The 144,179-nt window shown below is 35.5% G+C and overlaps 5 protein-coding genes across 6 annotated transcripts in view; 2 read left to right on the top strand and 3 right to left on the bottom strand.

The window, feature by feature from the left end:
- The first annotated feature begins 24,141 nt into the window (after window positions 1-24,141).
- LOC129257210 (cyclin-dependent kinase 4-like) lies at window positions 24,142-44,289 on the top strand. Its single transcript, XM_054895490.2, has 7 exons — window positions 24,142-24,508; window positions 31,889-32,027; window positions 33,991-34,158; window positions 35,837-35,946; window positions 37,438-37,488; window positions 39,393-39,525; window positions 40,252-44,289. The coding sequence occupies exons 1-7, from the start codon at window positions 24,276-24,278 to the stop codon at window positions 40,537-40,539; spliced, it is 1,122 nt and encodes a 373-aa protein (XP_054751465.2). The 5' UTR covers window positions 24,142-24,275; the 3' UTR covers window positions 40,540-44,289.
- A 7,250-nt stretch (window positions 44,290-51,539) lies between these two features.
- On the bottom strand, window positions 51,540-62,277 carry LOC129257212 (heme transporter hrg1-B-like). Of its 2 annotated transcripts, XR_010293084.1 has the most exons (5): window positions 61,808-62,261; window positions 57,845-58,012; window positions 56,057-56,183; window positions 53,435-53,909; window positions 51,540-52,835 (listed from the first exon to the last, which is right to left on the bottom strand). XR_010293084.1 is itself a non-coding variant. In XM_054895491.2 (4 exons), the coding sequence occupies exons 1-4, from the start codon at window positions 61,959-61,961 to the stop codon at window positions 53,888-53,890; spliced, it is 471 nt and encodes a 156-aa protein (XP_054751466.2). In that variant the 5' UTR covers window positions 61,962-62,277; the 3' UTR covers window positions 51,540-53,887. The 2 variants fall into 2 exon arrangements, 1 of the variants encoding a protein (XP_054751466.2); XM_054895491.2 differs by having other exon boundaries at window positions 51,540-53,909; window positions 61,808-62,277.
- A 10,811-nt stretch (window positions 62,278-73,088) lies between these two features.
- Window positions 73,089-86,944, top strand: LOC129257213 (F-box/LRR-repeat protein 4-like). The gene is made up of 5 exons (XM_054895492.2): window positions 73,089-73,233; window positions 75,992-76,264; window positions 77,111-77,288; window positions 78,368-78,613; window positions 83,052-86,944. Exons 2-5 carry the CDS (start codon window positions 76,017-76,019, stop codon window positions 83,112-83,114), a joined length of 735 nt encoding a protein of 244 aa, XP_054751467.2. The 5' UTR covers window positions 73,089-73,233; window positions 75,992-76,016; the 3' UTR covers window positions 83,115-86,944.
- LOC129257214 (fibropellin-1-like) lies at window positions 85,580-102,378 on the bottom strand. Its single transcript, XM_054895493.2, has 12 exons — window positions 102,220-102,378; window positions 99,910-100,048; window positions 97,987-98,144; window positions 97,327-97,483; window positions 96,210-96,306; window positions 93,438-95,814; window positions 93,032-93,081; window positions 92,524-92,689; window positions 90,980-91,154; window positions 90,503-90,591; window positions 88,309-89,417; window positions 85,580-85,949 (listed from the first exon to the last, which is right to left on the bottom strand). Exons 2-11 carry the CDS (start codon window positions 100,036-100,038, stop codon window positions 89,327-89,329), a joined length of 3,489 nt encoding a protein of 1,162 aa, XP_054751468.2. The 5' UTR covers window positions 100,039-100,048; window positions 102,220-102,378; the 3' UTR covers window positions 85,580-85,949; window positions 88,309-89,326.
- Window positions 102,379-133,259: 30,881 nt separating this feature from the next.
- Window positions 133,260-144,179, bottom strand: part of LOC129255602 (fibrillin-1-like) — a 16,443-nt gene continuing 5,523 nt past the window's right edge. Inside the window, exons 5-10 of the mRNA XM_064097082.1 lie at window positions 138,804-144,179; window positions 138,374-138,546; window positions 137,819-137,999; window positions 137,325-137,529; window positions 135,117-135,205; window positions 133,260-134,727 (exon numbers count right to left, since the gene is read on the bottom strand). The exon at window positions 138,804-144,179 is cut by the window's right edge and continues 2,803 nt beyond it. Coding sequence (XP_063953152.1) covers window positions 134,697-134,727; window positions 135,117-135,205; window positions 137,325-137,529; window positions 137,819-137,999; window positions 138,374-138,546; window positions 138,804-144,179 — 6,055 coding nt within the window. The 3' untranslated portion in view covers window positions 133,260-134,696. The remainder of the gene's footprint in view (window positions 134,728-135,116; window positions 135,206-137,324; window positions 137,530-137,818; window positions 138,000-138,373; window positions 138,547-138,803) is intronic.

Genomic DNA, 144,179 nt, shown 5'->3' with positions numbered 1-144,179 from the left:
GTCTGCTTCCCCCCCCCTCCTCCGAAAGAAATTATGTATACGGCCATGCTCTAAAGAGCCTGGCACATTGATTTATGTATACTTTCATTTTCATTATTTTTATCTCATTATCAACATGGCCTTACGCAGAATTTTTTCCAGGGGGGCCGGGGCCGGAGCATGACGCGCGTAAACTTTCTCAAAAAAATCTTGAAAGCAAGACAGCCACGGGACCAAGCCCAAATGACAAGCTTGGTCGCTTCGCTGTCTCGCTTTCAACTTCAGAACGTTTACGCGCGTCTGCCCCCACCCCCCGAAATAAATTCTGTGAACGGCCATGCTCAAAAGAGCATATGGCACATTGATTTATATGTACTTTTCATTTTCATTATTTTTATCACATTATCATCATGGCCTTACACAGAATTTTTACCGGGGGGGGGGGGGAGCAGCTAGGACGCGCGTAAAGTTTCTCAAAAAAATCTTGAAAGCGAGACAGCGACGCGACCAAGCTCAAATGACAAGCTTGGTCGCTTCGCTTTTTCAAGATTTTTATGAGAAAGTTTACGCGCGTCCTGCTCCCCCCACCCCCCCCCCCCGGAAAAAATTATGCGTAAGGCCATGATGATAATGAGATAAAAATAATGAAAATGAAGTATACATAAATCAATGTGCCAGGCTCTTTAGGGCATGGCCGTATACATAATTTCTTTCGGAGGAGGGGGGGGGGGGGAAGCAGACGCGTAAACTTTCTCAAGTTGAAAACGACACAGCGAAGCGACCAAGCTTGTCATTTGGGCACTTTTTGGAGTTTTAAAAGTGAAATACGAAGGCTTTCGTGCACACTTTTGGTGAATTTTGTGATAATTTTCAATAGAAAAATAAGTTTTTAAAAATTTAGGGGTCATCATGCCCCCGTATTGTCGTTGCGAGCATTTTGGGGCCAGGGTGAAATCGCCCCAAACGCCTCAAACAGACACTCCAAAATGTATTTGAAGTGCATTATTAGAACTGAAACTTATCTCTACACCAGGAAAAATTAACTTAACAAAAAAAGCAACAAGAAATATTTATAAAAAGTAGAAGGGCCTGTACAAGTACACTGATATTTCACTCTCTCAGCTCATATGCACTTGATCGACTTCCATCGAGGATTCGGGCTAAATTCCGCCCGCCACTTCCGGGGACCAACCAACGTAGTATTTCGATGAAGAGCACTCCGTCGATTCACCGGTTGTCCCTACCGTACACGCGCGCCTATGGGGATTGTGAACTGTAGGAAAAATCGTATAAAATTACACTTTTTGATATTTCTACGAAGACGAAGTTATATAGAAAATGAAGAATATTACAATCAGACCATATCCCTAGAAAATTGCTTCAAGAAATGTCATTATGAAGAGGAAATGGACAAAAATTTGTGAAGAAAAATCACGAAAAAGGAAATCGCATCATGAATATTCATATCATGGGCGGTCCCACATTTGCATGTTATAGCGAGTTTTCCATTATTTAATAAATAATGGCATTATTTAATAAATAATGGCATTATTTAATAAATAATGGCATTATTTAATAAATAATGGTTATTTGTATATAAATAATGATTATTTGTATATAATGGCAAACTGTAAAAATTGTTTATAAATAATGATTAATGGGATATTGAAACAAAATTATTATTTATAAATAATGAAGTAGATATTTCATTATTTAACAAATAATCTTTATTTATAAATAATGGAAAACTCGAACATTAAATAATGATTATTTATAAATAATGAGAATAATGGTGCACTCGAAAAAATTATTTATAAATAATGAAGTAGACGTTTTCATTATTTAACAAATAATCATTATTTATAAATAATGGAAAACTCAACAAATTATTTATAAATAATGAAAAACAAATAATCATTATTTATAAATAATGAAAAACAAATAATCATTATTTGTAAATAATGAAAAACAAATAATCATTATTTATAAATAATGAAAAACCAATTATCATTATTTATAAATAATGAAAAACAAATAATCATTATTTATAAATAATGAAAAACAAATAATCATTATTTGTAAATAATGAAAAACAAATAATCATTATTTATAAATAATGAAAAACACATAATCATTATTTATAAATAATGAAAAACAAATAATCATTATTTGTAAATAATGAAAAACAAATAATCATTATTTATAAATAATGAAAAACAAATAATCATTATTTATAAATAATGAAAAACAAATAATCATTATTTATAAATAATGGAATGTCGAACTATTATTATTTACAAATAATGAAGTATTACTTGGAATTATATATAAATAATTAGAAATGATATTTTATATAATAGTAGTTATTTACAAATAAAATGTAAATTATATATAAATAATAGTTATTATTTAATAAATAATGATTATATAACAAATAATTGTTCTATATAATATTGGTACATTCGGCGCCTCATAGGCATTGAGTGTACTATTATGGTCTGGTATGTCGACTTAGTTCATGGCCATGCAGCGATCCGCTGGCGTTTTTTCTTCTTTTCTTTTGTCTTTGACTCGACTTTTATATCCTCTGGATCATTTCCACTCATAGCTCATTCCACAGAACAATCTTGAACCAAACGTATAGTATTCTTTCTCGGCCTTCTGAGTTGTTTTCTATATTTAATTACGCTAGGGGTCACCGTCACACATACAAACGCAATTCGGAAGTGAGTTGAAGACAGAAAGATATATAGTAATTAGTATACATCTCTATGGTTGAAGACAACAAGAACGGTACGGTAGCTCGACAGCTAGCTGCGCCGGAGCGGGCAGCCGGTCGGCACAAAGCAATTCCGCAACCAACTGTGTTTTTTTGCAAGAGCCGCGTCACACGCGGATAAATATGTCATAATAACACGTCTGCTACGTTATCGACTGGTGAGAAGATCTCGATCAAATTTCATATTATTCACCTTGAAATTATTCCTTTAGGGTCTATGGTATCATTCTGAGGGAATTCACATATTTGGAATAATAGTACGGCCACAAATATTTTAATCATTTCCTCTTTGCAAGTTCTATGGCTCGCAGATACAACTTCAACTGCAGTTATTCCATATGAAGGAGTACGTGCATAATACACAAAACGGCACTGCCTTGTTTACTACACCGGGACCGAATACCCCCCGGTGACGTCACACTCAAAGAACACCCGTCTCGGTAGGCATTGCAGGAGCGAACTCAGGGAAAATGGGTAGGGATAAATCGTTCAAATTCACTATTTTGAAAAAAGAAAATGGGGGGTCGAATCACCTATTAGTGTTTGGGGGGTTGTAAGGTTGCTATTAATGTAAATATCTCAATATTTGGAATCGTCTTCTTAATTCAACTTTAAAAAAATCAATTTGTAAATCACACAAAATAATGAAAGTTCGATTTCCGAGGTGAAATATGTTTTGAATATTGACTTTTTCTCCTTTTTTCTCCTCTCTTTTCCCTCCCTTTTTCCTTTTTCCTTCTTTCTTTCCCTTTTTTTCTTTTTTTGCTCCGCCAATAGGGGGGGGGGGGGGGCCTCGGCCCCCCTGGATCCGCCTATGGGGACAAGGGGCGGGAAAATTTGACTAGCAAAAAAAAAGGTTATCATCCCAAAAGTACGGTCATCTCGTCCCAACTCGTCTCAAAATACATGTTTTATTTCGATTTAGAATGATATATTTCTTACCATCATAAACGACAAAAAATAGTAGGGGGGACATTTGATATTGTGTCCCCCCTACTATTTTGAGTAGGGGGGACACGTCCCCCCTGTCCCCCTGGGATTTCCGCCGATGCTACATATGGAAAACTAGCGGACAGAAGGTCCTCGCTGCACGCGCGCACCCTTATAACACGCAGAATTCCCTTGCATTATACCCTTTTTTCACAAACAAATGTGTATCAAGGACAAGCGTTGATTCAGATAGAACTGATTTCCGCCCCCCTGAAATGAATGGTAACAACTTCTTCTATCAGATGACCATAATTTTTTTTACATTCAATTGGTGGGAAATATGGCACTTTATTACATTAAAATCACTAGAAACCATCCATAGTCAGGAATATGTATTGGGATAATGGGTTTGGGGGACATTTTTATAGTACCCGGGTGGATTATTTCCGTCGTCACATCGGTGGGTGGTGGTATCATGAATTTCCGCCCAGATTACAATAAAGGGCACATTGTAAGGCAAATACTCATGAAAGAACCATGGAGATTGGTTAATAAGGAAATAGGGCACTTTTATCATCAAATCAGAGGAGATTTTCTTTGTGATAGTGATGTCCGAAGAGCAAACCTACACTCGTGACGGGTCCATTATGTATACGAGGGGTGCATCCTAGCTTACCACTGCATAGCTAAGTCTGAAAATTAAGTTTTGCTTATTTCTTTCATTGTATAATGATGTTTTAATGTTCAAAGAACGATAATTCATGAAAATTGACTCAAAATATTGCGAATCAACGCTGAAACATTATCTGTGTATACATTTATCCCTCTGTAATGCTATTTCCCCCATAAAGCCGCAATGGAACATTCCGCACCACTAGTCATACGATGATCGCGAGGTCTGCAAACGTCGTCTGCTATGTTTTTACATGTCCGGTACACTGCATACAAGTTTTCGATATGTACTACTACTACTACTACTACTGCTGCTGCTACGACTACGACTACTACTACTACTAGTACTATACTAATGTGAGTGGTTTTGAAAAAAAAAATGAAAAAGCTTAGTCGTAAAACTTGATTTGTGGTCATAGGCGCCAATCTGAACTTGAACTTGGGGGACACAACACCTCGTCGGCTTTCCAGCTACTTTTAAATATAACATCCCCCCTCTCTCTAGCTAATTCGCGCTGTTTAGTTTCTTTTATGACCATTTCATTATTTTAATGTACGTGTATATTTATCAGCATTACAAGTATTAAAGTTTATCAATGATTTTCATTACTTCTTGTTTATTTTACTATTACTATCTTCTGTTTATTTTGTATATAAAATTTTGTGATTATATGAGTGTTATGTTATGCAGAGCCCCCATGTAAAACAGAATTTCAGTTACTAATGGGCTATACCCTTCTGAAATCAATTCAAATAAATAGATAAAATTAACATTTAATTCCATTTTTTTTCAAATCAAGAAAGCATAACAATGTACGTATAAACACTCGTATTTACTGTAATGTCTTTCTTTATTCACTCTTCTTAAAGTTTGAATTGTTTGCATTCTGTTCAATAACAAGAATGTATATATGTATTTGTATAAATGAAAATATGTATCTCATATGACCTAAACGCGAGCGCAAAGAGCGAGCTTAAAGTTTTACTACGCTGACCTGACAATTATGTATTGTTAAAGGTCAAGTCCACCCCAGAAAAATGTTGATTTGAATAAATACAAAAAAATCAAACTAGCATAACGCTGAAAATTTCATCAAAATCAGATTTAAAATAAGAAAGTTATGACATTTTAAAGTTTCACTTATTTTTCACAAAACAGTGATATGCACAACTCAGTGACATGCACATGAGATGGTCAATGATGTCCATCGCTCACTATTTCTTTTGTTTTTAATTGTTTGAATTACCTAGTTTGAATTATACAATATTTCATTTTTTACAGATTTGACAATAGGGACCAACTCGACTGAATCATATAGTTTTAAGCAATGCTAGTTCCAACTGTTCATGGAGGAATCAAGCATTGTTTCACTTGGCAATGAGGAGAAAATCAGAATATTTCATATTTCATGTAATAGAATACAAAAGAAATAGTGAGTGGATTGAGTGAAATTAAGCAAAACTTTAAAATGTCATAACTTTCTTATTTTACATCCGATTTTGATGAGGTTTTCAGTGTTTTGCTTGTTTGATTTTTCTCTTTTTATTCAAATCAACTTTTTGTTGGGGTGGACTTGTCCTTTAAAGGAGAATGAAACCTTTGGAACAAGATAGCTTGTGTGAAAACAGAAAAATCAAAGAAACAGACCAACGAAAGTTTGAGAATAATCGGACAAATAATGAGAAAGTTATGAGCATTTGAATATTGCGATCACTAACTAATGCTATGGAGATCCTCACATTGGCAATGCGACAAAGATGTGTGATGTCACTTGTGAACAACTCTCTCCATTACTTTAGTATATATTTCACTTAAATTGCCTCTTTTATCACATATATCTGTAGATCATGACTTTGTGTTCTTTCTATACGAGGGCATGTAATACAGATTTTTAAAGAATTCATCATGGATAAAGAGTTTGTATCACTATGAGAAAAAGCAAAAAGAGACATTTGGGGGTATTTTATAGTCCATCAAAGGGAAAGTTGTTCACATGTGACATCACACATCCTTGTCGCATTGCCAATAAAAGGATCTTCATAGCATTAGTGATTGCAATATTCAAATGCTCATAACTTTCTCATTATTTGTCCGATTTTGCTCAAACTTTCTTTGTTTTTATTCTTTGATTTTTCTGTTTCGACACAAGCCTAATTGTTCCAAAGGTTTCATTCCCCTTTAAGGACTCTTTGTACGAATTCCTCAAGTGTCTCTCTAATCAAAATAATGATGCGCACGCACGCGCTGAAAAAATATATACAGACATGGGGCCTGTTGCATAAAATTTTAACCTGAGAAAACTGAAAACTAAGGTTAGTCTGATTTCTGCCATTGACTTTAACACAGGGCAAAAACTCCGGTAAAAACAACCTGAGTTTTCTCAGGTAAAAATTTTTATGCAACGGGCCCATGAAAAGTAACAATTTTTTATTTAGGGAAATCGTTATGCTGATACGTTTGTATCAGCATAAACAAGCGGTGCCGAAATATATACAAGACTTCGATATGTACTTTTTTGGTGTGTGTGTGTGGGGGGGGGGGGGACTTGTCCCCTGTTCCCCTGGTCTGAGTGATCTATTTTAGCGGTAATTACAATTCTGATATTTTTTTGTAATGTATTAAAAAGCTATATAAAATTCTTCTCTTTGAAATGAGTTTGTAACAGTTAAAGAGAAAGTGATCTTAGGAAAATTCCTTCACAAAAATCACTTTTTATCACTTGAAGTGAACATAACTGCTGATAAACATTATATAGTGACAAATGGAAGTTTTATCACGTAAAAAGATGGAGAGGAGCCATTTTCGGCTCCCCTAGGGCACTGTATAAGGTAAGAGGCAAAATGCCCATGTTAGACTTAACATATTCGTTGACATATGATTCACCTAATTATGCTCCGTACTGTATACGTATCCCTTCAGGTGCAGAAAACGAAAATAAATGAAAAATTCAATTTCAATTTCAATTAAATTCAATGTTATTCAACCATCATCATTTATTTATTTATTTATTTATTTCAAATATCAGGTAGGGGAGAGCGGGGCTAATCCACCCCCGGGGCAAGTCCCCCCATCACTTGATTTTCCACTTTGCTGTTGCTGTGACTGGATGTAGGTTTTATTGATGATGTAGCAACATATCTTGGCGAGAGTTCATCTGCTCGGAATTCCAGAAAATTACGGCGACTCGTCCACTTTGAGGCCATTTCGTATTTTTTTCTTCAAATTTCTTAAATCTTTTTAATAGACACTCATGAATGCAGTTATATTTTTTTAGAAAGGTATGATATTTGCTTACTGAAATATGTCTTTGATACTTCAAAATATGTTGTACATTTTGCGAAAAACAAGAGAAAGGAAAATAGCTGAACGGTGGGGCTAGTTCGCTCCTTTTGCGACGGGGCAGGTCCGCCCCATTTTTATCTTACATAAATATAGGCCTTCAAAAATATCCTTATAAACATGACATGCAAGTATGTCGGTATATGTGCTAAATTATGGTAACTTTTCATAGATTATCAAACTAGAAGTCGTTGTTCTTCCAATATGGGCGAACTTGCCCCAGGGTGGGGCAGGTTCGCCCTGCAGCGATAATTTTTTTACGGCACATTTTTGCCAAAACCGTACAAAAATAAGGTATAAGATAGATATTACCTAGACCTCTATACATCCTAAAACACAACCTTCCTGCTAAAGAAATGACGACTCTATATATAGAAGAGCGTGAAAAAAGGGGGCGGACTCGCCCCGCTCTCCCTTACAATACAATTGCACAAAATACATACCAAAGAAAAAAAGGAGGGAAATATTTCACAATATGTAGTTATGAAATAGTGAATCAAGTTCAGGGACAAAAACTCCCAAAAAGGTTAGTTTAACCTCAAAAAGTTAGTTTAACCTCACAAAGGGCATATTTGATTTTTTAAAAGAGCATAATTTATCAAAATGGGACACGAGATAAAATGTGAAAAGGGGCGCACTGCAAAAGATAAATTTTTACCATGAAAAATAAAACTAAAGGGGGCAATAAAAACCAATTTTGAAAGGGATTATTAAATTGACTAATGCTTTCGCTGAAGGGAACAGAACGCTAAATAACAGAAACGGGCGCTGACCGGGCATGAATCTGATTGATACGAGAATGGGCACCTATTCCGTATAGGAAAAGGGGCATTCGTTAGCTCATATAATTCCTGTTAGGGTTTAAACGGGGATTTAAAGAAAAAAAGGTCGCTGAAAGTTTGTTAGGGAATTTTTCTTGGGTAAACTTCAGGGCACCATTTCAAAGCTTTGAAAAGTGTGTGTGTGTGTGGGGGGGGGGGGGGGGCTGTGCTCCCTGCCCACAGGATCGCCGCCCTTGTAGTCAACCAATTCGCTCTCACTATCTGTAACAAATCTTTTAGACCCCCCCCCCCCCCCATTTCTGTGGAGAGGGCATAGGTGATTTGTCATGGTATAGTCTTCTGGCGCAAACACAAAAATAATGTTGCTACATTATTATTTCAGTGCCATGAACCAAATCATCCTGTTTTGTAAAATCAAGACAGGAATTTTATATTCAAATGTCTTTTGAATAGGATTTTCAAATGTTGATAGTGGGGTATTTTACAATGTATGTAATATGACAGGATGGTAGAATCTTGTAAACAGGACTCAATCATGAGGCTGTTCAAGCTCGCAGAGATGCGCTACATGCTGAAAAGAAGCTTGCGAGTTACAATCGATACAGGTGCTTCCTTCGATCGGGGTGTTTAAACGGGGGTTAGTTCTTGTTCAGAGGGGTAAGTGGAGATTTCAATTTTACCATGGATTCATAGTGTATCATTGAGTCAACGTCATGTTTTCGTGTTGCCTTTCCCTTTTTCAAAGATGATTTCGAGAGGTTTTTAAGAAATTCTGTTTAGAAAGAAATAATCGTGTAACGTTCAAAGTTGTGTGGCAGCTGCAGTGCACGATGAATCCGCTTGAGTGATCAGCTGTGCAGGGGAAGAATTGTCAACAAAGAATCTCTATGAAGTCGGGCATGCGAGGTTGTTCTCCAGTATACACGTGGTTTTATAGCCTATTGGTAAGCTACTGTACATAGACCTGTAAGTGGTGGACATGCATGTTCTGGCTCTGGTCTAGTCCAGAGCTTATAGAGATTTTAGGTCCAATTACTATTGCTCAGACTAAGTTGAGTGTATTCTGCCTATTAAATGGCTTATAATTATATGGCCCGCATACCCAGGATACTTTTTATAATATTGGTTAGCGATTCGTTCAGTTCATGGTTTACTACTACTCTAGTAATAGTATAGGCTAGCCAATCATGCCACAGTATTGACTAAATATTGTATAAATACAACCCCTTCCTGACCTATCTGAATTTTAATACAGGTTTGAAATGTTTTAGAAAAGTAATTGCAAACATCAAGTTGCCCCCCCAAAAAATGAAAAAATATGTAAAAGGTAATTTAAGCTGTTGTCTTTGGACCTTTTTTTGTTCTTCGGAGTATATCTGTAAATGGTTACAGTTACTCAATTTACCCATAAAAATTGCAAAAAAGAAACTCTGCATGTTTTGAAATGTAGATCAGTAAAACAAAACAGGGGATAATAGTCTACATTACAATCGACTACTAATTACTATTACATGTTCTTATGACTTGTATGGGTAGGACTTTGTACTTGTCTATTGAGTTGACTGTCAAAGGGTGCTGTTTCGTAAAATGAAATTAGAAATTTGCACTCCGTAAAGGTCATTTTATAAACTGCAGTGACAAAATTTATACTGCTTAGACTTTGGAGTATAGGGCCATGATTTCGTTTTCCATGATTGAATGTGATTTCATATTATGGTACTGCAAAAAACTGAGAGAGAGAACGAAATAATGTGATCTGTTTTACAATGGTCACATTAATCACAACTTATTTGTAACAGGTTAAATGTAAAACATGAACACTTTATAGGGAGGTGCTTAGCCTTTGATTTGAATTTAAACATTTATTGCAAGGTTTATTAGGTCTGATAACTCTTCATCATTTTGTACTATTGGTTTAGGAATCGCAGGAATCTGACTGTTTATAACTGTATATAAGGGCAACTGCTGATGTACCTGAAATTGCCCCCTGGCAACATGAACAATCCGTTATGTAGACTTCTTAAGTGTTTATTAAAATGTTGATTGTGCGGTGTAGTTAAATGATCATTGTAATGAATTAAAGGAGAAGTTTACCTGAAATCCAGAAAAAATAAATAATGAAGGCTTGCATAAATCTATCAAAGCATTAACTTTCTTTATTGAAAAAAATTGTTCTGAAATCTATTAGGAGCCCTAAACCCCATGTAAATTGCATTTTTTTTTACATCAAATAATGTTAAGATTATGAACAGAGTTTCGTTCATGTAGAATAAGTCTGAATATTGGTAGAAAAGATAGGCCTATTCCATTCCCAAATAATGAAATAATATGGAATTTGGCATGTGACATCACAAAACTAAAAATTAAATTCTTTGTTAAACTTGGGATATAGTCAAATTTTCATTTTATTTATCTAATTTTTTAAATGCTCATTTATAATGAACTGGCTGTCAGTGAAACTTTTCCCTTTAACTGATTGATTAATCAATTTTTCAAGGGAACTGAGCATACTTAAAAACAAAGATTATTACTGGGTTCACTGGACAATAGGTGACTAGAATAGATCAAAGCATATCCAGACCAAAACCAGCAATTAAAAATATATAATTCAGGGTGTAAATAGAAGGAGGATAATAAGTTTGATGTGGTCTATTTGACTCCATTATATAAAGAAATGCTGTATATTCCTTCATTTTTGGATCAAGGAGAGCAGAGCTTCATTTTGGAAAGTGAAGGAGAAACGGTTGTATTTGATTCCCATTATTACATGATGTACAGTGTATAAGGATTCCTTTGAAAAGAAAAGAAAAGTGAGCATTGATTGTAAGGGAATATCTTTCACCATTGTTGGCTTTGTTTTGTGAGGAATGTGGGAGACTGAAAGGGCCATTCAGGTCACATTCCAAGCACTATTTACAGGGCCAGGTCCTTTCCATTTCAACTGTGGGAACCTGTTAGAACTCACGTTAAAGCGAAAGGTTGGAGAACTTCTAGAGTGCACTAAAAAGCCCTTTAGATTATAAAAGGTTTTTGTGTGTGTTTATGAACAAAGGTTAGATAAATGGAAAAGTGAAATCATGATCAAACTTACCAGGCATATGGCAACCAGTTAGCTTAGCAATGTTTCGCTTTTTACCAATAATCTTTATGACATGAATAGTTAGTAGGAGTTGTATAGAACCTTGCATTGAAGAAAGAAAATTAATTGTTTTGTGATGGTACAAAGAAAGATAGAGGGAGCTTAGACAATGATCCCAAATCATTGGTATACTCCATTTTAAAAGAATATTCTACTCTAGCCCTGGGTGAGCAGGAAACCCAATAGACAATCAAAAGAAATCCTTGCTTCATTTGGAGCACATGGTTTAGTCTTTTTCTTTTAATAAAAGATGCCACTGGCGGTACATCTACAATGACAGATTCGCAACCATTCAAGTCAGAGTTAATGATCTGTTCAAAGCTTTTCTTTCCAGTCAATAGAGCGTGACTCCCATACATATAATTTAATTCATCAGTGGAAAGAATTTAACCGCAGTGGCATTTCAAGCACAATTGATCCACTTTTATTTGATATGAACTACAGTTTTTTGTTAAATTTGTTTTAGGATGTCATTAATTTTCTGAAATTCAATTAAAGGCATGCACATGTTTGGCCTTGATCTTTTCACAATATTTGGATCATCATAAGACCTTAGATGTAGGGTCTTAGAGGCAACAATACTTGTAGAGTTGTGTTACGGTCATGTGAAGATACATCAAATTTGAGTTGTTATGCCAATATCAACAAAGTTTATCAAGAGTATTGGACAGTTTAATTTTCTTTTTTTAAATGGGACTATTTTTTTCTGCACACAAGAATAACAAGATTAACATTGGTCAGTTATAATGATCATGTGATAAGCACATTATTTTGTGGAAGCTATGCTTATACAGCATATTCCATGGTCAAGCTTGAATACTCTTGCGTCTCATGTACCCTTTCATGAAATCAAATTTCATTTTCATTTTATAGTGGTGACAGAATTTCGTGACATCAAAATTACAATATAAATTAGATTTTAATTCGTCATGCGGACGAATTAGGTGGTCTGTCCTTAATCTCGCCATCATGATCACTATAACCATGTTCATGCAGATCAATATGATCATCATGATGACAACTGAATGTTCATTATGGATTGAATACTTGTGAAAGACGGGAGATGATAAAGGTCTCTTTTAATATATGACAATACATGTGATATGAAAAAAAGTAATTATAATCTGTTTTATCTTGCTAGATTTTAACTTTTATACATTTTAATTGCCATAAAGGATCATGTACGAGGTGGTAAAAAAAAAAAAAAAAAATCATCTTGTTCACCCCAGGACTAGAACCTGGGACCCCAAAGACGCTAGTCAAGTGCGTTATCCATTCATCCACGATATTCCCCGTAGAGATTACACGTAAGCAAATTTGAGAATTACAAATCCGATTTTGCAAGCGAAAAACAGGCATGATCCCGGCATCTGATAAAAGAATGAAGGCAACAACTCTGAAAGCTTAGAATCTCAGCTACAACATATTAAAAGCTGAGGGATAATTGACAAGAAAAAATGGAGATATGGCTCACAAAATAGAGGAATGTAGAATCTAGTTTTGAGAAAAAGTCATTTCCCATAGAGATTACACGCAAAATGAGTCAAAATGACATGCCTTTATTATTTGCAATTTTTCAGGATGATCCGTTTATCAAAATGAAAAATAAAGGCATAACTTAGAAAGAGTAGGACCTAAAGCTACAACATATCCAAAATTGGGCGAAAATTGACCAATATTCACGGAGTTAGAGCCAAATTTGCATAATTATAATGACGTCATAACACGCAAAATGGATATTTTGACTTCCGACGCCATTTTAATGACGTCATAATATACGTTATGGTCCAATGAGACATGAAATCATATGTATGATTCATACTCTATCGAAATATGAAAAAAAATTGGGGGTCCCTGTTCGTTCTGAAGAGCTACAGTGAATTTTTAATAGGCATGTTTTTGCCCATATAGAGCCTAAGGAAAGAGCTCGCGCGCACGCGTGCTGCAAACTTTAATGGGTGCTCATTCCCTCATTAATGATCGTAGAGAGCTGATCGAGGTATCAATTTGATCAGAATTATATCAATAATAGATACGCATAGAAAAAACAGCGAATTTATGCTGCGTAACACTGTTACGCACGAAAACGCAAAATCTTGAAATGCTTAAAATGACCTGAAACGTATCCAAAAAAATTTATAGGCCATTTGGAGAATTTTTTAGCTTTGACGCGCACATACGCGCGCGTCATGACCTTTACATGACCTTTGATGACATTGACAGACGACCTTTGACCTAAAGTTTATTTGATGTGAATATGATTGACTATTGATTATGTAGATATGATCAAATTAAGAATTTTTACAAAATGGCGCGTAGATGACGTCATCATGACCAGATGACCTTGAAAAGCTACGTATGCCGTCTCTATGATGGATTCTATACATGACTAAAACTTCAGCAAAATTGATCCAGCCGATTCGGAGAAAACTTGGCGACAAACATAGGTGCGAAATACAAATAAATAAAGAAAGAAAATTCTGACAAAATTAAGAGGTGATCTGTCATAGGCAGACCACCTAAAAAAATATTATTGACTTCAGATTTGTTGCTGAAACTTGTTTCATTACAAGAGAGACATGCTTTACTCACTTGTTTGAAAATACGAAATAATTATGATTTCATGTGATAACATAAAAGTGGGGACATGACATCATCATCCCACCTATTGCACATTCATGACAGTGTGTATATAATTGTTTTCACAAAATAATGCTAAAACTTTAAAATTCAATTTAACTATGACTTCTTATCAGATTTTGATGAAATTTTCAACATATTGCTCAGTGAATTTTACTCTAAGACCATTTATTTAGATATTCCATCCTTTTTAATAGCTACTCTAAGATATGAAATTTATCAATGTTTCTTTCTTTTAGTGAAATGAATTGTATGATTGCCCCATTCTTATGACAGTTGCTCACATGCGGGAGTGCTTACCCATTTTATGTTAAATTCAAATTTAATTGCTTTCACACTGATCTCCTTTTGCTTATTAAACTAAATATAGCAACCAAGTCTAATATGTGATCACATTAACCCCCTTTTACACCATTTGTCATTTCCTAGGCTCTAAAAAACGGTGGCTTTTTATATGTAAATTTTTTAGCCCTATTCAACTATTCTATTTATGTTTGAAATACATGTACCAATGTTAAAAAGGCATATTCCTGTTTATTTCATATTTCATAATGAAAATGAAAACAATCTGATCTTAAAAATCCCTCAAAAATGTTTTGCAACTCAAGTTTGAGGGATGATATATTTTTTGTAACTGAAGTATTAAAGGTGAAACTGGTACCATTAGTGCCAGCCCGAGTTTTCAAATAATCGTGCTATTTCTGATCCGGCAAATTATCCCGATCTGAACAATCTCGAGATTATTTGTAATGGAGACATAATCATTGTGATAATTTGCTGGATTAATCTCGAGATTGCAATCCTAAGTCAACGTATGATTATTTTCAAATTAGCATGTATTTCAAATTATCCCGCTAATTTGCAGGTGCAAATGCACTTGAGATTCGACTTGGGATTATTTATTCACGGTGTCTGACCATAATGCATCAATGCCTCGCTTGAGCACAAATTGTTCTTCTTGCACTGGTGGAGATGGGGTTTCTTGAATCTCGAGATTGATCATGAAGAGGGCTGATCGGGCTAGAATCTCGAGATTGAGTAAACCCGGGCTGGTGCAGCACCGCCTATTTCATTATTCCTTTTTGCAATGATTTGCCATTTTAATTTGTTGTGATTATGTAATCATGCAATGTGCAATTACCCTGAATAAAGGGCAATTTCAGAAGTGAAATGTTGCAAAATTCATTGTTTTCTAACCAGTCTCCATTTCTTTAGAATTCTTCCAAGGATGCAGGTGACAGTGAATGTTTGGGTGTCTTCCCGGGGGGCCACTTACATTAGCGAGTGGATACCATGCGCGACCAAAAAAACATGTAAAAAGGATGTCCTTTTTCAAGATAGGGCATGTTACCTACGTAACGTAATAAGGGTGTCAAAAACACTGAAATAATGAAAAAGGGTATCTATTTTCGCTGGGAAAGCTACGTGTTTAGGGTCAAATTTGCGAGGGTACAAAAACTTGAGACTAAAATGTTTTATAAGGGATGTACTTTTTGCCCCAAGAGACAACACTACATGTTTAGAGTACAATTTGCGCGAGATGTGGGGAGGTGGGGCTGTATATACTAAACCCAATGATGTAAGTAAAGGTAAAACCGATATGATTGATTGAAATATCGCTATACTTGTTTAGGGGTCCAATTCAGGGAATACTTGCCAAGAGTATCGTTTTGTTTCCAATACTTGTTAAGGGTAGGGTTTTACACGCCAATACTTGTTAAGGGGTGCATTTTCAGAATATGGAAAATACGTGTTTAGGGTGCTTTTCGAGACCCCATGGTCGCGCATGGTATTCACTCGTCAATGTAAGTGGCCCCCCCCCCCCCCCCGGGGTGTCTTCATTAGTGTGTCATTAAAGTTGAAAGGAGTGGTTTGTGTTGTTGAAGAGATGTGTGTGATGTGTATCGACTGTTTGCATGATTTAGTGTTTGCTTGAAGTGAAAGCTTTCATAAATGTAAAATGTTCAACAACAATGAAACCAACATTCTTATCTTTTGTAAATTCAACATCTTAAAACTTTTTGAAATGACAGGGTTCAACATTATTTCAAACACTTCCCATCCATTACCATGAGAATACACCATGTGTGGACTTCCACACATCAGTACATCAATCTCTTTCAAACTCAGTCCATCCTTGAAACAATTAGAAATTCACGATTAGAAACAGCAAAGGACAAATCCACTCCCAACAAAAGGTTGATTTGAATTAAAAGAGAAAAATCGAACAAGCATAACACTGAAATTTTCATCAAAATCGGATGTAAAATAAGAAAGTTATGACATTTTAAAGTTTTGCTAAATTTCACAAAACAGTTACATGCACATCCTGGTCGGTATGCAAATGAGGAGACCGATGACGTCATTCACTCACTATTTGTTTTGTATTTTATTATATAAAATATGAAATATTCTAATTTTCCTCGTGTCAAGTGAAATACAATTAATTCCTCCCTGAATATGTGGAATAAGCATTGTTTAATACTATATGGTTCAGTCAAGTTGGTTCTTATTGTCAATCTGTAAAAAATGAAATATTGTATAATTTAAGCAATAAAAAAAAAAGGGAGAGTGGGACATCATCTACTGTCTCGTTTGCATGTCACTGATTTGTGCATAACTGTTTCGTGAAAAGTAAGCGAAACTTTAAAATGCCATAACTTTCTTATTTCACATCCGATTTTGATGAAATTTTCAGCGTTATGCTAGTTTGATTTTTTCTGTTTATTTAAATAAAGATTTTTCTGGGGTGGACTTGACCTTTAATTTTTGATATTGCTGCTTATTTATCAAGTCTGTTCATTCCATGATTAGCATTACAAATGACACATCATTGTAAAGAGGAATAATCACGCTTTCCAATTATACTATATTCACATACGATGATGGCACACTAAGAAGTTTATTTCCCTTCAAACTTTAGTTGCAGAACTTCTTTGAGGGGTTTGTATAGGCCTATAATTTTGCCATGTATAAACCTTATTATTGACTCATTTTGACTAACCACAAACGAAAGTTATTTTATTGATTTCAGCTTATAGGTTATCACTAAATGTTTGGGAAACATCAATCGGCCTACCTGTCACAATGAAATAAAATCAAGAGGGAAAAATATCATAACTAGCGAATATGAGACATTGATGATGTGATTCAGAAGTTACTTTGGTTTGGAAACAAAAGAAAACATGTACAGTATGCATTATTTGCTAACCTTATAATTTCCCCCGTTTTGAATTGGCTTTCTTGGCACCAACGATGGCGGCATTGTTTACATTGAAATCTTACACAAGGTTAAAGGGGAAGTTCACCCTGGCAAAAACATTGTTGTAAAAATAGCAGATAAGTGATAAAAGATATTGGTGAAGGTTTGAAGAAAATCCATTAAAGATTAAGAAAGTTATTAACAAGCAGCTGCCTGCTTCCCATATGTTATGTAATGTAAAATGCCTAAATTTCATTTTTGTCTCACCTGCATAGCAGAGTGAGACTATAGGCGCCGCTTTTCCGACGGCGACGGCGGCGGCGATGGCGGCGGCGGCGGCGGCGTCAACACCAAATCTTAACCTGAGGTTAAGTTTTTGAAATGACAGCACAACTTAGAAAGTATATGGACCTAGTTCATGAAACTTGGCCATAAGGTTAATCAAGTATTACTGAACATCCTGCCTGAGTTTCATGTCACATGACCAAGGTCAAAGGTCATTTAGGGTCAATGAACTTAGACCATGTTGGGGGAATCAACATCAAAATCTTAACCTAGGGTTAAGTTTTTGAAATGTCATCATAACTTAGAAAATATATGGACCTAGTTCATGAAACTTATACATAAGGTTAATCAAGTATCACTGAACATCCTGCTTGAGTTTCACATCACATGACCAAGGTCAAAGGTCATTTAGGGTCAATGAACTTTGGCCGAATTTGGGGTATCTGTTGAATTACCATCATAACTTTGAAAGTTTATGGATCTGATTCATGAAACTTGGACATAATAGTAATCAAGTATTACTGAACATCCTGTGCAAGTTTCAGGTCACATGATCAAGGTCAAAGGTCATGTAAGGTCAAAGAACTTTGGCCACGTTGGGGGTATTTGTTGAATTGCCATCATATCTCTATAAGTGTATTGGTCTAGTTCATAAAACGTGGAAATAAGAGTAACCAAGTATCACTGAACATCTTGTGCGAGTTATAGTAGTTTTCAAAATCAGCACTGCTGCTATATTGAATCGCGTGATGCAGGTGAGACGGCCAGAGGCATTCCACTTGTTAATGGTTCTTTATTACTTGTTTTATAATTCTTTTCAGGAGCAGGTGTGAAATTATTTGTGTATTGACATACTGAAGGTACAATAAAGACCATTTAACATTTTCTGAGAAATTAACATTTTATTGATTTTTGTACCATACGATACGTAGGAAATTTGCTCGCATATGATGCCACAAATCAAATAATTAAAACTCTTATTACTTTTTATTCTTTGATGGATTTTCCACAAACCTTCGCCAATATTTTCTTTTGTTTTTTCTGCTATTTCTATAATAAACTTTTTGTCCCGAGTGAACTTCCCCTTTAAGTTTTTGAAATGTTATCATAACTTTGAAAGTATAAAAGCCTATTTTTTAGAAATGAAACTGGGACTTAAGGGTTGTCAACTATCACTGACCATCTTGATTCTGAGTTTCTTACTTTTTGGTCACATGATCAAGGTCAAAGGGCATTTAGGGTCAATGAATTTTGATGTGTTGTGGTATCAACATTGAAATCTTAAACAAGGTTAAAGGGGAATGAAACCTTTGGAACAAGTAGGCTTGTGTCGAAAAAGAAAAATCAAAGAATAAGAACAAAGAAAGTTTGAGAAAAATCGGACAATTAATGAGAAAGTTATGAGCATTTGAATATTGCAATCACTATTGCTATAGAGATCCTCATATTGGCAATGCAACAAGGATGTGTGATGTCACATGGGAACAACTTTCCCTTTGATGGACTATAAAATACCCCCAAAATGTCTCTTTTTGCTTTTACTTATGGTGATACCAACTCTGTATCCATGATGTATTCTTTAAAAATCTGAATTACATGCCCTCCTATTTAGAAAGAATATATGGTCTACTGATAGATGTGAAAAAAGAGGCAGTTTAAGTGAAATATATACTAAAGTAATGGGGAGAGTTGTTCACAAGTGACATCACTCATCTTTGTCGCATTGCCAATATAAAGATCTCCATAGCATTAGTGATCGCAATATTCAAATGCTCATAACTTTCTCATTATTTGTCTGATTTTTCTCAAACTTTCGTTGATCTGTTTCTTTGATTTTTCTGTTTTCACACAAGCTATCTTGTTCCAAAGATTTAATTCTCCTTTAAGTTTTTGAAATGCCATCATAGCTTTGAAAGTATAAGGGCCTGTTGAAAAAAATTAAACTTGGACATAAGGGTAATAAAGTAACGCTGACCATCTGATTTGAGTTGCAGGTCACATGATCAACTCATATAATTTTTTTGCCTGGTCAATAAACTTTTGACCATGTTGTATAAAAAATGAATCAAGATTAAAATTGTGAAATGTCCGGATAATTTTGCAATAATGCCTCTGTTTGATAAGACCTTCATATAATGGTTACCATGTATCAGCAAGTGGACAAATTTAATCTCAGGTCATTAGGCAAAGATAAAAGGTCATTCTAGGTTAATGAACTTAGGATTTTACTATCAAATAAATGTTTGGGTTTTTCCTCACTTAAAAAAGAAGAAAACATCAAAGTCAGCTATGATGCTACAATGAATTGCATAATTAATGCAGGTCAGACTGTACCAGAGGCATTCAATTTGGATGAATAATGGAACGTGGGAAAAAATGTAAATCTTTTGACTTTTCATGATATCTTTCATTCATTCCATTTTTATTCAATTTGTATTCCTACATGACCCAGTCATTGAGGAATTTGAACCCAATCATGTCATGAGCAAAATTATCAGGCCTGTGTGGAGGGTTTATTGTTAAATGTATCTAGGTTGCTTAAAATTTAATGGGAGAGAAGCACCCTTCTCGACTCCCACCCGTAAGTCCATACCCTAACTGAGAGGGAAATGGTCTAGAATTGAGGGGCAGAGGATTATTTGACCAGTGCTTTTATATTTACTTTTGATTTAAGGCAAAACTTTATGACAGAAAAAGTGAAGGAATTACATAGTAAACCAGGAATTCCACAGGGATTTCAAACAGAGCAGAGAGCTCTATGTATTGAATCAAGATATTAGTTGATTTTAGAAATATCTTTTTTGGCATTATCACTTCTCAACCATAACAAAGAATGATTTAGGACAAAAAGTCAATTTTGGAGAAATACAAAGTTAGCCCTGTCAGATGAAAACAAAATAGAAAACGACCAATTAAAAGAAGGAATAGTTTGCATAATAATAAATTGAATAGATCAAGAGTGCAGTAAAAGGAAATGAAATAAATCTTCTGTAAGTTTAAGACATTTGATAAAAAAAGGCTTCAAAATAGTTGAGTAATATTTATTTGGTGAGTTTCTTGGAATAAATTTTTATGAATTTCAGATATATATACATTTTAAATCTTATTTCAATAAATAAATGGAAAATTGTTAAATTCATGATTAAATTGATACATTTTCCCCCCAGAAATCATGCATCAATAAATTGTATGTTTAGGTTTAATAATATGCTTTGTCTTTGACACAATTTGCCTTTCTTGAACTGAAATGATAGGTTATAATTTCTTAAATGTGTCATTAGTGATAGAGATGTTTCTGATAATTAGTTGTGTACTTTAATTTGCATGCATATGAAAATTGTTGAGATCATTTTGAATTCATTGGATGGCAGATTATTCTCTCTCTTGAATGCAACATGCTCAAACACCCTTCTTAAATGCATTTTAGGTCAAATTATTCTTAGGATAATCCTCCCTTTCTATAAAGGTAATAAGTTGTCACTTAACTTATACTTTTATGCAAGTAGGATGAAACTTTCAATCCAAGTACATACACATATTCACCTGGGTTGCAAATTCTAGTCGATGGCTCTTTTTAGGAAAAACAGTGCCTAGGGTAGAGAATAAACCATTTCTCTATAAACCTATGAAGCCATATAGCAAAAAGTGAAATCGCGCCCCCTTCTGTCACCTGATGCTTGTTCATTTTGAGAATTTTCATCAGAATAAAAACTTCCGTTCTATTAAAATTTTGTCTGTTTGCACCCTACTGAAATTTCCACAAAGAGAATTGCCATGGAGCTATCAACAGCTCCATGGTATTGCCAAGTACTAGGATATTAAATTTTGGCCCTAAATCATGGTATTTATTCCTTTGCTAGATATTCTTAGAGCAACATTTGATCAAGAGCATTTATTTCCATTTTGTTTTGATTTGAGATTTGAAAATACCAGTCTCAATCATGCAGAGAGTGATGGGTTTTGTAAAACTGAAATACCCTTTTTACACAGGATTTTCTTAGCCCCGGACTATCGCTAACCCCGTACTATCCTTAACCCCGTACTATTTTTTTTTCCTTTTCACACATGCCAAATTGTTATTGCTAACCCCGGATAAGGAATGCTTGCTTTTCACACACGAAACTCGCTAACCCCGGACTAGTGGTAGCTCATGAATATTCACGAGCGCACTGAGGGGATATTCGGGTCATATCCAAAATCGCGCACGCTTTAAATACATTTGTCGATCATTGGTAGTACAAGTACTTCACTCGGAATTGGTTACCGGCTGTACGATAGACCTAATTACGTTATTTGCTAGATTCTCATCGCCGTGTTCGCTGTTCATGAATATTAATTTGCTTACCTCTGATTGGACAACAGGGCCGGCTCTGTTGCGGGGCCTGAATGGGAGCGCTTAGCCCACTTTCGTTTTACACTAGCGATCTTAACCCCGTATTATCGCTCTTAGCACCGCAATTGCTGGGATAACCCTGCTTTTTTGCAGGGCCAAATAATCCCGTACTAAAGGTTGGGTTAGCCCACTTTGCAAAAATGCTGTGTAAAAAGAAAGTGGGCTAAGCTTAACCCCGTACTATAGGTGGGGCTAAATGGCAATTTAGCCCCACCTATAGTACGGGGTTAAAGAAATTTTAGTGTGTGTAAAAAGGGTAATAGATTTCTTTATCACTTCATTCTCCATTATTGATGTAATGTGGTGATGAACTTCCATAAAACAAATCTTGCTCAGTTTTTTTTCCAGTGGTAACAAATTGTTTATTCTTATTATTCTCTATCAATCAGGGAAGCCAATTTTTCAGACTTAGTCTGAATTCAGATTTTTTCAATACATTTTCGGCCATAGAAACACCTTTTTCATGGAGGAAAGATGTCGTTCTTTGTGACTTTCAGACTCTATTATCAAACCTGAGTGACATCCCTGAAAATTGCTCATATGAATAATTATACATTTATTTAATTGTTGTATAATCTACTAATCACTAGCAAACTCAAAAGGGTCAGGATAAATCTATATTCTAGTTTCTACATTAATTTCTGGTCTTAGATTTGATCTTGGTGCTGACATTTTTTCTACACACAGTGAATTGGTCATCAGGAGCATTTTTGGTTTTGTATGCAAGAGAAAGCGTTGAATAGAAATATAATACATTTTGAAGACAAGCACTGTGAAAATACCCTTGCTGTTGTCATGATACATACAATACATCAACATACAGGTTTCAGTTATAAATTTTTAAAACTTTTAGATGTGCAACAGCTGAATATGCAGGCCTATATTTAGGTATTTCACTTTAATACATGTAGGTGTTTTTTACTTTTCTATTTGGAGAATGCAAGGAGGATACTGGAATACCAAATAAATCACCTTGCTTTTGATATCCTTGTAAAATGTGTTATGAAGGAGTCACAGTTTCTGTATTTCATGTTTAATTTGATCAATTGTTATGCAATAAAATGAATGATATCCATGATGAAAATATACTTTACCAATATCCACAATGAAACAACACAGAGTTTTCTTTTAGTTAATTTGATTCTTGTTTCCTTTGGGACTTAGGGGGATGCATACTAAAGCCCCCATCGCACTTATTCGAAATCAGCAGGAATCAAGCAGAAGCTGGAAGAAAAAAAAATTCAAATAATCTAGAAATTTTTGGTATGAATTCACCAAACTGGAGTTGAAATTCAGTAAATTGACCAGGTGAATCATCATACACTAGTCAAAATGAACCGCAATGGAGTCAGTTTGATAATTTTTGCTACATTCTTGGACATTCTAGGCTCATTCTAAATATTCTGACTGCATTTGAAATATTTTTGTCATTTCTTTTGGCCGTCCCGAAGGTTTTGGTCATGTTCAAACATTCGAGGGGTATTTTTGAACGGTGTTCGAAGTAGATTTAAATGACCAACTTGTGGTCAAACGATAGTCCTCTCATTCCGGCCAATTCTGCTTGATTCAGAATAAGTGTGATGGGGGCTTTAGGGAGGATGTAGATTAGAAGACATAAATAAACTAATCAAATACTCTTATTATAATGATTTGAAATTAATTGAACAAAATCCCCTCCCAAAGATCCTGGTCTCTTTTTGGATACTAAAATTTCAAGTCATGTGAGCATCAAAGTATCGGCAACTATCCAATGAACTACAGGAAAACTTATTAGGTAATGTTGGAATTCCCATGTTTAAAAGTATGATAAAAGTAATAAATCATTCATTTTTGTCTTGTCATCTGTTGTGTTTGAACTGATTCTCTCTAAAGTTGTTTGTACCTCGCAAAAGCTCAGTGCATCAACAGAGAAAAAACTCAAACAAAATAAACTTTTTGGATATTGGTAATTCAGTTTATTGTAACCAAGGGATGATTCTTTTTATTTTTATTTCTTTGTAGACTAGCAAAGTACAAGTGACGTCTGGTGAGAGAAACCAGTGGACTGGTTCAGGTCAATACTGTACCTGTAGGAGAAAGATGATGATGCCAAGGTGATACTTGCCTAACCTTTGATAAGGGACCAGAGAAGAGGATGGCATCTCCTTTGCCTTCCCAGTCATCACCTGAGCGTTATGTTCAGGCTGCAGAGATTGGCAGTGGAGCATATGGCATCGTGTACAAAGCCAGGGACACAGAAACTGGTCACTTTGTGGCCTTGAAGAGTGTGCGGATACCAATTGGTGAGGAGGGCATGCCCGTTTCTACCATAAGAGAGATATCTTTGCTCCGACATCTTTGTCAGCTAGACCATCCTAATATTGTTAAGTGAGTATTGCCCTCTGTGGCTACTTTCTTCATCTTTAGAAGCACAATCTGCCACTTTGACCCAGGTTCAAATCTTGCTTGGGAGATATGGGTGTAATTATTCAAATATGTATGCAGGTAGTTAAAGCACAATGCAGTTTTACTGGTATTGTTCTTTCAAATAGAATTGTCATACAATTTTGAGATATATTTGACAGAAATATAATGTCTGTCATCTTAAAAATAATAAGTTCATCTTGATCATACATTTTGTAGAATGCTCTTTAAAAAAATTCAAAGGATTTTTTCACCCCTCACCTTTCCCATTCCTTCCAAGTCTTGACAAAATGATTGACCCATTTAGTTTGGATCCTTGGAAGCAGTATTCTAAATTAAAATGCTGTGAATAGGCCTGGTTTTGAGCATTCTGTGAAATTTTAAACACGTGAATACTTGATTCTGTAATTCTGGGACCAACTTCTGGGACTATTCACACCATTTTGATTATCCCTCTTTATGTTCATGTAAATTAAGATACATCTACATGTACATACCCTTAAATTTATAATAGTTAAAAATTGATTGTATCATGCTTTCTGAGCCTTAAATAGATTGCTTTATGTTCAGTATTTCCTAGAAATCATTGACTGAAAAAATGTGTGGGCATGCAATATTGTTTATTGTCAGGTAACTAGGGTACAAAAGTGACATAGCATTAACAATTGACAGGGTATGTAGGATACAAATAAGCTTTAGATTATTGAATATTCAGTTTTATTTTGAAATGGAACTTATGATCATTGTGTGACAGGTCATTTGGTGTCAATGAACTTTGACCATATTGAACCTAGTTATCAACATCAAAAAAATTGTTAAACCAGGGTAGATTTTTGTCTCGCCTGCACAGCAGAGCGAGACTATGGGCACCGCTTATCTGACGGCGGCGTCATCACCATTGGAATCCATTGGAAAAGTTTTTGAAATGTCATAACTTAAAAAGTATATGGATCTAGTTCATGAAACTTGGACATGAGGGTAATCAAGTATTACTGAATATCTTGTTTGAGATTCAGGTCACATGACGAAGGTCAAAGGTCATTTAGGGTCAATGAACTTAGACCATAATGGGGGAATCAATACCGAAACCTTAACCAAGGTTAAGTTTTTGAAATGTTGTCATAAATTTAAAAGTATATGGACCTAGGTCATAAAACTTAGGGTAATAGTGTATCACTGAAGATCCTGCTCGAGTTTCACGTCACATGATTAAGGTCAAAGGTCATTTAGGGTCAACAAACTTTGGTAATGTTGGGGGTATTTGTGGAATCGTCATCATAACTTTAAAAGATTATGGATCTAGTTCATTAAACTCGGACATAGAAGTATCCCTGAATACCCTGTGCGCATTTCAGGAGCATGGCCAAGATCAAAGGTCATATAAAGGTCAATGAACTCTGGCCGTGTTGGGAGTATGTGTTGAATTGGCATCATTACTTAGAAACTTTGACACATCGACATTAGGATAATCAAGTAGATCACATGATCATGGTCAAAGGTCATTTTGGGTCAATGGACATAATATTTTTCATATAAGTGTTTTCTTCTGTGAATTATTATTCATTAGCTCTTTTCAAAGGCAGCACTGCTGCTATATCGAATTGTGTAATGCAGGCGAGATTGCCAGAGGCGTTCCACTTTTTTTTTTTATAGATTTTAAAACTATTCCATAAAACTTAATGTGGAATGGTAGTGATAATCTAAGGGCGTGTTTATGCTTCCACTTTTCAGGCCAGAATCAGCATTTTCATACGTGATTAGTCAAAATTACGGTTGCGTCCATGCTTACTTTCATTTAAACGATGTTTCAGAACACCGGTCGTGAACTTACAAAAAGGTGTGTTTCTAAACGTCGTTTGAGCAGAATCAGGGTTGCTTAGGAAGTAGATGACGTCATTTGGTACATGCTTCCAATGAGATAAAAATCCGCGGGCAAATACCGATGCATGCTTCTATCACAGGGATTTACATAGACTACAAAATTACCTCTCAACTTTCTGGTTTCAATAATGATCAATGAACATTTGCACATGTGAAAATTAAGTAAAGTACTATCACTATCACAATGAATGTTGAAGGATTTAAAAAAAATGGAACATGAGTTATGACGAGGAGACATCGCTGAGCCAAAGCTCTGCAGTAGCATAAACAAATTGATGTCTTATTATTTTCTTATGATACATACTTTATTTTGTCTTACTATTACCCTCACCATTGTGGAAATTCTATGGCTATGTCAAGTAGTTCCATGCAATTACTGAAAGATTGAAAATTGTTCGAAGTTAAAATAATAGTCAACCATTTCAACACTCCAGAATGATCAGTGTTCTGTCATTGGGAAATGTTTTTAATCATCAGTTGTTTTTGTTGTAGTGTTAACTGAAATGGTAGCGGCATGGCACTTCCATCAGAATGTTCAGTTCTTTAAACGGTGGTTGAATAACATTTTAGTTTTTAAATGTAGAAGGAAAAAGTATAAAAAAAGATGATGTGTTTTAGGATTTTTTGTCAGATAAGATCCATGTGAGTTCTCCTTTTTAAAATGATTTTTGAGGATGGCCATAAAATTTTATTACTGAGAGAAAAAACAAACAAGAAACCCAAGGTTATGAAACTTGAAAACCATTGTGAGGTGATCAAGAAAAAAGATTTCAGATCATCCGAAGTGGGAAATAGAAAGTGTTGGTGCTTTCATACCCCCACTCAATTACATAAATACTAGTAAATAACTTTTCTCCAGACCTCTCTGCTTTCACTCTAGCCTGAACCAAATGAAGTTCTTGTAACAAGTTCTGAACTTGCAACAAGACTTGTATTGTGACATCATAAGGTGGTTTCAGACCGCCTCCGAAGTTCGTCAGTTCCAGGTATTTTCTGATCGGGGAATTTACCCCAATCAGAAAATACCAGGTAATATTGGCAATGTGAAAGCAAATTATGCGTAATCTCCCCGAAAGAAAATACCCACTAAATAGTAGGTACTTGTCAAAATTACGAGAACTGTCGCAGGGATTTTTCCAAGGTTGCAGGTATTTTGGCAATGTGAAAGCAATTTACGGGAACTTTTAGCCCAGCGTGTAGTTGGGCGCGGGCGCCGTGGGTGGCTGCTGAGCTAGTGATTTTGAATCTCGCGCCTTGCCTGCTTATCAGACCATACTGCGCATGCTCGTAACTTCAGGAACTTATCCCGAAGGGTATGTTTCGGGGCGGTGTGAATGCAGGAATAATTAATGGGTATTTTTTAGCCTAAAAAGTTCTTGTAATTTAAGGGGGATTCTTATGATCGAGGCAGTTTGAAACCACCTATAGACATATGATCTACATTCTTCCTGCCTCACACCTTATGTTCTTGTAATTGTTTTCACAGTGCAAATACCTGCTCTGTTGGAGATATTCCTTGCAATATTTTATGCAATTTTAAATAGTACCCACCATTTTCCAGGCATTTTTTTCCCCTAGGGGCTGTAGAAGAGTTACATTTGAATGAAAGCAATGCAGAAAATCATATAGTTCTAATTACTTGCATCTTTCCAATGAGTTGAAAATCCAGGTTTGATGTTCGGAAATGAGTTTGATTGTAACTGCAACTGGCCACAGAGGATATCATGTATGTAGGGTCCTTGCTTTGACACTGACAAAATACCAGGTATTTTTGTGATTTGGCAGATGTAAAAGCAACCACTGATGACTTCCTGCTGAGGGAACAGGGAAATAACTATTGGAGAGAGAAAGCTTTGAAGGTTTTGATCTTGACACAGTATCCTATTTATCAAGGATTGAATATATATTATTGATGTGTAAAATTTTATTAAGGATTGAATGCAAGTTTTTATCATGCGTGAGGACTGATCGAAGCTTTGGTGAAGATTTCATCTGATATTCTGATCTTACAAAAATGTTGTGGTCATTGAATCTTTTGAGAAAAAAACATGTTTTTGTCTTTTAGAAAAATTGTTTGCATTAAGTCTTTTAAGCACATTTTCAAAAAGTATCAAACAATCAAATAACAAGGGAATTGATGGAAAGGATGCAGTGGAAGCGTCCAACTTGCTTTCCAGCACTGCTAATTAGCAGAGTACTGGTAATGGAAGTGTGATGGGACCCTCTCTTTTATTCCATTAGTGATTCACTCTTCCTGTATTTAGTTTCTATAGCAATAAAAATTAATGTCACACCCTCTATGCATGTTAGGGGAACTCATCAAGATTTTTTTTTAAATTTCTTTCGATTTTATATGCTGCTTGTGGAGGCCAATGCTCCTAAGATTCCCAAGAAATAATGCGGAGGTGTAATTATCATCAACATTTATAATATACACATCCTGTAAACTTCCTTGACATGATAATCAGGCTCATTGGCATCAGCCCCAATTTTAAACTTATCTAGTTATCAGGGGGCCTGGAACACGAAGCTTACATGTAGCTATTCATCCTACAGATAATTTATATTGATTGATTGAATGCATATAATTATCAATGTAATGAAGCATAAAAATCATCTTCATAATCTAGCACTTTGTGTAAGACCCTGTTCTCAGTATACTTTCTTAATCTGGTTTCCCTTAAACCAGTTTCCCTTAAACCAGTTTAGGAAACCAGTTTAGAAGATCAATATCTCTTGAAATGGTTTCCAGAACCACTTCATGTAAAGTGGTCTTGTTGCTGTTAAAAAACCACATTGCGAGTTGGCTTTAAATACTGATTTGGAAGATCGCTTCCAAGATCGCTTCGAGCATCCACATTACACGTTAAACTAGTTTCCACTAAAACTGGTTTCCACAAACCTAGTTTATGAACCTATATGAGAACAGGGTCTAAGAAACTGTTCTCATTATACTTTCTAAAACTAGTTTACTGAAAAACCGGTTCAGGAAACCAGTTGAGAGGACCGCTTCACGTAAAGTGGTCTTATTGCTATGGGAACGCTCTCAGTTGGGGTGACATGTTTCACACGAAATTCGAAACAGCACCGAGCATTCCACGTACAGAGTGTGTGGCGTAGCGCGCTCAAAATGTGTGAAGATTGTTTCCCGAAGAACGGTTGTGTCCTCACTTACATGTACGCTAAAACCAGTTTAATGAGTCAAAGCGATCTTGAAAACTACATGGCGAGGTTTTCCGAACTGGTTTGGAAGATTGCTTCCAAGACCACTTTGACTGTTCTCATTACATGTTAAACTAGTTTCCAGTAAACTAGTTATAGAGCGGTAATGAGAACGGGGTATAAGAGCTGTTGAGACAAGAATCTTGCCTTTGAAGTTACTCTGGCTTATTAGAGATCCAACTACTTATGTCATGTCCCTGTAATATTTCAGTTGGGAATTTAACTTTTTTTCTACTGACACACTAACAACACCTACACTTCTCCATTTTAATGAAAACAAAACAATGAGACGCCTGCAGTTGCAAAACTATAAGTATGTGCTATCAGTGTCAAGTAGACTATGCACATGGTTTTGTTGTTATTAAGAGCTTGAATTAGTCTTGAAATATTATGGTTAATTGTGCAGAAAATAATAGAGAAACTTACCAGTAATTAATAGGTAGTTGCTTGCATTTCAGATAGCAGAATCAGTTATAATGCGTGGCAAGCTTTAAGCACCGCTAAAGCTCTCACAATAACATGGAGGATGGCATATCTATTTTTACCCAAATCGAATACCCAATTGGAAATTTTTGAGCATATGTGCCTGAAGACCAAAACAGAAACTAGGTGATTCCCCTCGTTTCGTAATGACACTGATAATTCTCTTGATTAATCACTGTCATGTAGCAAAGCGGTAAAAAAATTTAGGAGCTCGTAAATGATAATTGCAGCTTTTGCAGCTGTAGATTTTGTCTTTGTTAATGATTGTCAAATATCATTAGGTATTTAAGTAGAGTGGTGACACACTTTATAGATACATGTTTAAGAGGGGAGGGAATGAATATTGTACAGTGCTTCAGACTTCAGAATTTCATTTTCATATACTTTGATAGCATTTTTTTCTACCCATGTTTCAGTTTCTTATTAAATTTCTAAAATATCTTTTAATTTAAGTTAATATAAATGAAATTGGTAGAATTATAAATGAATATTTGTGCTGTGTTAATGAAACATAGTGTAAGTGAAGATGAATTAACCAGTGAATCAATTATCAGATGGTTGAATATTGGTAGATTTAAAGGATAAAAATAGTGATTATATTTTAGACCATAGGCCTACTTTCATGTTTCAATTGCTTCTACCATGGACCTGTTCATGATTTACAGCAGGAGAAACATTTGTAATCAAATGGTCGAACGGATAAATGTGTTAAGGAACATATTTATTACCCACACTTTCATGTTTAAAGGTCAAGTCCACCTCAGAAAAATGTTGATTTGAATCAATAGAGAAAAATCAGAGAAGCATAATGCTGAAAATTTCATCAAAATCGGATGTAAAATAAGAAAGTTATGACATTTTAAAGTTTCGCTTATTTTTCACAAAATAGCTTTATGCACAATTTAGTCACATGCAAATGAGAGAATTGATGATGTCCCTCACTCACTATTTCTTTTGTTTTTTATTGTTTGAATCATACAATATTTCAATTTTTACAGATTTGACAATAAAGACTAACTTGACTGAAACATAAACAATGGTAATTCCACATGTTCAGGGCAAAATAAAACTTTGTTTCACAGGACAATGAGGAGAAAATTAGAATATATCATATTTCATATGATAAAATACAAAAGAAATAGTGAGTGTGTGATGTCATCAGTTCCCTCATTTGCATACCGACCAGGATGTGAACATAACTATTTTGTGAAATTAAGCGAAACTTTAAATTGTCATAACTTTCTTATTTTCCACTGATTTTGATGAAATTTTCAGTATTCTGCTTGTTGGATTTTTCTCTTTATTCAAATCCACTTTTGGTTGGGGTGGACTTGTCCTTTAAAGGCTTTTTTTTCATATATTTAGGCTAGTTGAATGTGACTGTTGTGGTACATATTTTAGCGCATAAACTGAGAAATAATCTCATGTCATATTAGTTTAACATTCCTAGAAATGTTGCGGCATTACTTCCTCTCTTTTAAAGCTTTCAAGAATGATTAGAAAAATCATTTTGCATAAATTCTTTGTATTATCATGAATAATTGAGTAGATCATACAAGAGGCAATGTACAATATAGGAAACACACTGAAACCACATATGTAATAATAATGTGTATTATCATTTTATTCTATATCAGACTTATTTTTTACGAAAAACACTGTAATTTTTAGACAATGAAATTTAGAAATAACTACTACACTCTAGGCGAAATGATTTATATTTAGATTTTTCTGTATATACCTCTCCTTGTCTTGCAGACTTCTTGACGTTTGTGATGTGATGGATGTTGGCAGATCAGAGATGATGTTAACTTTGGTCTTTGAGCTTGTAGACCAGGACCTAGCCCAGTATCTTGAGAGATGTCCTCCCCCAGGATTAAGTTCTAGTACTATCAAGGTTAGTATCACTTGGTAAGAAATTTATGATCACCCTGATTCTGATGTGTTGGGAGTTGGCCCAGTATCTCAGTGTATGCCCTCCTCCATCTCCTAGACTTCCTTGACTACGATAAGTGGTAAGGGATTTAAGATCGATCTGACTCTGATTTAGCAAACTAATGAGTGGGGAGTTGGCCCAGTATCTTGGTAGATACTTTCTTTTTCTCCTAGACCTCCATGACTATGTTCTAGTAGTGTCAAGGTTAGTTTTCAAGTGGTTAGAGATTTAAGACCATTCTGACTCTGTTAAGTGACCTAATGAGTCAGGAGTTGGCCCAATATTTTTGTAGATGCCCATCATACCCCCTCCTTTTCCTAGATCTCTGTGATTAAGTTCTAGTTCTAGTAATGTTAGTATCAACCGCTGTCATGTAAGATCAATTATTTTCCTGAATCTGGTATGTAAGAATTTGCCCAATGCCCCAGTACCTTGAAAGATATGTTCTTTCTAACTTTACACCAAGTATAATTTCTTAATCTATCAATGTTGGTAGTGATGTGATGGTATATTGATCAGCCACCATCTAGACATTGATCTGATAGCTTATGATGACTATAATGGTCTTATAGCTGGTAAACTCCTCCTGGACGGCATTTCATTAGCATTTGATGATTTCAATAGACTGAGAAGCACATGTTTCTGACTGTTTCTATGGTAGCTGTGAGATAAAGCAGACTTTGTCAACATAAAACATAGACATTTCATGAAATGCTTCCCATTTGTAACCCTTAATGGTAACATCAAATTTTGTATAACTGTTAATGTGAAGAAAGATTAAAGAATTACCTGAGTTTGGTCAGTGACTTTTCAGGAATTAGTCCAGTACATTTTCATGTGAGATGCCCTCCTTCCTAACTCCAGGATTATTTTCAAGTAATATCAAGGCTTATGTATGAGGTAATGTGATGGTAGGTCAAACTCAATGAACAACCTGACTCTGCTGGTCTGTTAGCTACCATAGTTCATTAGTAATTACTTACAGATTTACTTTGGGATTCTACCTCCTCCTCTTACTACCTCAGAATTAAAGTCTTTGTATTATTGGAGTTAAAGTCTTTGTACTATGGATGTTATTATCAAAGGTATCAAAGGGTGTGTTGGTAGAACAAGGAAGGATCAACCTGACTTTGGTCTTTGAGCTAATGTGTCAGCACTTAAAATATAACATTAGGATTTACCCTCTACTTCAGAGTTAAAATCTTTATGCTATGGATGTAAGTATTAAAGGATGTGATGGTAGGTCCAAGAATATAATATTTGAAGCAAAGGACTGTCCAATCATGACAAGGTTAGTAATAAGTGATCTGATGACACAATGTACGTCAGAGAGTACTAAATCTGGTACCTGTTTCATAAAGCTGCTTGTGAGGTTATGCATGACTTTACAAGTAACATCAAGATGACAAGCCAAAGTGTTTTACAGTCATTCAATGTTAAATTTCTCCAGGTTATGTTGAAATACAACGTTGTAATTCAACATTCTAACTTAACACATATTTTCATATTCCATTGTCAGTTTTACATGAAATAATTGGGATTGTTTATGTAGATACTGTAGGCTCACACCTTGTATTCATTATTCCAGTGATTTGTAAAATCATGCATACTGTGATTAGAAGCTTTGTTTAATTCCTTGGCTTGTAATTCATTCATCATCAGTTTCATCACCTTCTATAGTACCTTTGGGCAATGCCCTGATACTCTTTTAGTTTAACAAACTAGTAATTCTCAGAGAATTAATACAAACATTACTAGCAATAGTTTAATTGTGTCATGAATCCAAAATTTTGCTTGTTTGCCTTTGCTAAACACAGTTTATGATCTAGTCATACATGTAGATTATCAATAGTTCTGATACCAATGAAATGTGCATTTTATTGTTTGCATATTTTGAATTACATTGTGTCTTCTTTCCTTCTAGGTATTAATGCAACAGCTTCTTAGTGGTGTAGAATATCTTCACTCCCACCGTGTTACTCACAGAGATTTGAAGCCACAGAATATTCTCATTGCTTGTGATAAGAAACTCAAGCTCACTGATTTTGGTTTGTCACGTGTTTACAGCTTTCATATGGCTCTGACCCCAGTGGTAAGAATTCACTATTTCCATTCTTCAAATAATTAAAAGTGCACATATTAACAAAAACATTTTAAAAGATCATTTCTCCCTTCCTGTTTAACTTATAAAGAAATTTCCACTTGTAATAACAATTTTATCAGTAAGAAAAACATTAAACTATTGTTACAGGGGAATTATCTCAAAGTGGGTGGAGAGTTACTTGAACAAGAAAGAGAAAAGGTTTGGTGGAATTTTGAGCAAAATTAAACAAAAAAGTCATCATTTATGTTTTGTTTGAAAATTTGTAATCACTATGCCTATAGGGATATCAAATTAATTTAAGTGATGTCATGTTTTAAAGGGTGGATATCTCGTCTATTTGCTCCAGTATACAAAATTAAGGTACTAAAATCTCTTCTCCAAGAGCTCTACACTGATTGACCTTTTCTTTTATGACGACATATAACAATATAAATAACATTTCTATTTGATTACTGACTGAGGGAAAAGTGCTTAGGAGAAAATCCCTAATTCCCGAAGTACATGGTAAGAGTCCAGAGAATCCGTGTTAAGACAGAGATTCCTCCTTGCCACTTCCTACAAAATACAATGAACTCATCACGTTGCCAATTAGGAATTTTTTGTGGTCCCACTTTTTAACAGCCATTAAACTTTTTTATTGTATGATTTCTTGAAAATTACCCTATAGGCGCCACTTTTCCGACGGCAACATCAACATCAAATCTTATCGAAGGTTAAGCTTTTGAAGTGACAGCGTAACTTAGAAAGCATATCGACCTAGTTCATGAAACTTGGCCATAAGGGTCATCAAATATTACTGAATATCCTGTTGAATTTCAGGTCACATGGCCAAGGTCAAAGGTCATTTAGAGTCAATGAACTTCGGCCAAGTTGGGGGTATTTGTTGAATTACCATCATAACTTTGAAATTTTATGGATCTGGCTCATAAAACTAATACATAAGAGTAATCAAGTATCACTGAACATCCTGTGCGAGTTTCAGGTCACATTACCAAGGTCAAATGTCAGAAGGGGCATCATGCCCCCCCCCATTTCTCAATGCATCTCAAATAGCCCAGTACCTTAGGGTTATTAGCTATGCTGTATTATTGATAAGCACAATACAGACTTCTGATTTTAAGTAAGTGTAAGGCAAATATGCAAGTATATTTTCTAAATTTCATTTTTGTCAAACTCTAACACCAAATTCAGGTGGTAGAATTCATGAATGGGAGATGAGAATCATAAAAAATGGGATCTACTGCCTTCTAGCCAGGCACTCAGCATATTAAAAATTTAGAAGGGTATCAGGTTATGCAGGGCCTGCTGGAACAACAGCTTATAAAAGCCATTGAAAGTAAGAGTCCTGACCCTAGTAATGATTATAATTATTGTTATAGTCATAAACTACAATCTGGCTGATAAAGCAAAGAATTATATAGAATTAAGTAGTAACAAGTTTTTTGTATGAAAATTACATGTAGAAATTGTTAATGAAAATGAGACTATTAAATATTCTTTAACTAGTTTGTTCTTGTTTGGCTTCATAATAACGTGTTATGATCATTTGCTGTGCAGTATGGAAATGGTGATTGCATTCAGTTTTACACAGAGCTGAATCTTGTGAAGAAGTGTAATGTAAGATTATGCAGGTCATAAATCTCATTTTACCAATTGTTTACTGCAGGTGGTCACAATGTGGTATCGGGCACCTGAAGTTCTTCTACAGGCTAGCTATGCAACACCAGTTGACATGTGGAGTGTTGGATGTATATTTGCTGAGCTTCATAGGAGAAGGTTGGTATAGGCCTACTTCTAGAATGTGTTGGATATTATATCGCCATGATTTTCCCAGTGCATATTATCATCAGAAATTTCATTTCATTTTATTTCAGTCATGAACCATTACAAATTTGGAATTTATGTCATATATGTACATGGTAGCTTCCTGCTTTTACCTTCACAAAACCAAATTCTTGAAAACTTCAAATTGTTACAAACTTAAATTTACTTCCAAATATTCATTCATTTTTCTAATTTTTATTTTAAAATAAAGAACCAACTTTATATGCCAGGTTGGACTTCCACTGCAATTATCAGAATACCATAATTTTGTCATAAATATTTAAACATTTAATATCTGATGGAAGAAACCTTTGATGCAGTTACCAAATATGATAATATTTTTGGTTAAGAGCAAAATTCGAAGGTTTTTGGACTTCCAATAATATCTGAAATAATATGTGATAGAAGAACCTGAGATGTACTTACCATATATCATGCCGGCATTTGTCCACTTTTATGTCACTTTAGTCAAAGCAAACAAGTTCTTTGCCCTGCCAGCACAAAATTGAGAAATGGTATACTGTCAGTCGATCAGAAAGACTCGTTGATAATTAATGTCACGTTTTGATAATTTATCATTAGTCACTAAAACAATCCATTTGTTCTTATTGTATGGATTCATGATAAAAATAATCATAAACTGCACAATAAGTTGTGACGTTCAAGATATTCAACCTCTGAAATGAATAAGTCCTTTCAGCTAATCTCAATTACTTGCATTACAGTGCATGTAGATGGTTGCAAAAAGAAGTACTGGAAATAGAAGTGTTTCACTTTCTTAAAAGGGAAGTCCACCATAAAGTCAAGTTCGGTTTTTGTCTTGATGTACATCAGAGCGAGATTATAGGCACCGCTTTTCTGACAGCGGTGATGGCATCAACATTGAAATCTTAACCAAGGTTAAGTTTCTGAAATGTCATCAAACTTAGAAAGTATATTGACCTGAGGGTAACCAAGTATAACTGATCAGATTGAATGAGTTTTAGGTCACATGACCAAGGTAAATGGTAATTTTGGGTCATTAAACTTCGACCATGTTTTGAGAATCAACATGGAAATCTTCACCAAGGTTAAGTTTTTGAAGAGTCGTCATAACTTTTGAAGTATAGTTCATGAAACTTGACATAGAGTAATCAAGCATCACTTATTGTCTTGCATGATTCCTCTGTGCACTAGATGTTGAACAGAACTGGAAATTTAATTGCAAAGTCAAGTCACATTTAAATCATCTGTGGTACATCCTTTGGGCCTGTTATACAAAGACTTACATTATGCTCACTTTGTCATTGTGGTACTTTCCATAGGATCTTTGGTTTTGACTACATGTAGCTGCTTAGCCCTGGTACTATTATGGCAAAGTATAGTCAGTCTTATATGATACAGCAGACCACTGGAGAAGAATCTTCTAGTTAAAATGTAATAATTCATATTATTTCTCCTCAGGCCTCTGTTCAGGGGACAGTCTGACAAGGATCAACTTCATAAAATATTTGAGTGAGTGAAATTTGATTTACCCCCCATCGAGTTGATTGACAGTTTTTTTTTCACATATGTGCTGTAGTTTGATTAACTTGGGGAGAAACGTTATTTAATGTTTTTAACTCATCCAGCCCAAAGGGCCAGATGAACTTATGCCATGGTGTTGCGTCCGTCGTCTTTCCACAATTTCAAAATGCTTCTCCTCTGTCATTTCAAGTCTGATTTCAATTCTGTTTGCTTTATATGATAGCACTAGGTTGGGGAGTCATAACTTCTACCCAGAAATTTGAAATATGCTAATTTATGCACATTTTTCAAAATTCTTAAAAAATGATTCTTGATTTGTTGACGGATTTTGATTTTTTTTTTCTGTCTGGTAGAGCTGCATGAGGTTCACCAAACCTGTACACAGAATTGTGAAATTTTGACTAGAAAATTATTTATGCTAATTTATGCAAAATTAGTTCTAATTACAAAAAATGCTTCTTCTTTATTTGTTGACCAATTTTGATTTTTTTTCATCCATCTAGTAGAGCTACATGGGGTCATCAAACTTCCAAATAGAATTTTGACATTTTTGACTAGAAAATATTTTATGCTAATTTATACAAAATTTATTTAAAAATAAAAAAAAATGCTTTTTCTCCTTCATTTGTCGATCAATTTCAATTGTATTTGCTCTATATGATACCTCTAGGTGGAGATACAAAACTTCTACACAGAACTTTGAAACTCATATGCTAATTTTTGCATATTTTTCAAAACTCAGAAAAATGCTTATTTATTTGTTGACCGATTTGATTTTTTTGGTTCCATCTGAGAGCTACATGAGGTTCACCAAGGTTCTACACAGAATTTAGAAATTTTGACTAGAAAATTATTTACGCTAATTTATACGAAATTTATTTATAAATCACAAAAATTGCTTCTTTTCTGTCATTTCTTCATCAGTTTCAATTTTTTCCACCAATTTATGTCACAAATATAATTCACTACAGTGTCAACTGGGCATTGATGTGCAAGTTTTTAATTAAAACATTTATTTTTTTAATTGAAGAATGAAACTTTTGATAGTTTGGATCTACACTGCAATTTCATGTACATGACATATTGTAAAACACACTATTATTCTTAGTATAAGTAGATTTTCCAAAAAAAAATCTTTTCCTTTTTCTGTGAAGTTGATAAAAAAAATGAAGATGTCAAATGGAGCCTATTTCATTTCTAGTGTTTTATGGTAAAGGAATGACTCATTTACTCAATCTGTTTATTGTAAAATAATCTGAAGTAGCTCTAGATTTTCAAGACATTTTCTTTTAATAAAGATTTAAAACCGCTAAAATGGCCTTTGCAATTGTCCATTATGCAAAGGTCCTTTCTTTAAAAACAGATATGTGACATCAGCAATGTGAGATATGATAAACAAAATAGTCAGATTAACCTCCCGGTCATATTTGCTCAGATTGAAATTATTTTCATCTTTTACAAATTAATCTATCATGATTTACTGATAAAGACGTTTCATCTTTGTACAAAAATTTGGCCATAGGCTAAACTAAATTCATGAAAAAATTAATGATTTTTAAAAATAAAGAATATTACTAAAGTGGTTTTCATGTGTGTAAAAAGATTTCTAATTGATTACATTTATCCAGATTAAACTGTAGTGGCGTGATACTAAATCTTTTTAAGAGCAGACCTTCGAATTTGAATTTTTATTTTGAATCGAAGAATTCTGAATTTTGATCAATTCTAGCTTTTAATTTGATATTATTTTTCTGAATAATTCGATTACACACTCCTGTGGAGAACATTATTTATTTGCTGTTTTGAGTGAAATCATAGTTCTTCAGGTAGAGAGGATGTGAGTTCTGCTGAAGGCACTACTGAATAAAACAACTCTTTTCTATTTTTGTTAGGGTTATTGGGATTCCACCAGAGGATCAATGGCCAGATGTTGCACTTCCATGGAGCTCCTTTCGTCAGACTGGACAGCGATCTTTCCTAGACCTTGTCCAGGAGATATGCAATCATGGCCTAGATCTATTGGAGGTAAGAGAGGGAATTTAAAGCAATATTCTTAGGAGTGATAAGACATATCAGGAAGAGATTCTAGAGATGTGCATTCATGCAATATCTTAGAATTTATTATAATTGGACTAATCTGTTATTGATGAATGTTGTATTTTTCATCTCTCTCTGCATTTATGTTGAATTGGAAGTAGGGGGTAGTATGCTCTTTACATTAATCTTGGTCCTATATGGTTTTAACATATTTTTCTTACTCATTTTAAGTGATACAGAGGGTTTATCATTATATTCTGTTTTTTCAAATCACAATTTGCCTTAAACAAGGTAATTACATATTTAAAAAAAAACACATTGAACAATTTTTTTAGACTGAAAATATCAAGGCAATCTTTGAATTATAATTTATCTTTCATGAATTTTGAGTACCGGTATCTTTCTAACCCATACTCTGTGTGATAAGAGGAATATGAATAGCATCTGTTGACATTGTAAATAACTACATATTTGACACAAGATGGCGCTATTGAATTATGTGCCTGATGACAAATAGACTCATTTGATTGAGATCATCCATTTGCAACATTCTTAACAGAGTGCCTTTCATTTTTAGTTCAAGAATTCCACAAGAGTGTTGTTTTGTTATGGACTGACTTTACAATGCACCCAAATTCAAAATGGCTTGTTGCTTGATTGAAAACAATCTTGTATTTTCCATTTTAAACATTCTCACCCTTTGTTTCTTTGTAGCGAATGCTATGTTTCAATCCAGACCATCGGATCACAGCTGAGCAAAGCCTGTCACACAGTTACTTTGACGATGAACATGATGATGAGGAGGAAGAAGATGATGACGATACCGAAGTGGAGGAAGAGGATGATGATGATGATGAAGGGGTTGATGTTGGCCAAGAACGTAGTCTATCGGTAGCGTCTTCAAGAATGAGCCTTTCTACAGACGACTCTGGTTCACATTCGCAGTTTGGTGTTAGCGACGATTCACAGTCTCAAGAAATCACACCAACTAATGTGCGATGATGCGAAATCCATGGATACGAATGACATTCGCCAAGATATCTTTGAAATGCTGAATTGTGGTGCTTGATTCAACCTGTGTACTGGTGTTGTAAAAAAAAAACTTGCAGTATTTTCCAAATTTTGGAGGCTGATGTTGGCATTGTATAATGGAAGCTACTATGTGTAATGCCTATAAGGATTCACATCGTCCATTGACTTTACACAGCAGTAAGTGTGTGTACGTACACACTTGATGACTGTTGTTCTAAAGCACGAAATCATCATGATATTGCTAATTGGGTCATGTCAAACTTATTTGCACAATTGCACTTTAATTGGATACAGATTTGTGTCAGATGTCTTCATCTTTATGTTGAATAGACTGTAAGCTAGGAAGCAGTGGAGTTTGCCATTTGGTGTTAAGCAGCTGATATATTTTCCTACTGCATTCCTAGACATTCCTGAAAAGGATAAAAGTTCCAGATGTATTGCTGTGGTGCAGAGATAATCTCTTGTGGTTGGATATCTTGTTAGAAGAAAGGTAATTGAATACTATTTAATGAGTATCATCAACTTGTTGATCCTGTGTAAGATGCAAGATATGTTTAGTAGGGAAACCTACCAAGTGCAGAGTGATGGGTAGAAGAGAGTTGTAAAATATCATACTTCGTCACACATGGATCTGCTGGTTAGGGTTTTCAAAAATGAGAGTTTACCAACTAGTTTTTTTGTCTCACCTGCATAGCAGAGTGAGACTATAGGCGCCGCTTTTCCAACGGCGGCGGCGACGGCGTCAACACCAAATCTTTTGAAATGACATCATAACTTAGAAAGTATATAGACCTAGTTCATGAAACTTGGACATATGGTTAGTCAAGTATTACTAAACATTCTGCCTTAGTTTCAGGTCACATGACCAAGGTCAAAGGTCATTCAGGGTCAATGAACTTAGACCATGTTGGGGAATCAACATCAAAAATCTTAACCTAAGGTTAAGTTTTTGAAATGTCATCATAACTTAGAAAATGTATGGACATGGACCTAGTTCATGAAACTTGGACATAAGGTCAATTAAGTATTACTGAACATCTTGCCAGAGTTTCAAGTCACATGACCAAGGTCAAAGGTCATTTAGGGTCAATGAACTGTGGCCAAGTTGGGGGTATCTGTTGAATTACCATCATAACTTTAAAAGTTTATGGATCTGATTCATGAAACTTGGACATGAGAGTAATTAAGTATCACTGAACATCCTGTGTGAATATAAGGTCACATGACCAAGGTCAAAAGTCATGTAAGGTCAATGAACTTTTGTCAAGTTGGGGGTATATGTTGAATTAACATCATAACTTTGAAAGTTTATTAGTCTAGTTCATAAAACTTGGACATAAGAGTAATCAAGTATCACTAAACATCCTGTACAAATATCAGGTCACATGACCAAGGTCAAAGGTCAATGAACTTTGGCCACGTTGGGGTATCTATTAAATTACCATCATAACTTTGAAAGTTTATGGATCTGATTCATGAAAATAGGACATATGAGTAATCAAGTACCACTGAACATCTCATGCGAGTTTCAGGTCACATGACCAAAGTCAAAGGTCATTGAACTATATCCATTATGGAGGTACTTATAAGATTGCTGTCATTACCTTCAAAGTTTATAGATATAGTGTATAAAATGTGGATATAGGGGTAATCAAGTATCATTGACAAGTCTTGGGTCGCATGATCAAGGTCAAATGTCATTTATTGTCAATTAACGTAGTATTTTCATTATATGAATGGTGTTTTTTGTGAATAATTATTTTATAGTAGTTTTCAAAGTCAGCACTGCTGCTATATTGAATCGCGTGATGCAGGTGAGACAGCCAGAGGCGTTCCACTTGTTTTATAACTGTGAGTGTGCCAATGACACAATCTTTCATAATTCATAGAATACTAAAATCATGAATATTAATGCATCATAAGCAGCACTGATTTGTGAAGAAGATTTAGTGAATGTTTTGGGGGAAAATTCACTTATAGAGTGCCTGTTCCTGAATTTTTTTTTTTTTACTGATTTGATTTGATGGAGAACAATTTCTCAATCATGGTAGTTGAATTTGAAGGGAAATTATTAATACTTTTGGGCTTTAATTATGTTTTTCTTTGATGGTTTCCAAATGTTTAATATTCTCCACTAAGCTATCCAGTAGAAAAAAAAACAAGACATGAATTTGTAATGCCATAGTAATAAATGATTTTCCTTTCATGCATTATGAATGCTTTTGAGAAAAAAAAAAGTTACCTTTATTTTCATTTTATATTGAGGTTGACTACACAATGAACATGATAAATGCACAATCATTGTTATTATTTGATTTAAAATAAAGAATTTCATTATTTTCTGCTTTTATATTTTATTTTTGCTGTTACCATGAAGCACATTTCAAGCCATCATTGTTATGATCCTCTAGATCTTGAACTTAAGAGCATTCCCATAAAATAGTTTTGGGACTTACCACTGAAACTTAGTTGTATATTTCATTCGTTTATAAAGTGATTTTGTACAGAATATATTTAGGCTTAACCCTATCTAGGCCGGGATATTTTGGGAGTTCATATGGCCGGGGGGGGGGGGGCCTCCCAGGCCCCCCTTGAGATCTCGGCCGTCGGCCACGCGACCGCGCCGAAAATTGGCACGCAGGTTGTCTGGGACATAATCTACAAAATTGTATAGTAATTTATTTCATGCAAATTGCTATTAAGTGATTATGCTAATTTAATTCGTAATTAGTATGCGAAATCATACTTTTCATTCTAACTCCCTAAATAAAGCTCCAAATGTTCTAATTTTTGGTTTGGAAACTCTTTGTGGTGTTCTTAGCAAGTGTACATGACAAAAATTGCGATATCAGATCAATTTCTTATGTATTATATTGTTTTTTTCAATTTCTTATGTATTTCATTGTTTTTTGGACCTTTTGTTCTTCATTGTTTTTCAATGAAATTTGTTGGGGACTCTTCTGAGATCAAAAACAGCATAAAATAAATACGTTTGGACCAGCAAAACTAGAAATAATCATACATTTATGATTTTTGGTTGAAAACATAATTTGCATTGACTTTGTACAAGAAATCACGTTTTTGAGCAATTTTTGGTCTGACATGCACTTACATAATGTTGCGTAATTTTGGAGCCGCGCACCCGGGTGACACAAAACTGGTCTCAAAAGTTGCACAAGACTTGAAAGTAAAAAGTCAGCGAGCGGCGCGGTAAAAAACATTCGCGCGGCGAAAATATTGCGCGAATCATTGAGGGGGGGTGGCCTCAGAGGCCCCCCCCCCCCGGCCTAGATAGGGTTAAAATGGGCAATTCATTTGGGGTGATATTTCACAAAGATGTTTGAATCTGAAAAGTGTGACTAAATATTGTATTTGAATTCCCATTTGCACATGCTATATTTTGTATATAACATGTCGCCTCAATGGTCAGATAATTTATCATATTCACCAGTGAGATTATGCATTATATCATGTGCACATTAGCTCCTGAGCATGACACTTAGTCAGAATTAGTTCTTGAAACATCACCAAGTTGTTAAGTTCAGTTGTGAAAAAAATTTGAACATTTGTCCTTTAATCAGTATTCAATGCACATGTCTCTGCAAGTGGACAGTTTTAATTTCCCATACTATTATATATTAAGCAAGTGTTTCCAATCCGGAAGAACAATAACCGTAATTATGCTCCATTACATTTGATATTAAAGGTTATAAAAGATGATTGTTTTCTCTTTCCTCTTCCCTTGTTTCTTCTTCTTCCTGTTGTCTCTCAGCTTCCCTTTCATTCAGTAGTTTTAAACTTTATTTCGTTATCAGTCACAATGTTAGCTAGGATGACCATTGCATTTAAATATTTCACTGATTTAGACACTAACTTAGACATGTTTTTATTGATGCACATCCATCATTGGTTTGTATTGTGAGTAGTTTCATGGCATATTTATACCTACCTTATCAGTTATCAAATAGCAGGGTAACATCCACCTTTGAAAATGACTAAAAATTAAAGTATTTCACAGAATAAGTATATCAAAATATCACAATAAAAAAAAATAGAAATACTGTGTTTTTTGTAATTGACACAAAATTGCATTGAGAAGCATTAAAAAGATTGAAGAATATTTATGTTTTTATACCTTATACTATCTTTTAACAAGTTTTTTTTTTGGCTTACATTCCTTGAGGTGTTGGCCATGTTTTCAATGAGGCTTCAATTGTGATAAGGACCTGTTTAACGACATGAGTAATAAATTTGTTTGAATTAAGGAAGTAAGTTTTGCAAGAACAAAAGGAAGTGATTGAAATATTTTTATATTATAATATGACTGGATTTGCTGAGATGATAATGGCATATTTGATTTCATTTTCAAAAAGCTAGTATTAGGGTGATGATGGACTAGGTAAAAATGCCTAATACCTTGGTCACATTTGCTCTACGGCGGCCGTACGGCGAGTCGAAAACAGCCGTTTAAATTTTTTTTGTACCAACTACATATAGGTGGTTTGAATTAAAATTAATAAAACGCCTGTTTTCGACTCGCCGTACGGCCGCCGTAGAGCAAATGTGACCAAGGTATTATTCATCAGACATTTACATGTAGATGTTTTGCTTTACTGTATCAATCAATCGGGTTTATGAACTTCGCCAATCATAGTTTGATGTGAATTGAAAATTTTTGAGTGTTGGATATGAAAAAATACATATATACTTGTTAACACAACCAAAATAATTGCAATTAAACACTCACACATATCTTTGTTGCACAAAAATGAAATTGTACGAATAAGTTAATTGAAAATGTTTTTGATAAGATATAAACACAAGTGTACAAATGTTTTTGAAAATACATGTATGTATTGCATAATTTCATCAGAATTCAACAATTTTCAACAAGGTTTTTCTTATGACATCACAAGTGTACTCCCATTTCAAGTTTTTTAAATGTGCCCAAAACATAATTCTTCTCGCTTTAAACCATTTGACTGTCCAAATAATTAGTAGGTATGTCTGTTATGTGAAAAGCACCTTTGTTTGCTCAGCAGCAGTGTACAAAGAGTTTGATGCATTTGTGGTTTCATTCTAGAAATCAAGGTTGGTAATGAGAATACTGAGAATAGAGATTTTTGCTGCAACAACCAAATAAATCATAACTGAATGTTAAAAACTATAATGTAATGGGCATTTGAGATTTTAGGGATATCAGAAATGCCCATCAATAGGCCTACAACCTAATAATTTGCCAGATCAACATTAATTGTAAAATGGTAATGATTATGGATTGTATATAAATGCATTTGGTAATTTTTTCATAGAAACTTGAAAAGGTAATTGCTGTTGTCATATTTGTAATTTTTTTGTTTGTGTTGAAGTACATATTAGAGGATGTCTCATACATAAAACTGAATGATGAATGAAAAGTACTGTTATTGTGCATTTATCTAGACACCTTGAAAACCATTATCTTGTATGGCCAAAGCAATTATATTTTTTAAAATGTGAATACTGAATAAAGTTGTCTGCAATCAAATTGAATGTATTCAACCTCTATGCACAAGTCAGGTCATTCTGTAGGTTCTAAATGACAAGTCTTCCAAGAAAATTATGGCAATACGTATCTTTAATAGAGTTACTGTATGACAATGCTTAACTTAAAATTGCTTTGGAAATGTTATCCTCGAGAAAGGAACACTCATTTTGTATTTTAATCACTGGTAATGTGTATTATGGAGATGAACATTAGGAGTTTGAATAATCTGATACTTTCATATCTCAATGCAAGTGTGTATGTAATTAAGAAACTACTTTTCATATGTACAAGACCATGATTGTTAGCAAGATTGAAGTTCTGTTAAATACATAAAATTGAGTCATGACTGTAAAGCCATGTTCGGATCTTCAGAAATGATATAACAAGACTCCACAACATGGCTGTAACATATTTAATTATTCAGACCCAGCTTGGCATACCATCACTGATATTCTCTTTCAAAGTTACAGGACAAAGGGATTTTTTCATCAATTTGTTGCACAGCTTTTGCTAGGAGTTCAAAATTCATCCTGCAGCTGTAACCCTGTGATCTAAATATTGAGCCTTGTTGCTGAGCTGTGCCTGTACTAATGTACTAATCTGAGCTTCATTAGGTTACATGTGAGTGCTCTTTGAGTCAAAGAAAATTGAAATGACCTGTATTTCTCCTATTGTAAAATGAATATTTTAAAAGCTTATTTGATCAACATCAATAATTCATGCGACAAAAGTAGGAGTTTTCTATCATTTCTAAACTTTTCACTTTAAACCTCATCCATTATGACATAATGTGATATGCGCTATACAAGAACTGCGTTATTATAGAATCGACCCCTCCCTCGACATTTTCTGTGACCATTTTTGACTGCCCTGCTCAACGACTTTTTACTTTGAAGTCTTGTGCATCTTTTTAGACCAAATTAGACCAAAATGCAGAACTTTTCAAATTATTCTTCCTGTGTATTTGTATGATTAGGGCTCAGCATATAAAATCATTGGAAACCAAAACTCCAAATAAAATATGTGGTCACCTTTTTCTTAGCAGGAAATAGGTTTACCAGTATTTGCTTGGAAATCATGCTCTTCATTCTATCATTTCCCTTTATTACATGTAGGTGTAATTTCTATGGTTTGTGGAGTTATCTGATGACCAACTTGAATCAATTTTGTTTAAAAAAAAAAGAGAAAGAAAAGCACATTCATTCATTATTTTACTGATAACTACTGACAAGACCAAACAACATATCAATCTATTTTTGCTTGTCATTGTAGGCATATACATGTATTCCTGATATTTGGATGCATTTAATTATTTTCAAAGTCCAATCATGAAGCAGATTTCATACATGTATGTGAGAATCAGTAATCTGCTTTATTAACGTCTCTTGTCCTGCCATGTTAAATTGGGAAAATGCTGCATCATTTAAAAAGCCTATTACCTCAACAGGCATATGTAATTCAATTGATTCATACACTGGGATTTGCATTGCACTGTAGTTGTGTCTGGTTTGTGGTTTACATAAGGAATTTAGACTTTGTTTTGTTTGTTGGTCAGCTTGCAGTACTACTAAGCTTTACCCACAGTATTACTAGTCAAAGGAGCTTCTCAAACATTTACGATAATTGAGAAGTTTTTTAAAATGGAAATTATTTTTGTTGAATTTGTTTATGCATGTAATGTGTGCATTCATGAGCTGTATTTTCAGCTTCATGCCCTGTATATTGACTTTCAGTAGTGATACATTTTCAAATGTGAGTTTAATACTAGTACTATAAATGAAACCATATTGTAATAAAATTGCTGTAATGTTCAGAATTCTTGTGAATTTTCTTCCAATCATAAAAAAACTCACAATCTATGTAAGGATTGAAAGAAATTTTCATTATTTGAAAAGTAGAAGTATATATTTTTGATGTTCTAGTTTTGTACATTAATCACCATTGCACATTGTCATTTCTTTTTTAATATGTGTGTTGCTGTTTTTGGAAGAAACACATGTGAAATTGAGAAACACATTTTTAACAATTTTTAAGATGAATTAAATTGGTAACAGCCTATTTTTGTCTCAATATGCTTTTACTTTTCAGTGAATTTGAATCCACTCCTGAAATATCCTGTGTACTGCATTTTCCTTACACTTAAACAAGTGAATCCGAAACCCTGGTGTGGTCACTTTATTCCAAAGATGTGACCATGATAATTCCTCTACGCAGACTTTGACCCTATTTAGCTGTAAGGATTTGATTTTCAGCCAACCTTACCCTATTACACACAAAACAGTCCTTGAAAATATATTCACATGTCTTGCATTTTCACATACATTATGTAGATTAAAGCCAGATTAATATGAAAAGGCTGATGTTCATGAATACGTTATCTATTAAGTACCTAAACACATAGTTCTAATATCAAGTACTACACGGAATATTGCCATTAAGATACTTTCCAGATAGTGACTCTAGTTGACAATATAATGTGGGACCATACCATTGACCCTAAAGTAATATAAAATGATCAATGATTCCTACAAAGGCTCTTATTGATGCAGGGGTATGAAAACGAAATGTGAGATTATTCAGAATATGTATTTATTAGGGATGCATTCCTTATCATTATGAAGCCTTCAATTTTTACATGTAAACTGGTTTGAGACGGGGGAAATTGTTGTCTGAAACCATAACTATGATGATGTTCAGCAGTTTGATTCATACAGATAAGTGGTTGGCAATTGTCAACTCTAAAGCATACCATCTCCAAAGTAGCTTTAAACCAATGCTTTTTGTTTTTAATTAATTCTATTTGTTTCAATCCTAGATACTTAAAGGGAATCCAACAGTTGTGATGAAAGTGAAATGATTGTGTGAAACACAAGCAAACAAAACAGTGAAATTTGAAGAGAATCAGAATAGGAATTTAAAAAAATAGAAGCCCTCATGAAATCACCATTTTCTGTGTGCATCTCAATTTGGGAATTTGGAGAGTAGATTGTGGCATGACAGGGACAAGGTCTTCTCACCAATTTTTTTGTAATGAGAAACCAGCATTTCTCTCACTAGCACTTAAACACTCAGTGCTGGCTGCACAGAAACGTTGTTAGCCTAACAGAGCTCGAACAGTAAGTCCGGTCACATCTTTCGGATTGTGAAGTCAAAACATTTATTTAAATGTGGAAGTAATTCATTGTTGTAACATTAGGCATCGCTGCCACAAACATATTGTAACAGGGCCACTGCTAGCGCATTTCCTATTATCAAACTTAGAATGGACTGAAAAGTACTACTTTTGGCTTGTGAATTCTAACCAGTGAAGTGAAACCTGTGACATTTTTACAGGCGCTAGATTGTAAATTGACCTTTCTATTTATGCAAATTTAATTTCATATAAAGATTTAATTTGTAAGTTATTACCTGGTATATGAGAGGGGCATTTTGTTTGGGACACACTGTACGATGTCTTCATAAAAGAAAATACAGTGTAATGCATTCTGATCAGAACTTTTGAAAAAAAAGCAGATTGTAGTCATTGTGTATTAGAGCGAAGTTGTTGTTACCTTGCATCAAAATGATTTGACCAATGCAGGAAATTTGAAATCCCTATATATAGCAATAAAGATAAAAACTTTTTGAGATTGATACCTTTCTGATTTTGCTTGAAAAATTATTTGAACTTATTTTATTTAAGAATGAAATTCCATATAGGTTGGATTCCTCGACAATCACACTAACAAAGCCAACAGCGGAAGGTATAATAATTTCATATAACGCAAATTGCCTCTAAGTGGTTGAGAGAAAGGAAATATGAAGTGAAAACGAAATACTTTGCACAGTTAGCTTTGCAAATTTGTAGGGGGAAATTATTCCAAAGAAATGAAGCTGCATAAGAGAAAGAACGCTGACCGTATTGTTTGTATTAATGAGATCAAGAAAGAAGAGATTGAGAAGCAGAACTAAGAACTCGAACTGGGTGATATCGAGGAAGGAGTTCAGAAAGGTATGAAGGAGCTAGACCATGAGATAGCTCAATAATGTCATAGTTTTGGTCATTCTGGTGTGACTGTGATGAAAGGAAAGAAGTCATGCCTAAAATGAAAATAAGGTCGACTGAAGCAAAACACTAGAAATTACATCACAATCAGGTTGAAAATATCACTAGAAATTACATCACAATCAGGTAGAAAATATCAAAGTAAAGGAGTTTTTGAATTCGGCATTATTTTGGAGAAAAAGTAAATACATATGAATATAGAAAGAATGAGTTAATGTTATAAAATGGTGATATTGATCCCTATCAAATGATTGGCTGAAAGTATTTAGAGCAGCCGTCATTTATGTCAGCTTGACATTGACTGGTACTTATACCTTGGTCACATTTGTTCTACGGCGGCCGTACGGCGAGTCGAAAACAGCCATTTTAACATTTTTTTGTACCAGCTACATAGGTGGTTTGAATAAAAATGAATAAAACGACTGTTTTCGACTCGCCGTACGGCCGCCGTAGAACAAATGTGACCAAGGTATTATGACTAGTTTTATTGACCGGTCATGGCTTTGAGATGAGGATTGTTTTATGTTATGAAACATACACATTTGCTAGGTTAGATTAGAATAATGATTAGATTAGAATAATGACACACACTTGTTACCATTGATACAGTCCTGATACCCTCTGCCTCGACTCGGGAGTGTTTGAACTATTTAAAAGGTACTTGTGTAATGCCCTCAATGGTGTGCATTTTTTGTATAATACCATCTTTCCACTTATTTGTTAGTGCTTTTATAACATGTCAGTATGACTTCAATTTTTTTTCTAAAAATACATGAAAAGATTCATTAAAAAGGTAATTGACAGTCATCGGCAAATACACATGTATGATACATAAGATGATGATGATGGGTTCTTGTATAGCGTCGGTATTCGCCTCTGCGTCTTCAAACAGTGCTTAGAATTTCAAAGAGAAAAACGAGGTAACATGATATCATCGGCTCTCTTCTTTTGTATTAAAAGTTTACTAAAAAAGATACAAAATATGCTATAATCCAAGTTTAAATGAAAGTGTTGGTATTTTGCTTGTTCAACTAAATTAACCTAATATTCAATTTGTATTAATTCTAGTTTGAAGTATCCACTTAGTTGTGAAACAAAGGTATGCTGCTTGGGTTCTTACAGGCCCTGGAAAATTAAATTTTGCCTTTTTCATTTTTCAGGCCTGGAAATTCTTTGAATGTGCTTAAATTCAAAAAATTATCTTGTTGTTTAAAAATATATTTTAACCAAAATGATATTTTTTCCCATTACATTTCCCCAGTTTTTAAAACCCATGGAGTTCTGGAATTCTTCAATTAGAGACTTGGAAAGTCCTTGATATATTTTTTTTGCACAAAAAGTGTAAGAACCCTGAGTGCATATGGTGTACATGGGACAAAATGAGACAAAATAAACAAGAGATTTCCTGACACATTTAATCACAAATACATACAAGTACATCTCAAACATGTAAATTATCACAATACTTTTACATAATATACTTTTTCAATTGAAGATTTGATCTTTCTAAGGAGTTAAACAAAAATAAAAACCAGCCATTAAATAATCTGATAATACATACACAAGTGCCTACAAATGTATAAACTTAAAAAATACTTTGTATGTAGACTGCAATTATGTAATGTGTACAATGTAAGTGCTTACTGATGATACGCAACACACAATGAAGTACAAATAGAAAAGTGTATGATAGGCCTACTTTTGGATGGAAATTCAAGAGCATAACAAAGTAAAATAATTCAATGTCGCATAAGAATGCATAAGAATCATATCATGTGTGAGGAAACCACTAAAATGAAAGAACAGAACAAAGCAAAAGTTTTCCCAAACAAAACATACAAAATACATTTTTAATAAAGAATTATTATTAAAGGATTACCACAAGGGTGTCATATGATGACTTTGAGATAAATCAGGGCAGTGGCGTAACTATGGGAGGGGGATGTGTCACCCCAATCAGCTGACAAAAAAAAAAACAGTGACCCATGGTACGCCACTGCAATACATCATTGAAAGTTTTAAATTGATTTAAAGTACAATGTCATACATTCCATAGGTCAATTATAGAAACATCTGCGTACAAAAACATTTCCATAGTAATAAATAAGCTGTACCTGGCTGTCTGTAACAATACAGGTCCATGTACATGTACATCTTGGTAAATTTCCTTCATTTCAAAGTGAGTCTCACATTACCCCATCTAAAAATACAAACACAAATTACATTGCAAAACAAAATGTTTGCATATATCTCATTAATATTAAGCAATAATACTCTGAGACTTTCACACAATTTTACTGTTTTGTTCTTTCTTTATATACATGTAGCTTTAAGCTCTTTTACACAAACATAACAGAGATTCTGACAAAAAATTGTAATTCTTGCTGAAATGCTATTAATTCTTGGACTGACCAAAGCACATGTAATGCTGTATGGCAGTTCATAGAGGACCAAAAGATTGTTTTAAAAAGTGCACGTCTGCATGTGAAACCGAAGCACAGGAAACGATGGGATACTTTGTATCATCGATTCAGTAAATAACTGTGGCTCTTGGCACTTAATATTCCAGTTGCTTATACTCCTAAACAGCTTTAAGAAACACCCCTTGTTCTAATGAAAATTATATCTCTATGAAATGAATGAAATAATGGTTCAATACAGGTCAAATAAAAGGCAAAGACATACGGCTAGTTACTTAAAGGACAAGTCCACCCCAACAAAAAGTTGATTTGAATAAAAAGAGAAAAATCCAACAAGCATAACACTGAAAATTTCATCAAAATCGGATGTAAAATATTAAAAGAAAGTTATGACATTTTTTAATTTTGCTTAATTTCACAAAACAGTTATATGCACGTCCTGGTTGGTATGCAAATGAGGAGACCGATGACGTCATCCACTCACTATTTCTTTTGTATTTTATTATATGAAATAATCTAATTTTCTTTACATTGTCAAGGGAAACATCGATTAATTCCTCCCTGAACATGTGGAATTAGCATTGTTAAATAAATATGGTTCAGTCAAGTTGGTCATTATTGTCATAATATGTAAAAAATGAAATATTTTATAATTAAAACAATAAAAAACAAAAGAAATAGTGAGTGATGGACATCGTCGACTGACCCATTTGCATGTCACTGAGTTGTGCATATTACTGTTTTGTGAAAAATAAGCGAAACTTCAAAATGCCATAACTTTTTTATTTTACATCCGATTTTGATGACATTTTCAGCGTTATGTTTGTTTTAATTTTCTTTATTTATTCAAATCAACATTTTTCTGGGGTGGACTTGTCCTTTAAACCATGGCAGGATGAATGAATCTTTCTTTTGAGTAATGCATACAAGCAAAGTTGTAATACAAAAGGAACATATTATTCCAAGGTGATCAATATTGAAGTGTTGCATAATTATAAAAAGGCATATATTTCTTTTTGCCTTTTCTGCATATTAAGTCCCTTATTCATTGCTGAAGATACTTTGAGAGTACGTTTAACCCTTCATGTAGCATTTGTGATAAGCCAATGAGCATGTGTACCGGTACATTAAATAGTGTTTACACACACATCAACAGCAAAATGCCAAATATATAACTTTCCAATGTCTTGGAGAATCATTTCTCGTCAATCAAGAATGTTGTGCATTTGAATAAACTTTTGTATAATGGTATCATGAGGTGATGTAAATGATGCTTTGCTTTTTATATAAGCACATGTTTTTATCATACCCTGTTTAATGGATCCTTTAAATCAAGAGACTCTCATCACTGAAATAAAACAAAATAAAGATAAAGGCAACTTTAGACTGGATAATATACTGTATGCATCAAAGGAAAGTGACAAAAAAGACAAGCAGGAGAGTCGAAAATATCAAATTATTGATTATTAATTGCACTGAAGAAAATCACACACGGGGATCCTAAATATCTCTTTGTATGGAAATCACAAACGATTTATATTGTTTCAATATACTCAATGTCAAATGTTGACAAAAGAAGGGGCTATTGATTTGCAATTTTGAATCAATGTCATCTAATTCATGTAGAAAAAATATGTTTTGTATGCATAAACACTGTCTAATAAATATCTTTCACTTAATTCTATATTTTTTTCTTATCAATCAAAATATACAAATTTTTCTACCACAATTATCAATTGGATCTGGATTCACGATTCCACCAACTAAGAAACCAACAACATACATATATTACAAAATCACAAATTAATAACATTAACAACAATATATTATCAAACACCTTTATATGACAGCAAAATATTCTTAAAACTTTACCTTTTGACATGCAATAAATATCATCTTGGTCATGATTAGGGGTTATACTGCCATACAATTAATAGTCTATATTACGAAAGCCTTTCACTCTGTCACATGATCTGTCCTTTTTACAGAAAACATGAAATGTACAATCACAGTAATTCAAAATAAAGAAAACAAAAACCCAGTCTAATGCAATGAATCTTCACAATGCTGAATTCTACATTTTCAAAATGACCATCTCTGATAGATAATGAACTGATTCGTAAAAAACGTTGAGTAAAAAAAACAAAGGTATCAAAATCAATAGAATTACTGTATTGAATGGTAAAATTCAAGGCAAAAAATCTATAAATTCTATAATCTTTGAGATGTAATGCACTGTTAATTATAATTTTCTGATATAAGAGTGTTATATAAAATATATTTCCACATCACTCACATATAGTCAAGACTAATATAGGGGCTCTATAGATTACCCTATAATTTTTTTTAACTTTTAATGTTTAATGGAAAAATCAAAGGCAGTGCTGTAAGGAAGGGACAAATACAGAAATAATTAAATTGGCCAAGCCAAGGTAATAGACCAGTTCGTAGTTACTCATGGACAATTTTTGGTCAAATGACCTTTCATTTCTTTCATTATGATAGGCAGATTTCAAAGCAAAATATTATGTAAGCTTGCCTTACATAGCAGGATGAAGAAATTGAATAGACCAGGTGACTAGAATAGCACACCAATGAACACTTTATGAAGGTATTTGTTGCATTCCTACTTTGAATGCATATCATAGCATGTTGCACAATGTACTTGGCAAACTGTGAAAACCAGTCGTTCGTGGACGCGTTGTTGTTTTTTGTGGATGTAAATGAAAACCACAATTCAAAAGAATATATGAATAATCAAGACATCAAAGTTGGTGCTTATCTCATTAGATTTTAAACCACCATGTCACTTTAGTACAAATGACCTTCCTCTGATCATGCGTAGAATCTTTTGATCATGCGCAGAAAGGAACTACGAACTGGCTTATTCAGGAATATAATTTCTTTCCTCAAAGTAAGAAAAAATGAGAATGAAAACAGAAAGTGTCACAAAAAAAGAATAACATTATCAAAGTTGATCTAAGAAAAAAAAATCCCTCAATACAATACTTATGAATTAAAGAAAAAAGAAATCGAAACTTCTTGAATAACAAATGGAATGCCCCAGCAGTCATTGTGATGCAATTACATGTATAAATCATGACTTTATGAAAATGACAAAAAAGATCATTGGATTTGATTATTTGAATATATTACTATATCTGAGAACATTCCAACGTGTCATTATTTTCAAAAGTACTTTGTGCTTACAGTATCTATTATACAATTAAAATTAATACAAGTTTGTATATGACAAACAGGAGTTACAGGACAATTCCAGCTTGTCAGTACCAACAACTACCCTCAAGCTTGAAAGCACACACCATTTTCTATCAATTAAATTCACACCTGCAATAAACGTATGACATCCACTTAGTCCAAAATTAACCAGTCTCCAATTCAAATTTTATTCCTTTAGACCTACATTTAAGTGCAGCAGACACTCCAATACAGAAGTTAATGGGTTAACAACCAGTTCATGGAATGGTGTCATACCTTGTAACATAGCCTTTCCTGTATGACCTTGAGTAAATGAACAGAGCAAAGGACCACTTCCAGGTCATGAACACCCATACTGCTGCAAGATAGAAACCCTTGTCATTTCCGTTTACTGGCATCAGATCTGAAAAAGAAAAAGAATTAGATTACACAGATCATTACAGAGCAATACATTCATGTAAATTATGAATATCTAAGGGTATTCAGCAGGGTTGTGATCAATTACTTGCAGTAATTGATCAATTACATATGGTAATAAATTACATTTTTTCAAATAATTGTAATTGTAATTTGTAATTGAAATTTTAAAAGGGAAAGTACATGTAACTTTAATTGTAATTGAAAAAATTGGCTTAAATTACAATTACATTATTATTCATTTTACTCTGGATTGATTATTTCTCTTTTCGGTAGCTACATCTATATATCTCTTGCATGCAACTGTATGGTTTCCCATGATGTGGAGGAAAGAGGAGACACTATTGCTATAAAGAAGTGAACAAATGAAATATTTGAGAAAATTTGCAAAAGGTCATAGGTTCCAACAAGAAATCAAACTATGTAATTTTTCATAGTATCAAAGTTACATTTCTTATAAACTCATGCAGTGGCTTAATTTTGTTTGTGAGAATAAATGTAAGATGTTCTTTAGACTTAAGTTGGGAATACACCCTCATAAAATCAGCTTTTGTGGCGGAACAGGGAAAATGTGGATGAAAATATTTTTTCCTGCCCCCATATAGGCAAAAGCTGGATCTGCACTTGATGAATGAGGTCACGACTCACAAGTCAAGTTTACTAAATGTTGTACATCATGATTTCTACAAATGAAGAAAGCATGCAGATCTACATATTACTGAGAATGTCAATTGACTTTAACATTAAAGGGAGAGATAGACAGGATCAATGCTCACTAAACTAATCAACCTTATTTTGTCAATTTCTCTCTAACTTAGAATTATGTTGAAATGGGTGGCACTACATACAATATATAAATTGATTTCATTTATGACTTTATAGAAAGTAATTGAAATTATAATTACAAAAGTAATTGGTGGCCTTATTAGCCTAATTGTAATTGAACAAATGTAATGTAATTGAAAAGTAATTGTAATTGAACATTTCTTCAATTATGTACATGTCATTGTAATTGGAGAAAGTAATTGAGCCCAACCCTGGTTTTCAGTTGACCTTGCATTAATTAAATTATCACAAGTCCCCCGTTTTATTGCATTTTTGATTTGCAACCCACACATAATTTTAGATCTCTGTCCAAGCAATCGTGTGAACTTACAATGTATTGTACATAGTATGTTAAAGGTTAGTTTGAATATACTCTCTACATTCCACTCCAGTGTAAACATTCACTTCAACATAACTTACCAGTAGAGAAAATGGTAAGTTGAGTAGCACATCATTCAAAGAGAGAGACTAACTAGTATAAAACAACTATCATTTGCACATCACAAAAATAAATTTGCTTTATTAGGTCTGTAAAATGTGTTCCTTTTGAGCTTGAAACATGTACATGTGGTGTGGTGTACAATGTGAAGAAATTATGATATGAAAGGCGACTCAAAAGGCCAATATCCTTATCTTTTGGACTATGACTCCCCAAAATGAAAAATGATAGTAAAACAATAAAACTACAAGGCTTAAATCATTTGACAAACTCATTTTAGGGTGCACTACCAAAGGTCTACAGGGAGTCAAGCTTAAGTTTATTACTCAGAAAAATGTAATGCTCATGAATATACTCATTCATTTTTTTGCTCATCCACTTACCTTGTCCTCTGACAGCTCCAAGTACCACATATGTAACCAAGGCAATCAATGAACCAAGCTGGACAAAGAATCCAAGAACGATGAAGAATTTAAGTCGATAAACCCAAAGGTCTCGATGTCCTCTCATATGTTGGATGTGAACAGTGAGTGTGAGAAAAGCAAATACTCCTAAAGACAAGAAAAGAGGGAACTATACATTATGTGTGTGTATGCAGGGTGAAAAAGTTGTCTGAAATTGGAATGTGCTAAGGTACTGCTCTATTCTGCTTTTTTAATGTTTCAGCAAAGGCAGTACATATATAAATAATTTACAACACAGATGTGCAAGGTCACTAATAATCATAATAGGCCTGGGGCCCGTTTCATAAAGAGTTACAACTGTTGTAACTTTGCCATAATGGCAACTACCATGGTAACCTTGATTTTGACTGGCTGCCAAGCCCAGTTACTATGGTAGTTGCCATAATGGCAAAGTTACAATAGTTGTAACTCTTTATGAAATGGGCCCCTAGCTTTTCATGAGGGGCCTTGTTAAGACCTTGTCTCACTCAAAGGGATATCGTAATGTTTTACTATTTTGTCTTTTACATGTGGCTGCCCCTAGTCTGGTTTTGGCTAGGTCCACACCAACATGTAGCTTCCCGCACCCCTGGCCAGGTCCTTGTGAACACACTCTTGCATGAGCTACGCCCTACCATAGCAACAAAAAATAACTATTTCAATTTGATTTTTATCACTTTTGCATAAATTTGATTTGAGGAGACTCTCCTTTGGTCTCTGTCAATTCTTTTGTTACTGTCTACTTTTTGACTGCCTGAAGTTGTCCACCAAACGAGGTAAGTTGGATTGGAATAAGTGTTTCATGTTGCTGATGTATATTATTTATGAATTTATTATTGCTTTCATCTCAACATTAAGTATTTTAATGATTATGGAATATGGTATGGATATTTACGTTTCAGAACATAACAAAGTTCAATTTTACTTGTACATGTATGTATTTGGAAATCATTAGTAGGCCTAAGTTAGATCCATGACAATATTGACCACACATATGATACAATAATAAGGAGTATCACATGGAATTTTTAATGTTATCACTTGCTTGTTCGTGTTTTTTCTTTAATGATATAGTGGAGGAAATTCATTGAGATAACAACTTAAGATACAATGCAAGTTATGCAACGCATCACATGAAATGATTCTTGTACGGAAATTTCAGGCCACAACAAAGTTAGGGCCTTGACAAGGAATATCCAGAAACAAAAAAAGAATGTGGCATGTGAAGCTCTGGTTAATCCCAAGAAATTCTGGAATTATGTTGGTTCCAAGATGAAAGTTAAGCCTGGGATCCCCCAGCTTCTCACTGATTCTGAGCATGGAATGACCATAAGAAGGCTGAAGTGTTGTTAAATCATTTCTCAAGTGTTTTTACGAATGAACCGGTGGGAGATGCTCCTATTCTGTCTGAACGTGTGGTCACTTTGATGCTTGATACCATGGAGATTAGAGAGAATATGATTCTAAACGATGCTTTGGTTATATATTTCCAAGTCTCCGGGCCCACATGATTTCCATGATTTAAATCTCTAGCTTCTTTCTTAGCTAAGCCTTTAAAAATGCATCATTTACAACACATCAATTAGAACGGGTGTTCTTCCCCTAGTATGGAAAAGGGCCCATATTTCAGCTGTTTTTAAGAGAGGTGACAAAGCTTTGCCTAATAACTACCACCCTATAAGTCTAACTTGTATTATTTGTAAAGTACTTGAGTCCTTTAATACTCCGAGATGAAATTATTGACCACATGAAGGGCAATGATTTGTTTAGCCCTTAACAGTGTAGCTTCATTCCTGGAGGTCCATTTCTCTTCAATTTGCATACTATGTTGGACAAGATTCCCGAGGTGTCTGACTCAAATGGTCAGGTCGATGTAATTTACTGTATATGGACTTAAATTGACCAGGTTCCACACATGTGGTTGATAAACAAGGTTAAGAGTCATGGCATCGGTGGTTGTGTCCTTAGCTGGGTCCAAAGTTTTTTTTTGCAGGACATTCACAACAGGTAATTGTTAATGGTTGTGCTTCATCTTGAGCACCAGTAACCAGTGGGATTCTTCAAGGGAGTGTTTGGGTCCCATTCTCTGTCTTGTATGTGAACGATTTACCTGACGTGTTACAAGTGATGTGTACCTTTTTGCAGATGACACTAAGATTCTTAGTGAGATTACTTGCGATCGTGATTCTCAGTTACAAGACAATCTTCATGTATTACAGTGTTGGTCTGATAAGTGGCTTTAGAACTTCCATCCTGAGAGTGAGAAGAGTAAAGTTTTGACTTTTGGTCCTGTTAACAAGGTATTAAATTGCTCTCCCAGGTCATATCATTTAAAGAAGGGTAATGCTGTAATCTGCTTATGTGGAGCATGTTCATACAATGAAGGACCTGGGCATAGATCTACAATGTAGATGGCAGGCTTTCTTTTGATACCCACATACAAAAATTGTGTCAAAAGCAAACAGGCTAGCAGGTTTTGGTAAGGTCATTTGTGTTTTTGGATGAAGTTATCTTTAAGAAAATGTTTAAGGCTTTTGTTTGGACTCATCTAAGAGTATGGGCATGCTGTGTGGAATCCATACAAAGTAAAGCATATTGATGCACTTGAGAATGTGCAGAGACGAGCTGCTCGCTACGTTCAATCTTTGAAAGGGCTCTCATACCCTGAGAGACTGAAGAAACTTAATTCGCCTACTCTTGATAGACGAGCTAGGGGTGACGAGATCTTTAATATTCTTCACAAATATGACCCTGATGTTACCCCATGTCTGCATGTCTCACCAGTACAAGGGGTCATGCACACAAGCTTTTCAAGATTAGAGCTAATAAGAATACACCTAAGAACTTTTTTACATTGAGAATCTGCAACTTATGGAATAGTCTTCCTGAGCTTGTACTTGTAGCAGTCTTTAGGATACTGTACAATTTGAAGAGGATTGATTTTTTTGTGGCGTAATGCAGAATTTAAATTTTTGATTTTCATTTTTTTCAGGCCTACTGTAGATCTAGATCTATAACATAAGGTTCTTCTCCCGGACCGCGCCAAGTTCAGACGTCACTGTTATCACCAGGAGCTGGACATAGAGGAACAGAAGATCCTGTGTGGCTGAGTCCAGAACTGAACCTTATGTAACCTTAATATCATGTAACAATCCACATTCTTGTTTTTGCATCGCATTGGCAGCATTGCTATGCATTGCATAATTTCATTGGTAGGGTAGGCAATGGCACTAGATTTGTGCTGTAGACAAGTGTCCAAAAAGTCAATAGGTGAGTTGGCCTCAAATTTTCTTTCATTTTGAGTGAACAATGAAGTTTAACTGTAGCAACATCTTCATGTTTTCTGGCAGCCAAGTTGATTATCTATCAATGTGACATGTTTCCACGGCTCCTCACTTACATGTAGGCTCAAACAGTATAGGTCAGCATAAAGACTTAACAGTTAAAAATGCCTATTTTGGGCCACTAGCCCAAACAGTGCAGTATACTGTATAGCCTATGGGGGTGGACCAATAATAATATGCTAGTTGCTACTGACTGTATGCATTTCCAGGGCCAGGCACATTTATATGGAGTAGATCCTCTATTTAAGCCTTATTTTTCACTATTTAGGAAATTTTGAGGTCAGTTTTGAACAATGTCTGTGATAATATTAACTAAGGTAATGCTTCTTAGTAGAAATGGTGTTTCAGTTTGTTTGTTTTTTGTCCTGCTCCTAGACTCCTACCTTACCCAAGGCTTGTTCATTGAATGAGTGACCTTACCTATCATTAGTATCAATCATCATGCCTGTGGACAATGGTGGATGTGGCTGTCATTGGCATTTATCAGTTTAAAAATATTGCGATCAAGTATTAAACTTCCCTGACACTTGCAGATAAAATTAAAATAAGATTAAGTTACCACTTGCTAATCCCCACAGAGCGATGTGTAGATTATAAAATTGTTCAGCAGCGATGAAGCAAATAAAGATGGCCAGCCCAACAATAAGTCCAGTGACTGCGAAGGCAATACGACACCGCATCCTTAGCGGACTGGGGCCCGAGAAGTCATCCATGATCCCCGCTCCTGAGTCCTTTGCTGCTCCTATCCTAATTAATTGCAACTGGAACCAGGAAGTCGATCCGAGCTCTCCGTCGGCCGTCAAGTCAAACGAAAATATGTAAAATGGGGACCTAAGGCCTTCTCGATTTTCGCTTAGATTGTAGCCAATCGATGTATTATGTGCTAAATTTGCTCCATAGAAAATAACCTCGCAAAATCGAGTTCAATCACACATACCGGTACCAACAAATTTCTCAATTACCAGTGCATGCAGTATACCGGTACCGTACTACCGGTACGCCCTCGCCGGAGTAGAGTCAGCCAACAATAAGCTAGCCAACAGCAAGCCAGCCAACAGTTCCAGCCAACAATATTGCGATGTAAGATAGTTCAGATACAGGATTTTGCGCACGAAGAGAAGCGTGCATTCTTGTACAAATCAAACAAACGGGGTCAGGTGGGGTTTCCCTTCTTTCAATTTGTAAAGAAAAACAACGGGCAAGTGCATAAATTTTAGTAGCCCACATCCCTATATACTCTATGTTTTTTCGTGTATTGAGAAGTAAATTTCAACTAAACGTCCTCTTTATAAAACACAATTCGAAGATTGCTCCTGAAATATATTTTTGGTGTGTGGATCGAGGGGGGTTTCCCTTCTTTCAATTTGTAAAGAAAAACAAGGGGCTAGTGCCTTCGTTTTAAGTAGCCCACACTCATATACATTCCTATATATTCCACGTTTTTATATATATTGAGGAGTAAATTTGAACTAAAAGTCCTCTTTATAAAATACAATTGGAAGATTGCTCCTGAAATTTATTTTGGCTGTGTGTAGGGGGGTTTCCCTTCTTTCAATTTGTAAAGAAAAACAACGGGCTAGTGCTTTAGTTTAAGTAGCCCACACCCCTATATACTCTAGGTTTTTTCGTATATTGAGGAGTAAATTTGAACTAAAAGTCCTCTTTATGAAATACAATTGGAAGATTGCTCCTGAAATATATTTTGGTGGTGTGGAGGGGGGTTTCCCTTCTCTCTATTTATAAAGAAAAACAAGGGGCTTGTGCCTTCGTTTTAGTAGCCCACACTCGTATACATTCCCATATATTCCACGTTTTTATATATATTGAGGAGTAAATTTGAACTAAAAGTCCTCTTTATAAAATACAATTGGAAGATTGCTCCTGAAATATATTTTGGGTGTGTGTAGGGGGGTTTCCCTTCTTTCAATTTGTAAAGAAAAACAACGGGCTAGTGCTTTAATTTTAGAAGCCCACATCCCTATACTCTATGTTTTTTCGTATATTGAGGAGTAAATTTCAACTAAAAGTCTTCTTTATAAAATACAATTGGAAGATTGCTCCTGAAATATATTTTGGGTGTGTGTAGGGGGGTTTCCCTTCTTTCAATTTGTAAAGAAAAACAACGGGCTAGTGCTTTAATTTTAGTAGCCCACACCCCTATATACTCTAGGTTTTTTCGTATATTGAAGAGTAAATTTGAACTAAAAGTCCTCTTTATTAAATACAATTGGAAGATTGCTCCTGAAATATATTTTGGGTGTGTGTAGGGGGGTTTCCCTTCTTTCAATTTGTAAAGAAAAACAAGGGGCTAGTGCCTTCGTTTTAGTAGCCCACACTCATATACATTCCTATACATTCCACGTTTTTATATATATTGAGGAGTAAATTTAAACTAAAAGTCCTCTTTATAAAATACAATTGGAAGATTGCTCCTGAAATATATTTTGGGTGTGTGTAGGGGGTTTCCCTTCTTTCAATTGGTAAAGAAAAAAAACGGGCTAGTGCTTTAATTTTAGTAGCCCACACCCCTATATACTCTGTTTTTTCGTATATTGAGGAGTAAATTTCAACAAAAAGTCCTCTTTATAAAATAAAATTGGAAGATTGCTCCTGAAATATATTTTGGGTGTGTGGAGGGGGGTTTCCCTTCTTTCAATTTGTAAAGAAAAACAAGGGGCTAGTGCCTTCGTTTTAGTAGCCCACACTCATATACATTCCTATATATTCCACGTTTTTATATAATTGAGGAGTAAATTTCAACAAAAAGTCCTCTTTATAAAATACAATTGGAAGATTGCTCCTGAAATATATTTTGGGTGTGTGTAGGGGGGTTTCCCTTCTTTCAATTGGTAAAGAAAAAAAACGGGCTAGTGCTTTAGTTCTAGTAGCCCACACCCCTATATACTCTAGGTTTTTTCGTATATTGAGGAGTAAATTTGAACTAAAAGTCCTCTTTTTAAAATACAATTGGAAGATTGCTCCTGAAATATATTTTTGGTGTGTGGAGGGGGGTTTCCCTTCTTTCAATTTGTAAAGAAAAACAAGGGGCTAGTGCCTTCGTTTTAGTAGCCCACACTCATATACATTCCTATATGTTCCACGTTTTTATATATATTGAGGAGTAAATTTCAACTAAAAGTCCTCTTTATAAAATACAATTGGAAGATTGCTCCTGAAATATATTTTGGGTGTGTGTAGGGGGGTTTCCATTCTTTCAATTTGTAAAGAAAAACAAGGGGCTAGTGCCTTCGTTTTAGTAGCCCACACTCATATACATTCCTATATATTCCACGTTTTTATATATATTGAGGAGTAAATTTAAACTAAAAGTCCTCTTTATAAAATACAATTGGAAGATTGCTCCTGAAATTTATTTTGGCTGTGTGTAGGGGGGTTTCCCTTCTTTCAATTTGTAAAGAAAAACAACGGGCTAGTGCTTTAGTTTAAGTAGCCCACACCCCTATATACTCTAGGTTTTTTCGTATATTGAGGAGTAAATTTGAACTAAAAGTCCTCTTTATGAAATACAATTGGAAGATTGCTCCTGAAATATATTTTGGTGGTGTGGAGGGGGGTTTCCCTTCTCTCTATTTATAAAGAAAAACAAGGGGCTTGTGCCTTCGTTTTAGTAGCCCACACTCGTATACATTCCCATATATTCCACTTTTTATATATATTGAGGAGTAAATTTGAACTAAAAGTCCTCTTTATAAAATACAATTGGAAGATTGCTCCTGAAATATATTTTGGGTGTGTGTAGGGGGGTTTCCCTTCTTTCAATTTGTAAAGAAAAACAACGGGCTAGTGCTTTAATTTTAGAAGCCCACACCCCTATACTCTATGTTTTTTCGTATATTGAGGAGTAAATTTCAACTAAAAGTCTTCTTTATAAAATACAATTGGAAGATTGCTCCTGAAATATATTTTGGGTGTGTGTAGGGGGGTTTCCCTTCTTTCAATTTGTAAAGAAAAACAACGGGCTAGTGCTTTAATTTTAGTAGCCCACACCCCTATATACTCTAGGTTTTTTCGTATATTGAAGAGTAAATTTGAACTAAAAGTCCTCTTTATTAAATACAATTGGAAGATTGCTCCTGAAATATATTTTGGGTGTGTGTAGGGGGGTTTCCCTTCTTTCAATTTGTAAAGAAAAACAAGGGGCTAGTGCCTTCGTTTTAGTAGCCCACACTCATATACATTCCTATATATTCCACGTTTTTATATATATTGAGGAGTAAATTTAAACTAAAAGTCCTCTTTATAAAATACAATTGGAAGATTGCTCCTGAAATATATTTTGGGTGTGTGTAGGGGGGGTTCCCTTCTTTCAATTTGTAAAGAAAAACAACGGGCTTGTGCTTTAGTTTTAGTAGCCCACACCCCTATATACTCTAGGTTTTTCGTATATTGAGGAGTAAATTTGAACTAAAAGTCCTCTTTATTAAATACAATTGGAAGATTGCTCCTGAAATATATTTTGGGTGTGTGTAGGGGGGTTTCCATTCTTTCAATTTCTAAAGAAAAACAAGGGGCTAGTGCCTTCGTTTTAGTAGCCCACACTCATATACATTCCTATATATTCCACGTTTTTATATATATTGAGGAGTAAATTTAAACTAAAAGTCCTCTTTATAAAATACAATTGGAAGATTGCTCCTGAAATATATTTTGGGTTTGTGGAGGGGGGGGGGGTTAATATCTCTCAATTTGTAAACAAAAAGAAAGGGCTAGTACTTTAGTTTTAGTAGCCCACACTCCTATATACTCCAGTTTTTTTTAGAATATTGAGGAGTATGTAAAAAAAAAGTTCCTGACAAATGAAGAGAGCTATCATATTTTTGAAGGGGTGACCCTTTTTATTCAATTTTACAGTGCGTATCAATAAAAACGGGACAGTTATGAAACGTCTATCAAAATACCCTTTTGAAATATGATGTCTATATTTTGATGTTCATAGATACTCTGAAATCTTATCGATCAAATTGAAAATGTTTTTTTTTTTAATTTGTTCATGCTTGAGTGCACACGAGATGGTTTTGTTGGGGGTTCAAATATAGGATTGCGCTAAGTGGTAGGAAATGAAGTGTATGGTTATAAGACTTCTTGCCAATCAGCAGATTATTTTTGCCATAGTTTTCATATTTTGGTCGCAAATGTCACGTACAAAGCTGTATATTTACTTTACTTTTTCATTTCAATAAATTATTTTTTTAGCAATGAATATTCTTTCATACTAACATTTTTTGTCAACCAAGAATGACCCAATTTGTAATTAGGAATTTGAGAGCTTGTAATCAATTCAAATCATTTTATTTTATGCAACAAGCAGATAAATCCTTTTCTGTTAGAATTGATAATTTAATATCCTATCTAACACACAATTATAATGATTTGAATAAAGTACAGCAAATTCACCCTATTAACAACTAACAATTAACAATTAGGGGTTTGGTGAATGATAACATCTGTTCTCGTTGTGAAGTAGAGGAAGATATTCATCACGCTTTCATTTCTTGTGATTTGAACAAACCATTCTTTGAATTTTTGAAAAAAATAATCCAGCAAATATTTCATAAATATTTAGAAATCAATCATTAAAATTTTGTTTAAACATGAAGTAGACGAAAAATTAGTTTTACTTCTGACTATCGCACTTTGGTGCATTCACAAAGTCATCGTTTTAAGAAACATGAGTGGAAACGAAAAGAGAGGCAATCCCAGAAGGAAAAACCAGTACGGCTGGACCAGTTACTCCAGTAAAATTTAATTGGTAACTCTGAAAATTGGAACAAAATATACTGGTCTGCTATAAGCTGGACCAGTAATTTTTTGATGGTCAAATTTAACTGGACCAGTATAATTTTAACTGGACCAGTAACAAATATACTGGTCAAACTAACTGGACCAGTAATAATTTTACTGGTCCAATTGAACTGGACCAGTACAAATTGTGGTGGACCAGTAATTTTACTGGTCAAATTATACTGGACCAGTACAATTTTTGCTGGACCAGTAATAATTTTACTGGTCCAATTAAACTGGACCAGTAATAATTTTACTGGTCAAATTATACTGGACCAGTACAATTTTTGCTGGACCAGTAATAATTTTACTGGTCAAATTAAACTGGACCAGTACAATTTTTGCTGGACCAGTAATAATTTTACTGGTCAAATTTAACTGGGCCAGTACAATTTTTGCTGGACCAGTAATAATTTTACTGGTCAAATTAAACTGGACCAGTACAATTTTTGCTGGACCAGTAATAATTTTACTGGTCAAATTAAACTGGATCTGAAATTCATATTTTTAAGAGAAATAGACAGAAGAATAGAAATGAAACCTCGGTATAGGAAAAGATATGTTCATCTACCCAAAGAAATTATGGAATATATTTGAAACACTGTGAATTTCGTGTTTCCATTTAATGTTTTTTTTAATTTATGTTAAAGATTACGTAAGATTATTGCACAATTACATTATTATGTAAATTTTTGTTTTGATTTCTGAAATTTCCTGTAATGTCATGTATGCTCATTTTCATAATGTGTTATGTTTTTTTTGTTGTAAATAAAATCCTCTAATTGAGGCCAAAAAAAATGCAATTAAGCATTTCTTGGGTTGACTTTTATTAATTATTAAATATGCAATCCTAAAAAATATTTTTTTTTTTAAAGTAACTAAATAAGTTTGTGAGTGAATTTTGAAACATAATTTTAAAAACAATGGCAAAGATAATGAAAATGTTAAGAGGAAGTTTACTGCTTAGCAGGAAGTCTAATGACCATATATTTTGTTTCCTCTCATTTCTGCACAAACCTATTTTTGAACCCTTGACAAATCTCGTGTTCGTTCAAGCATGAACAAAATTCATTTCTTAAAATTGCATTTAAAATATAAGGTTTCAGAGCATCTATAAACATCAAAATATAGACATCATAATTTTAAATTAATTTTTGATAGACTTTTCAAAACTGTCCAGTTTTTATTGATAAGCACTGTATTGATAGAATGAAGGGGCTTGTCCTTTGATAAGGTTCACTGGCCCTCTCTTATTATTTGCGCCCTTTTAAAAAGTATTTCTTTTTTACTATTGAGGGGTGAATAAAAATGAAAGTATTCTTGACTGAAAAGCAAAAGTGAAGATTGCCCCTGAAAGAAATTTCGGGTGTTTGTGGAGGGGAGTTTCCCTTCTGTCAATTCGTTTATAAAGGGGGGGGGGGGGGGGTTAGTGCCTACATTTCAGTAGCAAACACTCCTATATATTATTTATATCCTTTTTTGTCCTTATTTTACTGTTGACAGTAATTGGGGATTAAGTAAAATTAAAAAACCTCCTGATAGCAAACGGAAATATAGCTCCTAGAAGACCATTCGGTTGTTTGTAGGAAGTTTATTAAACCTCATTTCAATTTTTGGATACTAAGAAGGGCTAGGGCTGATTTTTTTAGTTGCCCGCACTCCTATAATATACTCGATGTTTTAAAAATATTGAGAATGATATAATGGAAAAAGATTGCCTGTTGAAAGCAAATAGAAAGATTGCTCCTGGTAGAGCTTTCAGTTGTTTGTAGGGGGTTTCACATATTTGCAATCTAGGGTTACAAACAAGGGGCTAGTCCTAAAGTAAAAAAAAAAATAGTGATCCCACCCTCCTGGGAAGATTGATCCATAAAGAAATTTCGGGTATGTGAAGCGAGTTCCCTAATTCCTTCAATACGTTTATATTAACAAGTGGCAAGTGCGCGTACACACACACACACAAACACACACCATCACACTGACACACCCTCACACGGACATATATACATATATATATATATTCATATTTTTTAATATACAACTTCGAGGGAATTGAAAAAAAAAATGGTTGGAATTTATGAGGGCTCCAGCCCACAAAAGCCCTCCCCCTCTCCATCTGTACGCCAGTGTTGATAACAAAAGAGAGTCAGAATAACAGCTATAGAAACAAGTGACCAAGCGAGAAAATTTCTTGGGTATTGAAAATTAATTTGCATTATACACCACTTAAAAAGCCTATACAGTGCGAATTATAATTCTGTTTCACAATGCTCTTTTTCGCGTATTATCTTGCTTCAAAACAAAACAAAGTGGGGTTAATGGGGGAGAAGGCTGAAGCCCCCTTAACCCTATCTAGCCCGAGGAGGAGGGGGGGAGCTTAATAAGCCCCCACCCCCCTTGACATTTTTCGCTAAACGTCTGTAATGGGCTAATAAAAGTAAAGCACTAACCATTTGTTTTTGTTTACAAATTGAAAGAAGGGAAACTCCCCTTCACACACCCGAAATTTGATTTAGGAGCAATCTTCCAATCAATCTTTATCAGAAAGAAAATTCATTCTAGATTACTCTTCAATATACGAAAGAAACAATCTTCCAATTGTATTTTATAAAGAGGACTGTTAGTTGAAATTTACTCCTGAATATACGAGAAAACATAGAGTATATAGGGGTGTGGGCTACTAAAATTAAAGCACTAGCCCGTTGTTTTTCTTTACAAATTGAAAGAAGGGAAACCCCCCTACACACACCCAAAATATATTTCAGGAGCAATCTTCCAATTGTATTTTATAAAGAGGACTTTTAGTTGAAATTTACTCCTCAATATACGAAAACACATAGAGTATATAGGGGTGTGGGCTACTAAAATTAAAGCACTAGCCCGTTGTTTTTCTTTACAAATTGAAAGAAGGGAAACCCCCCTACACACACCCAAAATATATTTCAGGAGCAATCTTCCAATTGTATTTTATAAAGAGGACTGTTAGTTGAAATTTACTCCTCAATATACGAAAACACATAGAGTATATAGGGGTGTGGGCTACTAAAATTAAAGCACTAGCCCGTTGTTTTTCTTTACAAATTGAAAGAAGGGAAACCCCCCTACAAACACCCAAAATATATTTCAGGAGCAATCTTCCAATTGTATTTTATAAAGAGGACTGTTAGTTGAAATTTACTCCTGAATATACGAGAAAACATAGAGTATATAGGGGTGTGGGCTACTAAAATTAAAGCACTAGCCCGTTGTTTTTCTTTACAAATTGAAAGAAGGGAAACCCCCCTACACACACCCAAAATATATTTCAGGAGCAATCTTCCAATTGTATTTTATAAAGAGGACTTTTAGTTGAAATTTACTCCTCAATATACGAAAACACATAGAGTATATAGGGGTGTGGGCTACTAAAATTAAAGCACTAGCCCGTTGTTTTTCTTTACAAATTGAAAGAAGGGAAACCCCCCTACACACACCCAAAATATATTTCAGGAGCAATCTTCCAATTGTATTTTATAAAGAGGACTGTTAGTTGAAATTTACTCCTGAATATACGAGAAAACATAGAGTATATAGGGGTGTGGGCTACTAAAATTAAAGCACTAGCCCGTTGTTTTTCTTTACAAATTGAAAGAAGGGAAACCCCCCTACACACACCCAAAATATATTTCAGGAGCAATCTTCCAATTGTATTTTATAAAGAGGACTTTTAGTTGAAATTTACTCCTCAATATACGAAAACACATAGAGTATATAGGGGTGTGGGCTACTAAAACTAAAGCACTAGCCCGTTGTTTTTCTTTACAAATTGAAAGAAGGGAAACCCCCCTACACACACCCAAAATATATTTCAGGAGCAATCTTCCAATTGTATTTTATAAAGAGGACTTTTAGTTGAAATTTACTCCTCAATATACGAAAACACATAGAGTATATAGGGGTGTGGGCTACTAAAATTAAAGCACTAGCCCGTTGTTTTTCTTTACAAATTGAAAGAAGGGAAACCCCCCTACACACACCCAAAATATATTTCAGGAGCAATCTTCCAATTGTATTTTATAAAGAGGACTGTTAGTTGAAATTTACTCCTGAATATACGAGAAAACATAGAGTATATAGGGGTGTGGGCTACTAAAATTAAAGCACTAGCCCGTTGTTTTTCTTTACAAATTGAAAGAAGGGAAACCCCCCTACACACACCCAAAATATATTTCAGGAGCAATCTTCCAATTGTATTTTATAAAGAGGACTTTTAGTTGAAATTTACTCCTCAATATACGAAAACACATAGAGTATATAGGGGTGTGGGCTACTAAAACTAAAGCACTAGCCCGTTGTTTTTCTTTACAAATTGAAAGAAGGGAAACCCCCCTACACACACCCAAAATATATTTCAGGAGCAATCTTCCAATTGTATTTTATAAAGAGGACTTTTAGTTGAAATTTACTCCTCAATATACGAAAACACATAGAGTATATAGGGGTGTGGGCTACTAAAATTAAAGCACTAGCCCGTTGTTTTTCTTTACAAATTGAAAGAAGGGAAACCCCCCTACACACACCCAAAATATATTTCAGGAGCAATCTTCCAATTGTATTTTATAAAGAGGACTGTTAGTTGAAATTTACTCCTGAATATACGAGAAAACATAGAGTATATAGGGGTGTGGGCTACTAAAATTAAAGCACTAGCCCGTTGTTTTTCTTTACAAATTGAAAGAAGGGAAACCCCCCTACACACACCCAAAATATATTTCAGGAGCAATCTTCCAATTGTATTTTATAAAGAGGACTTTTAGTTGAAATTTACTCCTCAATATACGAAAACACATAGAGTATATAGGGGTGTGGGCTACTAAAACTAAAGCACTAGCCCGTTGTTTTTCTTTACAAATTGAAAGAAGGGAAACCCCCCTACACACACCCAAAATATATTTCAGGAGCAATCTTCCAATTGTATTTTATAAAGAGGACTTTTAGTTGAAATTTACTCCTCAATATACGAAAACACATAGAGTATATAGGGGTGTGGGCTACTAAAATTAAAGCACTAGCCCGTTGTTTTTCTTTACAAATTGAAAGAAGGGAAACCCCCCTACACACACCCAAAATATATTTCAGGAGCAATCTTCCAATTGTATTTTATAAAGAGGACTGTTAGTTGAAATTTACTCCTGAATATACGAGAAAACATAGAGTATATAGGGGTGTGGGCTACTAAAATTAAAGCACTAGCCCGTTGTTTTTCTTTACAAATTGAAAGAAGGGAAACCCCCCTACACACACCCAAAATATATTTCAGGAGCAATCTTCCAATTGTATTTTATAAAGAGGACTTTTAGTTGAAATTTACTCCTCAATATACGAAAACACATAGAGTATATAGGGGTGTGGGCTACTAAAACTAAAGCACTAGCCCGTTGTTTTTCTTTACAAATTGAAAGAAGGGAAACCCCCCTACACACACCCAAAATATATTTCAGGAGCAATCTTCCAATTGTATTTTATAAAGAGGACTTTTAGTTGAAATTTACTCCTCAATATACGAAAACACATAGAGTATATAGGGGTGTGGGCTACTAAAATTAAAGCACTAGCCCGTTGTTTTTCTTTACAAATTGAAAGAAGGGAAACCCCCCTACACACACCCAAAATATATTTCAGGAGCAATCTTCCAATTGTATTTTATAAAGAGGACTGTTAGTTGAAATTTACTCCTCAATTTGGGAAAAAGAAGTTCAGTAATTACCAAAAATAGAATCAGTGTTAGATGGAAAATCATATGCATACACTTTGTCAATCAGCCATATCAAAATAAAAAAAAATAGCAATGGGTTGGCTCGAATGAATATCTATGGCCTGCCACTAGTGATTAGGCCCGTGTAGCCCTGATCCCGTTTGTTTGATTTGTACAAGAATGCACGCTTCTCTTCGTGCGCAAAATCCTGTATCTGATTTATCTTATATCGCAATATTGTTGGCTGGAACTGTTGGCTGGCTTGCTGTTGGCTGGCTTATTGTTGGCTCACTTGACATAGGCTACGCCCTCTGCAGTTCCAATTAATCGTGTAAATTGACGTCGTCCGTATCGTTGTCTATCTGCTGATTTATCGCTCCATATATGCTAGCTTTCAGAAATTTGGAGGAGATAAATGATCCCTTTTTATTGTAAGAATCTGAAATAATGTAAGTATCTAAGAAATTTATGTTACACTAGTTTTTATCATTTACATAAACGTTCATATTGTACCTATTATTAGTTTAAGTCCCATGTATTGGAATTGATGTAACCTGGGGCCCGTTTCTCAACACCCGGACAAGTTAGTCATACTCATAACCACTTGTTCACTGCAACCACCCTGCCTGTGGGGAATCTACAGGTTGGACTATGGCATGCCAATGCTGTGCAGAGCACACACTTTAAAAAATGATTAAAATATCACTTTTGTGACCAAAATTACTAATTTCTGTAGTTGCAATTTATTTTTCATTAGTAGGCCTAACTTGGGGATAATTTTTGTATTCACTAGAGGTTGAATTTTGGGCATATTTTTGTGTACGCCCTCTATTGGTGGAAAATATTATGGCAAGAAAATTTTCATTTTTTATCTCTATTTTTAATTAAGAAAAAAATAATTTAAAGAATCAAATTCACTTAGGGCCAAGTTGTATGACGAATAGGTGTAATGGAACATGTCAGTGTAAAAATATCAAGCATTTGTCCCAAAGAAAAAGAGAAAATAAGCCAAACATTGCCATCCTTATTTTGCCACACATGGAGATATAACTGAGAACAAGGTTATATCATAACCTGGCTTGTTCATTGAATGAGTGGTCATAACTCATATCTTTATCCACCAACCACGGAGTTAGTTCCATTCTTACTAAACCCGTTTCACGAAAGCCTTCCTAACTAAAATCCATTGATATCGATACAATCGGCAGAAAGAGTAGACGAGACGTAGCCTGCCCTTAGTCACAACATAGCATAATTTTTAAAAAGCAAAATATGATAAAACTGCAATTATTGTGATGAATTTTGAAATACATCATCAAAATAATAGCAGAGCCAGAGGTAAAATATTTACCATGCATACTTAAACCATGAAGACTGGAGCATATGCAATTGCTGAGAAAATGAAATTATGAATAATTCATTTCATGACTTGAAAAAACATGTGGACGTTGAGATGGGTACCCCGGGATAGTAAATTTTAATAGTTTACGGAAGTAAACCACAATGATTTTCGTTGTAAAATAATGATAATTATATGTTATTTATGGCTCCAAGCATTATCAAAATATAGTTTAACATAATATTTTAAAATCCATAGATACCGAATCGCACGATTTGATAAATTCTTTTCATAAATTAGAGATAGAACTAGAAGTTATCAAAATGTTGATAAGGGTCTGAAAACAACTAATACGAGTCCAGTTATGGATGACCTGACGTGGTAGAATCTTTATCGATTCAATTATTTTACTATTTCAAAATGAATGGTTTTGTTGCGTTGTACCAACAGTTTTTATAGTTTCTGTGTATTACAATTATTATTGTTGATCTATCACACCTGTTTTGCAATGTAATTTCAAATTCTATGATTGATTACGTAAGATTATAAGTTTCAAATTTCGAGGCACTTTGGCATGTCATAATCTACCCACGTACATGTTATGCCACTACGTCTTTAAGAAAGAAGTTATGACAGGTTCAGAGGTGTCATAAATATTTAGTCAGGTTGTTGTCCCCGATCTTGTCAAAGAGGGCTTCGTGAAACGGTTAGCGGACAAGTAGCTCACTATCTCCGATTTAGTCAAGAAGTTAGACTTATGACGGTGTTGAGAAACAGGCCCTAGAACTCTAGTTAGTTTTTCTACCCGTGGCCGTGTGACTGTGACATGACATTGACACTCGTTCAAAATACAACTTAGATTATGATTTATGGTATAACTATAACCTTGTTCTCTGTTAGGGGTGTTAAGACTCTGTGTAAATTGGCAATGTTTGGCTTATTTCTCTTGTTCTGCATGTTCTTGGGGATAAATGCCTGATTTTTGTCATCGATTTAAAAAAATAAAAAAAATTTGGGGGGGTCATCAAAGGTCATCACATCCTCGTACCATCAATATATGTGAGTGCCCCCCCCCCCGGGGGTCTAGTATAGCTGAAGTCTAAAGTAAAAATCATCCAGTTTTTTTATACACTTATCGAAAAGGGAGTCTCTAGTATCAGTCACTAAACATGCTAAATCAGTGCAATCATGAATATGCATTGATGAAATTTCCCATGTCATGAATCAATTCAAAGTGTATTATATTGTTCATTGAATGAGTAGTGTTCATGACATACTGCATAACCAGTATTCAAAAGTAATGTAGGGAGCTCACCCAGCTCAAAATCATACCTATATATGGCAAGTTCCCCCAAGTCTGCGCAGTCCCCCTTGTCTGCGCACACGCGTATCTGCGCGATTCTACTAAAAGAAGATACGCAACGAGCACGAACTTTACACATGCAATACATAGACAGGTATTCATAAAAAAATCCGACTCAAAATGGTGGAAAAATAATGAATTTAGGGCATTTCATGTGACGGCCTCAAAATGCAGCCTTTCTCATCAAAATCCCCGAATCGTGTGCAAAGTGAATGAGTGCGCAGACATGGGGTACCATTTTTTTTTTCAATCTGAAAATGACTGCCCGAGGTTTTTTCCAGAAAATCCTATATTTTTTTTCATTTTTTAATGAGAAATTTGGTACACTTACTCTTAATAATATAAGGAACATTATTAACTGAAAAATTTTGTGAAATAAGAAGAGATTCATGTTAAATCTTATCTCAAAGTGTTAGGGGCGCAGACTTGGGGCCCACCATCATACTACATGTACAGACTCCTCACACCAAGTGCTAATATAAACTATTTCTTGCTCTTTGTATAGAACCTTCCAATGACCTGGTCTTGCTATGGATGAAATCGATGTGCAGTGTAGAATTCTGTCACTCCCTGAAGAGATCTTTGTATATCATATCATTCCATTACTTCCAATGCCTGATATCTGTGCTGTGAGAGGTGTTTGCAAGAAGTGGTGTGATTTAGTCAACATTCACTTTGCTCAGCTCAAAGTGCTGGATCTTACTCCATGGGACTTTCTAATTACTCCAGAATTTCTCCATTGTGTTTTGTCCCATACAATGTCATTGAGGGAATTGAGGTAAATATTATATATATAGATTATAAGTTAGACAGAAAAATCAGTCTATTTCGGTCAGGATATGCTCCGCTGAGACTTTGGCTTTGCGGCATCCTCTCCCTCCATCATGTCCATAGACCAAAGTATCCCATACGCACCACAGTGGTGGTGGTAGACATCATGTAACACAAACAAGATTGGTTGGCGTATTTGTATGTTCTAGCTGCACATGACACCTAGCGAACCCTGTATGTTTGGAATCAAAATTTTGTATTTTCAATTCTGTTCATTTTTTTCAATTTCACTCTCCTCATTTTACATCACATATTTCAAGAAACTGGTAAGATGATTATATACTTTTCATGAAACATGCTTTGTTTTCCCCATCCCCAAAATTGTGATTCAGGCATTAATCGAAGAGGGTGAGGCAGCTCACTCTTTTCCCCATAGACGCTGTAGTTATGTGGCATGTGAACCACCACCATTGCGAGTTCTATGGGAGACTTCTGTCTGTTTAGGAGGAAAACTGAGAAAAATAAAAAAATTTAACAACTTGGAAACAGCAGATTTTTTAGTTTGATTATAACTATAACCGAGACATCCTTTGTAACTTTCAACTAGATATTCTTAAGACAATGTCAATCTGTCAGTCTACATTTATTAACAATTATAGCAAGTGAGAGGAGACTGACAAAAACTTCATACAAAGTTGTTGTAAATTTGAACTACATGTAATCTTTTTATTTGGGGGGGTGGCATAATTATTCTTTTATTAGTCTTTTTTACCTACAAATACATTTGCTTAAAAAAATGTTTGAAATCTTTCTGCTAAGTTTAAAAAGTTTTTGCTGGTTTATGTATTTTCAGGTTAGATAAATGTTGGAAGGCAGTTGTTAGTGAAACCATGGATGTAGCAGCAGATAAATGCAGAGAAGTAAGATGTGCTTCCTTCTTCAAGTGTGGAAAATTAACGGAAGACTCTGTTATACAGCTGGCAGAATCTTGGAAACATCTGGAAGAGTTGGACCTGAGTAGCTGTTATCAAGTAGGTACTATGAAATATTTCAATAACAATGTAACATATTGATCAAAATGACAATTTTCTTCTTCTATCTTTGTTTCTTGTATCCCTATATATGTATAAATTCATGATTCTAAAAAAAATGTAATTATTATGTTATGTTTGCTCCTTTTTAAATTCAGAAAAATTCCACCCTACATGTGCATTTACTGTGTATACATGTATGTGCACGCTGTTTGAGTGTGTGCGTGTGTTCACTTGCTAGATTTCTCTGTTCACTTTATCTTTGTCATTAAATCACAGTTCAGTAGTAAAATCTCTAACTCAAAGAAAAATATACATTGAATTAAAACTAGTATAAACTGATATGAAACAAACCAATTAAAAATGAATTATTAATGTCAGATACAAAATTCAAAAGATAGAATAATGTTTCATAAAAAGAAGGCAAATGTTTCTGTTAAAGCTACAGTCCTTGTGTCACACAACAATGATGTGAAATGTACATGTAAAGTGATTATCAAGTTGTGATGAATTGAGGGATGGGATGTCACAAAGAAACAAATCCCCCAAAGTGATACCCTGTGTTTGTCTTTTCCCAGCAAGGCCAGCAAGCTACATTGCCGCTCTTTTCCCATTTTTCCATTTAAGCATTGAACATTTTTCACCTGGACATCTTCTTTACAAAGTTTTCGTCATTTCGTATGAGTCTCAAAATATTTAAGTAATATTAGCAGGACTTCTGGTTATCAACTTCTGTTATAATATAAAGCATTTTTTTATAAAGTATGATAACATTAATTGTTGTTTTTGTCTCATCTCAGCTTCTTTATTGTAATAATGATTAAAGAAAGTTTTTTTTTACAATTTCATTTATGTTTCATATTTCATTTATTCATTTCTAAATTGCTTTCATCTTTATCTTGTTGTGAGTTCTTCACTTTGTTATTTGGATGGAAAACTGTATTTTTTTCAGTTAACTTGTGTTTGATGTGACCTTTTCATTCATGTTAAAGATTACAAATGACAGCACACCATCTGACATCATTTTATTTATTAAAAGTTTTATGTTTAATATTACTTTTTTTCTTTTGCATTGAAAGATCATGGATAGAACACTATGTGGCCTCGCTGAAAATGCTTGCTCATTAAGAGAACTCTGTGTAGGAAGTGTGTATGGAGTAACAGATTTTGGTGTAAGTCAGCTTGCATACAAATGCCACACTTTAGAACTATTAGACGTCAGTTATTGCCATCGGGTCAGTAATAAAGGACTACAACCATTTGTCATGGAAACGGGCAAAAAAAGAACATCACTGAAGAATCTTAGGATAAAGGCCTGTCATAAGGTGAGGTATACATTATGATTTGATCTTGAGTAAAAACACATAAAAATGAAAATATTGTTACTGTATGTACCATATGTTGAAAATATCTATTTCTCTTTCATCAAGGCAAAGAATATGCCTTATAAAACCATTGAATAATTCATCATTTTTTGAAATCTCTTGGCTTGCTTCGCGAACGAAGATTTATAAAGGCAGTCCACGTCGACTGCAGGCACGCATGTGACTCACAAGGCCAATACGTGATAGACAGGCCCGGCCACAGCGGCCGCAGTCAAAAGTCACGTTTGGTGTGGCTGCTGAGGCTTCGCGATTCTTTTTGCGGCGACGTTTCTCCCTCAGGTGATCTTTTCGGGATTCCTCGAAAGAAGAGGCAGCCTGATGGACTATATGTCGCCAGCTAGCACGGTCAGCAGCCAGAGTAGACCACTGGCAATGATCGATATGGCATGTACCGAGGGACTTCTTCAGGATGTCCTTGAAGCGTTTCTTTGGAGCCCCTCTGTCACGATTGCCAGTAGAAAGTTCGCCGTACAGGGCTATCTTGGGCAGGCGATGGTCTTCCATTCTTGAGATGTGTCCTGCCCAACGGAGCTGAGTCTTCAGCAGCATGGCCTCGATACTGGGGATCTCCGCCTGTTCAAGGACCTCAACATTTGTGACATAGTCGGTCCAGTGAAATGTTGAGGATGATCCGGAGACAGCGCTGATGGAAACGCTCCAGGAGTCGCATGTGGTGGCGGTAAGTTACCCACGACTCAGAACCGTACAGTAGGGTGGTGAGGACAACAGCTCTGTATACGCTGATCTTGGTGCCCCTTTTCAGATGCTTATTTCTCCAGACCCGCTTGTACAGTCTGCCGAAGGCACTGTTAGCTTTGGCCAGTCTGTTGTCTACTTCCCTGTCAATCTTGGCGTCTGAAGTAATTGTACATCCCAGGTAGGTAAACTGGTGAACGCTCTTCAACACAGTCTCGCCAATAGTGATGTGAGGAAGGCGGTACTCTTCCCGGGGTGCAGGTTGATGGAGGACTTCCGTCTTCTTCAAGCTGACTTCGAGTCCGAAGAGTTGAGCAGCCTCCGCAAAGCAGGATGTCAAGCACTGCAGGGCTCTTTCGGTATGGGCAACGAGGGCAGCATCATCGGCAAAGAGAAGGTCTCTAAATATTTGCTCACAAGTTTTTGTGTGGGCCTGCAGTCTCCTGAGATTGAATAGACTGCCATCGAGGCGGTAGCGGATGTAGACAGCCTCGTCTTCATCAAGACCTTCCATGGCCTGCTTGAGCATTACGCTGAAGAAGATACTGAACAGCGTCGGTGCAAGGACACAACCCTGTTTCACACCGTTTGTGATTGGGAAAGATTCGGAGTGATGGCTGTTTAACCTAACTTGGCCACGCTGGTTTTCATGCAGCTGGATGATCATACTGAGGAACCTTGGGGGACAACCGAGGCGTTCCAAGATTAGCCAGAGGCCCTTTCTGCTCACCGTGTCAAATGCCTTGGTTAGGTCGACAAACGTTATGTACAGTCCTTTATTTTGTTCCCGGCATTTCTCTTGGAGCTGACGGAGGACGAAGACCATGTCTGTGGTACCTCGGTTTGCTCTGAAGCCACACTGGGTTTCTGGGAAGTGGTCTTCTGCGATGACAGGTACTAGCCTATTCAAGAGCACTCGGGCAAAGATTTTTCCTGCGATGGACAGTAGAGTGATACCCCTGTAGTTTGAGCAGTCAGACCTTTCCCCCTTATTCTTGTATAAGGTAATGATGACTGCATCGCGGAGGTCTCCTGGTAGCTTGCCCTGTTCCCAACAACAGACAAGGAGTTCATGGAGCTTGTTGTGTAACACTGGTCCTCCACATTTCCATATCTCAGGTGGAATTCCATCAACTCCTGCTGCTTTGCCACTCTTCATCTGCTCAATGGCTTTTGTAAGTTCTTGCAGAGAGGGCGGTACATCCAGTTCCTCCTTGACTGACAGCTGGGGGATGCGGAGGGTTGCTGAGTCCTGGACAACCCGGTCAGCTCCAAAGAGTGCCTGGAAGTGCTCAGACCATCGGGTAAGGATAGATGTCTTGTCTTTGAGGAGTGTCAGTCCATCCGCACTGCGTAATGGACTCTGAGCCTGGTGTCTGGGGCCATAAACAGCCCTGATGGCTTCATAGAAGCTTCTGTAGTCACCAGCATCGGCGTACTGCTGTGTTCTTGCTGCAAGTTTGGTCCACCACTCATTTTGCATCACACGAAACTTACGCTGGAGGTTGTTGCAGATGTGACGGAAGGCAGCTTTCTTTACAGGACAGGACGGATGTGACAGGTGGGCCTGGTGGGCCGATCTCTTCTTTTCCAGCAGTTCCTGGATCTCTTTGTTGTTTTCATCAAACCAATCTCTGCTCTTCTTTATGGAAAACCCGATAGTTTCCTCAGATGACTGCAGAATGGAAGCTTTAAGCGAGTTCCATAGTATTTCAGGAGAAGGATCCTCTAGGCAGCTGTTGTTTTCAAGCTTGGCCTGTATGCCTACCTGGAACTCAGCTTTCACTTCAGCTGACTGTAGCTTGTTGAGATCAAACTTTTTCCTGCGGGGGCCTCCCTTTCTTAGCTTAGGTTTGAAATGCATCCTGAGTTTGCAGCGCACTAGGCGATGGTCAGTATGACATTCTGCGCTGGGCATCACTCTGGTGTGAAGGATGTCGTTTAGGTCACGTCCACGCACTAAGACATAGTCAATGAGGTGCCAGTGTTTAGAACGAGGATGCATCCATGTTGTCTTGAGACTGTCCTTTTGCTGGAAGACGGTGTTGGTAATGACAAGTTGTTGTTCCATGCAGAGCTCCAGCAGCAAGCGTCCGTTGTCGTTACACTTTCCAACACCATGCCTTCCGAGTACTCCTTTCCAGGCGACATCATCCTGTCCTACTCTAGCATTAAAGTCGCCGAGAATTAACAGCTTGTCGTCTGCAGGGGTGCTTTGGAGAAGTCTGCGGAGTTCCGAGTAGAACATGTCTTTTTCTGCAGGATCGGCTTGAAGAGTCGGAGCATACACACTAAAAAGTGTTGCATGCTGCTTGTTCTTTAGAGGCAGGCGCATGGACATGATGCGGTCGGAATGACCAGTTGGTAGGTTTTCCAGCTTGGAGGCGATGGAAGATTTGAGCATGAAACCAACGCCAGCTAGACGTCTTTCCGTTGCAGGTTTCCCTGACCAGAAGAGGGTGTATCCAGCGCCCTGCTCATGTAGGCTGCCTTCTTCTGAGAAGCGGACTTCGCTTAGGGCAGCAATGTCAACATCAAGCCTTGATAGTTCATGCGCGATAAGAGCAGAGCGACGTTCCGGTCGGTTGCTGTCAGTTCGGTCAAGCATAGTTCTGATGTTCCAGCATGCTAGTTTCAGTGTTTGTACACCCTTACAGGTGGGTGTGTACCTTTTTTTCTTTGTTGTTGTTGTTCGACCGCGTGAGAAGATGCCCGTTGACCGCGGCTAGCCAACTGGGTGATGAGAGACGAGCTTTGGTTAGGCCACCTTTTCTAGGCCCCTCTCCGTGTGGAGCAAGCAGTGCTGTCCCTAGATAAGGCTGCTCGGTCGTTCAGGGTGCTGCCGAATGATGCCGTCGTCTCTGGGTCAACATCAGGCGACCAATATCCTGAACCGCCTGCATGCAGGATTGGAACTGCGGCTTCCAGTGACATCTTCCACCTGCCGATTTCGCCCCTTTCCCGTCGCTACAGGGCTTGGTAAGTTTGGTGGCGTTTTGGACATGGACATGTCCTTTATGCCTGCGCTATGGAGGTTTAAAGTGGAGTACAGTGTGCGCAGTCCTGGCCCCACCCTTTACACCCGGGGTTCATCTGCCATAGCCTAGCTAGCTGGGACGGTGACAGCGAGGTCCTCGAGTCGTAGGTTTTACATCAGACTTTCCTTGTCCTAGATGAAAAGCCTGCCAAGGCTGGAGAGTTCCATCTACCCTGATTTGCTGGATGGCCGCTGTTGGCTCTCTTAAGCCAGCGCCCTTTAAGATGGATCTTACTTTTCATTCCATCAGGGTGTCCAGCCACCCTCCACACCGAAACCCAAAAGGAAAAGGTGGGGGAGACGGTTTAGTCGCCGTCGACTCGACCCTGAAACAGGTAGTACTGGCTTCCAGGTTACCAGTAGCAGAAAACTGTCAGGTCTCCAGACCTGACAAGCCTCCTGACCTGACCTGAAATATTGTATGCCTAATTTACAATAAAAAAGTATTTTGTGATTCAAGTATAGATATTTTGCTGGGTGTGATTATTTCTATCTGATACTCTATTTGATTTTTGTAAGGTTATGTCTCTAAACTCTCTATCAGTCATCTCCGACTAATCAATTTCTCTTCAACCATTTATTTCTCTCAATATCTTTTCTTTTTTAATTTATTTTTTTTAATTTTTTTTCTTTCCATAACATTAGGTAAATGATGTAATGATTGGAAGACTTCTTGACTGTGGCATTCAAGTCAACAATATGTTCTGATGGAAATTGATGCTTCAAAACCTTGTTCTTCTAGCTTTTCAATAATAGCTCTTTCATGTGAGATTTTATATTTAACCATTCAAAGTCAATTGTAAAACATAATCTTGTACTCTAGTCTGAACCAGTACTCTTGTGCAATGTTATGAGAGACAATTTTCTTTTTTATTCTAGACAGCAATTTATTACAAAGAGGTGAATTTTTATGTATATCACGTCACTGAATGATTTCCGTCACTTAAATCAATTTCTTCTGCCCCTATGTGCAGCAGGAAATTATTATATTGTCCATTGTGTGATTGAGTTAAAAATTTTCCCCCATCAAATAGGTTGAATGAATAGATGAGTAAATTGATAAATAAATGTTGTTTGATACTAAATAAGTCATAGATAAAGTAAAGAAAATGTATACATGTATGTATAACATATTATAAACCTGAAATATTGATTATGATATAATACTACCTCAAATTTTAAAATAAAAATATGTATGTTACCAAAAAATGAAGGAGATGGAAACAACTCTTTACAAGCTCCCAATTAATAGTAAAGTGCAAAAGCAGTGATATCAGTTCTATCAGAAATATTTGACCCTCACTTTGCTGAGCAGCCTTTAAGTAATGAATAACAATTTGTTAGTCTTTCCCTTTGAAATTTTCTGAAAATTTGTGTAAAGTATTAGTAGCAATATAAATATTGATCTACAAATGACTAAATAAATATATGGTAAAATCGTCTGCCAGATAATATGAAAAAGCCCATTGAAATCATCTGACAATCCACTCTTGTCTTATGGAGAATTAGATTGTATTCTAAACAAGTACCCATTATTCCCTTTTAACCATTATCAGGGCAATTGACCCCTGCTTAATAGGTTACCAATCCCTTGTTCATAAACATAATGTTAAAGTGGAAACAAACATTTTTACTTTTATGTGTGAATTCTTGTCCAGTATGCACTTCCAGTCCTTGTTTGCAAAGAAACTATTATAGGTCCAGCATATTTTCGCCTTTTTATCTTGAATGGGAGAATCATCTTTTATCCTTTTCTTACTAGTCACTAATCTATAATCTGAAATAAACTGTGAGGGCTTACCAAAACTGGAATGAGTGTTTTAATATCATATTGCTTTTGAAAATATTGAATGTATTTCATGAATAACTGTCAGATAAACATTAGAGCATAGATATGTATATTTGTCAATGATTTCTTAACTAAACAAGTTTTGAAATATTTTATATTCATGACATGTCGTCTATTTTATAGAAAAATATGGGATATACATTAACTTATGAATATTGCATTCATAAAATGTGATATGTAATTCATTTAGACCCTTTTTTTTGTCTTCATTTCTTCATTGGGAATTTTGTGTGTCTAGTTTTGGATGGGTATACTTATGTGGGATCTCAAGAAAGAGAGGGCATGTGGAGCGCTGAAAACTATTTAGACCTTGAAAGAGATTACTACTATATACTACTACTACTACTACTATTACTACTACTACTACTACTACTACTATATACTATTACTATATACTCTTACTACAACTACTACTAATACTACTACTACTACTATATACTATTACTATATACTATTCCTACTACTACTACTGCTACTACTACTACTACTACTACTACTACCATATACTATTACTGCTACTACTGCTACTACTACCACCACTACTACTACTACTATTACTACTACTTCTACTACTACTACTACTTTTTCTACTACTACTACTACTTCTAATATTACTACTACTAATACTACTACTACTACTGCTACTATTACTTCTACTACTACTACTACTACTACTACTACTACTACTACTACTACTACTACTACTACTACTACTACTACTACTACTACTACTACTACTACTACTACTAATTCTACTACTACTTCTACTACTACTACTACTACTACTACTACTACTACTACTACTACTACTACTACTACTATTATTACTACTACTACTACTACTACTACTTCTACTACTACTACTACTACACTCCTGGAAGTGTAGGAACCGCACCCCTATATGATTTTTTTTAAAGAAAGTGAAGAAAAGATAGCAGTGAGAGCAGAACAAAAGGAAGGAAAAGATTTGTCTATTGCATGTACTATTCAATTAAGGGGGGGGGGGTCATTTTTAGCTCATCTCAACCCTCCTCCCCACCTGCATCAAAATACCCAAGAGTTCCTTCTTAGGCCTATTATTATGTCTAATTATGTGTGATAGTTGGACAAAATAAGTATACATGTCAAAACTAAATGTTATTTTAGAAAATGAAGAAGAAAAAGATGGCATAAACACCATCATATTGAAGAGACAGAGAAAACGAGAGAGGAGAGAGTAAATACAAAGGGGAGATATAAAAGGGTCATGTAAATGAGCAATGTGAAACTAAAAGATGTTGACGATATGATGAGATAATAATGCACAAAAGTTTGATCTAGCAGCTTTATAATAAAATATCGAAGGATCTCCATATTTATTTCTGTAAGATATACACACATCAATATATTTCTCAAAATATCTTAGTAATTCCTTTTGTAATTAGAAAATATATTAAGTTTGATACTTTTATTATTGCACATTATATGAAAGTTCCAGAAGTTCTCCAGGATAATTATAAAAAAAGGATATTTACAATATTCACTGTGAGCATGCAAGTTTACCTTAATACAAATATAAGTATAACAATTAATATTTTAATTCTAGCTCATTGCATCAAACTGATTCTAACCAATTCAAACTCATTTTATTTAATCAGGAAACATACTACTGTGATGTTCAACTTATATTCATTTCACAGGAACCTAGGAGCGATGTTTCCATGGGTGTCGATCACGGGGGGGATGGGGGGGATATATCCCCCCCAATATTTCAAGTGGGGGGGATGACCTGTATTATCATCCCCCCCCAATAATTTAGGGTAGAAAATTTATAATAATGATGATGAAAAAATGTAAAGGTTTGATCATGATGATTATAGTGATGATTATAGTATGCCATCAATCAGTTTGTTTCCCTCGCAATTTGTGTATATTATTATTAAATAAAAACATTCTTTTCCGGGACTTTTAAACAGATGGGTGGAGGTTCAAGATGAAAAAGAATGAAATGTTTACGTATATGATATTTTTTAACACATGACATAAAAGGACCCCGACGAAAAACAACTTTTGTTGATAGGGTGTTCCATCCCACCAGTGGTAATATGATCATATTTTTACAATTTTTAAAAAGTGAAATCAATTAATGGTTTCAGAAAGAATAATCATTAATTTCTCTCTAAAGCGTATTTTCGGATATGAACATCGGATTTTTTTCATGTTATTCTTGTTATTATTATGGACTTGAATATCTAAACTTGATTGGCTCTTTCTTATTTTGGCAAAAAGAAATCTCTTTTGAGTTTGGAAAGGGATGACAGTTTTGCATTCTATATGAGCACACTCATGCGGTACGTAAATTTCATTTTAACACATATGTTAGCTGATATTACACACTGATGATTCAAGAAAATGTTGGAGAAATATCATAACATGACAGTTGAGTTTTGATTGTTTTTATGTTTGTTTTTGTTTTATGCACTTATAAAGCATTTAAAACATGTTAAAATCCAGGGTTAAAATCGTCTAAGGAATGACGGTAAGCCCGATGGCGCACGAGAAGCCACACAGTTTGTAATTTGTGCTAGTCTTAATTTGTCCGAATCTGCATTTTATCATCATGCATTAAGAAGAAAAAAGATATCGCCAGTCGGGTTAGATTTAAGAGAGAAGTTGTATACATCATGTCCAATAAACAGATCACTTTGTACATGGTCCAGACAATTTTTGTCATTTTTTCTTTCGTATGAGTTTAGAATAGGCTTACTTGTAACACAAATTGAATTTTCAAAAAAAAAAAATAAGTACAGTACACTGCAATAATGAAAGAATTTCCAAGAACATAGTGGCGTAACTACGGGGGGGAGGGGCATGGGGGCACGTGCCCCCCAATCGGCTGGCAAAAAAAAAACGGGGAAGAGGAGAAAGAAAGAGAAACGTAGTGGGAATGAAGAAATTATTGTTCATTATAATGTTATATTATAATAATGTTATGTTATAATACATAAGAAACATTTTTTCATAACTTTATTTTGCTCAGGCCTAGATTTCTTCATTGTTCCCGGTACTCGCATTGTCTGTTTAACGTTTTTAAGTCAATATACACCAAATATATTTCCTCGCACTTCGACTTATTATTGTTTTATGTAGTGACATATGGTTCTTTTTCATGACTTCTTAAAGTGATTGCCCCATTTTAAGGTGTTAATATAAAACATTTCCTGTCCGTGCTTACGTTCGCACTAGCAGATTGGTGAGATATGACTGCTCTTCATGAATTCCTAAAAATCCGTCCTTAAAATGTCCCTTTTTCTGATCTGAATATCAAAAATGTTCGATCGCATCATTTGTTTAGTGAAATACGTATCGTATGGTCTTAGTGAATTCTTACAAACAGGCCTTAGAATGCCTCTCTTCATGTCTGAATATCCTAAATTTTCAGCTCGCGCTTCGCGCTCGCAATATTTGATGAGTGAGATGCGTATTATCATGATTACAATGACTACAAAAAGTGCTTCATGTGTTTAGATGTAGCAAAATCAGCAAGCGCTTTGCACTCGCATTAGATGACTATGGTGAGATATGTATACTCTTAATGGATTCCTAAAATATAATAGTCCTTAACATGTCCTTGTTTGGGGTAAATATTTACAAAAATTTCAGCTCGCGCTTCGCGCTCGCATTGTTTGTTTAGCGAGACAGGTATGTATAATGATTACAAAAATTTGCTTATAATGTCCTTTTTTGGTCTGCATATCAAAGATTTTCAGCTCGCGCTTCGCGCTCGCATTATTTGAGCAGTGAGATACATATCCGTTTAATGGCACTGTCCTTAAAATGTCCCTATTAGGTCAGTATACCTGGCAACTGAGCGCGCTTCGCGTGCTCACTAAGTGACTTAACAATTTTGCTGGTACCCCCCCCCCCCCATGCCGTGACTCACGGTACGCCACTGCAAGAACACCATGCATATCAACCAATTTTAGTGGGGGTAATGTTGAAAGATCCCCATCCACAATAACATTTGTGTCAATCATCCCCCCCAACCAAGAATACCGATCGACACCCATGGATGTTTCAATTGACAATGTTATTTTAATAAATGAAATACAATACTTGGATTTAACATGTTCAAGGAATTCAATTTGCGTACACCAATCTTATCTATCTCAGGTAATACCCACAATCATTTCAGTTTGTTCAGAACTCTTACTTTTGAAGTATGAATACAAAAAACATGCACACTCGGCATTTATGTACAAGCAAGAACTTCACAAAAAATCCCAAAAAATGAACAATGCAGTATAATTTCCCCATGTATTAAGAATCGGGTAATAAAACAATTTTGATTTAGGAGTCTTCAAATTATCTAAAGCAGGAGTATAATGTGAAAAAATAATAAATGTTTTGTTTCCCCATTCATCTCCAAGTTCATCGTTTTCCATATCTTTCTAATGCTTAAAGTCATTATAAAGCATAATAGTTGCACTTCAGATAAAACGTTTTTTTTTTCAATTTCTGAGTGTTATTGAAATTAAGTCATTAGATTATTCTGTAATATCCTATGATCACGTGGGAGGAACAAACTAGAAAATCTAGTAATCAAGAGCATATATTCCTGTAAGGAAACAAACATTATTCAGAACATAAGGTTTAAGCTACAGGCACAAGACCGGAGGGGAAAGGGCATGTTTATTGGGAAGAATGTTGTGTACACTGCCCCCCCCCCCCCCCATGGAGGTGATAGGCTTTGGCCCTATAATTTGTATTGAGGAATGAATTATTTTTCCCTGTCTGTGTTTTTGTTTTACTTATCAGATTTTTTTAGGAGTCGAATACAATAATTGGGGGGGGGGGGGACTAGAAACTCTCCCTTTAAATTCGATTATTTGCCATCCACGATTTCCAAAATCCTTGATCCGCCCCCTGAGTGTGCTTGACACTTGGGATTTCATGTCCTGAAAGGCGCAATCTAAGGGCATGAAGGGTGAGTTTTCTTGCCAACTTCGTATTAAGTGCTGCTCAAAACTGAAGGATAGCATAAAATGTTCATTAATTAAATCAAACTATTTTTTCAATAGTCCCTTGAAGATCATTTCTTTTCTGCAGCCTTCTCTTGTGGGATGTTTAAAAGTCGTTTCCATTTTCCCATTCTGCTTTCTCCTTCACATGCCGGATATCGCCTGGAGAGAGGGAACAGAGGGAGAAATCGGAACACCGTGAGGTTAAGAAGTACTATTCACTTTTGAAGCAACATCATTAAATTACAATATGAACAAAAATTAGATTCCCATAACATTTCTCCTTAGCAACAGAAACAACAAACCGAGTATAAGTACAGACAGCAAATTCCGTGAGCCTGTGATATGACTCTTTTACTACCTTGAATCCAACGTCTACCTCAAGGTGTACTGTAGTTTTAGACTCGTATTAAAGGCACACAATCAAAATGCAAACACATTACGAACACCCTACTTTTTTAAAGCTTGAGCAGAGTCCCATGATCGTAGTTTAATAGCTGTTTGAATATCGGTGTGTGGGGGTTTGGTAGTTACTGTCAATTAAAATCAAATCCTGACTGAACTTATACCAATAAATAAATCAAAATGTAAAACTCTACACACTATAAAGTTGATCGAACTTGGATGGAAAAGTTCCTTTCAAGATTTTGCATCATATGTGACCGTATAAACAAAAATATTACATTGGTCATTTATGGTTTACCAGTTTCTAGTTTGACTAGTTTCTCCCTTGTATCTAAATAAGTTACAAAAACTATTGCCTAACTGTACGATAGGCCTAATTATTGATAATGTTTTATGTGCATGGGGCAGGATGTTGATTGCTTTCCATTTCATGCAATTAATTTCTTTAAAGTTTGTGTGTGTGGGGGGGGGGGGGGGCATCGTCAGCACGATCAATGAACATTCATGATGATATGCATTGAATTGTTTCACAGAAATAGTGCATAACTTTAAAATACCAAATTTCATTTATTTCATTAAATTTTCAGTGTTTGCTTTTTAAGTTTTAATCTGTTTAAATCATATTTTCCAAACTGAAATAACAATTTGAAAATGCTTTTCCACTCGCTATGCTTCGCCAATCCCTCAACTTCATTGCTGAGAGAGGGATAGACAGAGCTTAGGAAGAAAAAGAGAGAGGGGGTAGGGTTGGACAAGCTGTTAATTATTATTCCTGTACTGTGCAAGTACAACAATTAGACACACAAGTAGATAGAAACTTTTTTAGAGAATCTATTTCTTACTTATCCAAGTACCAGATGCCGAATACTGCAGCTGATATTAGTAAGACAAAGAGAAGAAATATGACAAACCAGTTCCGTTCTGACCACGTCTGAAAAGAAAATGTACATGGAGATACCTCTGCTTAGTTACATGTATATGCTTTTTCGTATGGTTAACGTGGATCAAAATGCCGATTATGACAATGGAACCATATTCTTGACCCAGGTTTGATCAGGAGTAAATATCAAATGTGACGAATTTGTGTTACGTTGTACTAGTATCCAAGCTAAAAACCTCACAAAATTTACTTGGAAGTATCGTAAGGTATTTCTCATGTTTTGCGTTGGTTTTTTTTTTATTTAAAAATCATAAATGGAGAATATTTATTGGTTGTTCAAATGAGTCTTTTCAACTTCTAAGAGCAAAAATGCTATGTAATGTATATAATCTGAAAAATGTTAAGATTGAATTATGTACTTATTATTACATTGACTTACCCTGTCTGGATTCTTGAATTCAACCACTACTGGTGTTTCATTAAATATTTTATAAGGGCTCATGATGAGATCTTGTTCCTCTCTTGAGAGGGTTAATAAGGCAAGTTTTAAAGAGTCTTCATTGAAGGTTGAATTGAAGACGCTCATGTTGAATGCAACGGTTGTAAACGCCATTCTGTAATGTACAAGAAAATTCAAATAGTAAAACAGTATATTAAATACTTCGGCCAGGAATCCTTTATGAATACAATGAAATACTATCTGTAATTATATCAATCAAGTGGTGGATGAGTTCTAAATATTCCCTCTATGTCTGTAATACTCTTCGAATGAAGTTCCTCATTAGACATTTTGATGGCGGGTTAAACACATTTTAGAGTAATAGTGATGAACTGATGATGCAGTGGTGCAACTTGAATCAGAGTTTAAGTCGTCAACACTGGTTTAAATTCCGAAGGTGTAGGGGTGATCTATTGCGTCATCCCCCATTTGAACCATGTGAATCCCACAGGGTCACATATGTACACCCCTGATCGTCAAGGTTGGTTATAAGTGTGCCATTATAGTTCTGAAGCCATCAAAGTTCTGAACTTTTGAAGGCATTAAACACCAAACATCTTGACGTTCTACTCTGGCACCAGGTAGAGTAAGTTCGAATAATTAACAGTCGCTCGATGGTTTCTGTCATTATTATCATTGTTTAGAGAATGGAGGGATGTCATTGAGTTGCTCCTGAAAGACTGTAGGCAGCTTTCGAACGGTAGTATAGGTGGACATTCGAAAACGAGTGCGCTGTTTACAAGTGCTCTCCTTAGTGCATTGCATGCAGATTATCAGCCTCACCCATTTTAAATCTAAATTTATTCTTGCCCCACTCTAGAAAAATAACAGATAAATGCCATATCATCCTAATTAAGTATTGAATACATTATGTTACTAGACTATTGAGCTTCTGTTTAGACAGACATTCCGTGTCTATATCACTCCCTATACAAGCGAGAGAGAACGAATTATTTGTCTATTGGGGGTAAACTCGGTGAAGTCCAGAGCCCAATTTTACAACGAGTTTCAATTATTGTAACGTTTTCATTATGACAGTTACCATGGTAACACGAGTCAACAGCCAATCAAAATCAATGTTAAATGGTAGTTGCAAAAAAATGGTAAAGTTACAATAGTTGTAACTCCGGGTCACAGATCCGCAACCACAAAACTTTGTGCGCGTATGCCAATGAGGTAACACTCACTAGTATTTTCATCAATTGCTTCTTTAGCGAGAACCCTGTAAATTTAGCTGTACCGTCATCATTTGTTTAGTCTCTTAACAATCTGTACTGACGCATAGCAATGCGCTGAGGCCCTGTTGCAACCTGTAATGTGGCAGCGATGCCTAATGTTACAATAATGCATTACTTACACATTGAAATAAATGTTTTGACTTTGACGTTCTGTGCGGCCGACAGTTTGGTAAGGATGTTATATTTTGATGCTTCGAATCATGGGTTTATCGATATTTTGACTACGAGAAATAGTTTATTTCATACCCTGTGATTGATGATGACCCGTTGATGGCATTGACGATATCGATTTCCACCATGATATGAGGTTCTTTCCCTGTAGCAGTGTGGATCAGTTCTGCCAATCGTTTCTCCAGACCAGGTAGTGATGGGTCGATGTGATTTTCAAGTGTCACCTCAGTAATTGTGTTAGCTGCAAGTCGTAATGTGCAATATAAAGACAAGTGAAATGAACCTTAAAATTTTGCTCTTTTTATAACACACCTGCTAGACATTGCCCTGCAAAACATTATCATGCGTGTCCAATGGGCGATACAAGTGTTTTTGTCAGTTTGTTATATTTTTGCACGAATTTTGAATGAGTAAAATATCATGGGGTCGAATCGGAGGCAACCAGTTTAGCAGGAATGTTAACGTATCGATTGAAATTTACCTCTTTGAGAAAAGGTCATGCTAAAGATGCCATTTTGACATCTCTTGATGGATATATCACAGTGACTGCAAATTTTGGCTGACATAAATATTATGTACTTACCAAACGAAATTTCACAATTTTCTCCCACGAAATCACCGGGACAAATACATCTATTTCAGAAATAAAAAGAGAGGGAAACATATTGCTCATAAAGACTACGTTTCATGTAAAGGAAGTGAGGGGTGATGGAATGGTAGAACACATTATATCAGGGTAATATATCAAAAGAAAAAAAAAACAATTTTATTTTTCCGTCAGATATGTTTCTGTCTTTGTCGTGTATTTCATCTCTCTAACAATTGTAATTACATACAATTGTAAATGCCTGAATCACGTTTTAATTCCTTTGGGCTTACAAATCTGTCCCCCAAAACGGTTTAAAATTTAGTGTACCAATTAAAATAATTGTTTTTTCTATTATAAATGTTTATGTTTAATATCTACCCATAAAGAGATGGGGGTGTACCTTTTTCCTTCTGACGTGACTATGCAGGTGGCCCCATTCTCACACGGCATTGACCCACATGGGTCTTCGGTAGTTGTTGGTGGTGGAATTGTGGTTGGAGCTATGTTCGAGCATTCATAGGTCCCGATAAGATTTTTACAATATGAAGTTTCAGGTGGACAAGGCTCGATCATTAAATTGCACTCGTTGATGTCTTCTTCGCAGAAAATCCCCGTATAACCTTCGGTACACATGCAAGAATAACCATTCAACGCATCTCTGCAACCTGCGCCATTTTTACACTTGTGGTTCACACATTCATTGATATTTTCCTCACAGTGTTTCCCGCGGAATCCAGAACGACAGTAGCAAAAGAACTTGCCAACGCCATCTATGCATCTGCCGTTGTTTTGACAGGTTTGACGGCTACATTCATTGATATTAAATTCGCAATGAGGGCCTTCATATCCTGGTTGACAACTACATCTGTAACCATTTAAACGATTGACACATTGTCCATCGTTCAAGCAAGGGTTACTTAGACATTCATTGACTTCAGTCTCACAGTAGCTGCCGAAGTATCCGTCAATACAGTCACACCGGAACGCATTTATCATATCGACACAGGTGGACAATCCACGACAAGGATTTGAAGCACATTCATTGATGTTGACCTCACAGTTGTATCCTTCATACCCGATCAAACATTCGCATCTGTAACTGTCGACCCCATCAATGCATCTTGCATTATTGATGCAAGGTCTGCTTGCGCATTCATCAATGTTCGTTTCACAGAGAATACCTTCAAATCCAGGTGCACAGTGACAGGTAAATCCATGGATTCCATCCTCGCACGTAGCTCCATTCTGACACTGACCAGTAGAGCATTCGTTGATGTTAATGTGGCAGTCCTTGCCTCCGTAGCCTGCTGGGCAAACGCAAGTGTAACCACTCACACCATCTCGACAGACTCCATTATTTTTGCATGGGCGAGATGCACATTCATTGATATTAATTTCACAATTCTTTCCAGTGAAGCCCTGTATGCAGTGACAAATAAATCGATTAATCCCATCTAAACACATTCCATTCAAACATGGGTTGCTTGCGCATTCGTTGTTGTCGATCTCACAACGGCGACCACGGAATCCTGGTCGACAACGGCAGAAAAATCCATTGACAGCGTCGATGCACCGTCCTCCATTCATGCATGGTTCCGTTGAACATTCATTGGCATTGATCTCGCAATGCCGCCCACCCCACCCTGGCCTACATCTACAGAAATATCCGTTGATCTGATCTATACATGAACCTCTGTTAAGACAGGGATTGCTGGCGCATTCGTTGATGTTGGTTGTGCAGTGTTTCCCTTCATACCCAACCATGCACTCACACTCGTAGCCGTCAACTAAATTACGGCAAATCGCTCCGTTCTTACAAGGATCACTCGCGCATTCATTGATGTCTCTTCTACAGTTCTTTCCGTAGTAACCTGGTCTGCATTCACATAAATATCCATTTACACCATCAATACACTGACCTCCATTCTGACAAGGAGAGCTGAGACATTCATCAGTATTTATCCTGCAAGTTGTTCCTGTGAACCCTAGTGTACACTGGCACTGGAAACCATCAACTTGGTCTGTGCAGGTGGCGTTATTAAAACATGGTAAACTTTCACACTCATCGACGTTGACCTCACACCTGCTTCCACTGTAACCCGCTGGACATCTACATCGAAATTCGTTTATTCGATTCAAGCACCTGCCTCCGTTTAAGCAAGGACTGCTAGCACACTCATCTGATTCCAACTGACAATTCTCTCCGAGATATCCTGGAAGGCACTGGCATTCGTATGAGTCTACCAAGTCAACACACCTCGCTCCGTTTTCGCAAGGGTTGCTCGCACATTCATTGACGTCTTCCTCGCAAAGAAGTCCTCGGAACCCTTCGTTGCAAAGACAGATAAAACCAGCAACCGAATCGATACACTGAGCGCCATTCGCACACGGGCTGCTTGCACATTCATCAAGGTTAACGGAGCAGTCAGGACCACCGAATCCTGTCATACATTCGCAGTGAAAGGATGCTACTCTGTCATAGCATGTTCCTCCATTCCTGCAGGGTTTGAGTATTTTACATTCATCAAATTCGTGTTGACAGTTTTCACCATAGAATCCCGCCAGACAATAGCATGAATAGGCATTTCCTTGATCTTGACATAGCGCACCATTTCTGCATGGCGATGATGCACACTCGTCAATGTTCAACTGGCACATGATCCCGGTGTAACCAGGTTGGCATCGGCAGGTGAAGGACGCATAGCCATCAATGCACTGTCCGCCGTGTAGACATTCGACTCCTCTGCAGTCGTCAGGATTGTGCTCGCAGTGGGTTCCTGAAAATACATAAATTGATATCGACATTGACTTACTGAAAACATTTACCTTTCGGGTAGTTAAATTACTTTTACCAGACATGTCGGATGAGACGTTTTCTTTCGGCTGACAATACTGACATGAATTAACCTCGGCTGAGCTTTAGGTCAAAGTGCCATGGATGGCATCCGGTAAATGTCTTAAATTACTCGAATGGTCCCCGGTTCCAAGAATGCAACCTTTTGGTCATTTAAGAATCCCTATTATATGACACTTGCTGTGTGATTGACTTTCTTGGAGGGCAAATCCCCCTTCAAAATTTATCCTCTATTGACTACTTACGCTCAATATAAAGAATAAGAAAAGAGATGGATGGACGATATAAACTTATTTTCTAGAATCGTAGAACCCTTACCTATTGCTCCGTCCACACATGTACATTCATATCCGTTTTCCAAGTCGACACAAGTACCACCGTTCATACACGGTCGAGATGCACATTCATTTACATTCTGTCCAGAAAATCGAAAATAAAGGAACAACAAAGAATTTTTATCAATAGCATACATTGAAAGTAATTCACTTTTTCACCAAAATTGAAGACACAAAGCAGGACTAGACAGTTTATCGTCAGAAGACGGGAAATTTAAGTCATGTTGTTTTAGGTTAATAACCCTGTCATTTGACCAAACTAAACTCGCAACTCCTTCAGGCTACCAGATAATCGCTCCTACGTACACTGTTAAAAAAACCTGATTTTGTAGAAAGCAATAACAGAATCGTTCTGTAAATTCATAAAACAGGAATTTTTCTGCAATTTAACAGAACAGGTCTGTTTTAAAGGGGGAAAATTGTGTTTTATTTAAGGAAATTTGTAAGGTTCCACACACCAAATACCAATTTCCTGTAAGATTACGCAATCTGGTAAGATTACAGGTGTTCTCGAGACTCTGCTGCAGGAACTTCTTTTATTTTAAGGATAAATTTTCTAACAGTGTATGCGCCATCGCGCAATTTGTGGTCTTCAATTCTATAATACCATTGTTATGCTCAGTCGATTAATGATTATAAACGATCGAAAATGCCTTTGATTGTTGTCGGAGTCGGAAAATATGTTTATGCACTCATCATTACACCGACCAAATACATCGAGAATTTAGATCATTAGTCTTTTAAATATTATTAGCAAAATATATTTCTCCTTCTAATGCTTGCTAGCCCGCTCACAATGAATGAACTTTCTCCACACCCTGGTATCGGGACCTTTCCAGCAAGGGATAGCAAATCGCTTTCCCATAATACAAGGCTTTCGTATTTTATTGGTTATCCAAATATCTTCTGGGTAGATGGCGGCAAGTATAGCTAAAACCGAATCCGATCAATGATATCGTAGACTCTTCTATACTCTAGCATTGACTCTCTTGCCATTACAGATCATACACGGTTACAAATGATAATTTGTAGAGTTAATATTTTTCCAAGGATAGTATTCTATTGATAGAACCCTCATTATCATGATTATGAAGACTCACCACATCGCATTCTGGTCCAACCCAACCAGGGAAGCACTCCTTCACGCCAGAAAGGATATTACAACTGTAATGACCCGTTTCTCCAGGATTGCAATATACATCGCAACTGCCACCATAGAAATGCTCAGAACAATATACTCTAATCTCCACTTTCGTTCTGGAAAAATTGAAGATATTCGTGAGAAAAGGTAAAGACATAAATATTGAAGAGAAGATACATATTCATATGTTAATGATGAGAACATTATTAGGCAGTAGACTTTGTGACGAAGTTTTCAACACAATTGGTGATCTGAAGTTTTTATTTCCTGCGGACCTATCACTAAATTAACTGTCTTAATTGCATGATTTTAGTCTTCTTATATGATATGGGTAAAATAGGTAAGTAAGTTTTAGACTCGTTTTGGTTGTTATTATTACTTCATTTACATACGACAACCAAAAATAATTCTTGCTTGTGCCATGCATACCATGCACTTATTCTAAGCTTGCTTTAAAACGAGACCAGCTGAATCTTCTCAGTTGCACATTTCTCTTTCAGCGTCATATGAAGAATCAACATCGAAAGGTATGATTTTATGTCTATTTATATGTTTTATTCAAGTCCGAGCAATCAGCTTTATACATAGAAGCCTTATAGGAATTAGGATAATTTCTTACTCTGTGTATCCATCACCAGTAAGCGTGTATCTAAAGATTGGCGCTTCGATCAAGTTGATGTCGGGTCGGATGGCGAAATTCCTCGTGTAGAAATCGACACTGTTTGGCTCATGCCCTAGATCGATATCCCAAACACCGACCTTTACCCTGATACCTCTCTGTAAAGGAAAAAGAAGAAAGCCAATGTATTGAAGAATTACAAAGATGGTTATCTCATGGCCACTATCATATCGGTTTTAAAAAAACAAGCGGTACGTGATGTCTATCCGTTTGACTTTGTGATGAAGTACCCCAATCCATCCGCCTTGTCTCAATGATTATGTTCCGTCGTTAAGGAAAATGCCTAGGAGTCTGGTCGAGGAAAAACTTCCTAACACTGTCCTTTTTTTCCCCCAGAATCTCACAATACCCTAAAGATTTCGAAATATGATGTTTATCTGATAGTACAATATTTATCGTTGAATATCATTTATAGGATCAATCATCGTTATGTGATATATTAATGTCCTTTTCATGATATAAAACTTTATATCCTTTCAATCATTAATAGCAGTTTACCCTAGTTACAAGCTAAACAGATCACCCCTCCCCATGAGGATCATGTGAGACGAGATAAGCCAGATGACAACAGAGATAAAAATCTTTATATCTATATGAATGCCATGACATAAGTTTGAATGAAATAAAACAAACGTTTTTTTTCTTCTTCAAATCAACGAAAAATCACCATCAATTTCGAAATCAGTTCACAAGCCGTTGAGAAAACGTGAATCCTAACAGTGTCGTCTCATCTAATTTAAATAAGGTCATACTTCATGGTAAGTTATGGTATGACAACCGTTATTCCAGTGAAATCATTAAGAGGATCAAAAAGGATGTTTTATTTTTCAAACTTATGTAATTTTGAGAGATATTTCAAACGAATGGAATAGAACCGTGGTATATACTTATCGTCATATATTTCACTACCTGACAAATTTGAATGCTTGCCAATTAAGGTTCTTCACACATGGAAGATAAAATCGGCATTATGCGTAATGCGTTGAAAGGTATATGTCAGATTGTATGCCGATTGCTTTTGAAGTGACACCTGAAGAGAGTGTCGAAGAGTTTACAGGCTGCTTGTTGTCCATGTCGTGACGTCTTTTTTTGTATTAATATAAACAATGTGACTTTCAAATTCTAACTGAGCTCCTTGTCAACCCTGACCATGCATGGATTTTCTATCGGATTTGATTAAGCTACCTTACCAGTTAGCTCTTTGGATTTTTTAAGCACTAACTAAACATTATCTGAAACATGAATCTAGATCCTGAAAGTTACTAATTTTGTTCAAATAATATACATCTACATTTGATTTGTCACTTGGATGCCCAAATTTTATAATACGCCGTTTCTAGGCAGACAGCAACAAAATTATTGAAATCCATGTAATAGGTGGGCATGTGTACCTCCCTCCATCAGCTCAGAGGTAAATAATACTGGTGATGATTTTCAATTGTTTCGATTTGGTTCACAAATTATAGCAAAACATGTTTCATTATCTTTATTCGATTAGTGTTATCCAAAATTATCTCTAAGACTTCTTCATCATCTTGGATACCACACTAAATCTGTGGGATACACCAACCCCATTCACCGCTGCCTTTGGATCTAAGTCTATTCTACTAAGTTAAATTTGTGGCAAAAAGAAGCTGCTGAAAAATGCTTATCTAATAAAAGAGAGCCAATGGAGTAAATTAGAAAGTCATAAGGGGCATAAGCTTTCGATCCTAGCAGAATCTTCGTCGGAGGCATGCCCACATTATATAATACGCCGTTTCTAGGCAGACAGCCTAGTTAAATTTGTAAATACTAAATTCTTACTGAAATGTTAAGATTACAGTCATAATAGAATCACCTATCATCACATTATTGGCTTACCTCCCATTCCCGGACCTTAATCAACATCGGATTGGGAATGTTTCCAGAGAGGATTTCAGGAAATGGGAAGTCGTCCTGGTTGTCAAAGACAGCCCCTGTTCGTAAGCGTCCGTAAGGACAATTCGCCATGTCGATGTCACTGAAAATAGACATTATATTTTGTCGTTAGTATCTATAAGCACTATTATAAATTTTATAGAATATACAGACCTTATTATTTGAAAAAAAAAATTATTTGGTCATGTTAAGGAGATTACAGGAAAATTAAAATATATCATAGCTTTGAAGACGTTCCACCTTACGTTTGCAGTATATTTTTTATTTGTTTACAACTAACATTCTTAAAAACGTTTTTTCTTTCAATTGTTAATTTTTAATTTTAACATAACATGTTATGTAAAACGGTTTGTATATATTAAATTGTTCAAATTCCAAATATTTTATTCGAAATTCAATATATTCGGACCTAAATTTCCGCTACAGAAGCAAGCATTTTCCGACCCAATTTCTAATATACATATGAATATGTTTTTGCTCATGATTACTAGAAAGCTTCTAATATAATACACATGTATATATCATAACCTGAATGTAAATGAACAACTGGGTGTTGTCCATTCCATCTATCTACAGCTAGTTTGAAAGCAAGGAGATGAAGGGTGCTATTTTAGGAATGACAGTTTAATAGTCTGGTAACTAACCAGGAAGCCGTGGAAACTGCCTTATATTAGGGGCCGTAAAGTTTTTGCAGAAACCAGACATCTTATCTTTAATCTATAATGAACATATATTTGGACCCCCTGTCATAGCCTGTCTCATATTATACACTATTCATATACTAGATTTAAATTGAGATAACATTGAAGTGTTTGGGAATGCATCTTACGGAGCACATGCATTCGATCATTCATATACTATTTATGTTTGAATATGAACTTATGATAGTGTATTTCCACAAAAAAAAAGCATTTCCTTCATCCCTTCATTATGATAATTATATTGATTACTCTTTAGCTCAATCGAGTGTCATTTTATGAGTAGTACTGTTTAGTTTTATTTTTAAATCTTATCTTAATTCGTGTTTTCAAAACCATTATCAGTATTATTCTTATCTTTATTTATTTGTTTATATATTCATTCATTTATTTATTTATTATCATTTTTTGTCTGGCCCACCGGAGATGAAGGCGAGACTTAGGGATCCAAATGTCGTCTGTCGTCCGTCCGTCACAAACCTTATGACACATAACTCCACAACCGTAGGTCACTTTTCAACCAAACTTGGATGGTAGATGGACTAGGGGGACCTGCATGTTATGATGGGATGCAGTCTGAGGTCACATGGTAAGGTCAAAGGTCATTTTCAGGTCAACGTTAAAGTTTACATGCAAGACTCTCTTATGACACCTAACTCCACAACCATAAGTCACTTTTCAACCAAACTTGGATGATAGATGGACTTGGGGGACCTGCATGTTATGCTACAGTCGGAGGTCACATGGTAAGGTCAAAGGTCATTTTCAGGTCGACGTTAAAGTTTACATGCAAGACTCTCTTATGACACCTAACTCCGCAACCGTAAGTCACTTTTCAACCAAACTTGGATGGTAGATGGACTTGGGGGACCTGCATGTCATGGTAAGGTCAAAGGTCATTTTCAGGTCAACATTAAAGTTTACATGCAAGACTCTCTTATGACACCTAACTCCACAACCATAAGTCACTTTTCAACCAAACTTGGATGGTAGATAGACTTGGGGGACCTGCATGTTATGCTACAGTCGGAGGTCACATGGTAAGGTCAAAGGTCATTTTCAGGTCAACGTTAAAGTTTACATGCAAGACTCTCTTATGACACCTAACTCCGCAACCGTAAGTCACTTTTCGACCAAACTTGGGTTGTAGGTGTACTTAGGAGACCTGCATGTTATTGTGTTCGGAGGTCACATGGTATGGTCAAAGTTCATTTTGAGGTCAACATTAAAGTTTATGGGCAAGACTCTTATGACAAGTGTTATTCTATCCCAGTCATTTCACAATGAAGTTTTGATACAATTCTGTTGCGTGCCCTAGCAAATGACAATATTTTTGGTTATTTTCATAAGTGGGCGAGACACAAAATCGCTTATGCCTTGTGTTATTGTTATAATTTATGTATGTATTTATTTATTTATCATTATTATGAAAGAGGTATATGTTATCTCGTATGAGTTATAATAGTAATGTTACAATAGTATTAAATTCTTTATAATCGCTGATTTTTGTATCCTAATTTTCATACATAGTAGTTACCCAGAATGCAACACTTACTTTCCCGGGGGCCCGAAGCAGAGATCGAAGCTGTTATCACATCTGTCACTGCATGGTCGATCTACATTATCACAGCATTGGCCATCAAGCAATCTGCTATTCTCATTCAGGTAAGCCTTCAGTCTAAATGAGACCGTCACTTCACATGATACGTATACGATGCTCTAACATTCGAGAACAATATAAATAAAACCAATTGTAGAAGTTAGTTTATATCTCAATAGTGTTTTCACTTGAACTAATACTATATAATCCGCAGGAGAGAAATTAGAATATTTCACAATTTTACATGCATATACGTATGTACAAACAGGGAAATAGGAAAAAACGCCCCCACCCCCCCCCAAAAAAAAAAAAAAAAAACATTATTATCAACAAACGTTGAACTTTAATATTGAAAATCAGTGAATTAAAATTTATATTATATACAGTGAATCATTTAACTGAGAACACAAAATTTAATCAAATACATGTGTGCATTATCTCTCTTATTAGTAGATGAATAGTTAGTATAAATGAATCGCTAAATGATGCAGAAAAAGATGCTCTGAAATGGAAGTCTCACTTGAAAGATATAGTTTAATGAAATATCAGCTTCATTCTTAAAATACCAGAACATTTGAATTTTACTTCAATGTTCTCAAACAGTGCAATTTTGTCGTCTCGATTAAATATTGGACAGGTTTTTTAATGGCGAATTATCACAATCAACTTCAGATCGCAATCAATTAGGACACTTGCGAAAAAAGTCATTTGTAACGGAAGAACAATTTAGTGGCGTCTTAAGGCGGGTTTGTGTGTTATCGGCCGAGGTCATCTATCATGAGATCATTTGACATTTATTACAACCATATTGTTTCAAGTGATCCTTCTCATTAAAAAAATGCTCTTAATTTTGCTCGGTCCTCTTGGCCTATTCATAGAGAAAGATTCTGTCGGGATTCTAAAATTAGCAATATTCCGCACATTATGTGAAAGTTCGTACCACATTATATGTAAATTATCTTATTTTAAGTTTCACAGCAAGTTCTATAAATGCTTTTCATACAGAGGACACATTCTTTCTGATGGAAATTTCATCATCCCTTTCGACATGACATAAAAACAACAATACATGATTACAATTACCCTTTACTTGTATATAATGGATGAATAGGTCTAATAGATTCACGAATTCATCGAGGAAAGTCACTGTTGAAAGTAATGACAATATTCTTTTTAATTGAAGTTTGGCACGGTTACAACAAATTTGTCAGTACCGTTAAATGTTTCTCTTTGTTTACAGTAAACCTTTTGTCTCGGTCGACGAAAATTTAACATTGAAAACTTCTCAATATACATGATGTCAATCTCGTGCCAAAATGACATGCTTTTGAATGCAAGGAAAATTGTTAAAATTGCTCAACTTATTACACTGGGCACAAAATAAAATTAATATTAAATAGGCAGCATATCATGAAGCTAGTGATGATGGCTTAGATTTGATGATATCATCACTTTGCCATTATTTTTCATTAAACAATGCCACCTGGTATATGGTGGCTCAGTGGTATAGCGCCCGCCTCATGATCGGGAGGTCGTGGGTTCGATCCCCGGCCGAGTCATACCAAAGACTTATGAAAATGAGACATTTTGCCTTCTTGCTAGGCGCTTAAAATTTAGATTGAAGAAGGGTAATAATATGTCATTGGAGCGTGAATGCAAGGCCCGCTGATAGGGCAGTTTTTTTTAACCTGAAGTGGGTACCCTAGGTAAATAAATTATTATTATTATCATTTATTATCACTATTATTATTATTATTATTAATACCGATCATTGTCTGAAGTAATGTATTTTTATGCAATATTCATCTCTTCCCGTAGTAAAATAAGCCGATATCCCCTTATCCTTTCCCTCTTTTCTATGACTCACGAAAGCAACAAACAGTGCAAGTAAACAGCCTTCTTGTTTATCATTTTTCTAATTCAACAGCAGGTAAACTTTGCACGTCTACATATTGCAAAAAAAACAACGAATGTATTAAAGTAGCTGTGAGAAGTTTGTTTTGACAAAGGAGTAATATACTTTACATTAATTTTTGTTTAATTATTCAAACTGTGCCCTTTTACACCGCATGCATAATTGAATATACGTGGATACAAAAAAAATCAGAATAGCACAATCGTCCTTTTTCTTTATTTTGCTTTTGAATCGCATAGATAATGAATAGTATAAAATTTCAAACATTAGTAATAAAGGTATTATTTTGAATTTAATAAGATTTTGTTGTAAAAAAAGGGGGGGACATGGATACCATTACTATGATTACAGCTCAAAGATGAATACCCAACTGCTACTTATTAAAATAAAAGAAGAGTGATTTAGTGCCGTGGTACCACTGGGCGATTGACTTCGTTATCTAATCAACAAAACTCTGGATGAGTAAGATCTTGGCTAATAAGGGTCTAGACCAATCGAATTTTGTCCCAATTACAAACGGAGAGGGACAAAATCCCAAATCATTGTGATTATTAGTCACCCATAAGACTAGATCGGGTGAAAAAATGATACAACCGCTTGCGATCAAATATTGCTGAAAACATGTTGTTGAATGAATAAAACACTATATAAAATCTTCAGATAAGGCAAGGGATCACATTTTGACACATCATCTCGATCGAATAAGATCATGTATTTTTACATCATCAATTCATAACTTATTAATATCGATTAATAAATTGTGATTGACGAATATTCAATATTTCCTGTTCGAATTCCGAGTGAGGAATGTTTGTATTTTTAAAGATTAGATGCATTTTAAGTACACTTCGTTGTATACAGGAATAAATTCCAAGACATTGATCATGCTCCTGAAAAAAAGAAACACTTTATTTCCCACTCAAATGTGAACTTTAATGATGGTAAAGCGCTCAAAAGAGAAAGAAAGTGTAAAAATGTGAGTCTAATATTGTGTAATTACGATTAGGAGGCCGATATTTTAATTCACTGAATTGGAATCATGTTTGCAGGTTTTATCCTTTGTGATTTTGTTCAGAAATTCCTTTCGTTGATTGATTTATAAGAATCTGATGTATGTGTGGACTTCTAAAAAGACTCATTTGTTTCTCCCAATTTTCTTTAATGGGGGATGTTAGAAACAGGAATAGATTTAAGCTTCTTGGGACTAACTTGACTAATGACACACATAAACTTGACACTTAATTGTTATTAATTGGAGAATGAATATCTTTCATATTGGATCAACGTCTCTGAATCTGTCTCTAGGGCACTGCAGGTTACACGATATATATATGACGTCATCATGAAGCTTTGATCTAGCTTAAGTGCAATTCAATTTTCTTTGCAGACGAATTTCAAAATCTCTGTATAACAATACTATAGTGGCTCGCATATTTTCTTGAGCCTGTTTCCCTTTTCTGTTGATATGACAGGAACCCTGTCGTACAGTCAACTGAGAATGATGGAATATTTTGTCATAATATTATTTCTTCGCCATTGTACGAAAAACGTAATACATAAGAATAATTTTAAAACAATACACTGTTTTGACACCAACGTACCAGTTAAATGAAGAACTGAAGCGCAAAACTTCTTCTAACCATTGATAAAATTTTAAGAACATCAAACATGTGTTTCACAAATGTAAAATCAAACAGTGGTATATAATCGAGGAACGTGTCGAACTTGTATGTTAATAATGTTAATGCCGTCTTGTTAAAACTTGGCGCCAGTATTTATATGCGAACCAGTGTCACGAAAATGCATCTATAAGAATAGGTGCTTATTGATAACTGATGTCATATGCTGCATACGGGGAAGTACCCTAATTGATTGGAACTTGACGAGCAAGATATCGGATGTTGTAAATCATGATAATGATCTGATGATTAAATTACTTCTCTTACGAGGACATTAAACAATAGCCGTATTTGTCACGTTCATTGCAGTCAAAGGGTATAATTAAACTTTAGGGATAAATTTGAATGTACCAAAATAATTTGAAACATCAAAATCAGACTTTAAGATCAGAGCCTTGATTTTTTGACATAGAAATGCCGTTCACAATATGTTATCACAAATATTTACAGATTTCACTAGTTGAAATAATAAAAGTGTACTTTGATAAAGTAAGAATTACAAATAACCCCCCCAAAATAGGGGAAAAAATACATCCATTCTAATATCAGAGCCGAAATTACTAAATCAGTTTGGGCAAATTTTTACCTGAAATTATGTAGGCCTACTTTCTATCATCTTTCTTGAATATTCATATTCTTTAAAGAAATCCTCTGGCTTTGTGATCTTTTGATATTGTATTATTTATTGGTCTCCATCTGATACTTCTTAATTAGTTTTATGAACACTCATTTTGAATCTTTGAAGATATCCTTTTTTTCTATTTTTTTTCAAGGGGAGGGCAGTATTGAAACTCAGTTAAAAATGATTACTTTCACTTGTTGTTATAATTATTTTGGGGTCCATTGAAATGAAGGCTAACCCACCCCCTCCATCCATAAACAGAAAAAAAAGGATTATAAGATGTTTTCCATTTGCCGTTGTTTTACGTTTTCTATGTTTTATATTTAATAGCTATCGTAGATTTTCTTCAATATGCTGTTGTCAAGCTGTACTGTAATTTTTCAAGTAAATAAAATACAATTGGTTACAGTATAGATTAGCTTCCTCTTTGCCCTCTTCCCGTCACTGTATGTTGACAATCTACTCCTTTACCAGACGTGACATTTGGCGTTTTGTTTAAAGGCCAAACGAAATCTTTCCCGCAGGGTACAACATGGCTCATCAAATTTTACGCATCCGGGGAAGAAAGTGAACGAATCGGACAATCAAGAAATAAAGAATCAACCACCTGTTTCCTATATCGTGTGCACTTTCAATTCAGGATTTCTTTTTTGGCTGACCTCTTGATTATTTTATAAAGTCAAGTGAAGATCAAGATCAAGATGGCTAAGAAACTTTAGTTTATGGAGCTTTATTTCTTGACACTCTGGGAAATAGCAAACCTTTCGTCAAATTGGTTCTTTTAAGAGCAGAAATATGCGAGGAACGAATGAATGAATTTTCAATGAAAATCATTCAAAAGATAATAGTTATTATTTTTGGGAAATTGCTTAATTATATATTCCATTAGTGGTCGTTTTATTCACCCGCTCCAATGTATTAAAGATATAAAAAAATGGTACATTATCATATTCACGCTTCTATGGAAACAATCTATAAATTAATGATCCGTGTTTATATTGTATAACATTACATATTTAACCAGCCTAATTCTTTTGCTGATCAAACCACATTCTATATTGCAGTCATTATAGTAAGATCTTTCCAATCGGAAACCAGCTTTATCTAATCTACTAACTTGACGCAATGTTTATCAATGTCGGTATAGTGTAAGGTTAACTAGACAAGGAAAGTCAATAGATGATGAATGTTCATCTTCAAAAATTTAATCAATTTTATTAACCTATGATTAAACAGAGCAATGGGCTGACTTATGCTCTTTGAAATAACCCGAAATGAAATGTTTCTTTGGTTAAATAAATTTAAGAATGAATTCTAAATGATATGCTATTGTAAGTTTGATGTCCGTGTACACATTAAAATGTTGGGCAAAATACTGTCCACTGTGTTGAGTAATGTATGTTGGTAAAAAAATATATATATTCTGGGCAATTATTATCCAATTGAGCAAATTTATTACCCAATTATTAGTTTTTATTACCAGATTTGGACAGATTTTAACCAATAGTTGTGTGGACAGTATGTTGCCCAGGGATGGTTAAAGATTGGGTCATTTTTGCCCAACCTTTTTAAGAGTGTAGCTCTTGGGGACATGGGTATATGATATAATTAAAAAATATGTATATTGAACACAAATTTTCAGATAAATTTTTAAGTCGAATTAAGTTCATATTAAATCTCATTTCAAACCGTTTTATACAGTGCGTATCAAAAAAAAGTTTACACTTTGAAAAAGCCCTGGGAATTAAAAAATATACAACATGTAGGTAATTTTTTCACATAATTATCTTGGGTATGGGTCTCATCTATCTAATGAAAGTAAAAGTTTTGACAGAATGTTACACTTGAGTGAGCACTGTCCATTTTTGTAAAGCTCGCAAAAATCTGTTTGCGCAGAAACGCTTGTTTTCACGCTGTGTCAAGGGGAAAGGGCGAAATCAAACTTACCCTGCGAAACATTTCTCATACATTTCCCTTGCACTTTTAGTTAATTGAAATAAAACGGATACATTCAAGCATTTTGTAACAATTTTGCCGCCAAATTTAAATTTCAACACTTGGTAAGCACAACTTTTACACTTTTTGTGCTAGCTGGATCTGAGGAGACATCTCCAGCATTTGTTTTACTAAGTTTTTATCATTTAAACTGGGTTTACATTCATTTTTCATTTAATACTTGTTTCTCCATACTTTTTCCAAGCTTGACAATGTATAACAAAATGAAAATCAAGCCTAAGCCTTTTCATGTAAATCACAGCTCAGTGTAAAGCAAATATCGTCACGATGGCCTCGGTGTGTGTGGGAGTGGGGTGGGGCGCGATGCACTCTTCGAAGTGTTTTGGGCAAGGAAACAAGTTAAAAAAGGTAAAAGATAATATCGAATCCATTTTACTAGCTAAATTCCACGTGTTCTTCATGATTAAGGTGTACTTTTATTCGCATAACTATTTCAAAGTTCTGCGCAAATCATAATTCACTAATTTTTCAAAAGTAAGCGGTGCTCACTCAAGCGGAAATATTTTTCGACAATTATATCGTCATTTTGCTTAAATTAATCTGTACCAATGTTAAAATGTGGACAAATTTTCAGGATATTACAAATGTATAATATTACAGGATTTTTTCCAAGTGTAATTTTTTTTTGTACGCACTGTATATATAGTAAATGCATGACCATTTTAAAGATCGCGTTCGGCCAATTAAACTCAAGTTGCGTGCGTATGGAGCCTGGGCTATGCTCACCTTGTATCCGAAAATGAGCCCGGTTAGTTGAATTCCAGTTTAAGAGACCGCAAACCCACGTCCTCAGTTTGGCAATTAACGAAAATTAGTCCCCGATTGTCAAATTACAAGTGTGTGTGTGTGGGGGGGGGGGGGGGGGGTGTGCGTATATGTGTGGAATGGTATACGGGTGTCTGTGTAAAAGTGTGAGTTAGAGCAGGGGTGTGCAGGTATATGTGTTGGAGTGGGTGTGTTAGGGTATGGTGGAAAATTCATCATGGTCACATGCACGTTCAATGCCTTCCTGATAGATTCATATCTCAATCCGAATACTTCCGTATCGATCTATAAAGATACTGCTAATCAGATCACCTGTACAATACGCTAGCAACACCCATGTACTTTCAACTATATGTGATATTTTCAGATTTTATGCACAAAGTAAATCATTCGAGTAGATTTCTGTTTGGAAATATTAAAAAGTGACAGAAGTAGTGATAGAAGTTAAAAATAACAGACAATATTGGCGTATATTCGGGTTGTATGTTTCAAAGCATATGTTTTTCTTAGTGAAGATCTATGCCTACTCAAGGATGCATTCTCAAAAAGGGGGGCAATGATCCCTTTTATGCCCCTGACAATTATTGTACATAATATTACTAAACAATAGCTTCATGACTGAAACATGGGCATTTGTGTGTGAGTGAGCAACGCGATTGAGCACACAAAAAACCTAAATTAATGGTGCAGGCACACCGCCCCTTCGGCGGCCGTACCAGCTACCAAGGAGGTTTAAAATCGCTGTACGGCCGCTGTATGGGAAATGTGACTGCAGTATTAGAAATGAAATTGATTGATGCCGTCATATGCATGTATATTTTTTTTAGCTAATTTCATTTCATTTTCCCCTTTTAGAAAGGATATCGTTCCAAATTATGTTCCCGAAAAAAACCCACCGTTATTTACCTTTCGGGGTAAAACAATACAATAAATTTACGTTTCAGTACTTAAAACGTGACACGAAGATCATGAAAATGGAAACAACACTTCAGTGGTTAGTCCATTTTTACGTTAGAATAAGTAATTCTTAAATATACAATATTTGAATGAAATGCTGTTAAACATTAAAACGTGCTTCAGAGCTGTCAGAGAGGTTTGTGTCTTCTTCGACGCTGGCCGGGACGCTGGTCATCCTCCATATTTCAAGAACGGCGTCCCACCTAATCAGTGACCCACATCTAATAAATCTAACGTACAGTATTATTAAGAGCATCATTGGGAGTTCACTCGTGTATTTACCATGCTATATAGTCCGGGTTATAATTGAGCAAGGTGCCACACGGAAAAGGAGAAATTTTCATATAGTGCTTCTAGACCAGTTTTTCACGCTGAATATGAATATATGAGGTAACCAGGCTGTATCCTGAAAATTAACCCATGAGGGCGCTTTTTTCAAAATGGCCGCCAAATTTTCAGAACATTTGAATTTTCGTACATAGATTTTGACATAAACATTCCATTGCCACAAAATTAGTGTCATATGAAAGACAAATAAATTTCCTACAATTTGGTACCATTTACAGGGGATAAATAAGTCATTTGGCTGAGATTTTAAGTAGAAAACTGCATTTTTTGTCATTTTTTTCAAAAAATTGAAAATTTTGCAAATATATGATTTTACATAATTCTAAGAAAAATGAATCAATTATCTTGAAATGTTCCAAAAAACTTTATTGATATACTATTATCATGTGGATGAAATTCCAACTCTGTATCATTCTTCTTAGCAAATTTATAAGGTATCAAACTTGAATACTTCAATTTCGGAAATGTCGCTTTTTGTATGCATTTCCATAGACTAATACGTATAACATGTATAATGTGTATAATGTATAGTTACAAATTAAATGCAATTATCTCTGCTCGTTAATCACTTGGATAGTTAAAAGTAGGCTTTTCTCTATCAGCTACATAAAACAAAATGTTGGCACATCAAGGCATAACACTCTCATGGGGTGGGGGTGTCGAAGCCCCCCCCCCCTTGGCTATATCATGTTGTTGTATATTGCCTATTTGTTGGAAAAAATCACTGTTTTTTTTGGAGCACCCATTGAGGCAAAAGGCATTTCTGCTATACAATACAGCCACTTTAATTACTTTCAAACCACTTGGAGAGGAAAAGAGTAGGCTTTGTTCTACCAGCTACATCAAAAGAAGTGGCACGTACATCGTAGCCAACCCCTCTCGGGGGGGGGGGGGGCGCTGGGGAAGTCACCCCTCCCCCTTTTGCTAATTGCCAATTTATTTGGAAATTCACCATTTTTGACCCAACATTGAGGTAAAAAAGTGTTTGTGCTTTATAGTATTTTATTGCTTTGAGAGAGTAGAATTACTTCTACCAGCTACATAAATAAGCGCTAGCAGATCGAACCCTAGCCCTCTCAGGGGCTGTCAAAGTCACCCCCTCCTCTATATCATGTATATTGCCTACTTATAGAAAATTTCACCATTTTGGATCACCCATTGAGGCATAAGGGCGTTTCTATATCATACAGCCAATTTTATTTTCTTGCAATTACTTGGAGAGAAAAGCTTAGACTTTGCTCTATCAGCTACATATTATTAAGAAGCGCTGGCACATCGAAACCTATCCCACTCAGGGGCTGTCTAAGTCAACCCCTCCCCCTCTATATCATGTATATTGCCTATTTATTGGAAATTACACCATTTTGAATCGCCCATTGAGGCAAAAGTGCGTTTCTACTATATAGTACAGCCAATTTCATTTTCTTGCAATGACTTGGAGAGGAAAGAGTAGGCTTTGCTCTATCAGCTACATATATAAACAAGTGCTGGCAAAGAAAAGCCTACCCCCTCCGGGAAGCTGTTGAAACCACCCCATCCCTTTTGCATTATAGCATAATTATTGAAAAATTCACCATTTTGAAGCCCCCATTTACGCAAAAAGGCGTTTCTGATATATAGTTCTGCCACTTTTAATGCCTTGAAACCACTAAGGGAGGAAATAATAGGTTTTGCTTTATCAGCCACATATAAAGGTGCAGGCAAATAAAAGCCTACCCCTTCCAGGAGGCTGTCGAAATCACCCATCCCTTTTGCATTGCCTACTTATTGAAAAAGTCACCACTTTGGAGCCCCCATTGAGGCAGAAAGTCATTTCTGATTATGTTTCTGCCGTTTTTCACCCTTGAAAACATTTGGAGAGAAAAAGAATAGGCTTTGCTTTAACAGCTACATATAAAGACATGCTCGCAAAAAAGGCCTATCCCCATCAGAGGGCTGTTGAATTCACCCCACCCCTATTTCATTATTGCTTATTTATTGGAAAATTGACCATTTTTGAGCCCCCATTTAGGCAAAAAGGCGGTTCTGATATACAGTTCTGCCACTATTACCACCTTAAAACTACTTGGAGAGGAAAGAGTAGGCTTTCCTCTAACAGGTACATATAAAGAAGTGGCTCTACTATATACCAGAAACACGTTTTTTGCCTCAAATGGACTCCAAAATGGCGAGTTTTCCAATGAATTGGCAAAAATCGTAAAAAAGGTGGGGTAAAATCGTAAAAAAGGTGGGGTAACATCTACATGTATCGTCCCCTGAAGTGGGTCAGGCTTCGATATGGCAGCAATTCGTTATATATATCTGAAAGAGGGGAACCTACTCTTTCCTCTCCAAGTGGTTTCAAGAAAGAGAAATTGGGTGTTTTATACAGCAGAAGTGCATATCGCCTCAATGGGGGCTCAAAAATTGTGAATTTTCAAATAATTAGGCAATAATGCAAGAGGGGTGGGGAGATTTGACAGCCACCCAGATGGGTATGCTTCAATGTGCCAGCACTTCTTTATAGAGCAGAGCATATTCTTTCCTCCTTAATTGGTTTCAAGGCAGTAAAAGTGGCAGAACTATATATCAGTGATGCCTCTTTACCTCAATGGGGGCTCAAAAATTGTGAATTTCCAATAAATAGGCAATAACGCAAAGAGGTGAGGGGGCTGATTTCGACAGCCCCCGGAAGGGGTAGGCTTTTATTTGCCAGCACAAAATTATGCAGCTGATAGAGCAACAGGGTTGTTGATTTTTTTGATTTTTTAAAAAAAATAAAAAAATCTGATTTTTTTTTTATTTAAATCAGATTTTTATGATTTAAATCAGATTTTTTTGGATTTTTTTCCAACGAAAAATAATGGTCACACTTAACAAGTTTTAAACTATATTTAAACTGTTTTACACCAATAATAGTGGTCAAGTAGTCTTTTGAACATTGTGTATTGTACTATTTGACACAATAATCCACTTATATACAGGTAATTTTTTTTTTTTAATTCATTTGCATTATAGAGAGGGACATTTTATGGAAGCCCAAGTAATGTTATGTATTATGTATACATTTAAACTCTTGAAATTTTTATATCAGTCAGTTCAAAACATCCGAAGTGTTACTCCAATGCATGAAGTACTCAAAGAACTTGAGAATTTCCAACAAAATTGACATTATTAAAGGCCTGTTAGGGTTCCTATACTGCCCTTGGGAATTCTAGCTGGGATTATTTCCTAGAATTATCACATGGGGGATTTTAGCTAGGAATATTTCCTAGAACTATCACATGGGGGACTTCCCAACTAACAGCTGGTAATAGCTAATAAACAAAGGGTTTTGCAACTTAAGTAATTGAAAGAATGGGTACTAATAGTAACAAGAAGGAGGTACATACAAGTAGTTCAGCTGTTTTGTAAAAGTATCCGAGTTGTGGACTTTGAGCACCTTTGTAGATTTTATATATTATTTTATTGAAGATTTAACAGTTTGGTGTACATACAAAGAGTTATTTATCATTACTTCGTTGGAAACTTGTTGTTTTCATCAGTTTTGCTTGTTTTACAATTTGAAAATAAAACAGTGGTGTTACTGTTAAATCAGACTCCATGAGGGTGTATCATTCTTTTAAAGTATCTCTAAAGCATGTGGAACAGAAATGAAAATGATTACATTGAAAATATCTGTTAAGAAGAAGAGAAAATAGAGAAAATTAATTTTTTTCATAAAAGTTGATTTAAATCAGTGATTTTTTTGAAAAAAATCAAGTGATTTAAATCGCGATTTAAATCATGATTTAAATCGACATGATTTAAATCAAACAACCCTGTAGAGCAAAGCCTATTCTTTCCTCTCTAAATGGTTTCAAGGCAATAAAAGTGGCAGAACTATATATCAGAGACACCTTTTTGCTTCAATGGGGGCTCCAAAATGGTGACTTTTCAACAAATAGCCAAATACCGAAAATTAGTGGGGTAACTTCGAAAGCCGCCTGAAGGAGATAGGCTTCGATTTGCCAACACTTATGTAGCTGATAGAGCAAAGCCTACTCTTTCTTCTCAAAGTCATTGCAAGAAAATAAAATTGGCTGTACTATATATATAGTAGGAACGCGCTTTTGCCTCAATGGGTGATCTAAAATGGTGAAATATCCAATAAATCGGCAATATACTTGATATAGAGGGGGGTGACTTAGACAGCCCCTGAGACTGAGGGCTAGGGTTCGATGTGCCAGTGCTTATTTATATGTAGCTGGTAGAACAAACTATACTCTTTTCTAAGTGGTTTCAAATCAATAAAATGGGGTGTACAACAAAGCACAAACGCTCTTTGGCCTAAAAAAATTGTGAATTTTCAAATAAATATGCAATATTAAGCAAAAGCCCCCCCCCCCCCCCGAGAGGGGTAGGCTTCGATGTTGGCACTTCTTTGGATGTAGCTGGTAGAACAAAGCCTACTCTTTCCTATCCAAGTGGTTTCAAAGCAATCAAAGTGGTTGTACTGTATAGTAGAAATGCCTGTTTTTGCTTCAATGGGTGCTCCAAAAAACAGTGATTTTTTGCAACAAATAGGCAATATACAACAACATGATATAGCCAAGGGGGGGGGGGCTTCGACACCCCCACCCCATGAGAGTGTTAGGCCTTGATGTGCCAACATTTTGTTTTATGTAGCTGATAGAGAAAAGCCTACTTTTAACTATCCAAGTGATTAACGAGCAGAGATAATTGCATTTAATTTGTAACTATACATTATACATATTATACATGTTATACGTATTAGTCTATGAAAATGCATACAAAAAGCGACATTTCTGAAATTGAAGTATTCAAGTTTGATACCTTATAAATTTGCTAAAAAGAATGATACAGAGTTGGAATTTCATCCACATGATAATAGTATATCAATAAAGATTTTTGGAACATTTCAAGATAATTGATTCATTTTTCTTAGAATTATGTAAAATCATGTATTTGCAAAATTTTCAATTTTTTGAAAAAAATGACAAAAAATGCAGTTTTCTACTTAAAATCTCAGCCAAATGACTTATTTATCCCCTGTAAATGGTACCAAATTGTAGGAAATTTATTTGTCTTTCATATGACACTAATTTTGTGGCAATGAAATGTTCATGTCAAAATCTATGTACGAAAATTCAAATGTTCTGAAAATTTGGCGGCCATTTTGAAAAAAGCGCCCTCACGGGTTAATTTTCAGGATACAGCCTGGTTACCTCATATATTCATATTCAGCGTAAAAAACTGGTCTAGAGGCACTATATGAAAATTTCTCCTTTTCCGTGTGGCACCTTGCTCAATTATAACCCGGACTAATAGGGAGATTAAGCCATAGACAAACATGAAAGGTACCATCCAAATTTAAAACGAAAATATGGGCCTTTGGGGGCAGGGGTGAATTTGGGTACTTTAAGTGAATCGTTAGTGATCCAATTCGTTCTGTCGAATAACTGAAAACTATTTTCATATATTTTGAGAAGGGTACTGCTCCCCTTTTCATTACAGGAATAGATCAACATGATCATATACTGATTACGAAATCAAATGAATTTCGGACTGTGTGTAATCTGTAAACGAAGGAATAGACAAAATCTCTGTGTACGACAACTCCATCCAAGTACATAGGATAATAAGGACCCTTGAATTTTACTTTTTCCCAATATCTCTTTGCTATTTGTAATTAAGCTTAGGTCACCTAATTACTTGCACTTAAGTGGTAAGTTTGTATCAGAATTCTACTTTACACCGAAATCTGTAACATAAGTATGTTTACATTTTTTTTATTAACCTCAAAGGCATTTTTATGCATTACAGTGATGAGGCAAAATATCATGTTTGAGAATAAGATTACATTACAGCCTTTGTTATAACCACATCCGATGATGACGGTGCATTGTGTTTGATTGGATGGACTGACAGGTCTATGACAATCTCAGGGTCAGGTTGAAGATGAGAATAGGAAGGAATACGGCAGGTGGATGGGATTCAAGTCCTGGTGAGATTATACCGTATAATGAATGTGTGCGTGTTTGCCAAAGGTGGGATGATGTGTACGTGTGCGCGTGTGTGTTAAAGAGAGAGAAATACAAGCAAACACAGACAAGAGAAGGATATCCACTACAACAAACACACCACCACACACACCCACACACAAAAAGAGAAGGACCGTATTTTTAATGATACATGAGTATTTCGCAGAATTATCCTATTCATCATAGTCGTTTCCACTTTAATCCAACTAATTCAGGTATTGAATGCAACAAAAACTTACAAAGATGAACTTCATAGGCCACGTCGGCAGATATAAGGTATTGGTTGGGGTATTCGGTATTAGTTGGAATGCGGTCATAATAACAAGTTAGGGCGTAAAAAGCTGATATAAGAACAAATGACAATTCCCTTTCATGCTTCGTGCCATTAGGGATGGATTTCAAAGTATAATCTTAGTAACATTTCCCAGGATAAAGTAAGAGAGACAGGCTATCCGGTCAGTTTCCTTTAGCCTCTTGGAGAAGGGTCGCAAGTCAACCACATTTTGAAGGCTAATTCTTGCATCTCTCCTGTAAATTGCCCACTGAATTTGATTCGAGAAGATACAGTGATGATTTTGTTCTGGTCTGATCTGAATTCAATGTACAGACCTAAATGTGAGCATATAAATTTGATCGAAACATATTGTGTATTTTAACTTAATGCAATTTTGTGGTCAACTTTATGGTCTTGATACTTGAAATAATTATAGATTTTGAATCGATATTGGCTAAATTATATCGTAAAATGAATGAAATTCTAGATAACATTGAATACAATGCGTGTGAAAGTTAATATAATAGTGAATTTAAGTGACGAATACAATAACACCATACATAAAATTTGCACAATATAATGCGACAAATCTGAGCTTTCTTTAAGCATTTGATTAGACAACTAATGAGACTAAATTCGGTTACAGTATCAAAAATGAGCAAACCAAAAACTCTATTGCAGATGACAAGACATCTATTAATATCAGCTATTCTAATAATGATTTTTGTCTATGGAAAAAAACAATCTTTTTTTTTTTTTGGGGGGGGGAGCAAGCGTGAAACAACTTTAGCAGAGAGAGTAAGGATCTATGCAAAGCTTCCAAAACAAAAGCTTTTTCTCACATAATTCTTATAACCCAGAACCAAACACTCAAGGGGGTCAGTTCGGAGGGTAACTGTCATGCAGATTCAAAGCATCACCATCAATTTCCTCCGGATTTTCCTTGGCCGAATCGGGATAGGCTCTGGCGCAGTTCCGTTATCAATTAGCCAGAAGTCCTCTATCAATTAAGGCACTTGTCAGTTATTCAAACATGTTTTGAAATGCCTTGTTTAAGAAACGCAATTACTTAGGATTCCCGATGACACTGATCAATACCGGATAATTACTAACGCTCAAGAGCATTGAATTAGTTAGGCTATCTTGTAAAATGGTCCAATGTTTATTTGAGGGAATTAAGTTCTTGGGTTAAGAATACGACGTCCTAAACAACATCAAAATCATGAATGTATACATCAGAGTCGGCATATTATATTCTGTTTTCGAGAAATAAACTATGTCACAAAATTTATACCATGACACAATGTTTTTTTTCAGGAATCATTATGCAATAATTAAGAAAGCAATCTGTGCTAATTGTAGTATTTATTTGGCAGTAAAATTTGCTCAGGCATATCTCTGTTTAAAATGTATTTAGAATTTCATGAGAATATAAGAATGATAATTCTGACGTGTGGCCACAATACGAACAATAAAACCATTGTTTAAAACAAAAATTGCCCTAAGTGTAGAATAGAAATGCCAATTCAAAAAGATGCAGTATGACTTTAGGCCTAATGATTTCAGATTTGCCACATTAAATAATGCAATTTCTATCATGTTTATCCATTGAACGTTATATCATTGCTATATGTGAGATATTTCTTCTTTGGAATCTCAATCTATGTATTTATATGCTATAACCGTACAAGCCCACCTTTTCGCGAGGTCAGTCTCTCTTGTTTCCCGGTTCTATTCAAGAGCTGCCTTCGGCATGAGCATGAGAGCACACGCAGTGATATTTTTAAGTTGAATAGCTGATGACATAACTTTCTACGAAATTAAAGAAAAGTGTAATTCAATATTTACCATGAAGATGACCAGAAGTGATAACATCCATATTTTCGCCATTTTGATGCTCGGCATGGTTTCATTCATTTATTTTTGATGCACAGACTTCTAGCGTAATGGAGGCGTTTAGTCGGATGCTTCTCTGCTCACATCAAATTTATGAGGTTTTTTTCTTCAATTTCGGCAAACTAGTAGAAAACTAATGGTGCCTTTTATCCGCCATGAGATCCCTCAAAGAAATTGAATTAAAAAAAATTATGATATATTTTCAAATCTTTCGTTCCTTTTCCCTGTTATTCTTTCGTGTTCGATAGTTTGCAAGATGTCATGAGATCCGCGGGTGCTGCGGGAGACAGATGATACTTGACGACGTGCGTTTGGGCACCCAGTGCGCGTTCGTCTGCTAAGATGTATAGATGAAGGAAGAAGCGGGTAGATCGAAATCATGCGATTTTTTTTTTTTATGATATCCACATTTTAAGATATCGTTGCGAACTACCGTTGGGCCTATTGAAGGAAGTAGCAATAAAGCAACGGATCTGGGCAAGGGGCATGTGCGTGCCATTCGGATGAAAACTCCACTATACAGAGTCACATGTCATGTGCTAAAGTTTTTAAAGAAACCCACTTTTCCCTCCCCAAGATATCTAGAAATGTGTGGATGTTATAAAGAAGGCGATATAATATAGAAAGACAGAATTTTCACAGAATGTTTGCAGATATGTAAAACGAGCTGTTTTGACCATGTTGACGGGAAATGTGTATGAGTTTCAAACTGAAGCTCGTTGGTTTGTTGGATTGATTTTAATTATTGATGGATAGTATTCATGAAACTCATAAAAAAACAATACAAGGTACACATTTATGACAAATACGTGGCAATTACTCTAGAATACTACTATCTCAGATATCAAGTTTTGGTACTTTCCATAAATGCAGTCTGTGGATTTAATGAGCAGTAACAGTCGTTAATGATACATCTGTGTGGTTCACATAGTAACTGTGCCTCTCAACACCAGTCCAAGAGGGTATTTAGTTGGACAGGTACCGTCACTTACTCATGTTTCCACTCTACTATTCAAGGTCTTGTGGAATAAAATTTTAAGCAAACAAAAGCTAATTTACATAACAGCATTACTCATTGTTGTATAAATACAAGTTCTAAATTTGTTATAATTAAGGCATTATGCAGATATGAATTTACATATAATGCAAAAGTTTTTTTTAGCAAGTTTCTGAAAAAGTAAAAGTCAACTAGTCTTGGATAAGGTCAGGACCTATTGTTGTAATTAGTTGGAGTGACAGACGATGGTGTCGTTTGTAAGACAGGTGAATCACCTTTAAACCAACAGGTGGTCCCCTGGTGAGTAGTGATCACTGTTTGGTCATTACAAACCATGCTAATCCCACTTAGTCATCTTGCCCTTAGCTTATTAAGTATTTCTTTAACAGTTAAGTAATGATTGCTGGATTGATGGTGTTTGTAAGAGTTAGTGAGCCTAATAAAGTGTTACAGTGAACTAATGTGAAAATTAAGTGTGAAAATAGTTGTAGGATCTACAATTTCGTTACCACCTTAGGGATTTAAAAAATTGATTTATGCGATTTCAGTCGATATTAACCAATCATAGGGCTTTTGATATGTTAAGGGTTTCATAAGGGATATGACTGTTGAGTTTTCCTCTATGTAATGATCGGGATCCAGGGTCCCCTCTTCCCTCATTCACGCCGTCCCACGCTTACCTAAATTGATCATGAAATTTATAAGATCATGAAATTTACAATTTTTGGTGCTGCGAACAACCCACTCTCTTCATGTTGAAATAAAACATAGTTGCAAGAAATAAGTCAAATTTGCTGGAATGTAGTTTTATATAAATTCTGCTGTACCTCAGAATCACGAATCGAAGTTTTGTTGCCAAATTCAACAGAATCCCTGAATTTGAACAGTCGTAAAGACGAGGGCGTATTCTTTGGGTTTGGTTAATGGCCATTTTGTTTTCAGAGCATGAAAATATTTGACTTCCAAGTCAAAAACATACATGCTAAAATAATCCGTGAATTTTGTCTCACACTGTCCCCAAACAAACTTTAATTGGTTATGTTGCAATGAAACTTCTACAGATATATGTTTTAAGGATTTCCTTATTTACCCTTATTTGTTATTTGATGGAAAAATTACCAAATTGTTAAGGAGGATGGATTTTAATTATAATGAGTTCATGGTGAGTTGATACTTGATAAAGGCCTTTAGTTAGTACTAGTTGGATGAAACAATTTACAATTTCCCTCTTGAATTTACCTGCCAAAAAGTACATGTATTTGCTCAACTCACCTCGATGATGAATCTGAAATCCAAGTTGATGACCTCGAAATCTTCATCCCTCTGTTGATCAATAATACTCAGCAATGTTACACCCATCTCAGTTTGTGACACTAATCGTGTCATTGTTATTCAGTAGTCTAGCAACAACAAGGCTGTTTTGATGTCTTCCTCTTGCCCACGTAAAAGCAATCTTTCTCGTCTAGGCCTGTCAGTTACATCTTATCGTAGAAGTATCCAGGGACCTCTCCAATCAACATCATATCAACCCACGGGAATGAAACATGAGTCTGGCAAGGTATTATGCTGCCTTACCCTTTTCATATTTCGTATGTTCTTTTGATGTTACAAGCAATGCATCGATTATGTGAATAGTGGTGATCTTTTACCTGATCGCTAAGAAAGCATGAATGCTTGTGAGCAAGCAACCAGAGGACCGACGTCTTATAAGGTCATCTCCGAGGGACCTGGTAATGAGGATTAATGCCTTGGCAAAGGGCACTAGCGCATCAAGTGGGATTCGAACCCGGGTCACCGGAATTCGAAATCCCCGCTCTACCGACTGAGCTATCGCGCCTCCTATATCATGTGAAACAAGACTGATATTCACTTGATTGATTTGAGGGATATATGTCATGTAGGTGGGTACGTTTAATTAGCATTATACCGTGTGAATAAAAAGAAAACTTGAGACCTCACAAATCACAAATTTAAGGGAAAATATGACATGAGCACATCACCTTTTTAAATGGCCTGAAAGAGTATATTCTCCAAAATAATTTTATACCATATTGGTATGTCTTCATGCTTGGATAATTAGTAGTTATGCTTTGCAGTGAAGTAAATTTTGACTTGCGCCAAAGTAAGGCATGACTCATTATCAGTGAATCCAGATGTCAATTATGTCATAATCCTACGAGGGTTGCATTAAGATCCATTGCAAAACACTTTTTTCAATAATTAACATTAGAATTGTGTAATAAACACTTTTTAGTATCAATTCTCAAGTTAATTCTTTTGAAAAGGGGTTTTCAAATATGTTTTCTAACTTATGTAGGATAATGACATCATTGGCACCTGCATGGATTCATTCATTGCAGCCTTTGGCGCAAATCGAACTTAGATCAAAGTAATAAAAAAACCAAAAAGCTCCTGATTATCTGAGCGTTAACACATACCACATATGGTATCAAATTATTTGAGAGAATTAAGGTACACTGTAAAAAAAAATTAGTAGAAATTACTTAATAAAATTGTGGCAAAAATTGCCTTAATTTTTTCAAGTATTTATGACTTTGGCAGTTTTAAGTAAAATTTACTTATTTTCTTTGCTTCCATTTTACTCAAGAAAATTAAGTTACAATAACTTAATTCAATTAAGTAAAACAATCAACAAAATATTTGAAAATATCAAATGGGGGAGTGGACTTTCGTGATTCGAAAGTCCACTCCCCCATCGTCCCACTTTTGGTGGCATCATTTTCATTTTAGACATGTTTTATCCAAATATTAGACTTTGTGAATTGTCACTTACCTGTACATGTATAGGTACTGACATTTATATTTATACGCGATCGTTTCATTCTTACAAATAAAACAGTGAGAATAATTTTCTGCTAAATGACTATTTAATATTGCCTTTTCATTGATTCAACAAAAGAATACAATAGTTAGCACACCCTTATCCAAAACAATTTCAAACACAAATAGATATGACAGTTATTTAAAAAAAAAAACATTTACTTGCTCTAATGAATATTCATGCATTATTTAAATATGGCGTTAATTGAAAAATATAAGTACATTCAACATGATTTTATAAGTAACAATCATCTTTGCCTAATTGAGTTAGATTTACTCAATCAAAGCAAGCTATCAATACGTGAATTTTCTTAAATGTATATTGAACCCAAATAAATCAAGTAAATCAAGTAAATTAAAAGACAAGTTGAAACTACTTAAAAACAACGAAAAATAATTACAAATTGTAAATTCTACTTAAATACATTAAGTGTTAACTACTGATTCAAAGATTTTTTTACAGTGTACTCTTTCGGGTCATATATAATAATTATGTACTTTGATTAACTTGGTATATCCATGGAGCTATAAAACACAGCTCCACTGTATATCTAATGCCACTGAGTGTAACAATGAAGAGAGAGGGCGGATGGAGTTTCCTTTAATAAAAGGGGCCTTTGATATACTAGTACAATGAAGATACATAGCCCCTTTCGCTAACTTCTTATTGAACCCTATCGTTCAATATATTATGGTCGCATTTCATAAGGTGGTCAAATTTCGCGAACAGGGTTTTTGATATGTCATATAGGTATTACCATTCTGTAAAAAAAATGATGAAAAAGTTTTGAAGTCTCAAATACCTTTATTTTTCCTTAAAATTACTAATTAACAGCTAATTATTACATAAACGTCAATGTAAATATGAATTTTAAAATGTGTTTTTCTCAAATTGGACCTGCTGCACATAAAATGGTGTAAAAGCCTAATGCTACATTGCATCACCCTAGTATTTTGCAGTTTTAATCTTGTAACATCAATAATTAAATCTGTAACAAAAAGCGAATGATTATCTGTTATTGTATGCATATTAATTACACTAATTAATTAACAATATCTAATTTCACATTTTTGCCCCCAAAATGGATGTCACTGTTCATTTTATACTTGACACGACTACATCATGGCTAGAAATGTTTGTTGCAATAATACACAACTTTTATACTCAATTAAATTTTCAAATTAGATAATTAACCAAAGTACCAATGATTAGGTTGCTGATCAGAGCTGACATATACATGTATTTCATTCCTGCATATTTTCAGAATTGTCAGATTTTTATAACGTTTAGTTGTTCCCTGCTTTTAATTTATAGTAATATATTTAGCCTATAGTTCTAGCTTCAAAATTAGATCTTACTCAATAAATTTGATCAAGATGCTGCGATGTAGCAACAATTTATCCATGGCACCATAAGGAAAATTGTTCATCCGCCACCCTTTTTGCATGCCCAACTTAAAAAATGCAACCATATATCTCAAACTGTAAGTAATTATAATCCCCAGACATTAATTCTATTTATATACTCTTAGCGGTAACCACAGATACCGCTCAGTTTGAAAATAGAGTATAATCCCGTTTAAGAAGATAATTTAATCAGATTATGCTGACCTCCAGTCAAGTTTTTTTTTACAAATACCTTTCCATTTGTCCATACTTTAGAAAAAAAAACCCAGAATGGTACGTTTGCTTCATACTAGTTCACTGTTTTACCATTCTCAATATCAATAATTATGGATCTTTTAGTATGTAGGCATTTAATTTTAGCAAAAAGCACAATATGGTTTGCAATCATCTTGTTGGTATATCAAATAGGCAATTCTTCTGTAGCATATCAGTTTAGGAGAAATAACATTGAACAAACATTGTTTTTATCATTTTATTCGTTGTATCAGGCGGATTTTCTAACACTCACCTGGCTCTATTTTTTCAAAAAAATAGCCATCTGCATATTTGTACAATATTATGTTAGTTGTTACACAACATGTCTGCTCGAAGATAGGTAACGTGTATATTTATGAATTGCTGGGTTTCGTTATCTAGTAAGTTTTTAATTCAGAATTTTGACATTTTGGGGATTATGCCATTTAAATTCATGTTCCTGCTATAGATCCTGTACTTAGTTCCCTAAGATTCTTGTCATTGACTGGACTGTATTTGTGCTAGAACATTCAGTATATGTTACCAGTTTTTTTTTAGAATCTCGAGAGTGTGCTAAGCGTGAACCTATAGCATGGAATTGACCTGTCCATAAACCTCTCTGGAATGAACTTGCTTCTAGTAAAGGAAGATCAATTATTAGCCCTACACATAACACGGAAGGTTATTTATAGGGATGACCTTATGAATGTATCAATTTCATGGCTAGTTAAAGGCTTCCCTAGAATAGTCACTGACACTGAGCATTCAATATAAACGACCTGTTTTTTTTTAATTTAAGTTAAAAATAGCGGAAGAGATATTGTTGCAGTCAGGTATACCTGAACTATGAAGACTGAATTTTCACCTTGATTCAAACAAGGATTATTTTTTCAGAATTCTAGAATATCAAGTCTGACATAGTATTAAATCCCTGGCAAAGGAACAAAGTAGACCTGCTAAGCAAAGCAGCAACAGTTTACCACAATCATCACCATGCTTCTGAAAGGAAATTTTGCAGAAACTTCGCGGAAGCTACACATTCACTCAACTAATAATTTCCATGGATACCTGAGTCAGGATATCCTATTGTCAGAGCTGATACCCAACAAAGTTGTCCCAGTGAGCTTCTGACCTTTCTTCAAATTGAAAGCAAACTTCCGAACATATTCAAACACAGATCCGATTGGACTCGCGATATGATTCTGGACGCCCACATCAGTAAGTCTAATCATATTAGTGATAATCAAATCAAACCGTCATGCCCTTTCCCCGTAATTGATTAAAAAAATCAAACCAAACCTATGAGAACTCAAACTATCCTGATCATATCTAAACCATGTAAATTTTCACAATTATTGTTGTCTTTGTATGGACATGATGGAGAGAAGAAGAGGTTTTGCAAAATATGATACAAAGGACATTGGCCTATAGCCTATACTCTAAAAATATAAAATGTTGATACTACTTCTAATAATAATTACATCAATGATGATAATGATATTATCCATAGGCGGATCCAGGGACCGAAGCTTGCTCGTAGTAGGATACTTTGATTAGGAAGATACGTATCCTCTTCATGGATTCCTACTAACCGTCATTAAGATGTCCTTTTCATGTCAGTATATCTATACACAACAAAAAAAGTAAGTCCCCCCTAAATCAAATTGCTGTAACTTTTGAACGGAGTTATTTTGAGATATGATATTTCGTAGGTGGTTTTCTACACTCATTAAGCAACTCCTGGGGAAAAATGAGATTGATCGGTTGAGCCATGCATGAGTAATTAAAGATTGAATTAAAAATGACCATTTTTGAAAGTCACAAGAGTCGTTTTTCAGATTGTGCAAATACAAAGTTGGGCAAAAGTTGTTTTTAGGTGAATTTTATGGTGTTATGCTGTTTTGCTATCCATCATTTAGCCACTCCACACACAATTTTGATATCGTATGTTCATGGTTGAGTGAGCACAATATCGCAGGGGCCGGGGGTGCGGGGGGCCCACTTTTTTCCAAAATCATGTACAAAAATGTAAAAATTACCATAGATTGGCTCAGCCCCTTCCCCACACTTTGAAAACCGTTCCGCGGCCCCTGTATTGTGACGTATCATCATAGGGTTTTTTGGTAGTATCCTCTACAACTTGTTTGGTCATATTAAAATTTGAAAATGTTGGTGGCTCCCCCGATTATAGGCCCCTCCCCCATTTTTTAATTCTGGATCCACCACTGATTTGTCCATAAATTAAACTGATCATAAGAAATTGTTAGGAAAATATAATGCATTTATGCAGTATAAAGAGTATTCATTCCTAAGTTTTCGAATGTGCTCGCTCAACCATGAAAATGTTAAGTTCGGTAAGTGTGTGGTGATTAGAAATGATGGATAATAAAAACAACAGCAATTAAAGTCACATTTGAAACCGAATTTGCCCCCAATATTCACCTTATTACCCTTTAAAATGAGTCTGTGACATTGAAGATACCCATTTTCTCACTTTGATGCGTGCTCACTCATCCGTAAATAAACAAATCGATTTCATTTTTGCACAGAATTCTGCCCATAGGTTGATAAACATTACTGCCTAATGACATTGCTGTAGACAGCCTTGAAAAAAAGTTCCACCATATTGAATAAGGTGTTACTAATTCTTAAACATATGCACCCATAATGTACACAAGTCTATGAGAGAGGAAGTCAAAATTCAACAAATATGAAATAAGGGGTTTGTTTCATGGACGGTTTTTGTTACTTCTGCCAACAGTTATTTTATGAAACTTCGCACATGGCTTCAGAGTAACACTATCCAAAAGGCGCGCAAACCAAAATAACAATTCGATGCGGCACAGAGTGGGGCCAAGGCCTTGAACTTTCTTCTCATTTGCATAATTTTCGAATATTGTGTGCTCACTGATGCATTAAACATCGGGATTTTCATAAAAATCAAATCAAATGAACCATGCACGGAGGTTTGTGACAGATATCCATAGTTACAAATTGCATTTTTTCCAATAACGTAAACAAGAGCTAATCACATTCCACATGTTCATTCAAGCGTGAATGTTTAATTAAACGCCTTTGAATCATTGAAGCATGTTAATTGGTCATGAACATAGCGAAAAAGTTGATAAAAGATCAGTTTCAGTTACCAAAATGAAACAATACTTGCCTATGATATTTGAAAATCGTGTTTTTTGTTTTCAATAATTGTTCATTGAACCGTGAAACGATGAATATTGTTGAAGATACTCTTCCCAAAAATAACTGTCATCATATTCTATCATTTTTATTGATGAAAATGTGTAAAAAATCCAATTATAGCAAATTTTGGACTTGTGTTTATTCAACCGTGAAATTTAGCCCAAAAAATTGTATCGTCTTTTAGAAAGTACCTTTTACAAGCCTTTTGACTATTTTTCATGATGAGAATGTGGAATCAGTTCCAATAAAATGGAATCAAAGTCATGATTTTTGGCTTGTGACTTTTGGAAAGTGACATTTTTGCCTTCTGACGGTGCTCACTCAAGCATGACGTAGAATACGTCCATAACATTTACTCAGAGGGTAGCTTATAAAATTACCTACACACTCGTGTAAAAATATATCAAAAACTCGCATTGGTTCGGAAATTATTGATGTTTGTTCAAGGGGGGACTTACTTTTTTTGTTGTGTATAGTTTGGCTCACGCTTCACGCTCGTATTGTTAGTTTGTTAATAATCATAAGGCGTGCTTAAACCGTCAGGTTTTCAATCCTGAATGTCAAATATTTTCAGCTCGCGCTTCGCGCTCGAATCATTTAGATAGTAGGATATGTATACTCTTCATTAGTCCTTCCAAACAGTTTGTGATATGTCTCCTGTCCAGGTCAATACATGTTTATTAACAATTACAATTCGAGTTTTGCATTCGCATTAATTATTTGGTTAGGCATTCATTTGTTCATAGTATTTTGAAAGTTCCATATTTTGGTTTGAATATGAATTAACGAATTAACCAAATATTTAGTCTACCGTATAGCGGTCGCAGTATTTATTACATATTACACTTATTACATACCTTATCTTGTTAAAAATATAGCTAAAATTTACGTAAACTTCAATCTTTAGGACGACCCCCTCCCCCCAAAAAAAAGCTTTTAGCGTTTTAAGCTCTGCCAATCGTGAAATGTGGATGGCAATTTTTTTCGCTCTTCCCCCTTATTTGATCAACAATGATAACGCAGTCGTAAAAACACTCTTTAACGTTTCGAGGTTCAACTATAACAATAAAAAAAATGCATCCTCAGCGAGTCACCCAGTTTATGTGTTTGTTACTGCTGTACATGTAGCATCATGCAGATTTAATATACACATGTAGTTATAAAACCATGACATTTATATTACTATGATTTTCGTTGAGGAGCATTTATGCATTCAATTCATGCTCACTTATCTCTCATATTTACCTTAGACAACAGACTTCTGTTTATTTTCCCAGTCATGTTCTCAGACATGCAGGTCTGGAGCAAAGATTTTAGCTGGTCATCAGACTCCCTCGAGGAGTGAAGTAGTGTTGATTGTTGGATGGATGGGGCGTGGTTCAAGCAGGGAAGCATTTCCTGTTACCAGGATGACAATGATTGCTATCTTTTCAAGCTATATGGCAGACTTTAGTAGTCAGGGGAAAGTGGGACTTTGCAAAACTGATGTTAAACGGTGAATGAAAGAAAATATATGAGAGAAGGGCATGGGGAAAGAGAGAATAGAATATGGGGATAGCCAACGTGGAAAGGAAAATATTAAGAGCCACCCCCACCCAATAACGCTCTCATTTGCTTTCATTTTCTTGACTCTCCTGGCATTATCCACTGACATTATCTGTAATGCTTGCCAAGATATTGAGAGCAACAATTTTATTTAATCTTTATTCATCAAACTAATTCTGGGGTTCAAGTTATAATTTATTGATTTGATTATTTTTAGATAAATAATATTTCATTTCAGGAAGAATTTACTTTACAACAAGTTCTAAAGTAAAGATTGTACGTCGAAGCCGGGCTTTATAATGAGTCAAAATTTCCTGGGTGTTTCAAAACCCAATCTTGTACACTAAATGTTTAGATCTTAAAAACCAAGAAGTAAGGTTGTACGGATGAGGGCTTGGGGTAGTGCCCCCAAGGGGTCTCTGATTAAGAAAAAGGGTGAGGTGTTATGAAATAGGATTTTCATTTTAAAAAGTTCATTATTTTGCGCCACCTCTCTGCTACACATTTTACGGTGAAATGCCTGTATATTTTCATATCATACTTTTTAATAATTTTTAGGGAACTGTGTCTTTTTAGGCAGTGAGAGTCCCTTTATTGGGAGTGAAGAAATAGGCCAATATGTTGTGATTTTTTATTTGTATTTTTGGTGCGACTCTTCATGCAGATGTACATTATACGGACATTATGGAATACAAGCGCCATCCCAGTGGCATCAAAGCATCAAAGTAAGATTGGTAAAATTGAGTATACCTCCGGGTAAGTTTTAATTTCATGGAAAATCCTGGTAAGGAAATATATTAGAGACTGTAATAACACTGAACGCGATTGAATTGGACAGCTTGAAAGTAAACTTCACGCCTGAGATGAATCGGGGGTATCAGTGGTCGGGTCAAGAAGGTTTCTTTAGAAATTCAACCAAAATTTGGTCGTCTGGAGGAGAAGTGCCCCATAACCGCTACGTCATCCCTCTTTAATTTGGTATGAAGGACATTGCACTGAGTCTTTACAGTTCTAAAACACCATAACGCACACATTTAATACCATGATGCAAAGCAAATCGTAAATACGATCGACAAACCTAATTTACTTTCTGTCGACTATCTTTTCTCCGATGCAACATGTTCATGAAATTCATCACGTTTACAATTGAAGGTAAACATATTTTTGACTTTCAATAAAAAAATGATAACTATTAGGGGAAAAAAAATCATTATTCGTTTCTGTGATTAATATCAATCATTTAAAATGCAGAAAGGAATACCGTTTTAAAATGACTTTGTTGATTGATTTATTTGCATGAAGTCCATATCTTTAACCCGAAACCTGCTAAAAGGACTGGGCTATTTGAGATGTATCGAGGACGGGGGGCATGATTCACCCCTTCTGATCTCGGCCGCCGTTCGCGCGATCACGCCGAAATTGGGCACGCACATTCTTTACCACGTAAACTATATGCTAGTATAAAACAAAATCTGAAAATAATAATTTTTTAATTATTATGAATAAAATATGCAAATGTATTCATGAAAAGCGTTATTCGCATATTTAACACACTTTTTCGCTTCAATTTTTCTTCTTTCTTTGCAGATGTCATCTTTGTAATCTAATTTAATGGTTTCCACAAAGAAAAATGGCGAAAGCCAATTTTCACCTTATGTATTTCTTTGTTTTTAGAATTTCTTATGTTTTATTTGTTTTTTATCTTAATGCTTAATTAAGCAGACCAATTAGAACGAAAAATAATCACCCTTTTATGAATTTCATGTCCCATAGACTTTGTACACAATTAAAGTATAAAAATTAGCCATTTTCGGCATGACATTGCCTCGTAAAAAGTCACATGACGTCGCGATGGTATACCCGTATACCGAGGGTCACTATAGTGCGAGTTTTACCTTTTAAAGAAGATGTTCATGGCATAAATAAAATTAGTTTGGTGTAAGTTGTTATTTCAGTTATAGATACAACGCTTATATAGGCATACAGTGTATTTTAATCACACATATCTTTCTCACATTCGCTTCACACACCCACACGCCCGAATAAAAATGTGAATTTCAGACTTCTCAATGAACGTTAAGCAAATCGTTTCTTTAAAACAATGTATTCGACATTGTGAATGTTTATATATAAGTAGACGCTGATATTTGCAGAGTGATGATGATGCAAATATCATTATCCAATTTGAAATGTGTGTATCAATTAGCAGGGGCGGCGGAACGTATTTTCGTTTGGAGGGTGGTGCAAAGCCAAAAAGGGCATTATATCAAAATAGGCATTTTGGTACAGACGTATATTTTCACCATGAGATTATCATCTGCATGAAGTAGTAGTGTGTTTTGTAGTAATTAAGTTGAGCAAAGCCTTTTTCGAAGTGATTTTTGATTGATAAGATATATATTTCAGCTTTATTTTTTCCGCGAGAGAACGTATAGAGCCAGCGGTTCGGAAAGCTTTTCAATATCTTAAGTTGTAAAACTCGATTTTGGGTCAATTATGGCGCTAATTATTGTTTACTTTTGCGATGTTGCGAGCGCGAATCGGGAGCTCAAACTTTTGGACATTTTATAAGACATGAAAATTGAACATTCCGTGCAGTTTTTTAATCATATAAAAATGTGTATTTTACTAAAGAATTCACGCGAGGCGCGATCTGAAATTTTTATTATACTGAAAAGGAACCTGTTAAGGACTGCATTTAGTGACTCATGAATAGAATACATATCTCAACAATCGAATAATGCGAACGCAAAGCGCGAGCTGAAACTTTGTGATATTCCAACCTTAAACTGGACATTTTAAGTATTTTTTTGTAACCAGGAACATATTGAGTATGATACATACCTCAACATTCAAATAATCCGAACGCAAAGCGCGAGCTGAAAATATGTCATACTCCAACCTTAAACTGGACATTCTAAGTATTTTTGTAACCAGGAACATAATGAGAACCTTACAAAACAGTCATTGATGCGAGCGCGAGCCAAAATTGTTGATATTCCAACCTGAAACTGGACATTATAAGCATTTTTGTAACCATGAACAGGATGAGTACCTTACTAAACAATAATTGATGAACAGGAGGAGTTCCTAACTAAATTTATTAATGCAAACGCGCGCCCAAAAATGTGATTTTCTAACGTAAAATATATTGTTTGAGTTCAAAAAGGGTATTTCATTTTGATAGAGGGCACATTTCATTTTGAAAAAAGGGCATTTTTTCCCTTTTGGATTTTTGGGGCAAGTGACCCCCGCCCACCCCACCCCCCCCTTCCCGTCGCCCCAGTTGCTGGCTTTTTTCTCCTTCGCATCTTCGCTTCTCTTTCCACCTTTCTTTTATATGTCCTTCTCTATATTGATTTATTCATATATCTATTTATTTCTCTCTTAATCACAACCATTCATTTCATCCCCTCTTTTCTCTCATGCTGGAAAGAGATTTGTTCTATTGGATTTTAAACAAGTAATTGCGTTCTAGGGTAGAAAGAGTAAAAAGATTCAATTGCCGAAACGATGAAAAAGCAAAACTTGGGCTAAGCCAGCGCACACTAAGCGATCCGGTACCACACAATCTTTTTAATAAATAGCATTTTGAATTAAATATGATACATCCAAGAAGTATTTTTTTTAAGTTCGGCATAATAATAAAATCGTAAATTTGCTTTGCGGCAAGCCATGTGGTCGAAGTAAATTCCAATTCGGCTTCAGGTGGCAGCCGATGATGACGTCATTACGATTTGACATTGAATTTGCGTTTTTTCCTACAGGGAGGCTCGAACTAAACTGAATTTCGATTTTAGTGTCCTACCACTATTCTGAACTCTGATCGCTGAGATTCTATTTGTTGGAATATTCATATTAAATGTTATCACAATTTATTTGAAATTCGGATCGCATCGAGTCGTATAGTGTGCGCTGGGCTTTATAGGCAGGAGCAATGACTCTCACTCGCCCTAGATCCACTATTGTCCACCTTTACTCTAAAAAGACTAAATTGCCTCTTAAAATGGCCGAGACCGAAGAGTGACAACATTTTCAAAAAGCTGTTACTTAGACCCCTTTTCTTCCTTCCCCACCCCTTCTACCCTTTGGTGTTTAGGACGCTGTCAGAATACAGCTCACGTGGAAGATCGTTCCTCTGAATCTTTCAAAATAATTTCCCCTTTCTTTCTCATATTGTGAAACATACAACATCGACAATTGTTACTTGCAAAATACGTATTTATTAAGGAAGTAGAAAAAGTATGTACAACATCTTAATCAATACAAATAATACGTGACTGTGGTACATTCATGAAAGACAAAAATGGAATTGCGAGAAAATTAAGACTTGTTATTGAACACCACAGTAGTAAAGATTGTCGAGTTCATGTACTTCCTTGAGAGTCTGATGTAGTTATAAATCATGTAAATTGTAAAAGCATATTCGACTGTTTCGCAATCAGTGGCTGGCGCAGCTGGTGTATTATCATGAGGGGATTCATAGTTTGATTCATATTTAAAATAAAAAGAAAGGGTATATAATAGGGGCTCGGCCATGTGTATACTCGTGCTTATCTTATTGTGTTTCTTTCTCATCGACCGATGGGGGGGGGGGTCTTTGAAGAAGCCGAATGAAATGCTAATAAGAATTTTATTCTCATATATATATATATATATATTCATATACATATAAAACTGCCATCGTCAAGCTATAAAGGATAACACATGGAATCGAAAATAATTTTTCAAATAGCTTCGATAAATCAATGTGAGTAAAAAAAAAGATGAAATATGAAATGTATGTGCATACATATACAACCTTTATTCGCATATTAAACACAATGGCCCGTATTCTGAAGTCGGGTTTAACTTAAACTCAGGTTTAAAGTTGTGGTTTAAGTATGGACAGCCAATTGTTACATAAATCACTAACGGTAGAGATATCATATTTCAGCTCATTTGGCTCTCAAATCATTCATAATTGTCTAGGAAGTATTATATAGATTATTGTCTTCACCATCGATGAATCAGGAAAGAGCACAGTAAACATAAGAAACGTACAACTTAATAAAAAAATTTGGTACTTTTGGCATCCCATACTTAAACCACAACTTTAAACCTGAGTCTAAGTTAAACCTGACTTCAGAATACGGGTCAATACGTCCACAGGGAGACAATTCTGTACGTTTTCAGGCGTTCCTATCCATCAGTCAGTATCATTATAAGTAACTTATTCTATTTATTTATGTGATATCACATCTTCTTATTGTGTTTCTGCTAAAAATAAAATTACAAGAACAAACCATTTTTTCGGTTAACAGGACAGCCTGCTGCAATCTTTAAAAAGTATGCATGGGTGCACGTTTGTTAATAGAATATAAAATACTTGTAATATAAAGCATATAGTATAATACTTATTTATTACTTATTTAAAAATATGCATTGTAATTAATAACGAGTCGCTGACTTCAATTTTCTCAATTGATGTCCGCATTATATCTGACCATGTGGACGTTGAAGATAATCCATTTAGATGCGGAAGAGCCATCAAGTTATATAAATTCGTAGTCAAATTATCCATAAATGACGGTAGGTCCAGTGACACTAATTCACATTTCCCTCCAGTTTTTATAATTGGCACAGCCAGTAAAGTGTCTCATCAAATTGTGTTTCCAGAGAGTTTCAGTAAGTTAGGCTCACTTCTTTTCCTTCTCCTGGAAGTTGAATCACCCCTTAGTCGGGTGGAATTTCAGCTTTCCGCTGCCTGGATACAGTAAGGATATCAATAAAATATGAAAATGAGGCGAGGAAAATAGTGACCCGGCATTGCCTATATGGGAATCATTGACCGATGATGATTATTTCCCGATTCAAACTGTTAGTTCAAATTTGAGAAACAGATTTATTGAGTTATCCAAACATAAAAATCCGAAAAATCATGAAATACTACAAGATTAAGATTTGATAGGCCATATAATTCATTATATTTTTGTGTTGTTGCTATAGAAAAAAAACTTATCGTAATGAATATGTGTCAGATAATGCTATCTCTGCGTTATCCTTCAAAAGTCTATTACTGGGATATCAACAAATTTAGCAGGGCCATGCTTTAAGATAATGCATATCTACAGGTGCTAAAGGAAGGAAAATTACCTCCTAACGATGTACACCGCTGCTGATGCAATTCCAATGAGGATGACGATGGCAATTAAGAAAACGTACCAATGCCGATGTCCCCAGGACTATATAGACAAAAATCAATATATCAATATGTTAATTTACTACCTAAAGATCCAGCCCTTTTGAATGATCTAGTATTCTCTGGAAACTATATATTTAAATAAATATTGTTACTGTTTAATAGAGATTAAAACTTCATAAACAGGCAAGAATTTATATTCCGACAGACCCCCCTCCCAAACTCCCATTTCCAACGGCTCAATGGCTGGTTCTTTAAAGGACAGAATGCGGACTTCATTTTTTATTGTTAGTAATTAGTATTTTACTCATCACGATTAAGGTAAAGGAAATGAGTTCAAATGAAAGATAAGGGGTATAGCTGACCTTTGAATAGACTCACTTTTTAAGAGCTAAGGATTAAGAAACTATGAAACTATTGTTTCTTTAACGATTTCTTATCTGTAAGATGTCAGTTTACCCACAATGACTTTAATTTACACCCTTTACATCACTTTAGCTATCAGAAATGTTAATTATCGTACAAGGATATCCTGTTAAGACAAAAACTGTTCAAAATGAGGTCTACCCCATCAACAAAATTTGAATAAATAGAGAGAACATTATATTAAAAAAGACATCACGACAATTTGATGTAAAATAAGAGCGTTATGACTTTTCAGATTTTTTTTTTTATTTTACGTTTTTCCCGCATGACGTGGGTGATATGCAACTAGGAAAAGAGGTAACTCATACACTCCTGATTTCCTGTGTATTTCTTTTTTATTAAATGGGAAAATAGCCATTTAAATTACAAGAAAAATGCTCTCTAATGAATCACATGTTCAAGGTAGAAAAAGTAAAAATAAGATACAGTATCATATTTTCCATACCAACTAGGTTTTACGTATAGCTATTTGTGGAATCAAACGCAGTTTTAAAATGTCAAATAGTTTTTTCATTTTTCATCCGATGTTGATGAAATTTTCAGGATGATGTTTGTTTGAAATTTGTGTGTTGACTCCAAATGAAAGAAAAATGGACATGATGGGATAGTCTTTCCATTTCATGATAATTGAGCAGGTTAGGTTTGGGTATGAAGAGGTTTGAAAGGAAACATTTTTTTTTTAAATTAGCTCCAAATAACCGCCTTTGCTTATTGACTGGCGACATCTGACTTATAATCGTTGCATTTGGGGGAAAGCAAGAGAACACGTGCTTATCAAAACTCTAAACCTCTACTTTACAGGTTTAATGGATTGTTGATTACTCCAATTATGAAAATTATTGGGAAACGTACACAATGTAAAGTGCACAAATATTATTTGAATTGTAACAAAATTTGAACAATATTTTTTTGTATATGCTGATTGCCATTAAATCTTTTAACTTTCTAATCATGGGAATGGTGATGATTTCTATGCTCCGTTTTAAAAGTGAGTTTAGAATAAAAAAAACTATAGATATCATTTCCATGTACTGTTAAATCAATGAGTTAACTCTGTTGCTATAAGTTTGAAGGAAATTCGTAACATTGAACAGCGCTCTCACCATTAGTGCAAACCATCGTCTGCTAATATGAAAACTTTTTGTTCAGACTCAGTCTGTAATGATTTGAGTAGGGGCGGGTGTATTTGGATAGGCACGACAGCGTAAATCTCATGAAACATCAACTGTGAATCATCAGGAAACCTTTTTAAACTAACGTCAAAAGGTTTCCTACAGGGTCCCAGAAGAACAATTCGCAGGTAGTCAATCGAACATTGAAATTTCCGGGACAATATCCAAATTTATACTTCTGTTTCTATGAGTAAAATATTAAAGGAGAAAAAAAATATGCCTCCATTTCATTCAAAACAGTCGTTCAAGGAATGTAATTAAATGAAGAAAATCAATTCTATAAAGAATTATTTTAAATTTTAATGAATTTCATTTTACCTGATGAAGGCCTATGACCGAAAATTTCAACTTTCTTTTCCACGGAATTCATTTACTGCATTTTATTTTCTTCATACATGTACAGTCATGCGGCTGCAACCTGGAAGTAAGAGCCAATACTCATAGGCACTTTAAAGTTAAAAATGCCGAGGATCTTGAATTCAATTGCACAAAAAGGTAACCGGTGTAGCTTATTCAAAAGAAGAGCAATAGTGTTTACTTTATTAGGTAGTCTATATTTCATACCTTCTTCTTCTTCTTCTTTTCATCATTTACAGTGATATCTGTATGTACTTCAGGTGGCATTTGCCTGTCGACAAAGAGTCGATATGGATGGATGAGTTTGTTGACTTTGGCTGGAGGGAGAGCTCTTAACATATGTGATAGAGAATCGCGATCGGCAGGCTTATCATCCAGCATTGCGTAGATTGTTACGTTCGTAAATTCCATACTGTAAGAAATGTCAAAGAAAATAACATATTAAACTGGATGCTATCTTCATGAATTTATATAACAAACGTTTCGATCATATCAACAGCCTACTGACTTAAACAATTAAAAGACGTATTAATGAAATTCAATTAAGTTCATATAAATAAGTTGTGTCTAGTGTGTATGAGTACATAAAGTTATACTAGCATAATAACCATGACAAAGCTACTTATAATTCGTTTTCGAACTGGAATTATTCCATAATCTTGATATAATCGGAAATACTGTCACGATTGAGTAGTGATTACCCCGATAAGGCTCCATTGCCCGTCGTAGTATCTATAATGGCGATGTCCACATTGGAACAATTATGGATGTCATCTGTCTTCTCCATGGCTTCCATTAGCACTTCCTTCATCTTGTGCTCAAGACCGCTCAGTTGTGAGTGCTTTTCCTCAATTAGCACGCTAGCTGTGACGTTCAGTAAATCTATAGAAGCGAAACAACAGTAAAAAGAACAGCGTTTCAGACACCGTCAGATGGACTATTAAGTTTTGTTACTTCTCATTGTAGATAAACTAAAAATAATTTAATAATTTTCAAAACGTTTTAAGAATATTTTTTGAGAAAGTATTCGATTACCTCTTTTGTGACGAGATAGACAATAATCTGCGTATGAATTTTAAAAGTTTTACCTAAAGTAAACCTATGTATGCTAGATATGGGGAACAGCGCAGCTAAATCTACTAACATATTGAATTTCCTAAATGAAAGCTGATTCTTGATCAGTGCAGGTATGGTACTAAAATACAGTTTTCCTACCTTGACTCTTGTTAATGATTACCTGCCTTGGGGTTACTTACACGTCTGACATTCAGTTCCGATGAACCCGTTGTTGCATTTACAGTTGTATTTGATGCCATTATCGGTTACCCCATCGATAATACATTGGCCGTTGAAGCACTTTGTCGATCCACAACCTTCCTCATCATAATCGTCACAACCCAGACCAGAATATCGAGGTGGGCAAAGACACCTTTAAATATTCAAATACAGATACCTAGATTTAGTTAAATACCATGCAAAGTGACATTTCTTAACCAATGAATGATTACACAGTTTGCTGTATAAATACTGTATGATTACATAAAATGACCAACAATTAGATATTCAATAGTGTAATTAATATTACATTTTTCGTTCATGCAGTGTAAATTTTGAAGCCCCCGTCATCTTTTATTTCGATGCAACATTTCATGGTTATTTAAGTTGATACAAATAATAATAATATACCTGAAATCGTCATGTATTGTGATGCAGGTAGCGTTGCCATAGCATGGATGAAGCTTGCATTGATTAAGAACAGTCTCACATCTGATACCCGAGAATCCCTCTTCACAATGACAGCTGAATTCTGCAGTACCATCAACACAACTTCCACCATGTAGACAAGGACTACTTTCGCATTCGTCTATCTGTACCTCACATAACCAACCTTCAAAGCCGGGTGGGCAATAGCAATAGAAACTGTTCACTCCGTTCAGGCAAGTTCCGTCATTTTTGCAAGGATGGCTGTCGCATTCATTGATTTCGAATTCACAGTGTTCTCCTTTATAGCCAGGAACACATTGGCATTCGTAACTGTTGATTCCATCCAGGCAAGTAGCTCGATTTTGACAAGGGGCACTAGCGCAATCATTAATATTCACTTTGCAGTTGATTCCTTCAAAACCAAGAACGCATTCACACGTATATTCTTTAAATCCATCCACACAGGTTGCACCATTTTGACAAGGGTTACTCCGACATTCATCGATAATAATTTCGCAGTGTTTTCCTTCATATCCCAAGGGACATTCGCAGTTATAGTCATTGATTGCATCTTGGCAAGTCGCACCATTCAGACAGGGGTTACTGATGCATTCGTCACGATTTATCGCACAATTTTTTCCATAAAATCCTTTAATGCAATGACAACGGTACCCATTTAATCTGTCGAGGCAAATACCGTTTATGCATGGATTACTGATACATTCATCAATTTCATCTCGACAGCGTGGTCCTTGGTAACCGGATCTGCATTGACAAGTGTATCCGTTTAAGCCATCAACACATCTGCTACCGTGGTAGCAAGGGTCACTCTGACATTCGTCGATATCAATTTCACAATGAGCACCCATAAAACCTGGACGACATCTGCAGCGATAGCCATCTATTCTATCTATGCACCTTCCATAGCTCGAGCAAGGATTGCTTTCACATTCGTTGATATTCGTTTGACAATGATCTCCCTCAAAACCCACCATGCAAGTACATCTATAGCCATTTATATGGTCGTGACATGCACCGTTATGCTGACAGGGAATACTAGCACATTCGTCGATGTCTATCTGACATTCGGTACCACCAAACCCATCGACACATTGGCAGTCATACTCATTAATCCTATCAATACAAGTTCCGTCATTTTGACATGGATGACTGTTGCATTCATCAATATCAAATTCACAAGTAACGCCTTGGTATCCAGCAGCACATTCACAAGTGAATCCATTTACCTCGTCAATGCATTGTCCACCATGACCACACGGTCTACTCTCACACTCATATTCCTCAAATTGGCAATGCACACCATAATACCCCGGAAGACATTCGCATCCATATCCATCGATTTCGTCTCGACAGGTAGATGCAAATTTACATGGGTTACTAGCACATTCGTCGATATTGATTTCACAGATTACTCCTCCATATCCTGCTTCACATCGGCAAAAGAATCCATCGATCTGGTCAACGCAGTTTCCTCCATTAAGACAAGGAGAACTTTCACATTCATTAGTATTCACCTGACACTGGAATCCCTCAAACCCTGCAGCACAGGAACAAAGGTATCCATTCACTTTGTCAAAACACGTCCCATCATTCACACAAGGGAAGCTAGCACATTCGTTGATATCAACTTGGCAGTTGGTTCCCATGAATCCATCCAAACACTGGCATATGTATTGATCGATGTGGTCTAAACAGTTTGCCCCGTTCTGACAAGGTGAGCTTGCACATTCATCGATGTCATGTCCACAGTGGTTACCATCATAACCCGAAAGGCAGCCACAGATATATCCATTGATTTGATCCCTGCAACTGCCCCCATTAGCACACGGCTCACTTACACATTCGTCGATATTTATCTCACAATGTGGTCCGGAAAATCCTGGTATGCAATCACAGGAATATCCATTCACTAAGTCTATACATGATGCCAAATTATGACAAGGGGAGCTCACGCATTCGTCTATGTTGACATCGCAGTAAACACCTTGGTATCCAATTTGACATTGACATTGATAGCCATTCATTCCATCCTTACACTCGGCTCCATTTTGACACGGCTGACTTGCACATTCATCGATGTCAATCTCACAATGTACACCTTCAGTTCCTTGATTACATGAGCAACTATATCCATTGATTCGATCTACGCATTCAGAGTTATGTTGGCAAGGGCTACTAGAACATTCATTGATATCTATTTTACATTCCACTCCCCTAAAACCAGCAGCACACTGGCACTCGTATCCATTGACTCTGTCCAGGCAAATTCCACCATTGTGACAAGGGAAACTTTCACATTCGTTAATATCAACTTGGCACTGGGCACCATCAAATCCATACGGGCATATGCATATATATCCGTTAATTCGGTCCTGACATCTCGCTTCATTATGGCAAGGAGAGCTCTGACATTCATCTGTATTAGTCTCACACAGCACACCTTCATATCCAGGAAGACAGGAACACCTGAAGCGATTAACTTTATCAATACATGTAGCATCATTCAAACACGGACTGCTGATACATTCATTAATTTCTATTTCGCAGTGAATTCCTTCATATCCTGGTTTACATCGGCATTCATATCTGTTTATGAAATCTATGCATTCTGCTTTGTTTTGACATGGGTAGCTACTGCATTCGTTGATTTCAATTTCGCATTGAACGCCCGTAAATCCGGGTTGACAAAGACACTGATAACTATCAATCTGGTCAAAACATGAAGCAGCATTCATACAGGGATCGCTGGCGCACTCGTCGATATTAACTTCACAGTGAACACCATCAAATCCGTCCAGGCATAGGCATCTGTATCTGTTGACTTTGTCCGAGCAGGTGCCGTTATTAAAACAAGGCTCACTGTAACATTCATTAATGTTATTCTCACAGTTTTCCCCATTGTATCCTGCTCGGCACAGACACTGGTATTCGTTTGTCATGTCTCTGCAAGTCCCACCATGCTCACACGGGTCACTCAAGCATTCATCTATGTCAATTTCACAGTGGGTTCCTTCATAACCTGGTACACATTCACAGCTGTATCTGTTAATATTGTCGTGGCAGCGGGCATCATTTCGACAAGGATTGCTTGAACATTCATCAATTTCAAGTTCGCATTGTATTCCTTCAAATCCAGGAGTGCATCGACAGAAATACATATTTATGTCGTCAACACACTCTCCATTATTAAAACATGGGTTACTTCTACATTCATTTATGTTTTGTCCACAAAGTGCCCCATCGAATCCTGGTATACAAATGCATTTGAATCGATTTATCATGTCAGTGCAACTTCCATTGTTCAAACAAGGCTGACTGGAACATTCATCGATATCTGTTGAGCATAGAGTATCGTCGTAGCCATCTTTGCAATCACATGTAAATCCGTTAATTTGGTCGATACAGCGAGCGTCATTTTGACACGGTATTGATTGACATTCATCAATATTAATTTCACACAAGTCACCAGTATATCCCGGTGTGCAATGGCATAGATAATCGTTCACACCATCTTCGCACTGTCCGCCATTTAAACAGGGATTGCTGGTACACTCGTCGAAGTTTGTTTGGCACTCTTTTCCACGAAAACCGGGAATGCAAATACATTTATATCTGTCAACTTTATCCACGCATGTAGCATTGTTCTGACAAGGTTCACTGCCACATTCATTAATATCTTCTTCACAATCGACTCCTTGGTAACCGGGCATACATAAACAGGTGTATCCATTAACATCATCCCAACAGGTAGCTCCATTTTCACAAGGTAAACTGACGCATTCATCAATGTCTGTTTCACAATGGATATCTATGTATCCAGGGCTGCATTCACATTCGTATCCAGCAATCAGGTCTACACAAGTTGCTGAATTCATGCACGGGGAGCTGGAGCACTCGTCAATGTCATTCTCACAGTGCAATCCTTCAAACCCTTTTTGGCATTTACAGATATAACCATTTATTTTGTCTTTACATTTTCCGTTATTCTTACACGGTAGACTTGCACACTCATCTATGTTGGTCTCACAAAAGACGCCATGATAACCATCTGTACATTGGCACATAAATCCATTTATCTCGTCGTGACATCTAGCACCATTCAAACACGGGTTACTTCCACATTCATCGATATTATTTTCACAAAGAATGCCATCATAACCAAGGTCACAACTACAATAATATCCATTCACTTTGTCCACACATGTCGCACCGTTTTCACAAGGTCTGCTTTCGCATTCGTTGATGTCTGTTTCACAATTAATTCCTGCAAATCCAGGATTGCACTCGCAGAAGTATGCATTGATTCTGTCCTGGCAAGTTGCACCATTGCTACAAGGATCACTACTGCACTCGTTGATATCAATTTCACATTGATTTCCTTGAAAACCTTCTTGACATGTACACTTGTATTTGTTCACTCTATCAACACAGGTTGCCTCATTTTGACAAGGATTGCTTTCGCACTCATCTGTATTTATCCCACAATGAATTCCTTCATATCCAGATAGACATTCACATCTGTAACCATTTATCATATCTACACAGGCAGCTCCATTTCTACATGGTGATGAGGTACACTCGTCGATGTCAATCCCGCAGTGCATGCCCTCAAAACCTTGCAAACATTGACACTCATACCCATCCACTTGATCGATGCATGTTGCATTGTTTAAACATGGATTACTCTCACATTCGTCTATGTCATTATTACAGTGACGTCCACTGAATCCATCAAGGCATTCGCATATATATCCAGCAACTTGGTCTACACATGTTCCGTCATTAAAGCATGGGTCGCTTGCACATTCGTTGATATTCGTTTCACAAGTTACTCCAGCAAATCCTATCACACAAGAGCAGTGAAATTCATTTATTCCATCAATGCACGTGCCGCTATTATAACATGGATTGCTCTCACATTCGTCTATGTTAATTTCGCAGTGAGCACCATCAAATCCATCTAAACATCTACATCTATATTTATTCACTCGATCAATGCAGCTCGCACCATTTTGGCAAGGAGAGCTCTCGCATTCATCAACTTCGAGTTCACATTGACTTCCAACGTATCCTGGAGTACAGTTGCAGATGTAATGGTTTGTCTTGTCAGAACAGACGCCTCCATTCCGACAAGGATCAGATCCACATTCGTCAATGTTTACCTCACAATGGACTCCTTCAAAACCGTGTTGGCAATCACAATGATATCCATCGATATCATCCATACATGTGGCATTGTTTAAACATGGACTGCTGTCGCATTCTTGAATATTCATCTCACAAACTATCCCATTGAATCCTGGTTGGCAATTACAATTGAAATGATTAACGAGGTCT

This window comes from Lytechinus pictus, chromosome 3, assembly GCF_037042905.1.
Source record: "Lytechinus pictus isolate F3 Inbred chromosome 3, Lp3.0, whole genome shotgun sequence".
In the NCBI taxonomy this organism is placed as follows: Eukaryota; Metazoa; Echinodermata; class Echinoidea; order Temnopleuroida; family Toxopneustidae; genus Lytechinus; species Lytechinus pictus.
This window is presented reverse-complemented; position numbering and strand designations above follow the sequence as displayed.

Bases quoted from the DNA above. Each gene is read 5' to 3' on its own strand.
- LOC129257210 (XM_054895490.2), top strand. From the start codon at position 24,276: ATGGCATCTCCTTTGCCTTCCCAGTCATCACCTGAGCGTTATGTTCAG. The intron at 24,509-31,888 runs GTGAGTATTGCC...CTTGTCTTGCAG, and splicing joins GACCATCCTAATATTGTTAA to ACTTCTTGACGTTTGTGATG. The intron at 34,159-35,836 runs GTAAGAATTCAC...TGTTTACTGCAG, and splicing joins ATATGGCTCTGACCCCAGTG to GTGGTCACAATGTGGTATCG.
- LOC129257214 (XM_054895493.2), bottom strand. From the start codon at position 100,038: ATGGCGAATTGTCCTTACGGACGCTTACGAACAGGGGCTGTCTTTGAC. The intron at 97,484-97,986 runs GTAAGAAATTAT...CAATTTTTCCAG, and splicing joins ACTGGTGATGGATACACAGA to AACGAAAGTGGAGATTAGAG. The intron at 91,155-92,523 runs GTATGAAATAAA...TGTACATTACAG, and splicing joins GGGTCATCATCAATCACAGG to AATGGCGTTTACAACCGTTG.
- LOC129257212 (XM_054895491.2), bottom strand. From the start codon at position 61,961: ATGGATGACTTCTCGGGCCCCAGTCCGCTAAGGATGCGGTGTCGTATT. The intron at 56,184-57,844 runs GTAAGTGGATGA...TTTCTTTTTCAG, and splicing joins TGGAGCTGTCAGAGGACAAG to ATCTGATGCCAGTAAACGGA. The intron at 53,910-56,056 runs GTATGACACCAT...GTTTTATTTCAG, and splicing joins AGGAAAGGCTATGTTACAAG to TGATGAGAGTCTCTTGATTT.
- LOC129257213 (XM_054895492.2), top strand. From the start codon at position 76,017: ATGGATGAAATCGATGTGCAGTGTAGAATTCTGTCACTCCCTGAAGAG. The intron at 76,265-77,110 runs GTAAATATTATA...ATGTATTTTCAG, and splicing joins ATGTCATTGAGGGAATTGAG to GTTAGATAAATGTTGGAAGG. The intron at 77,289-78,367 runs GTAGGTACTATG...TTGCATTGAAAG, and splicing joins ACCTGAGTAGCTGTTATCAA to ATCATGGATAGAACACTATG.